The 121,896-nt window shown below is 45.5% G+C and overlaps 1 protein-coding gene across 1 annotated transcript; it reads left to right on the top strand.

Annotated features, from left to right (window-relative positions):
• The first annotated feature begins 604 nt into the window (after nucleotides 1–604).
• LOC122935403 (MFS-type transporter SLC18B1-like) lies at nucleotides 605–97,612 on the top strand. The gene is made up of 15 exons (XM_044291174.1): nucleotides 605–868; nucleotides 2,022–2,109; nucleotides 21,332–21,495; nucleotides 34,839–34,934; nucleotides 36,197–36,270; nucleotides 38,856–39,003; nucleotides 40,530–40,686; nucleotides 55,365–55,501; nucleotides 65,293–65,394; nucleotides 65,473–65,564; nucleotides 70,197–70,292; nucleotides 76,518–76,592; nucleotides 96,841–96,934; nucleotides 97,020–97,072; nucleotides 97,528–97,612. The coding sequence occupies exons 1-15, from the start codon at nucleotides 605–607 to the stop codon at nucleotides 97,610–97,612; spliced, it is 1,725 nt and encodes a 574-aa protein (XP_044147109.1).
• Nucleotides 97,613–121,896: the final 24,284 nt, after the last annotated feature.

The following is a 121,896-nucleotide window of genomic DNA, read 5'->3' as shown; positions in this document are numbered from 1 at the left end:
TCCCAGCAAGGCACAACAAGCAGCGGATCGCCTGAAGGAGTTCGCCCGCCAAGACTCACAACATGGCGCTGCTGCTACCTCCTCTCCTCGTGCACCGCTCACCAGGGGACAAGTCGGACAGGCCTCAGCGACGGAACTGGAGGGAGAGCCTGAACTCACTCTGCAGGTCTCCCACAGCCAGCTTATGGCAGCCATTATAGGGGGCCAGTCGTCACTCACAGGAAAGATTGAGGAGATCAGAGTGGATCTGGGCCTCCTGTGTCATGATGTCCAACAGAGAGGGTCCGACTCACAGAGGAGAGAGTGTCAGAGTTGGAAGACTCGACCAGACCCCTGGCTGCGAGGGTGACTGCTGTGGAGGGTGCGGTTGAACTATGGCGTCAGAAATGTGACGACCTAGAAAACCGCTCGAGGAGGAATAACGTCCGCATACTGGGAATGCCTGAGAGGACCGAGGGATCCGATCCCGCTACATTCCTGGAGGGATGGTTTAAATCTACGTTCCCAGATGCGTCCTTCTCGGCGGCCTTTGTGGTGGAGAGCCCACCGGGTCCCAGCTCAAATGCCCCCACCAGGGGCCCCACCAAGACCACTCCTCGCCCGCATGCTCAACTGGCGGGACCGCGACCTCATCTTATCTAAGGCCAGAATCAAACAGACCATCGCCCTCGGTTCTGCTAACATCTCCCTGTATCCGGACTTTTCGGCAGAACTACAGAAGAAGAGAGCTACGTTTACATCTATAAAGAAACGCCTGAGGGACATGGATTTACAATATTCTATGGCCTATCCAGCCCGTCTGAGAGTTCTGGATGGCGGGAAATCGCACTTCTTCAACAATCCCAGGGAGGCCGAGGACTGGCTCATGGTGAGACCCCGGAATGCGCCCTAAAGAAGAGGGGACAATCCTATGATAGAAATCATACTTGTTCTAACCCTGGGACTGACTCTTATTTTTTCTATTGTCCTTCTACTTTGAGTATACACAATTCTGTTGGACTCCAGGCGGACTTCTCTCCTGATGGCTCACGGGTGTGAGGGGCCCGTGAGTATGTCCGTAATATGTCCCAGATTATGCTTCAGGTTTAATGAGCCGTTAGCCAAGCTTACTCTTGATATTGGGAGCCAGCGCTCTCACCTGCACTTGTTTGCATTATGTCTACACTGTGCAGGTCCTCCGTTAACATGGTCACTAATGTTATGTGCTTCGCATGTGTTTTTCACCCGGTACTGCGGGATTCACTGTTAAGTTATCAGTTTTACTGTTTATATAGCAACTGGTGCATCGTCTACTATTGTGTTCTACATTGCTGCGGAGGTATTAGGGCAGGTGCATATGGGTTTCCTAGACCAACATACTTATTAATGCTAGGCCAAATCCCATGGCATCTATAACGTATATGTCCTGGAACGTGCGTGGTCTAGGTGGTCCCAGGAAACGTATGGCGGTATTTGCACAAATTCGGGTATACAACCCGCACATATTGTGTCTCCAGGAAACCCACATCACAGCAGATACAGAGGGAAGATTGCGTAAACCCTGGGTGCAATGGTTAATGAGCGCATATGGCACGTCACATTCTAGGGGTGTTTCCGTGCTGGTCCATCGCTCAGTACGGTGGGAGGTGCATCAAGAGGTGGCGGACCCTGAGGGCCAGTACATCTTTATCTATGCACATTTAAATGGCGCGCCCTGTGTTATAATTAATGTGTACATACCTCCTCCTGCCAATCTCTCTGTTCTGCAGGCCGCAGCCAGCTTCGCGGCTCAATTCCCATACTCCAGGGTGCTGTGCATGGGTGACCTTAATATGGTGGGGAATGAGGTAATAGATAGATTTCAGGCCAACCCGCGTGCGGACGACACGCAGACGGGTGTCACGCGGCTTGGTCGATTCATCTCGGAACTGGGGTGGCTAGACGTGTGGAGGGAAAGGAATCCATCCAGCAGGGAATTCTCATGTTTTACACCCTCCAAGGGGGCGCTATCCATAATTGACTATCTGTTGTGTGATGCACAGGCCTATCTTGCAATAGCGGACGTGAAGTATATGCCTCAGGGACCGTCTGATCATGCACCTATCGTGGCAACTCTGACCTCTTCTGAGGGCGAGTCACGTGGCAACAATCTTCGCAGTCACCCATTCTGGCTGTCCCTGATGAATATAAACGACCGTATACCTGACCAGCTAAGGGTATTTGTGGACTTAAATGCGGTAGGAGACGGTGACCCTCTTATAATGTGGGATACCCTGAAAGCTTATGTGAGAGGATGTGCCAAGTCATCCATATCATATCTTAAAAAAAACGCGAGGCTCAGGGAGGAGGAGGTATGTGCGTTATGTAAGGCAGCTGAGATTGCGTATGTATCTGACCCCACCGAAGAGAATAGACTAGACTGGATGCAGAAGGGTAGGCAATACATGTTATGCTTACAGGAAAAGAGCGATCGCAAGCTCTTCTTTCTCAAACAACAAGCCTTTGAACAGGGTAGCAAGACAGGGAAGATCCTAGCACAGGTTATCAGACGTAACACTATGGCCCCTCCGATCATCCGCATACAGAATGAGAACGGATCTGTAGTGGAGGACCCTGGAATCTTGAATAGGTTTAGGGAGTTCTACAGTGAACTATACTCTTCAAGAACCCAGTATACCCTGCCTGCACTTCGGGCGTACTTGGGTGAGGTGGATCATCCTCAATTATCTCCCTTGGATAGGGGGATCCTTGATGAAGAGATCACGCTGGAGGAGGTAGTGGCTGCAATAAGGGGTCTAAACTTGGGTAAGTCTCCGGGCCCTGACGGCATCCCCCTGGAGGTTTACTCGAAATATGTGGATATTCTAGGGCCTCATTTACGTGGAATGTATGTTGCCTCCCTGGAGAAAGGATATCTTCCGGACTCCCTGTATGACGCCTCTATTGTGGTTCTCTTAAAGCCAGATAAAAATCCAATGGAGTGTGGTTCTTATCGCCCAATATCACTTTTGAACCTAGATTACAAAATACTAACTAAAGTCCTTGCGAATAGGTTAAATAAAGTGATTACTTCAATAGTCCATGAGGATCAATCTGGCTTTATACCGGGCCGGTCCACCTCCAGCAATATTAGGAGAGCCCAGGTAGTGGCGCAGGTGGGTTGCATGAACGTTAGATAGTGGGCCTTGGCATCCTTAGATACAGCCAAGGCATTCGACTCCATTGAGTGGGAGTTCTTGCTGCATACCCTAGAATGTTTTGGCTTTGGCCCCACTTTCATCAAATGGATTAGGGTGCTTTACCACCGGCCCACTGCTAATATAATGATCAATGGCTCGTCATCCCCTACATTTCCTTTGCACAGAGGTACTCGGCAGGGATGCCCCTTATCCCCATTGCTGTTTGCAGTGGCAATTGAACATCTAGCCATCAGAATATGACAGGATAGCGTTTTTAAGGGGGTGTCAGTAGGAGGTAGAGAAGACAGATTAGGGTTATACGCAGATGACCTTATCCTACTTTTGGACAATGTGGACTCATCCCTACTGAGAGCAATTGACTTGATTGACCAATTTGGTAATTTCTCCGGCCTACGTATCAACTGGTCCAAGTCGGCCCTTATGCCCTTATGGTCGCCGGACTGGCCTACGATTTACCATAACCTTATGGTGGTGATTCATTTTAAGTACCTCGGTATCATAATTACCAAGGAATAGAGTTGAGCGAACACCTGGATGTTCGGGTTCGAGAAGTTCGGCCGAACTTCCCGAAAATGTTCGGGTTCGGGATCCGAACCCGATCCGAACTTCGTCCCGAACCCCATTGAAGTCAATGGGGACCCGAACTTTTCGGCACTAAAACGGCTGTAAAACAGCCCAGGAAAGGGCTAGAGGGCTGCAAAAGGTAGCAACATGTAGGTAAATCCCCTGCAAACAAATGTGGATAGGGAAATGATTTAAAATAAAAATTAAATAAATAAAAATTAACCAAAATCAATTGGAGAGAGGTCCCATAGCAGAGAATCTGGCTTCCCGTCACCCACCACTGGAACAGTCCATTCTCAGATATTTAGGCCCCGGCACCCAGGCAGAGGAGAGAGGTCCCGTAACAGACAATCTGGCTTCATGTCAGCAGAGAATCAGTCTTCATGTCATAGCAGAGAATCAGGCTTCACGTCACCCACCACTGCAACAGTCCATTTTCATAAATTTAGGCCCAGCACCCAGGCAGAGGAGAGAGGTCCCGTAACAAAGGATCTGGCTTCATGTCAGCAGAGAATCAGTCTTCATATCATAGCAGAGAATCAGGCTTCACGTCACCCACCACTGCAACAGTCCATTGTCATAAATTTAGGCCCAGCACCCAGGCAGAGGAGAGAGGTCCCGTAACAGACAATCTGGCTTCATGTCAGCAGAGAATCAGTCTTCATGTTATAGCAGAGAATCAGTCTTTATGTTATAGCAGAGAATCAGTCTTCATGTCATAGCAGAGAATCAGGCTTCACGTCACCCACCACTGTAAGAGTCAATTTTCATAAATTTAGGCCCAGCACCCAGGCAGAGGAGAGAGGTCCCGTAACAGACAATCTGGCTTCATGTCAGCAGAGAATCAGTCTTCATGTCATAGCAGAGAATCAGGCTTCACGTCACCCACCACTGTAAGAGTCCATTTTCATAAATTTAGGCCCAGCACCCAGGCAGAGGAGAGAGGTCCCGTAACAGACAATCTGGCTTCATGTCAGCAGAGAATCAGTCTTCATATCATAGCAGAGAATCAGGCTTCACGTCACCCACCACTGCAACAGTCCATTTTCATAAATTTAGGCCCAGCACCCAGGCAGAGGAGAGAGGTCCCGTAACAGAGGATCTGGCTTCATGTCAGCAGAGAATCAGTCTGTATGTCATAGCAGAGAATCAGGCTTCACGTCAGCCACCACTGCAACAGTCCATTGTCATAAATTTAGGCCCAGCACCCAGGCAGAGGAGAGAGGTCCCGTAACAGACAATCTGGCTTCATGTCAGCAGAGAATCAGTCTTCATGTCATAGCAGAGAATCAGGCTTCACGTCACCCACCACTGTAAGAGTCCATTTTCATAAATTTAGGCCCAGCACCCAGGCAGAGGAGAGAGGTCCTGTAACAGACAATCTGGCTTCATGTCAGCAGAGAATTAGTCTGCATGTCATAGCAGAGAATCAGGCTTCACGTCAGCCACCAATGCAACTGTCCATTGTCAGATATTTAGGCCCAGCACCCAGGCAGAGGAGAGAGGTCCCGTAACAGAGGATCTGGCTTCATGTCAGCAGAGAATTAGTCTGCATGTCATAGCAGAGAATCAGGCTTCACGTCACCCAAAATTGGAACAGTCCATTGGCATATATTTAGGCCCTGGCACCCAGACAGAGGAGAGGTTCATTCAACTTTGGGTAGCCTCGCAATATAATGGTAAAATGAAAATAAAAATAGGATTGAATGAGGAAGTGCCCTGGAGTCCAATAATATATGGTTAAGGGGAGGTAGTTAATGTCTAATCTGGACAAGGGACGGACAGGTCCTGTGGGATCCATGCCTGGTTCATTTTTATGAACGTCAGCTTGTCCACATTGGCTGTAGACAGGCGGCTGCGTTCGTCTGTAATGACGCCCCCTGCCGTGCTGAATACACGTTCAGACAAAACGCTGGCCGCCGGGCAGGCCAGCACCTCCAAGGCATAAAAGGCTAGCTCTGGCCACGTTGACAATTTAGAGACCCAGAAGTTGAATGGGGCCGAACCATCAGTCAGTACGTGGAGGGGTGTGCACATGTACTGTTCCACCATGTAAGTGAAATGTTGCCTCCTGCTAACACGTTGCGTATCAGGTGGTGGTGCAGTTAGCTGTGGCGTGTTGACAAAAGTTTTCCACATCTCTGCCATGCTAACCCTGCTCTCAGAGGAGCTGGCCGTGACACAGCTGCCTTGGCGACCTCTTGCTCCTCCTCTGCCTTGGCCTTGGGCTTCCACTTGTTCCCCTGTGACATTTGGGAATGCTCTCAGTAGCGCGTCTACCAACGTGCGCTTGTACTCGCGCATCTTCCTATCACGCTCCAGTGCAGGAAGTAAGGTGGGCACATTGTCTTTGTAGCGTGGATCCAGCAGGGTGGCAACCCAGTAGTCCGCACAGGTTAAAATGTGGGCAACTCTGCTGTCGTTGCGCAGGCACTGCAGCATGTAGTTGCTCATGTGTGCCAGGCTGCCCAGGGGTAAGGACAAGCTGTCCTCTGTGGGAGGCGTATCGTCATCGTCCTGCCTTTCCCCCCAGCCACGCACCAGTGATGGACCCGAGCTGCGTTGGGTGCCACCCCGCTGTGACCATGCTTCATCCTCATCCTCCTCATCCTCGTCCTCCTCGTCCTCCAGTAGTGGGCCCTGGCTGGCCACATTTGTACCTGGCCTCTGCTGTTGCCAAAAACCTCCCTCTGAGTCACTTCGAAGAGACTGGCCTGAAAGTGCTAAAAATGACCCCTCTTCCTCCTCCTCCTCCTCCTCCTCCTCCTCCTGGGCCACCTCCTCTTCCATCATCGCCCTAAGTGTTTTCTCAAGGAGACATAGAAGTAGTATTGTAACGCTGATAACGGCGTCATCGCCACTGGCCATGTTGGTGGAGTACTCGAAACAGCGCAACAGGGCACACAGGTCTCGCATGGAGGCCCAGTCATTGGTGGTGAAGTGGTGCTGTTCTGTAGTGCGACTGACCCGTGCGTGCTGCAGCTGAAACTCTACTATGGCCTGCTGCTGCTCGCACAGTCTGTCCAGCATGTGCAAGGTGGAGTTCCACCTGGTGGGCACGTCGCATATGAGGCGGTGAGCGGGAAGGCCGAAGTTACGCTGTAGCGCAGACAGGCGAGCAGCAGCAGGATGTGAACGCCGGAAGCGCGAACAGACGGCCCACACTTTATGCAGCAGCTCTGACATGTCGGGGTAGTTGTGAATGAACTTCTGCACCACCAAATTCAGCACATGCGCCAAGCAAGGGATGTGCGTCAAATTGGCTAGTCCCAGAGCTGCAACGAGATTTCGCCCATTATCACACACCACCAGGCCGGGCTTGAGGCTCACCGGCAGCAACCACTCGTCGGTCTGTTGTTCTATACCCTGCCACAACTCCTGTGCGGTGTGGGGCCTGTCCCCCAAACATATGAGTTTCAGAATGGCCTGCTGACGTTTACCCCGGGCTGTGCTGAAGTTGGTGGTGAAGGTGTGTGGCTGACTGGATGAGCAGGTGGAAGAAGAGGAGGAGGAAGCCGAGAAGGAGGAGGTGGCAACAGGAGGCAAAGAATGTTGCCCTGCGATCCTTGGCGGCGGAAGGACGTGCGCCAAACAGCTCTCCGCCTGGGGCCCAGCTGCCACTACATTTACCCAGTGTGCAGTTAGGGAGATATAGCGTCCCTGGCCGTGCTTACTGGTCCACGTATCTGTGGTTAGGTGGACCTTGCTACAGATGGCGTTGCGCAGTGCACACTTGATTTTATCGGATACTTGGTTGTGCAGGGAAGGCACGGCTCTCTTGGAGAAGTAGTGCCGGCTGGGAACAACATACTGTGGGACAGCAAGCGACATGAGCTGTTTGAAGCTGTCTGTGTCCACCAGCCTAAATGACAGCATTTCATAGGCCAGTAGTTTAGAAATGCTGGCATTCAGGGCCAGGGATCGAGGGTGGCTAGGTGGGAATTTACACTTTCTCTCAAATGTTTGTGAGATGGAGAGCTGAACGCTGCCGTGTGTCATGGTTGAGACGCTTGGTGACGGAGGTGGTGGTGGTGGTGTTGGTGGTACATCCCCTGTTTGCTGGGCGGCAGGTGCCAACGTTCCTCCAGAGGCGGAGGAAGAGGCCGAGGCGGCAGCAGCAGAAGAGGCCGAGGCGGCAGCAGCAGAAGAGGTAGCAGGGGGAGCCTGAGTGACTTCCTTGGTTTTAAGGTGTTTACTCCACTGCAGTTCATGCTTTGCATGCAGGTGCCTGGTCATGCAGGTTGTGCTCAGGTTCAGAACGTTAATGCCTCGCTTCAGGCTCTGATGGCACAGCGTGCAAACCACTCGGGTCTTGTCGTCGGCACATTGTTTGAAGAAGTGCCATGCCAGGGAACTCCTTGAAGCTGCCTTTGGGGTGCTCGGTCCCAGATGGCGGCGGGCAGTAGCAGGCGGAGTCTCTTGGCGGCGGGTGTTCTGTTTTTGCCCACTGCTCCCTCTTTTGCTACGCTGTTGGCTCGGTCTCACCACTGCCTCTTCCTCCGAACTGTGAAAGTCAGTGGCACGACCTTCATTCCATGTGGGGTCTAGGACCTCATTGTCCCCTGCATCGTCTTCCACCCAGTCTTGATCCCTGACCTCCTGTTCAGTCTGCACACTGCAGAAAGACGCAGCAGTTGGCACCTGTGTTTCGTCATCATCAGAGACATGCTGAGGTGGTATTCCCATGTCCTCATCATCAGCAAACATAAGTGGTTGTGCGTCAGTGCAGTCTATGTCTTCCACCGCTGGGGAAGGGCTAGGTGGATGCCCTTGGGAAACCCTGCCAGCAGAGTCTTCAAACAGCATAAGAGACTGCTGCATAACTTGAGGCTCAGACAGTTTCCCTGATATGCATGGGGGTGATGTGACAGACTGATGGGGTTGGTTTTCAGGCGCCATCTGTGCGCTTTCTGCAGAAGACTGGGTGGGAGATAATGTGAACGTGCTGGATCCACTGTCGGCCACCCAATTGACTAATGCCTGTACCTGCTCAGGCCTTACCATCCTTAGAACGGCATTGGGCCCCACCATATATCGCTGTAAATTCTGGCGGCTACTGGGACCTGAGGTAGTTGGTACACTAGGACGTGTGGATGTGGCAGAATGGCCACGTCCTCTCCCAGCACCAGAGGGTCCACTAACACCACCACGACCATGTCCACGTCCGCGTCCCTTACTAGATGTTTTCCTCATTGTTATGGTTCACCACAACAACAAAAATATTATTTGGCCCAATGTATTGTATTCAAATTCAGCGGGATATAAATTTGAGGCCTAGTATTTAGGCGCTGGGTGACCGGTATGGATTTAGTGACAGAATTAGACTTGGAAATGCACAGTAGCGTGTGTGTGAAGTTATTCTGAATGACCCTATGTGCACCTTGAATATTATATACCCTTTTAGGGATAGATTTCAAATAGTTCTGATATAGCAGAAACCACTAAATTATGAAATTGCTAAATTGGGAATTGTATTTCAACCCAGAACAAAAAATGTGCTTTGACGGACACTAAATAACTTGCCCATCCACAACAGGACAGCGGTAACGACAGATTTAGCGGGATATAAATTTGAGGCCTAGTATTTAGGCGCTGGGTGACCGGTATGGATTTAGTGACAGAATTAGACTTGGAAATGCACAGTAGCGTGTGTGTAAAGTTATTCTGAATGACCCTATGTGCACCTTGAATATTATATACCCTTTTAGGGATAGATTTCAAATAGCTCTGATATAGCAGAAACCACTAAATTATGAAATTGCTAAATTGGGAATTGTATTTCAACCCTGAACAAAAAATGTGCTTTAACGGACACTAAATAACTTGCCCAGCCACAACAGTACAGCGGTAACGACAGATTTAGCGGGATATAAATTTGAGGCCTAGTATTTAGGCGCTGGGTGACCGGTATGGATTTACTAACAGAATTAGACTTGGAAATGCACAGTAGTGTGTCTGTGAAGTTATTCTGAATGACCCTATGCGCACCTTGAATATTATATACCCTTTTAGGGATAGATTTCAAATTGCTCTGATATAGCAGAAACCACTAAATTATGAAATTGCTAAATTGGGAATTGTATTTCAACCCTGAACAAAAAATGTGCTTTGACGGACACTAAATAACTTGCCCAGCCACAACAGTACAGCGGTAACGACAGATTTAGCGGGATATAAATTTGAGGCCTAGTATTTAGGCGCTGGGTGACCGGTATGGATTTAGTGACAGAATTAGACTGGGATATGGCCAAAAAATAACCACACTATTGTTGGTTAAATGCACTTGGTGTGACAGCTTGACCAACCACACTACTGAGGGTTAAATGCACTTGGTGACGGGCGCAGCTTGCCCCTGATGTAGTATATGGCCAAAAAATGAACAGACTATTGCTGGTTAAATGCACTTGGTGTGACAGCTTCACCCTGATGTAGGCTTTAGCCAAAAAACAACCACACCATTGAGGGTTAAATGCACTTGGTGACAGGCGCAACTTGCCCCTGATGTAGTATATGGCCAAAAAATGAACAGACTATTGCTGGTTAAATGCACTTGGTGTGACAGCTTCACCCTGATGTAGGCTTTAGCCAAAAAACAACCACACCTTTGAGGGTTAAATGCACTTGGTCGCAGCTTGGATGCACTTGGTCGCAGCACCGCACAAGACACAAAATGGCCGCCGATCACCCCAGAAAAAAGTGACTGACAAACGGTCTGGGCAGCCTAAAAACAGTGAGCAATTGAATTTCAGCAGCTCAATGATGCACAGCTGCAGATCGATCGATTAATCAAGTCCTTTGGAGGAGTTAATCTGCCTAATCTCGCCCTACTGACGCAGCCGCAACCTCTCCCTACGCTAATCAGAGCAGAGTGACGGGCGGCGCTATGTGACTCCAGCTTAAATAGAGGCTGGGTCACATGGTGCTCTGGCCAATCACAGCCATGCCAATAGTAGGCATGACTGTGACGGCCTCTTGGGGCAAGTAGTATGACGCTTGTTGATTGGCTGCTTTGCAGCCTTTCAAAAAGCGCCAAGAAAGCGTCACAAAAGCGCCAAGAAAGCGACGAACACCGAACCCGAACCCGGACTTTTACGAAAATGTTCGGGTCCGTGTCACGGACACCCCAAAATTCGGTACGAACCCGAACTATACAGTTCGAGTTCGCTCATCCCTACCAAGGAACCAACGTTGTCACACCAACTCAACATTGTTCCTATTGAATCTTACGCTATAGACAAATTCAAGTCATGGAGCACATTGCCTTTGTCAGTCATGGGCAGATTGAATCTTGTTAAGATGGTTCTCCTACCCAAAGCATTGTACTTATTAGAACACGCGTGCACCTCAGTTCCGAGGAGCTTTTTTGTGCGGCTGCATTCGATTGTGGCAAAATTTGTGTGGGGTAAAGAGAGAAGGAAGTTGGCTCTTGACGTTCTGCAGAGCGGTTGGCAGCAGGGAGGGGCGGCTATGCCTGATTTCTTTCTGTATTTCTTGGCAGGTCAGCTCAGATTTCTGGCTACATGGGTCTCGCAGACTCCCATACCGAATTCTGAATTTTACTTAAAACACCATTTGGGTCTCTCTACCCTGTGGCCGGTTCTAGAAAACTTACAGTCAATAGAGGGTCGATTATTACCCATACACAGGTTAGCTAATCAGGTGTGGAGAGCTGCCAAGCTCCAATAATACTGAGACTTTCCTGATGATATAGTATTATGGGACAATCCTATGTTCCCCCACTTGAGACACTGTGAAGGAAGGGTTATCTGGGAAAACTGCGGCATCCTCACTTTAAGGGACCTGTATGAGAAGGGGGTTCTTCAATCGTTCTCTCAGCTCCAGGAGAAGTTTGGGGTGTTAAGGCCCCAATTTTATAGGTACCTACAGCTACGTCATGCCCTCCAGGCTCAATTTCAGGGGGCAGTGAAGGCTATTTCCAAATACCCATTGATAGGTATTCTCAGGGCACAGGGACCGAGAGGGATGATCTCAAAGTTATACACGCATCTTCTAGATCTTAAACTTAGGCCCAAACCCCTGTTGGTGGAGATGAGGTGGAAAGAGAGGGTGTCACAACTTACTGATGAGGAATGGGCTGAGGCTTTATGCGCACCATCAACTGTATCACCTTCTCTCAGCAATAGGCTTACTCAATTATTCATTCTCCACAGAAGTTATCTAACACCTACCAGGCTACATAAAATGAGAAGGCTTGACCACACGAGATGCCATAGATGCGCTCAAGAAAATGCGGATTTCTGGCATCTTATCTGGGACTGCCGGTACGTGCAACCCTTTTGGAAGAAAGTAGTGGATATTCTATCGACTCTGAATACAGAGGTGACACCCTGTTGTCCTAAGATTTGTCTGCTAGGGATAGTGGATGGGGATACCCGCTCCCTGTATGTATGCACCTTCCTAAGAGAAACCTTATTTCTGGCCAGGAAGGCTATAGCCCTGCGATGGATGGCGGACAGACCGCCGACAATAGGTCAGTGGAAGGCACTGGTGAACCAAATTTTACCTTATGAAAAGGTGATGTACGGTAATAGGAAGTGCCCTCAGAAATTTGATAAAATATGGGGATCTTGGTGTTCATCACCTACCACTGCAATGCCTTCCCACATGCAATCCGTGCAGCCCACGTGATATCACATGTTGTAATATTTCATGGTTTATGATAAGCGGGGGGGGGGTGTGAAACAAAACAAAATGCACTTTACCAGAAGAAGTCACATGCTTTTCTTTTTTCTTCATTGTTCTCTGGATGGAAATATGTCACATTTTTTTTCTGCTCTGTACCATTTCATGGCAATGTATGTATGTCCACATATATGATTCTTGATTTTGTCATATGTATAAATGTACCAATTTTGGTTGCTATTCTCAATAATACGAGTTTAAAAAAAAAAATCTGCAAAAGAAGTGAAATTTTCCCCCCATTTTCCTTAAATTTTCGTGAAACATATAACAGGCTAACAACATTAGTAAAATAATTTTTTTAATAACCTGAACGGGGTAGTTTCTAAAATGGGGCCATTTATGTATTGGTCCTAAAAAAGTGTATTTTGGAAATTTCATAAAAAATTAGAAAATTTGCTTCTAAAAAACTAAGGCTTCTAACATCCTAGATAAAATGACATTCACAAGATGATGCAAACATGGAGTAGACATATGGTGAATGTTAATTAATAACTACTATATGAAGTATCACTATCCATCTTAAAATCATATAAATTCAAATTTCTAAAATAGCAAATTTTTCCAAACTTTCCATAAATTTGGGATTTTTTTTATATTTAAAGGTAAAACATATCGACTCAAATTTATCTTTAACATAAAGTACATTGTGTCACGAGAAAATAATCTCAGAATGGCTTGGAAAAGTAAAAGTGTTCCAAAGTTATTACCACATAAAGTTACACATGTCAGATTTTCAAAAAAGGGTCTGTGTCCTGAAGGGGTTAAAGTGACTGAAGCTGAGCTGTAATAGCAAGCACAGTAAAATGTATGGCGTTGTGTTTGGTGAGCTGAGAAAAGGCTGTGGCGCTACTGTGATCACTGATGCCTTCTGAAACAGCTGATTAGTGGGGGTGAAGAAAATACATACAGGTGAAACTCAAAAAATTTGAATATTGTGCAAAGTTAATTTATTTCAGTAATGCGACTTAAAAGGTGAAACTAACATATGAGATAGACTCATTACATGCAAAGCGAGATATTTCAAGCCTTTATTTGTTATAATTTGGATGAATATGGCTTATAGCTTATGAAGCCCCAAAGTCACAAAACTCCAGTGTGTTTCTTTAGTGCTACGTTTGTGCTGTTTTGTGCCGCAAAAATGAACATTTGTGCTGCTTTTATTTTAAGGATAATAGCAATTGTTTGTTTCAAGATGATGACCTCACCAGCCCCCTTACAACAGCAAAAAGACATGAAACTTGCTGGTTGGTTAGTGCTATGTTTGTTCTGGTTTGTGCCGTTTAAATTTCCATTCTTTCTCCTTCCGTTGTCAAGTTATTAATCATTTATTAAAAGGTCACCCAGCCCCCCACCACAGCCAAAAGACACGAAACCGGGCTGGTTGGTTAGTGCTACATTTGTGCTGGTTTGTGCCATTTAAATCTACATTCTACTTCCTTTCGTTTTCGAGTTATTAACCATTTGTTGAAAGGTCACCCAGCCCCCCACCACAGCCAAAAAACACGAAACCGGGCTGGTTGGATTATTGGCTGCTTGTAGTTCCCAATTACCATTTGTTATGCGTAGGTAGCAAAGGTTTTAGCTTGAGATAATCAACTTTTTTATGCACTTCCCATTGACACGTGCAGTTACTGTTTAATGAAGAGTGTGAAAAAGTCAGAACTTAATATGGATATCTCTATGTTTTGGTTTTTTTGTTCTTAGTTTGTCATTGATTTTCATGAAAACTACGATCTACAGTTTGTAAAATGATTTGTAGAATAAAAATGTTTAAGACACATTTTACTCTTCTACTTCTTGATAGTTAGTATTTATTTTTTTTGGGCTGTAGCTATAATCATTCTTACCTCAAGTGATGTCAGTCCATATTAACTTGTCTTACTACCTGTGTAAAGTGAGTATTCTTCAGCCCTGTTAATGGAGTTCATAAAATTAAGCAGCACAAATGATCATTTTTACAGCACGAATGCAGCACTAACCAACCAGCCTGATTTTGTGTCTTTTGGCTGTTGCAGTGGGGCTGGTGATGTCATCATCTTAAAAAAAAAAAAAAAAAAAAAAAAAAAAAATTGCTATCATCTTACAAATAAAAGCAGCACAAGCGTAGCACTAACTAACCAGCCCGGTTTTGTGTTTTTTGGCTGTGGTAGGGTGCTGGGTGACCTTTGGTGACCTTTCAATAAATGGTTAATAACTTGAAAACGAAAGGAAGTAGAATGTAGATTTAAATGGCACAAACCAGCACAAACATAGCACTAACCAACCAGCAAGTTTAATGTCTTATTGCTGTTGTAAGGGGGCTGGTGAGGTCATCATCTTGAAACAAACAATTACTATTATCTTTTAAATAAAAGCAGCACAAATGTTAATTTTTGCGGCACAAAACAGCACAAACGTAGCATACGGACTTACGGAAATGGAATGCACATGGAGTAACTTCCGTTTTTGCCCAAAAAACAAAAAATGTAACGGACATGAAAAGAAAATACATTTGTGTGCCTGAGCCCTAAGGGCTGCTTCACACGAGCGGATGCCGTGCGTGGCATCCGCTCCGTGAAAGAGTGCCAAGACCCGCTGCAGACTGCAGAGGCACGGAGCAGTAACATGACTGTTAATGCTCCGTGCCTCTCTGTGATCTCTTTACTACGAAATCACAGTTGTCACTGTGATTTCGTAGTAAAGAGATCACAGAGAGGCACGGAGCATTAACAGTCATCTTACCGCTCCGTGCCTCTGCAGTCTGCAGCGGGTCTTGGCACTCTTTCACGGAGCGGATGCCACGCACGGCATCCGCTCGTGTGAAGCGGCCCTAAGGCTGTGATAATATTACAGTGCAAAAAAACACCCCAATAAAAAAATAAAAAATAAAATGTTATACATGATGTGTGCGAAGAATAAACGCGTGATGCACACACACTGGGGGAGATTTATCAAGCTGGTGTAAAGTAGAACTGGCTTAGTTGCCCATAGCAACCAATCAGATTCCACCTTTCATTTTTCACAGATCGTTTGGAAAATGAAAGGTAGAATCTGATTGGTTACTACGGGCAACTAAGCCAGATCTAGTTTACACCAGTTTGATAAATCTCCCCCACTGAATCTTAAATCATTGCAGTTTATTCGAGAAGCAATCAGACAATCACATGTTCAAATTCCCAAGTGGGAATAAGTGTAAAAAAAAAAAAATATGAATAAAATATAAAAAATTTAATCAACCTGTTTTTTCATTGCTTCACCGCCGCAAAAAATCGGATAAATTATATGATTAAATAGTCACCCCAAAATGGCATTAATAAAAACTACAGATCACCCTTCAAGATGAAAATATGCAAAAAAAAGTTATGGCTGACAATATTGCAATGCAAAGAAAAAAGTTTTTATTTTTTAAACTATATAAATTTGGTATCACTGTAATTATACTGACCCAGGCAATGAACGTAAAATGTCAATTTACCGCATAGGGAACGTAATACATATTGGTACCATTAGAATGTACCACTTGTCCCACAAAAAGGTTAGGCTCCAGGAGGGCAGGGAGTAAAAAACTGAATATTGCTGTGTCCTTAAATGGGTATTCTGGTAGGTAAAGTTATTCCCACAGGATAGGGGATAACTATCAGATCAGTAGGGGTCCTACTGTTTGGAACTCCACTGATCACAAGAACAGGTCCCCGTATCAGGTGCAGTCCCCCTGCTGCTCCCCTGAAATGACCGGAGCGGCTGGTCGCTCATGCGCTCGGCCACTCTATTCATTTCTATGGGAGTTCCATAGATAAGAGAGTATGCTACTCACCTATCTCTGGAATTCCCTTAGTAATTAATGGAGCGGCCGTGCGCATGTGCAAACTGGTGCTCCAGTCATTTCAGGGGAGCAGCAGGGGGACTGCATGGGGTATGGGACCCCCTGTTCTCATGATCAGTGGGGGTCCCAGCGGTAGGAGAGGGGATAAACTTTTACCTACTGGAATACCCCTTTAAGTGGTTAAAGTTCTTTTTCTGGAAATACCTGCATGTCACCAGAGTGTGAAGTTATGTTGGCAATAGTGTTTACATGTTCTGCTATATATTGCTGATAATTTAAATAGTGAAAACTTGGTGACAGACTTCCTTTAAAGGGATATTCCAGTCAGATGCATTTATTACATCCACTGAATAGATGGTAAGTGTTAGATTGTTTGGAGACCAAACACTGGGACCTCAACTTATCACCAGAACTGTAAACCCTGGTTCCCCGCTCCTCACACCCATTGTGTTTTTCTATACAGCTGGAAAAAAAAGGTTTTCCAACGTATACTTCTCAGATGGAGACCAAAAGGACGTTCTTTTGGCCTCTGTTGGGTGGCTGGATATGGGCTGAGCTCATGTACAGTATATCAGTAGTGTCCAGCCAGTTGTTTTGGTTGGGACACAACTGATAACTGTGTATCACAAAGCTAGCGACATTGCGCCTTCCCATCAGATTACACCGGACCCTATAATACACAGAGGCTAGCATGTAGTGTATACAGCTCACACTGGAGGTGCTGTGCTCAGGAGCGGCTCAGATTACACGGTCTGTGCGGTGGAGAAAACTACAAGCTGAGCCAAAAACAAGTAAGTGAGGAGGGGGGTATGGAAGTGTCAGTGTGACTCATCATACAAAAAAGTTTGACCCTTGGGTGACTAGGATATGCAATTGCTTTAAACACTAGGTTCCCTTTGAAGGGAAATTTGTATTCAATTTGCCACCCTATTACTAAAACTTAACCTTTATTAACATGACTTTAATAGTTGGGGCATTTATATAAACACTAAACCTGAGAATTATACTGAATTGTAATTGTACTGAAGATTAGACTTCAGAGGGAGGAAGTGTGGAGGTAAGCAGGGTATCCATAGTTGCCCTGTACTTCTGCCTGGACAATCTTTCAAAATATTTTTATTGATTTTTCCGAAGTGACCTGGACAATCTGTGTGGTGCTTGGTATCCTATGATCAGAGGTGTAATTTCTTACCTGTATTATGCTTCCAATAATTCCCCACTGTAGAAGGCTGTGCTGGTTATAAGGTAGTTTGTTTTATGTTCCAATTATTGTTCCAATTATTTAATGTTCCTATTATTCACTGCTTAGAGGGTACACCAGTTATAACTGGAGGAGAAGGTGTGCTTAGTCATAAGATCCAGGCTCCTGATGAAGCCGCGATAGTGATGAAACATGTTGGGGGAGCTTCTAACTTTCTATTTTTAATAAACAACAGACAACACTAAATTGTTACTTGTGATATCCATACTGGTGACCCAATGAACTACATCAATGACCCACAGATAGTGTGAGTAGGGTAGGAGGACTGTGTGTGGGGAAAGTGTGTGTTGGTGAGATAGTTTAGACCTTCGAAGTTGCTGTATTGACAATAATTGTGTCAGAGCTCAATGTGGCTGCGATAACAGATGATGATATGGCCCTTTGAAGTGGATAAAACTAGTTTGATGGTGGTCAGACACTGAATGTATAGAACTGTGACAAAAGAGCTCTATTGCAATCCTTCAAAGTGGTTTCATAGAGCTAGGGGAGTGTGTGCAAACACATATACACTGTATACTGTGACTAATGCATGTGCATTGAATGGATGTTACTACAGAAACTGACCAGTAATGCAGCCCCTTGAAGTGGCTGCCTAGAGTAGTTAACTTACAACTGGTGTACCCGCTGAACAGTGAATAATTGGGACATAGGGAAACAGAAATTATCTAGTAACAAACATAGCCTTCTACAGAGGATAATTGGAAGCTTAAAATACCAGAGAAATTACACTGCTGATCATAGGATACCTCCCACCACACACAGATTAGCCTAGATATAAATACCGATACCCTGCTTACCTCCTTACATCCTACCCCAACCTCCATCCCTCTCATGTCTAATGTACAGTACCATTACCTTAAAGGGGTTGGCCACGTTCTGGCTACTGTTAAACAATATGTTTGTAAGATGATTATACTGTATGACACTTAGGGTACTTTCACACTAGCGTTTTTGTTTTCCGGTATTGATTTCCGCACTAGGGGCTCAATGCCGAGAAAAAACTGATCAGTTTTATCCTAATGCATTCTGAATGGAGAGCATTCCATTCAGTATGCATCAGGATGTATCAGTTCAGTCCCTCTTACGTTTTTTGGCCAGAGAAAATACCGCAGCATGCTGCAGTTTTCTCTCCGGCCAAAAATCCTGAACACTTGCCGTAATGCTGGATCTGGCATTATTTCCATTGAAATGCATTAGTGCCGGATCCGGCCCCAAGTGTTCCGGCAAAACGGATCAGTTCTTTCCGTCCGCGCATGCGCAGACCATTAAATTTGTGAAGAAAATAAATACCGGATCCATTTTTCTGCATGACAACTGGAAAGACAGATACGGTATTGCAATGCATTTGTGAGATGGATCCGCATCCGGATCCGTCTCACAAATGCATCTGTTTGCGTCCAGATTGCCGGAACGGAACTGCCTGCTGGAATCCTCTGCCGCAAGTGTGAAAGTACCCTTATTAATATAGCCTTTGTTGATATCCCCCACCATTTTCTAAATTTCATAAGGTATGCCACCTTGTTTACAATGTCTGTAGTCCTGTCCACATGGAAGTCCTGTCCATAAGATGGCTGCTGAAGGAGGGTCATGTGCCCAGGTAAATCGCATCTATGTGTACTGGTACATCAGCAGCCATCTTTTGGACAGGACCTCTGCGTGGACAGCACAAAAGATTCTGTAAACAAGGGGGGGGGGGGATAAAAATAGAAAATGATGCAGAACTTCAACAAAGGCTATATTAGTAAGTGCCATATAGTCATCTCACAAACACATTGGTCAACAATAACCAAAAAGTGGCCAATCCTTTTAAGTATAATTATCAGATTTAGTGTTGGTGCTGGTGTTTTAATATAAATGCCCCAACTATTAAAGTAATATTAAGAAAGGTTAAGTTTTAATAGTAGGGTGCAAAATTGGATAAAAAAAATAAATTTCAATTTGAAGGAAACCTAGTGTTTGTCAGTGTGGCTGTCTCAGCTTATGACTGGAGAAGCAGCAGAGGGAGGGACTCCTTGGCTCTTCGCTTCAGAACTGGCATGCTCAGCTCCAGGTCCAACTATACACTGCGCCATGGGTCACGACTAGAAAAAAAAGAAGAAATTGCCAGCAAACTCCCCCCCAAAAAAAAAAAAATACTAAGGAAAGTTTTTTTTTTTAATTCACCCAATGGTTGCAATATTTCAGCTCAGCGTTAGGCCATGTTCACATTTCCATTTGACATCCATGAAATATCAGTCAGTGTTTCATCTGTGAAGATGTCCGTGTTTGGTCTGTGTGTCTGTTCCTTGCCGTCCGTGTGTTGACCGTACTCTATTGACAATGCTCAGCTGAATAATAATTTCCAAAGCATCTCCTATCAGAAAATGCGGAAAGCATGTGTCAGTGAATCAGACCTTAGAGCCTTTCTTAAGCCTAAAAGGCTCCAATTTATCATATAACACATTCACTTTAGGTAGTATGTGGGTTGAGCTGTGTTCACATTTGCATTGTAGGCTGTGTTTGTAGACTTGATCGGTGTATTATAGCGCTGCATGCAGTTTTTTAAAAGTTTTTTTTTACTGTTACAGTGATAGTCACTGCTGCAAAATCCATCACACCCCTTTGTAAGTGAATGGGTTCCATCAGTCAGGTATTCTTACTATGTCACAGTTTCCTTTCATAATGGAAGTCACGACTGCTGGGTACAGAGTCTAAGACCAAGTTCACACTTGCATTAGTTCTTTCGTACCAGGTTTCCAGTCTTTGACAGCACAGCTTTAGAACACTGTCCAGTGTGTGACAAAAAACAGATATTAGGCCTCATGCACACAACTGTATGTTTCATCTGTGTGCTAGCCACATTTTTTTTCCATTATGCAAGACTTTGTTTTTCGTTCTGCATAACGGAAACCAGACGGATCCGTTATGCTTGGCCATAGACTACTATTATGACGGATCAAAATAGAATGCCTCTTAAAGGCTTCTGTTTTATATTCCAACATAGAAATCTGTTATATTCTGTTATAACGGAATCCATAATGGGATTACTCCACTGCCCAAATGCCGAACCCAAACCTGTAAAGTTCGGGTTAGCTCATCCCTAAAAAAGACCCAGTCATATCTATGGGGCCATTCACACATCCATAATTTTTGAGAATCCTTCTGGCCTAGTGGCAATTCAACAAATTATACAACACTTCCCATTATTGTCTGTATTGCAAATGAGGATATTCCTTACTATTGATAGGAGTGAGAAGCAGAATGCACACGGATGATAGCCGTATTTAGGATATATGTCCACAATACTTTTTCAGGCCAAGAAATCGGCATGTGGAATTCATGACAGAAATCTGAGGCTGATCTTTGAAATTCCACCGCTCTGCTGCAATGTCATATTTGCCACCCAGTGATGCTGTGTAGCTTTAGAAACATGACACACTATGCTATCTAGTATAAAACAAAACTAAAATCTGATACATTAGAAGTCAATGGCATTCGGAAGGATTTATTTCAAAATAGGTTTCTATCATATTCACCATGGACAAGCCGAGCCTTGCATGGCCAATATTTTAGTTTATTATATGGGACAAAAAATATATCCATGTGGTTGAAAACTATATTTTCTGGGTCATTTATTATTATTTTTTATTAGCATACCCTACAACATTGTCTGCCACTTTGTATACATTTACTTTAATGGGATAAAAAACAGAGCATGCAAGACTACATAAAAGCCTGGATTACACGTGCCTCATATATTCAATGAATATATATCCCCACCATTTCCATATTAGCCCTTAATGCGTTGTGCTTACTTTTTAATGGTTTTTGTGTTATTTTCAGGTAACATCATGTCTGAGACTATGGAGATCATGCTGGAAAATAACACCAACAACCGTGGCAGAAGACTATCCAGGCAGCAAGCCCTAATAATGATTTCGGCTGCCTCTCTGAACTTTTGCTCCATGCTGTGTTACTCCATTTTGGGACCCTTCTTTCCTCAAGAGGTATTCTATAAACATTATCCATGTTTCTACTCTTTTAGTTTGTGGGGTTCCAGGCACACTTTTCTTATGTAGTCTAGAAATTAGAAAACACATTTTCTAGTGGTTAGAGGGGTTGTCCTATTACAACAACTTTATCACCTTTTGAGAGCAGAGGCCTTTGTTCCCTCATTTGAATGGAGCAGTAGACGTGCTCATTAGTGTGCTCAAGTAGAACACCTCATGATGCTTGGGTGCTCTACCTAGCACCCGAGCACAATGGAAATCAATGGGAGAACCCAAGCATTAAACCAGGCACTCCCTGCTCTGAAGAGGGGAAGGTGTCTGGTTCACATGAAAAGGTCTGAAATTGATGGAAACCCCACTGAAATGGTTCGGGAACAGCATGGGGAGGATGTCTGGATGCATCTTGGACTCCCAGGTCGCTGCTGGGAACGATGTTGTCCAAGTTGTGGTCGTGGCAACCAAGTACGTGTCTGTCCTACCTGAGCTACCCTACCCCTAAGCGGTCAGAGTTGTGCCGTGACCGTGTCGTGGAGGGACGCCTGAAAGAGGGCATCCCCTTTTGAGAGTAACAGGAGAAAAGGGTGGGTGGGAGGGAGGACTCTGCACTACGTACGTTTGTGGGAGGGCGCCGGCCGTTGAAGTAGGTGGCCAAGCCCCTCCCACAAATACAGGCCAATGAATCGGCCTTACACTTGTGGTCGTGGCAACCAAGTACGTGTCTGTCCTACCTGAGCTACCCTACCCCTAAGCGGTCAGAGTTGTGCCGTGACCGTGTCGTGGAGGGACGCCTGAAAGAGGGCAAAAGACATATTGGTAGGCAGAAATGTTTTATTGCAAAGACGTTACAAAGCTAAAGTTTGAAAGGCTGCCGACATTTCGGTTTCAGGGTGTGGTATGTAACGGTTGAAACAAGACGAGTGCCAATGCCCCAGTTTCTGAATGACATGCGCAGGCACTCGGTTCTTGGAGGCTGCGGATGCCGCGCCTATGCGGAACGAATGGCCCGAAATGGTGGCAGGGTCGCCGCCCGTGCTGGCCACTAGTGACCTAACGTGGGATATGAACTGCTGGGTGGTGAGCGGCACCACCCCGAAGGGTAACAGAGGACTGTTCGGTCCGGCCCCGGACAAGGCGGACCGTAACCGACGAAGCACCGTGACGGGACACCATTGATGTGCTGTGGGAAAGTAGGATATCTGGACAGGGGGTCCCAACTGGGAGGTCTTAGACGTCTTGAGCAGCAATGTGAACCCGTCGGAGTTCTGGACCAGTTGGCTGACCGTGAGGAAATTGTCGCTGCCTGGTGAACAGGTGAACTCCCCAGGTCTCAGGAAGCCGTAGAAGGCCAAGTAGATGGCGGATTTAAGTACCAGGCTGGCCAAAACCCCGAAAGGATTACCGTCCAAGGCATCAGACAGTTTGCGGAAAAGAGGGTCGGTGACCGGCTGCCTGCGTACTTGGCTTTGAGGCCCGCACTTGCTCAAACCCTTGAGGGCGGCTTTGACAGTGTGTAAGGTGAACACTGATGCTAGCTCGGGGTGGCCAAGAGAGAGAAAGTGTTGCACTCCCGCCAGGTATGACCTCACTGTAGCGTGGGAGAGCTTGCGTACAGAGTGGCAATACCCGATGAACGCCAGGATGTACTCTGGAAAACTGGAGTCCTCCTGAGGACATTCTCCTCGAAACTTGCAGAACGTCTTCCACCCGGTGTTGTACGCCCTGGTCGTGTTAGGCGAGAGGGAATGGCGTATTAGAGCGTGGGCCGTCCCAAGGTGGTCGGCTACACTAGCCTTAAGGACTCGAGAGGAGGGATGGTGGCGCCTGTCGCATCTGCCTCTGGCATTATCTGGAAGAAACGGGAGAAGTTAGCCCTCGACAAGGCGTCAGCAGCCCCGTTCTGCGCACCTGGCACATGCGCACTAAAAATATGAAAGTGGTGTTGCAGGGAGAGCTGCACTAACCGTCTGAGAAAACACATGACTTGGCTAGATTTCGACAGTCCACTATTGAGAATGTCCACTACGGCTGTGTTGTCAGTCACGAACAGAACAGAACAGACTGACGTGCCCAAAACTTGCCCCAAATGTGGGCGGCTACCACAATGGGGTACAGCTCGAACAGCGCCGAGGTCTGGAGGAAGCCTGGGATTTGTCCCACCTCGGCAGGCCATGCGTCTGCCACCCAGTGGGTGCCGAAAATGGCGGCAAACCCTGAGCCCGCAGCTGCATCTGAAAAGACTGTAGGCGACTGACACGACAGCTCGGGTACAAATAAGGAGACCCCGTTCCACTGGCTCAGGAAATGATCCCACATGTGGAGGTCCGCTAGGGCTTGACTGTCCAAGCACACCGGGCTGTCCTGTTCTGGGGCGGAACTCAAGAGCGCGAGTAGGCGGGATATGAAAGCTCTGCCCTGTGGGATGATGCGCATGGCAAAGTTCAACATGCCCAGAAGAGACTGAAGGTCCGCCTTAGTGACCACGGTCGTGACTGCGAACCTGTGAATGACTCCTCTAATCCTTGTTAACTTGTCCGCCGGCAATCTAGCTAGCATGCGCTGGGAATCTAATTCGATGCCAAGAAAGGTGATGACTGTGGCCGGGCCTTCTACTTTCTTGGGGGACACCGGGACATCTAATTGGGAAAAGCACCTGAGTAACTTGCCCAGCCCTAGGGGGAGTGCCCCTGGCCTCTCAATCAGCAGGAAGTCATCCAGGTAGTGGATGACAAATTCACAGAGGACTACGTGTTCCAGGACCCAGTGGAGTGCCTGAGCCAACTGATCGAAGAGCCAGGGGCTACTCTTGGAACCGAAGGTGAGCTTAGTGGAGAAATAGTACAGGCCTTTCCACTTGATGCCGTGCCACTGCCAGAGGGCTGGCATGATGGGAAGCAGCTTGAAGGCATCCGATATGTCGGCTTTGGACAGCCAGGACCCTGGGCCCGTTTTCATGATGATAGCGATAGCCTGGTCTATCGAGGCATATCTCATGCCCACTTCCTCCGAAGGAATGAGGGAGTTGAGGCTGGGGACCTGGGAGCCGTGTGGGGCCGACAAGTCGATGATGAGTCTCTCCTTCCCGCTGAACTTGCCTGTGACTACCCCCACGGGACTGACTCTCCAGCGTTGAAAAGGGGGCACACCAAAGGGACCGATTAAGAACCCCTTGCTCAACTCGGCTTCTATCAGTGCGTCTACCGAGGCGGGATTTCTTTCGGCTGACTGAAGGTTTTTGCACTCGTGTGTGGACTCTGGAGTCGTGATCAGTCCCGTGTGGAAACCCTTGTGAAATCCTGTCACCAGGAACTGAACAAACCCAGGGTTGTGGTGGCCTTGCAAGAATTCTTGTAGACGGCTGATATTGACCACACTCATGTAGCTTTTTACGGATTTTAATGAGCATGCTACTCGGGGGTGGGCCCTGAAACAATTGGTACAGATATGCAACAACCGGCACTGCCCAAAATTACAAGAGGCGTAATTAAAGTTGTTGCATATCTGTGCCCTTCCAAGCTGAATGATGGGCCGCCCCAGCTTGTCTACTGAGCTGGGGGGCCTGAAGACCTCAAGAGGACCAGCTGCCGAGCTGGAGGGGTAGGACGCCGTGCTGACGGCGGACTTGTCGCACCACTCAACCGAGTGGAAGATAGATTGACAGGCGGAACAGGAGGGAGCCTTCAGACCTGCAAAGTGTCTGCAGAAAAGCTCAGTGTCCAGGTTGGACCAGTCAGTGACGTGCTGAAACTGGGAGAGAGCCGCTGCCGCCTTAGCTGCAAATGAGCAGTGGTAGTCGTAGAATGCGGTTCCTCCATACCTATGACCCAACTCTGTGACCCTGAAGAGATAATGGTCTAGTTCCTCCCTCCTGTCCGGCCTGGCAGTGCAAATGACGTCCCTGAAAAGACTAAATCCCTTAACGAATTCCGGGATGGACAATTTGCGGTTGAGCCGGTGGTCGCGGCTCCTTAGTACCACCGACACTTCTCCACAAGCTATAACCCTGTTATCAGAGAGGTCCCTAGATGCTATGAGTAGAGACGCAAGATTGACATCCCTACCCTCCAGGATGTCCTTCCTGATGTTGAGCGGGACATAGTGGGAGGGAGTCACGTTAGGGACGGACTGGGCAGAACGAATGTCTGCTATGGCGGAGGTGGAGGCGACCGGAACCTCGAGGGAGGAAACTGGTGCGACTGTGCTGCGAGCCTCGATGGACTCCAACCTCGCCTGCATGGATGTGACGGCCGACGTCAGACTGTTTAGCATGACGTGTATCTGAGTCAGCGATGTTTGCATCGTGGTTGCAGGGGGATCATTGGCGCTGGGTGCCAGGGAGTCTCTCCACAGCCGATATAGTTCAGCTTTCCTAGCGGTTGCCGGGAAAGGAACGCCCCGCTTTGTCAACTCCGCCATCAGCCTAGGAATTGTCCAAGCACGTAGGGACGGTGTGCTGCCCCTCTCGGATGTCTGTGCTACGACCTCGTCCACCGACGCGTCGACAATGTCCGAAGCACGTGACATAGCGGCTGTGGAAAGAGTAACGCAACATGACCGACTAGCCTGATGGTCGCTGGCACCCGTGCAGCTGTCTAACCACGTACAGAAAAGTGAACAATTGCCGTGAGGTATGCACACTGAACCAGAAGAGCCGTGAAGGAATGGCCAGGAACCGCCACCCGGGAGTCCATGCAAGGAGACCCGACGTACTTACCAACTGAGAATCCCTATGCACTGACTTCACGGAAGTGAAATGAAATGAAAAATGACCTGTGCGTTGACAAAAAAACACATGAGACCCCAGCCTGAGGCCAACCACTTCCCATCCCCCGACGTGTACCTCACTACCTTGGTAGCCAAGGAAAAATCAATTGAGATCCCACCAACTTCTCTCAGACTAACCACTGTACAGAACCTGGAAAACAACAACGGAACAAATGCAAAAGAACCAGTCAATGCGTGAGGCTCAATACCAGGACGTGTACGTGAGGGGAGGTATGGTGACTGGTGGGAGAGGGTGTTTTTTTTTTTTTCTTCTCTGCATTGCGTTGATGATGGAAAAACCCCTACCTATCTAGGCGGCACGGCGGCCCGTGCCAGACTTTAATGTGGGCGGGGAGCGAGCCGTTGCCTGCACCGCCGTGCTCCATGGTAACCGCGTGGGGAACGCGGAGTTCCCTGGTACCAAGAACCACGTGGGGATGGATATTGGCAACGGCTGACAATCCCTGCAAACATGAGACGAGTGCCACGTGGAGAGCTGACGCATGTCCCTGACAGGGTGCTCAGTGCGGGGCCCTCTCTGTCCCTGGGTGGCGCCGTCCGCCGGCTGAGCACTTCTGCCGCGTGGGGAGCAGCGCAGCCCTCAGGCATGGGTCGGCCCAGGGGGGCCCCTGGCGACGAGGGCCCCATCTTGCCGAGGCTAAGCGTGCCGTGTGGGGGGCCTCACCGGTCCCTGATGGGGCGCCCAGTGCGGGGGTGCCCCCCTTACTCCACGGGGGGCCGCCTCCCGCCGGCTGGGCACCTCCACCGCGTGGGGAAACGGAGCTGCCCCCTGGCATAGGGGGGAGGCCTAATCAGACATGCCTACCCCCTTCTGTGTGAGACGTGCCACGTGGGGGGCGCACCACTCCCTGATGGGGTGCCCAGTGCGGGGGTGCCCCCCTACTCCACGAGGGGCCGCCCCCCGCCGGCTGGGCATCTCCACCGCGTGGGGAGAAAAATGCGCCCCCTGACAATTGGGGAAGTGTATGTGTCGCCGATCCACAGCTGTCTGCGCTGCCCACCAGGTGAGGGAGCGAGGCAGCGCAGGCTGTGTACCGGCCGAGAAGAGGGGGGCGGGAGCGGGCGGGGAGTTTGGCCCTCATGTGACCACTGGCTCCGCCCCCCGCCGGAGAGCGGTGCCGAGCACGAGCCTGGGCGGTGGAGGAGGGGGGTGCCGTAAGCGTGGCTCCATCCCCCCCCCCCCCAGAGGCTGACGAGGTGCCGCATGTAGAAACGGGCAGGAGGGGTGAACCAGACGCAGCGTATGGCGGCCCCTACATACCAAAGGGCCGACCACCGCACTCCTGCCTGCACTTACCCGATCCACCAACAGGACTGCCAGGTACGAGCGCACGCTTCCAAGGACTCTGCACTACGTACGTTTGTGGGAGGGCGCCGGCCGTTGAAGTAGGTGGCCAAGCCCCTCCCACAAATACAGGCCAATGAATCGGCCTTACACTAGTACTCCAATTTTACAGACTGACAATAATATGCACAAAACCGAAGATATAATCCATTTTAGAGGAAAAATTGTTAGGAAACATTCTTTCCTATGTATTTACTTGTATATAAAGTGCTGCCAAAAAGGAAGAGGCACTCCGATACAACCTGTATATCACTCATAAAGCCTATGCACTAAGTGAAAGGGCTGCCAAACATTACAAGAAAACAGCACTCCAATACACCCTTTTCTACACACAAAGGAGGGCATCATACACACCCTTGAAAAATTATGATTGATGGCCTGCTGGTGACCCTCAAAAACATAAGAAGCAAAGGCCTGCTGGTGACCCTCTAAAACATTATGGGCAAGGGCCTGCTGCTGATCTGACCATCTAAAACATTAGATGTGAGGGTCTGCTGCTGAGCTGACCATATAAAACATTAGGGGCGAGGGCCTGCTGCTGAGCTGACCGTCTAAAACATTAGGGGCGAGGGCCTGCTGCTGATCTGTCCATTGAGAAAATTATGGGCAAGGGCTTGCTGCTGACTATCTAAAACATTAGGGGTGAGGGCCTGCTGCTGAACTACCATCTAAAACAATTAGGGGTGAGGGTCTGCTGCTGAACAGACTCTCTAAAACGTTAGGGGTGAGTGCCTGCTGCTAAGCTGACCATCGAAACATTTTTGATTGAGGGTCTGCTGGTGAGCCGACTCTCTAAAACATGAGCGGCGAGTGCCTGCTGCTGATCGGACCATGGAAAAAATTATGGGCAAGGGCCTGCTGCTGAGCTGACCATCGAAAAAATTATGATTGAGGGTCTGCTGCTGAGCTGACTCTCTAAAACATTAGGGGCGAGTGCCTGCTGCTGATCTGACCATGGAAAAAATTATGGGCGAGGACCTGCTGCTGAGCTGACCATCGAAAAAATTATGGTTGAGGGCTTGCTGCTGAGCTGACCCTCTAAAACGTTAGGAGCGAGGGCAGCCTAATAAGCATGTGTCACGGTCATATTGGTGTTGACCGTCACGCGGTTGCCGTGCAGACTGGTTGCCAGGGGCAACGTGTAGTTTTCGGATTGCACGTGCACTTCACCTTTAAGGTGTGCCTCCCTGCTGTTTGGTGAGCAAGGAGTTAATAGTGTCACGGTCATATTGGTGTTTGACCGTGACGCGGTTGCCGTGCAGGCTGGTTGCCAGGGGCAACGTGTAGTTTGTGGTTTGCACATGAACTTCCCCTTTAAGGTGTGCCTCCCTGCTGTTTGGTGAGCAAGGGGTTAATCTTCTGGCTAGTGGGGATTAAGGTGTTTCCTGAGTGTGGCCGCAAGCTTGATATAAACCTGTGGCTTGCTGGCTGGGTGCAGTTGCACTACAGCCTTGCTTGGTGTTGGAGCTTTGCTCCTTGCCTGGGTTTTCCAGCCCAGTCCTTGAGGGCCACCTTATGGAACATAAATTGTTCTCCCTTATGTACCCTCCATGTACTTTTACCCTCACTTGTTGTATGTGTTGTGTGTGTTTATGTTCTGGGTGTGTTAAGCGTTTTGTTGGTGTTGGTCCCTTCATGTATGCTATACGTCACCCGGTATGTTGATACCTCCATGAGGGGGCTGGTTTCCTGGAGGGGTTAACCATTACTCTGTATGCAATGCTGTCTAGGGCTGCCGTGCTATACCTGTGTGTGTGTGTTGTCTGTACGGCGTCCTGTTTGTTGTGTGGGCACCTGTACTTATGCTCGGGTTCCAGTCGTGGTGGCAGCGGCAGGTTAGTGAGTTTTCCGGTGTTCTTACCTGCCGAACCAGATGCTGCATATGGTCTTTTCCCTTCCACCTATTACTAGGCAGCTGGAGACTCCGGTTCACCTGAGTCCCTGAGGAACCGGTTGTCTCCTATTCCTAACCCCTATGCCAGGGACCGTCAGGGTCAGCAGGATCCAGGTTCCAGGGCATGAGCCCTCCTACCTTCAGGGTTTGATCATGCGGTCAGGAGATCAGGGTCAGGATTAGGGCGGCTGTAGGTTGTGGCCTGCTCCCTTCATTGTTGTCTGGCCTAGTAACTACGGTGGGGGTTTCCCCCACTCCCCATCATGACAGCATGTTCATATGATGGAGGAGGAAGGAGGATGACGAGAAAAGGAAGATTTAACCATTTACCCTTTTTGTGGTGGAAGGGGTGCATGAACAGCTTGGACACCCAATAATTGTATGGCACAGATGGATTATTGAGGACCCAGACATGGTCTGCTACATACCCCTTCACCATCTCCCAAAATTTTTCCCTCCTTGTGACAGTAGGCCGCTCATCGGGGTGAGGGTGCTGGCGGAGTGTCATGAAACTGTCCCAGGGCTTGGAGAATGTTGCCCTGCCTCTGTTGGAACTGCTATGTGTTCCCCTCATCTCCCCTCCTTGGTTGCCCAAGGTACTATGTACTCTGCTGCCAGCGTTGTCAGCTGGAAATTTTTAGAGCAATTTTTCCACAAGGACCTTCTGGTATTGCACCATTTTGCTAGTCCTCTCCACCACAGGAATGAGAGATGAGAAGTTCTCTTTGTAGTGGGGGTCGAAAAGTGTTGGCCAAAATGCGTACAACACGAGGGTCACGGGAAAGGCAGCATAAGATACAGTCAGCCATGTGTGACAGAGTCCAACAGACAAGACTTCGCTGTCCTCATCAGGAGGATGACTCTCAATCTCCTCATCCTCTTCTTCTGCCCATCCACGCTGAACAGATGGAATAAACCTGCTATGGGTACTACCCTCTGTAGCGGAGGCAACCATCTTCTGATCCTCCTCCTCCTCCTCATCATCCAATTTGCTTTGAGAAGACAAAATGAGGGTGGTCTGGCTATCACCCTGTTTACAGTCGTCCCCCATTTCCACCTCTTCCACATGCAAAGCATCCGCCTTCATTGTGAGCAGCGAGTGTTTCAGTAGACACAGAAGTGGGATGGTTACGCTGATAATAGCGGCATCGCTGCTCACCATCTGTGTTGATTCCTCAAAGTTGCGTAAAACCTCACAGAGCTCAGACATCCATGCCCACTTGTCGTTTGTGAAGAGTGGATGCTGACTGGAAAGGCGACAACCATGTTGCAGTTAGTAGTCCACTACTGCCCTTGCTGCTCACAAAGCCTGGCCAACACGTGGAACGTGGAGTTCCAGCATGTGCTCACGTCGCACAACAGTCGGTGAGATGGTAATGCCTGGTTGTAGGTTGAATGTCGAGAGCCACAGCTCAGTCTAGTCCCTTATACCCTGCCACAGCTCTGCGGCGGTGTGCTGTTTGTCACCTAAGCAAATAAGTTTCAGCATGGCCCGTTGCTGCTTCCCAACTGCAGTGCTACACTGCTCCCAGCTACTGACTGATGGCTGACTGGTACTGCAAGATGAGAATTCAGAGGTGGAAGTGGAGGAGGAGGAGAAGGGGGGGGGGGTTGCAGCCACTAATGTAGGTAGTGACAGAAATCCTGATGGAAGTAGGGCCCGCAATCCTTGGCATCGGTAGCACCTGCTACAACTCGCTCTCGGCCTCCACAAAGGTCACCTTGTGTTCCGTCAGGGAAATGTAGTGTCCTTGGCCAAAAGCACTTGTCCATGTGTTAGTCGTTAAATGGACCTTCCCAATAACAGCGTTGGTCATGGAATGGGTGATGTTACAGGACACATGCTGGTGTAAGGCGGGCACGGCACATCGGGAAAAATAGTGGCGGCTTGGAACTGAGTAACGAGGGACGGCCACCGCCATCAAGCTGCGGGAAAGCCTCTGTGTCCACAAGCCTAAATGGCAACTTTTCCAGGGCAAGCAATTTGGAAAGCAGCGCATTTAGTGCTATGGCGTGTGGCTGGGTATTTGCGCTTTTGTTCCAAGGCCTGAGGTATGGACATGTGTACCCTGCACTGGGACACAGAAGTGGATGTGCTAGCTGATGGTGCTTGCGAAGGTCCAGGTGCAAGGCGGGATGCATCCGGGCCTGCCTCTTGGACAGGGGATTGGCCAGCACGTAACACAGGGGAAGAGGAGGTAGGGGTGTGACCCGCTGACATTGATTGTGGGCATTCGGCCCACCTATTAGAGTGCTTTAATGCCATGTGGCGGATTATGCTGGTGGTGGTGAGGTTGCTAGTGTTCATGCCCCTGCTAATTTTGGTACGGCACAGGTTGCAAATGACAATTCTCTTATCGTCCGCACTTTCCTCAAAAAAGCTATCCCTTGGCAAGGGAGATTGCAGCAAGGGGGTGTTCCACAGAACAGTTGCGGGCCTGTTTGGTGTGGCCCGCCTTCTCCCTTTTGCCGCCCCACTGCATCTTCTAGCCTGTTTTGGTGCTGTGGATCCCTCCCCCTCTGTACTGCTGTCCTTGCTCGGCTTGCCACCTTTTCAGGTTGGGTCAGTGATTTCATCGTCCACCACCTCCTCTTCCACTTCCTCACTCTGTTCGTCCTCCTGACTTGTTGACCCCACTTATTGACAACTGTGTCTAATCCTCAACATGAACCTCTTGAGACACTAATTGCATTGACTTATTGTCAACTGTGTCTCATCATTATCATCCACCTTGTGAAACACTATTTGCCGTTCCCCACCGTCATCTTTTTATGACTGTGGATGCAGTTTGGGAATCAGGGCCCAGGATCTTCTTATGTCCCTCTTCAAGCGGCCTTGGTGAGAGGGCCAAATCAAGGAATGGCACTGAAAAGAGCTCCTCGGAATATCCGAGTGTGGGATCACTTGTTTGCCAAGACTCTCCATGGTGGGAGGAAGGAGGATCAGGGTGAGGATTCTGTTGACCAGACTCTTGGCTACTGAGACTGGACTTCGTGGAAGACAAACCGACTAGAAGCATTATCTGCTGCAATCCAACTGACCACCTGGTCGCACTGGTGTGACTTCGATAGTGGTGTCCTGTGCTGCCCTGCAAACTGGGACATGAAGGTAGGTATCGTGGATGAGTGCGTTTTTCTTGTGCTCTGGCAGCAGGCACAGTTTAACTGCGAACAGGGCCACGGCCTCTGCGTGCACAATCAGCAGCACGGCCACTTACCCGTCCCTTACTGCTCGCCTTGCACATAATAAATGGCATATATGCTTGCAAGTATGTCACACGTACAGTTGCACAGGTGTTGTAAGTGTATGCACAAATAAATTAGACTGAATGTCTCTGATATTTAGGATGGGCAAACGTTATACAGGAGATGAGACACCAAAAAAGCTCTCTAGGACGTAACATTCCTTAGATATTCTCAAAATATGACTTGCATTAGCCAATACAAGCCTGCAAGTCTTTCTCTTCATATCCCGGCTGCCATACACACAGTCACATGTCCCTTATCAGCCAATAGAAGCTCGCAGGCCCCACATACACAAAGTTTTACTCCAAGTTTCCATAACAACCCAGCCATTTTTCTTCACTGCTGTAGGTCAGCTTTAGGCTAGGGCTACAGGACAACAATAAGGGTACTTTCACACTTGCGGCAGAATGATCCGGCGAGCAGTTCTATCGCCTGAATCTGCATGCATGCAAATGGACAGCATTTCTAGACGGATCCGGGTGCGGATCCGTCTCACAAATGCATTGCAAGAAGGCATCCGTGTGTCCATTTGTCATACAAACGGATCCGTTTCTATTTTTTCTCACATTTCTAAAGGTCTACGCATGCGCAGAACGGAAGGATGGATCCGGCATTGCGGTATTTTTAATGCCGGATCCAGCACTAATAGATGCCTGCATTTAGGCAAGTGTTCTGTTTTTTGGGCCGGAAATAGAACTGCAGCATGCTGCGGTATTATCTCCGTCCTGAACGGTCAAAAAGACCGAACTGAAGGCATCCTGATGCATCCTGAACGGATTGCTCTCCATTCAGAATGCATGGGGATAAAACTGATATTTTTTTTTCCGGTATAGAGCCCATAGGATGGAACTCTATGCCGGAAAAGAAAAACGCTAGTGGAGGTCACTGTTAGAGGGGTGGGCACTGTGGAGGTCACTGTTAAAGGGGCAGGCACTGTGAAAGTCACTGTTAAAGGGGCTGTAAAGGTCACTGTTATGGGGGCTACTGTCGATATCTTTTAATAACACACACAAACATTAAATGAAATAGATGAAATATACCCGTGCAAAGCCAGATCCTTCTGCTAGTAGGTTATAAAATGCACCATTATTTGCATTGAATGAAGAATGTCAGTGAATTTAATGAGGATTAAGGAGGAGAATCTGCAAAATGTTCATTAAATTCTGAACATGTGAACTTTAGAGTATGTTCATGATCACCTGTCTGAAGAGCTCCAGTGAGCGTTGTGGTCTTCTCACAGTTAACCAATCTGTACATTGTATGATGGCTGTGCTTGATATTGCAGCTTAGGCCCATTCACTTAAATGGGACTGAGCTGCAACTAGACCATATGACCGATGAACATGACCTCCCCGGCGTGGGAAGAGGCTGCAGTCCTCAGGATACGTCATCAATATATGAATCTCGGAAACCTCCCTTAACATTGGGCAGGCCAGTATGTTTTTTTCTTATTTTTGATTAAGACTTAAGAGTCGTAATAAACACCAATCTTCAATTCCCCCCAAAAGTTCTTAACTTTGACTAGTTGCAAATATACGTCATATAATATAACCTTGAGAGATGCACAATTGTATTTTATATCATCTGCCACTTTATTCAAACTTTAGCTACATGCTATTACAAAAATATTCAGATGGTCTGAAATATGTAGAATGTTTTTTATATTTTTAGACAACACTTTTAAGAAGCAGAGTTTAGCAAAATAAAAGTTTATATTCTCACTACTCCTGATAAAAACAGCTCTACAAAAGGTATGTTTGTACCGCTGTCATCAGCCGCTGCCTAGTGCAGTCAGCAGTTTAGTATAGTCAAAACTGCTGACAGACTCCATTTAATTGAATATGTCGCTTTTAAAGAGTCCTGTTCTTTAAAGGTATGATGAGAGGAATTATTAACACCGTCCTGTCTTCTCAGGGATTACATTTTGACAAGAATAAGCTGAGTAATAATGATATAGTCTTCTAAGTTTTAGTTCTATTGTCCTCCTAAGTAAAACAAGGAAAAAGTGCAGAAATATTAATACATTGGTTCCTTCTGAATTTTTTTTTATTTCTGTGCTTTTTTTTATTATAGGCAGTGAAGAAAGGTGTCAGTGACACAATGATCGGCTTCATATTTGGCAGCTTTGCATTGTGCAATTTTTTAAGCTCACTAATACTAGGAAAATATGTAAGTCTGTTTTCCCATCTTCAACTAATGTCTGTTATTTGTGTGCTTTCTTTTTGTTATACTATATTAGTATTTTACTGCTGTAAAGTTATTTTGTGCTATTCTTTTCTGAAAAACCATAGCTTAAAGGGGTTTTGATAATCAAAGGGGCTATCCAAGATCACCTGATAGCAATGGGATATATAAACTGAAGATAAAATCCTACTCACCTTTCAAATGTTCTGCCGATCTCGTTGTGTAGCTCCAGTTCCCACTTCTCTGATCCCCATTATACTTGCAGTGGTAATGTGCTGTTCATTGTTCATTTGCCCACTGCAAACAGGTGAGTGTGGGTTTGTTCTTTATCTCATACAGCCCACTGCCCTGTGACACTTTTTAAAAACATCTTGGAAAAATCCTTTAAGTGGCTTATAATAAAAATAAAAATGCAATGTATTGATTTGTTTCAGTCAAGATGGTGGCACCAGGTAGGGTTTAGTGGGTGTAGTAGGTGGGTTCTGGACCACCCACTGGTCCCTTGCATGCACATTTGCACATTGTTTTCAAACTAGACTTTCTCAGTGATTGGACTTCTGTCCAGGGACTGAAAAGTTTGTCTGCACAATTGTCCACTACCCGGCACCAGATTCAATTTAATAGGCAGAAAGGAGCTGACAGATTCCTTTTAAATGAACATTATTTCACATAAAGAAATTATTTTTGGCTCTAGTATTGTTGTTCAATGCTGGGAACGTATCCCCATGAAGTCATTCCAACAATTATTCCTAATAGACCAGGTGCTTGCAGGTATATCATTTTCACAGGATCATTTCTAGTTTAACATAGTATAAGATATAAATTATCAAGAGATTACTATTATAATAACAGCATGAAAGACGTGGAACCTAATCACTGGTTTTGGTAATCTATTCCTAGTAGGATCTAATTTCATCCACACTACCCAGGAGTGCCAGAGGTTGCTGATCTCTGTCCTAGTAATATGCTATCAGTTTCTGAGATGAGACAAACCCTTTATTACGGTATATGTAATGTGCATATGAATGTGCACTGTTTGCTACATGCATATGTAAATTTTCTCTTTAGCAGTTGTCTATCCCTCAGATTGTAAAGAGGCACAACCTTACTGTGACTATAGGTAAACATGACCCTGTGCAAGGTACGGCAATTCATAGCAAACCCACCCATATACCTGGACTTCTATTTTGTATTAAACACAATATTTCTGTTGAAAATAAATGTACAAATATATTTTTATATTCCAGCTTGTTCAAATTGGAGCAAAGTTTATGTTTGTAGCTGGTTTAGCCACATCTGGAGTTGCCACAATTCTTTTTGGGTACGTTTCAATTCATCCACTGAAATATGCGTCAACATAAGAGCCAGGTTAAGGATTGCGGGACGACTACACAGCTAGTTTGATGGGGCCCTCCAACAGAGTCAAATAATGCATAGATGACTTTAGAATGTCCTTGTTAGGCCTCATGCACACGACCATTGTGTGCATCCGTGGCGGTTGTGCCGTTTTCCGTTTTTTTTCGCTGACCCATTGACTTTCAATGGGTCCGTGAAAAAATCGAAAAATGCACTGTTTGGCAGCCGCATCCGTGATCCGTGTTTCCAGGCCGTGAAAAAAATATGACCTGTCCTATTTTTTTCACGGACCCATTCAATTCAATAGGTCAGTGAAAAATCACGGATGCACACAAGATTGTCATCCGCATCCGTGATCCGTGTCCATGTCCGTTTTTTCCTATCATTTCAATGGCAAACTTGACTTAGATTTTTATTTATTTTTTCATGTCCATGGATCCTCCAAAAATCAAGGAAGACCCACAGACGAAAAAACGGTCACGGATCACGGACCTACGGACCCCGTTTTTGCGGACCTTAAAAAAAAAACGGTCGTGTGCATGAGGCCTTTATCAAAGATACATTAGTCATTGGTATGTGGCAGCTGTTTATCCCTGCAATGAACCTGCATGACTGACCACTGTATTTCTTTTGAGTAGTAGTTCTAAATGATGGGGCATCAGAACTCCATACAAGGAGAAAGGAGCTTTGGAAAGTTGTAATACACTGTATATTAGTAAAGGATGCAATAATTTCCCCTTCTGAAGGGAATGGTTGGTGAAGGACCCTAGACACTTGTCCCTTTTGTCCTCCCAATAATCTGGCTGGTTGTGCCTTTTATGTTATTGTCCATCACTGTGTTTTGCGTAATTGAACAGCAAAACCTTTGTATCGGGTTAGGTTTTCTATAGTTGATTTACCGGTAATACTAAGATACAGGAATAAGATAGGCTTAACAAAGCTTATGTGAATAAAAAGTTTACTAACCATTGATAAAATACAAGAGATATACTGTGTGTGTGTGTGTGTGTGTATATATATATATATATATATATATATATATATATATACACAGTGGATATAAAAAGTCTACACACCCCTGTTAAAATGTCAGGTTGTGCTGTAAAAGAAATGAGACAAAGATAAATCATTTCAGAACTTTTTCCACCTTTAATGTGACCCATAAACTGTACCACTCAATTGAAAAACAAACTGAAATATTCTAGGTGCAGGGAAGAAAACAAAAACCAGCAAAAATAATGTGGTTGCATAAGTGTGCATAACTGGGGATGTAGCTGTGTTCAGAATTAAGCAATCACATTCAAAATCATGTTAAATAGGAGTCAGCATACACCTGCCATCATTTAAAGTGCCTCTGATTAACCCCAAAAAAGTTCAGCTGCTCTAGTTGGTCTTTCCTGTAATTGTCTTAGTCACATCCCACAGCAAAAGCCATGGTCCACAGAGAGCTTCCAAAGCATCAGAGGGATCTCATTGTTAAAAGGTATCAGTCAGAAGAAGGGGACAAAAGAATTTCCAAGGCATTAGATATACCATGGAACACAGTGAAGACAGTTATGTGACAGTTTATAGGTCACATTAAAAGTGAAAAAAGTTCTGAAATTATTTATCTTTGTCTAATTTTTTTTACAGCACAGAAACCTGACATTTTAACAGGGGTGTGTAGACTTTTTATATCCACTGTATATATAGACATCACATACAGAGTAAAAGTAAGTAAGGTTGTTTTCACGTTGACCTATTGACTAAAATGGGATCCGGCGGTGATTGGACTGCTTTCCCGCATAAAAGCCAGGTTTTGGCTGGATATATTTCATTGCATGCAGCAGTTTATGTTCATCTGGCAGCCTACATTTATGCTGGGTCAGTTTGCCAGATAATCTCTAATGGAGATGTGAATGTAGCCTATCGATCACTTAACCTGCAACAGTGGGGGAGCCCCTGTAGTATAAGACGCCCAATGGTAGTATAAGAGAGAGATAGTCACAAAATATCATATTAGTCAATCACTGCCATTAGTGGAGCTGAAGCCGTTGTTACATGCATAAAATTTTTCTAGCTTCCTGGCCACCCCAAGCTCCTGCTAAAAGTCTCCATTGTGCATTACACATGTATGATGATCTCAGCCCTTAGGTATGTATCTTGAGAACAATAGAGGCGTGTATCTATCTGCTCATTAGCTCTCTACATTAAAAGGTAACAATTAAAATGAAAGAACCAGTAGTGCACTGTTTATTCATCAGTCCCTGTAAGATGAATGGACTTTGATGGGCCATCACTAGCTGATCAGCAGGGGTGTGGCATGCTTCAGTAGAAGTAACGCTGCAGGGAGGAGTGCTGTCCACTACAATGTTGACAGTGCAGTTTAGTTCTGGTGATGGAGCTACACAGACCAGTTAACCAACAGAGGTGTCGGGTGCTAGACCCCCTCCAATCAGCTACTGATGGCCTATCCTGAGAATAGGCCATCACTTTAAAAAGTTGGAGAACCATTTTAATATAAAAATGTATCACAATAGGTTGATTTCTACTTTTTTAAAATAATTTCAGATTGCTCGACAAAGTAACTGACGGAACAATATTCATAGCATTGTGCCTTTTGTTGAGATGCGTGGATGCTGTGGGATTTGGTGCTTCAACAACGGCATCATTTTCTGTTATGGCGAAGACATTCCCTAACAATATGGCCACTGTATTTGTAAGTCAGATGGATTACAACATGATACATGAAGATAACTATCTGTGTGTTTTCTTGTGTGTTTGTTACTTAAAATGTCCATACATTTTAGATAACTTATTCAGCCAACAGCTATTCCTTGCAATTCCTCTTTATATACATCCTTGCTTGGCTAGGCCAAGTGTGCCTTTGTTAAAATCAGGTGAGGGTAGAAAGCCACTGTCAGACTTATCTCCCTTAAGAGCACGTTAATATCAACAGCCCAATCCTTTTCCTCCCCTACGTGTTCGGTTAGGGGGAAGGCGGATAAAGGGACAACCTTATACACATTAAATGGTTGTCTAATCCTGCCAAAATTGTTAGGTTTGATCAACATTAATCCATACTTACCAACTTTTAGCAGTTGGCAAGTGTGAGATGACTGAGCATGCGAAGCATGTGCACCATGGACATTCCCCTTTCCCAAGCCCCAGCCATTTCCCCTGAAGATTATCCCCCTTTTTTTTATTATCCCTGTTTTTATGATGTGACACACCCCTTCAGCCCATGTGCAGCCACCAAGGCTGCATCTACTGATGGAGCATCCTGACACCATATACATACAGTTAGACCTCATGGAGGGCTGTTTTCCAGGAGTCCTCCACAAGCTGTGTGGGAGATTTGCCAGCTCTTTCTGGAGATCTGGAGGTCTCCACTTTTTTGGGGAGCCTCCGGACTTTCTAGATTGGCATGCATGAAATTAATCTAATAAATATATCCAGCTTTGCAACTAAGTGACAACGTTCCCAAAGAAAAGGATTGGGATAATGAGCCCTAGCCATCAATACTCTACATAACTGACTTTAAAGGGTTTCTACCACTTCGTTTGCCCCTATTTAGCTTTCAGACACTAGCGATCCGCTAGTGTCTGCTGTACCAAACAATCCTAATCTAACAGTTTTTTGTCCAGCCGTTTTGCTAAAAAAAGAACTTTTATGGATATGCTAATGAGCCTCTAGGTGGAGATGTCTGAGCAGGCAGCGGTCAGACATTCACTGTGCCTGCGCCGATTACAGACGTGCATGGCGCAGGCGCGAGATTTCGTACGGCTGGAACAGAGGGAGGATCGGATTCCATCAGAGATGGGCGTGCTGGAGGGAAGCGCTGGGCGGCATTATGTGAAGGTAGACGGAGCCTCTAGGTGCTGAAAAGACGCCCGCATAGCACCTAGAGGCTCATTAGCATATCCATTCGTGTCTGAAAGCTAAATAGGGGCAAATGAAGTGGTAGAAACCCTTTAAAATACAGCTTCATTACGGCCATATGAAATAATGCCTTTCTTTGCCCTTTCATTTTTTGTATATTTCATACTTCTGTAAAATTATTTAGTTTCTGAATATAGGTCTAGTAGGTTATATGGCCTTTTGTGTGATGATAGGTGCTTCCAGTAGGGTCACTAATGTAAGTACAGTAGACATGGGGTGCTGCAGTCTAATTTGATGTGTAGTTGCTGAATAGTTTCTGAAAGTTGCTGAATAATGAATGCTTTTCTTCTATCTATTGCACAGGGCTCTCTTGAAATTTTCACTGGGCTGGGTCTTGTTTTGGGTCCTCCAGTCGGTGGAATTCTCTATGAAACATTTGGATACGAAGTTCCATTTATTACAATTGGCTGTCTTATCTTGTTAATGGTCCCACTCAATATCTTTGCCTTGCCAAAATATGGTATGCACAAATATTTTATTATAAGAAATTATTTTTATTTCCTCAAGACCTTAAAGTTGTCATCAGCTGAAAAAATGAAGATGATATTATAGTTAAAGGGAGTCTGTCACCACAATTTGCCCTTATAGACCACTTACATAGCACTATAGCATAACTATAGATCAGTCAAATGGTACCTTTGTCTTTTTGTTTGGATGTTCACCAGGGGCACAAACGGAGTTTTGTTCATATGTAAATGAGGGCTCACAAGTGCCCAGGGGCGGCGTTTGGGCTGTAAGTGCCCAGGCCACTCTTCCTTCTTCTCAAATAACCCCTCCCCAGCCTGTTGCTTTGCCCGCCCTGTAAGCCTCTTACGTCATCCAGCGTACTGCCGATATCCTGCCAGTGCATGCACACTGTGATGACCATTGGGGGCAGCAGCATCATTCCATGCAGTGTGCATGCTCGGACATATCGGCCAGTACACTGGATGATGTAAGAGGCTTACAGGGCGGGCCAAGCAACAGGCTGGGGAGGGGTTATGTGAGAAGAAGGAAGAGCGGACTGGGCACTTACAGCCCAAACGCCGCCCCTGGGCACTTGCGAGCCCTCATTTACATATGACTAATACTCAGTTTTTGCTTCCGGTGAACATCCAAACAAAAAGACAAAGGTACCGTTTGACTAATCTATAGTGATGCTACAGTGCCATGTAAGTGGTCTATAAGGGCAAATTGTGGTGACAGACTCCCTTTAAGTTAGGAGCAGATCTATTGCATTGACAGTGAAGTTCAGGAAAGGACCAGCATGCTGTGAATGGGCTGCATGCCGATATTCTAGGCACATGAGCTGCCAAACTGATAGCATTGAATGAATACCATTGCATTGTAATAACTGGTCTGGGTTGTGATGTTATCTAATACATGCTGGAATAGTTTTCAGGACCTCCTGATTGCTGCATTAGCAGATCATTTGATTACTGTACTGATACATAGCTTTCTCTCCTCGGCTTGACACTGTCAAGCAGGTGAATATATGACAGAATTGCATATACTTTTAAAGAGATACAGTCTGGTAGCCTGGTACACTTTCAGCAAGCCCCTGAGGAGCCAGTGCAGAGGAGGGGAGTGGTAGTGGCTCTGGTGAGGTGTTGTGTCATGGTGTACCGGGCAATGGGCCCCTATCCAGAGGAAGGGGGGAGTATACTTATTTAAAATATAACTTTTAATGTATTCTAGAAGTGACAGATTAAAAAGACTCACTAAACGGTAAAGACATACAGACACAGAAAGGAGCAACTTAATGGTACTCTGCTGGTTTAGATAAAAAATTCTGCTCTGTCAATGAAGACGCGAACAGTCTTACCAGACCCTTGGTAGATGATGGGTGAGGTTCCTTAATGACAGGAGGCAGGAAACACTGGGTGTATGCCAGGCAGGAAAGAGGTGCTTCTGCTGTGTAGTCGGGTAGATCAGACAGTAGGAATGGTCCCATATAACCCTATCAAGGTGAAGATCTACTCAGAGCACTCGCCTTGGAAAAGCCGACCCCGTCCGGTAGCCTGTCCCTATAGTGGACCTGTACCCTAGAGCTACAAAGAATATACCAGTGATAGATGGATGATGATACTTCCAGTGGTCTCCCGACGTGGCACGTTTCTGACCGTGACTTCTTCAGTGGAACGACTGCAGGAGGTAACAGTGTAGCCGCAGGTTTCTGACCTTAGGCTAATTGGACACTGAGGAAAAGGAACAAGCTGTAAAGGCCTGTATTCTGCTTAACCCAGGATGGGATGCAGTGTGGCGCAGGAGGGGTAGTCCTGTGCAAGACGGTCTGGGGGATATAGTAATCCCAAACACAAGGAACCCTTATGGTTGGGGGTAACAGTATAGTAGACCAGCCGCAATTGTGTGCCTCAGTAGTGAGTTTAAATGGACGCGCTCCATCTCCGTCGCCCCTCCCTCCCAGTGACGTCATCGACGCGCGATGCCACCCAGGAGCGCCGCCGTCCGCCCGGTCATGTGACCCAAGCACCAGGAGAACCTGAAGCTAGTCACCGCACACAGGGCAGTGGGCGGACGCAGCCAGTGACGCCATACGCCGGCGACACCACGTGGAAAGGGTGGGATCGCGGCAGGGGGTGGGCAGGACTATGGTGATCACTCAGCCAATGTTTAAGTGGTCTGGTTATCACATGGGGCACAAAGTTTATGCGTCTCCTTGGTAACTTAGAAGATAACAATGAAGCCTAGAAACGGCTAGTGGCATTTGATGCAGAGTTGACTGGTACAGAACGGGATGCAGATAATGCTAGAGATCTTGTTAGCTGGGCCACACGAAGTCAGATATATATGTGGGGGTGCGCTTGTATAGTGAACAGGGATACCAAGTAGGATTAACCAGGGATCTCTGTGAGGATTGAGGATGCACTATATGGCGCAACCCCAGTACAGCATGGTCTGTAGTCAAATTACAACTGCACCAACCCCAGGGGAATTGTGCCTAGAGTGGCACATGTATATATTCAGACTCAGACATATATGCAAATACAGGAGGGGCGAGGGGAAGGTTTTGCACTATGTGCACGTGCACTGTAATGCACACAGGCGATTTGGAAGTCATAGCCATCAGTGCACGTGCAAGTGCAACACACCTCCCCAGGGGACCATCAGGGAAAGCACGATTATAGACCCGGCATTATGATAGATGTAAATGTATTTTTTCTTCCTTTGTTTAGAGGAAGCAGGCAAAGTTTAGCCTTTCGTTCATGCCGCCTGGTGCTGCAGTTTTCAGATAAAAAATCCAGCATGCTTTACGTTGGAGTAGGCTCTCATCCCAGTCCCCCCCTCTTGGTGGGGGTTTCACAAGGTCGATGCCCATGAACTTAAACCGGGCCTTGCCATAATGATTGGTGTGCACATGTTTGGACACAGGGGTGTCCCTCTTATGTGTGACATCTCCCATGTACTCACCAATCCTCCTCCGAAATTCCCTTATGGTTTTTATTCCCTTAGGTCAGCTGCCTGAGCCACAAAATCTTTCTTGTCTGAGCAATTTCTGCGCAGACGAAGAGACTGCCCTCTTGGTATCCCCCTCCTGAGTGGGAGAGGGTGACTGCTCTCCCATCTCAGGAGAGAGTTAGTCGCATTGGATTTCCTGTGAATCGAGGTGTCTAGTTCTCCCCTGGCGTTCTTGGTAATTTTGATATCCAAGAATGGTAGGCTAGTTTTATGTGTCTCGTATGTGAACTTCATGCCTATCTCGTTTTGATTCAATCGGGACACGAACGACTAAAAACGAGAGGGGCTGCCATTCCAGGTGATGAAAATGTCATCAATATAACGCGCCCACAGCCCAATTCTGGATAGATCATCCAGATTCCTTTCCCTGAATACCAGGGTCTCCTCCCACCAGCCCAGGAATAAATTAGCGTACGACGGGGCACATGGGCTCCCCATCGCGGTACCCCTGAGCTGGTGGTAGATTTTGTTATCAAAGGAGAAAAAATTCCTGTTGAGGGTAAATTCCAGGATCCGGATGATGAATTGGCTGTGGGCGCGGTATTGACACCCTCTCGATTTCAGGAAAATCTCAACCACCGCCAATCCTAACTGGTGTGGTATAGAGGAATATAAGGCCTCTACGTCAATGCTTGATAGCAAGCATTCATTCTCAAGGCATAGACCCTCCAATTGTTTGAGGAGGTCCGTAGTATCCCTGAGATGAGAAGGTAACGTAGAGACAAAAGGCGCTAGGACACGGTCGATGTAGATCCCCAGATTTTGATTCAAATTGTCTACCCCTGACACTATTGGCCTCCCTCTTAAAGGGGATGTCCCCTTGTGAACCTTGGGGAGACAGTAGAATGTGGCTCTATGGGGGAATTGAGGTAATAGAAATGCATACTCCTCCACCGAGATGACTCTGGAGCCTTTGGCCTCATCAAGGATGGATTTTAGTTCACGTTTGTATACGTCAGTGGGGTCCCTTTCCAAGATCTCGTAGGTCTCTTTATCGGATAACAGGTTCCTACACATGTCCCTATATTGCCCAGAGTCCATGACCACAATGTTACCCCCTTTGTCAGCCGGTTTGATGACGATTTGGGGGTCATTGGCGAGGGAGGAAATCGCGGTGGTCATGGACTCTGTGCAATTGGAGTGGTGCGAAGAGATCTGAAGATTTTCTAGGTCATTGGTGACCGTATTTAAGAAGACATCTATACAAGAGACTTCATTGGAACTGGGTGGCATCTTGCGGCTTTTACATTTAGGGTCTGTAAAGGGGCCAAGGCCTGAAGCTGAGTTGTCCATCGTGGATAATGAATTCAGTAGTTGGACATCTGCTAACATCTCCACAGGAATACCCAGCTCAAGGCACTGCCGTCTGTCAATATATTTAAAATGCTTGTGCCACCTTAGTTTCCGAATAAATAGATTCAGGTCCTTAATGGCAGTGAACCTATCAAACTTAGGGGTAGTCACAAAGGAAAGTCCCAGTTCAAGGGCTGTAGTCTCGCCTTGGGAAAGGGGACGTGAGGACAGATTTATGACCTCTGGTCCTGTGGTGGATTTGGCGGTAGTGCTGTGCAGCTGCGGAGTGGGTAGTCCAGAGTCTGGTTGAGTTGTCCTAAAAAACGAGTGTCTCGTCCTCTATATGAGCCCTTGGGTCGACCTCTTTTAGAAGTGCCCCTGTTAGGTTGTTTATTTGTTTTGGGGCCTGTCTCTCTCTCTGAGTCTGAGTAATCTGTTTCAGTTGATGATCTTTCAGAGTTACTGGGTCTGTTGTCCCTTTTCACGTTACTCAGGGAGGAGTAAATGCGGTTTTCCTTGAAGTCAGAGAGGTCTCGTATAAACTGGCGGTGCTTTCTTTCTTTGAGGTGGTACTGGTACTTCTCCAGGGTCAGTTGTAGCTGTTTTTCCCTGTTGGAGAATTCTGTCTCCTGTGAGAAGGTCTGCACCACCTCAATTTGTTCAGTCAGCTTCAGGTTAAGAGTAGTCAGTGTATTTCTCTCTTCCTCCACCAGTAGTCTCATCAATCTGAGGGAGCTGCTGGTTGCCTCCTGTTCCCACTTGGTCAAAAACCCCGGGTTACGTGACCGAGCTGATGGAAGAAGAGATATACGAAGACCTCGTGGGACTATACAGTTTTTTATATAATTGTCAAGACTCTGGACTTCCCACCATGACGTGATTTGCTCTGTGTAGACCTGTGTCAGGTCAGTGAAAGCAGTATGAAAAGAGGGAAGGCATTTTTTTGGGTGGAATAATTTCTCAGAAAATATATCCTTGGCTTCGTGTAACCAATGGTCTGCATCAAAACCTGTTGCCAGGAACCCTGCCATGCCACAGTAGAGGAGGATAAGCAAAGATTGATAAGAGCACTGAATCAATGCAGGCTTTAAAAAACACTCAGGCAATGGGCCCCTATCCAGAGGAAGGGGGGAGTATACTTATTTAAAATATAACTTTTAATGTATTCTAGAAGTGACAGATTAAAAAGACTCACTAAACGGTAAAGACATACAGACATGGAAAGGACCAACTTAATGGTACCCTGCTGGTTTAGATAAAAAATTCTGCTCCGTCAATGAAGACGCGAACAGTCTTACCAGACCCTTGGTAGATGATGGGTGAGGTTCTTTGATGACAGGAGGCAGGAAACACTGGGTGTATGCCAGGCCACCCAGTTCCAATGAAGTCTCTTGTATAGATGTCTTCTTAAATACGGTCACCAATTACCTAGAAAATCTTCAGATCTCTTCGCACCACTCCAATTGCACAGAGTCCATGACCACCGCGATTTCCTCCCTCGCCAATGACCCCCAAATCGTCATCAAACCGGCTGACAAAGGGGGTAACATTGTGGTCATGGACTCTGGGCAATATAGGGACATGTGTAGGAACCTGTTATCCGATAAAGAGACCTACGAGATCTTGGAAAGGGACCCCACTGACGTATACAAACGTGAACTAAAATCCATCCTTGATGAGGCCAAAGGCTCCAGAGTCATCTCGGTGGAGGAGTATGCATTTCTATTACCTCAATTCCCCCATAGAGTCACATTCTACTGTCTCCCCAAGGTTCACAAGGGGACATCCCCTTTAAGAGGGAGGCCAATAGTGTCAGGGGTAGACAATTTGAATCAAAATCTGGGGATCTACATCGACTGTGTCCTAGCGCCTTTTGTCTCTACGTTACCTTCTCATCTCAGGGATACTACGGACCTCCTCAAACAATTGGAGGGTCTATGCCTTGAGAATGAATGCTTGCTATCAAGCATTGACGTAGAGGCCTTATATTCCTCTATACCACACCAGTTAGGATTGGCGGCGGTTGAGTTATTCCTGAAATCGAGAGGGTGTCAATACCGCGCACACAGCAAATTCATCATCCGAATCCTGGAATTTACCCTCAACAGGAATTTTTTCTCCTTTGATAACAAAATCTACCACCAGCTCAGGGGTACCGCGATGGGAGCCCATGGGCCCCGTCGTACGCTAATTTATTCCTGGGCTGGTGGGAGGAGACCCTGGTATTCGGGGAAAGGAATCTGGATGATCTATCCAGAATTGGGCTGTGGGCGCGTTATATTGATGACATTTTCATCACCTGGAATGGCAGCCCCTCTCGTTTTTAGTCGTTCGTGTCCCGATTGAATCAAAACGAGATAGGCATGAAGTTCACATACGAGACACATCAAACTAGCCTACCATTCTTGGATATCAAAATTACCAAGAACGCCAGGGGAGAACTAAACACCTCGATTCACAGGAAATCCAATGCGACTAACTCTCTCCTGAGATGGGAGAGCAGTCACCCTCTCCCACTCAGGAGGGGGATACCAAGAGGGCAGTATCTTCGTCTGCGCAGAAATTGCTCAGACAAGAAAGATTTTGTGGCTCAGGCAGCTGACCTAAGGGCTAGATTTTTACAAAGGGGGTATCCTGATTATATCCTAAGATCCGCCTACAAAGCAGCTCTTGCAAGACAAAGACCGACCCTACTAATTCCGAAACAGCCGAACGCATCTACAACCAAACTGTCCCGTGTAATCACCACGTTCGACAGAGGTTCGAGCCAGGTCAGAAAGATCCTACAATGCCACTGGGGGATCCTCAAAATGGACCCTGACCTCCAGGATATACTAGGAGACAGTCCACAAATCACGTACAGACGTGGTACCAACCTGCGTGATAAGCTTGTCCGCAGTCATTTTTCACTTAATACTACAGATTCTACATGGCTACGGTCCACCGTAGTGGGCAGTCACAAATGCGGTAGGTGTGTTGCCTGCAAACATATCTTGACCACTAAAACCTTCACTAGTTCGGTCACGGGCAAGACTTATTCCATTCCACACTTCATTAACTGCAAATCCAGAGGTGTGATATACCGCATCCTATGTGAGTGTGGTTTGGAGTACGTCGGCAAAACCATAGGGGAATTTCGGAGGAGGATTGGTGAGCACATGGGAGATGTCACACATAAGAGGGACACCCCTGTGTCCAAACATATGCACACCAATCACAATGGCAAGGCCCGGTTAAAGTTCATGGGCACCGACCTTGTGAAACCCCCACCAAGAGGGGGGGACTGGGATAAGAAACTACTCCAACGTGGATTTTTTATCTGAAAACTGCAGCACCAGGCGGCATGAACAAAAGGCTAAACTTTTCCTGCTTCCTCTAAACAAAGGAAGAAAAAATACATTTACATCTATCATAATGCCGGGTCTATAATCGTGCTTTCCCTGATGGTCCCCTGGGGAGGTGTGTTGCACTTGCGCGTGCACTGATGGCTATGCCCTCCAAATCGCCTCTGCGCATTACAGTGCACGTGCACATAGTGCAAAACCTTCCCCTCGCCCCTCCTGTATTTGCATATATGTCTGAGTCTGAATATATACATGTGCCACTCTAGGCACAATTCCCCTGGGGTTGGTGCAGTTGTAATTTGACTACAGACCATGCTGTACTGGGGTTGCGCCATATAGTGCATCCTCACAGAGATCCCTGGTTAATCCTACTTGGTATCCCTGTTCACTATACAAGCGCACCCCCACATACATATCTGACTTTGTGTGGCCCAGCTAACAAGATCTCTAGCATTATCTGTATCCCGTTCTGTACCAGTCAACTCTGCATCAAATGCCACTAGCCGTTTCTAGGCTTCATTGCTATCTTCTAAGTTACGAAGGAGACGCATAAAATTTGCGCCCCATGTGATCACCAGACCACTTAAACATTGGCTGAGTGATCACCATCCTCCCGCCCACCCCCTGCCGCGATCCCGCCCTTCCCACGTGGTGTCGCCGGCGTATGGCGTCACTGGCTGCGTCTGCCCTCTGCCCTGTGTGCGGTGACTAGCTTCAGGTTCTCCTGGTGCTTGGGTCACGTGACCGGGCGGACGGCGGCGCCCCTGGGTGGCGTCCCGCGTCGATGACGTCACTGGGAGGGAGGGGCGACGGAGATAGAGCGCGTCCATTTAAACTCACTACTGAGGCACACAATTGCAGCTGGTCTACTATACTGTTACCCCGAACCATAAGGGTTCCATGTATTTGGGATTACTATATCCCCCAGACCGTCTTGCACAGGACTACCCCTCCTGTGCCACACTGCATCCCATCCTGGGTTAAGCAGAATACAGGCCTTTACAGCTTGTTCCTTTTCCCCAGTGTCCAATTAGCCTAAGGTCAGAAAGCTGCGGCGACACTGTTACCTCCTGCAGTCGTTCCCCTGAAGAAGTCACGGTCAGAAACGTGCCACGTCGGGAGACCACTGGAAGTATCATCATCCATCTATCACTGGTATATTCTTTGTAGCTCTAGGGTACAGGTCCACTATAGGGACAGGCTACCGGACAGGGTCGCCTTTTCCAAGGCGAGTGCTCTGAGTAGACAGGTAGTAGCATAATAGCCCCTTCACCTTGATAGGGTTATATGGGACCATTCCTACTGTCTGATCTACCCGACTACACAGCAGAAGCACCTCTTTCCTGCCTGGCATACACCCAGTGTTTCCTGCCTCCTGTCATCAATGAACCTCACCCATCATCTACCAAGGGTCTGGTAAGACTGTTCGCGTCTGTATTGACGGAGCAGAATTTTTTATCTAAACCAGCAGGGTACCATTAAGTTGGTCCTTTCCGTGTCTGTACGTCTTTACCTTCGGAGTGTTTTTCAAAGCCTGCATTGATTCAGTGCTCTGATCAATCTTTGCTTGTCATGGTGTACCCCCTTTAGGCTATTGCTCCCTGGGAATCGGCGCAGTCCTTTTACTATGTGCAAAATAAAAATTGGGGTACATCCAACAGTAGTTAAATCAAAGTGCAGTTCCTAGCATTAATTGAGGAGGTATATTGACAAGTTGGATGGCTATTTATTGGCACATGTGGGTATAGGTGTCCTCTGTAAGATTCTGACTTGATCTTTGGCATAGTGGAGGTATTGGTGATGGGTGTCTTAGCCGTCACCACTCACCTTTCAGCCGTGTCTGTAAAGCTGTATTTCACTGATCACTCTACTGACTTGTTTTCTTAAAGATGTATTTTGCGGGTCTTCCTGAAGTGTTAGTCTCACAGGAGAAGGATATTGGGTTCCAAGGAGTAGGAAGATCTCTCATGTGCTTCATCTCCCTTCTAATACTGCACAGGATCTAGGAAGCCAAGAGGGAAGAAACAGCTTTGTTCATGCCAAGCTATGCCAACCATACCTCTCCTTACTAGTACACAAAAATGAAAATACATAACAATTCAATACAGTACAAATAGAGATGAGCAAGTCGAAGTTGACTAAGTGGAATTCAATCCGAATTTCAGGAAAAATTTGATTTGTCCCGAAGTCGAATTTACTCGCACTTCGTGGTAGCAAAATAAATATTTTCTAAAATGGCTGCTGCACATGCTACAAAGTGAAAGTAAGAAGCCCAGGTACGAGGGAGCACCCACAATGCCATGCAGACAGCCAATCAGCAGATAGCCAGCCCCTGTGATGTCACAGCCCTATAAACAGCCTCATCATGCCCGGTCTCCACCATTTTACAGTGAACTTAGTTCAGGGAGAGACGTTGCTGGACAGTGAAAATACTTTATTTAAAAATTTATATACAGTACAGACCAAAAGTTTGGACACACCTTCTCATTCAAAGAGTTTTCTTTATTTTCATGACTATAAAAATTGTAGATTCACACTGAAGGCATCAAAACTATGAATTAACACATGTGGAATTATATACATAACAAAAACGTGTGACACAACTGAAAATATGTCATATTCTAGGTTCTTCAAAGTAGCCACCTTTTGCTTTGATTACTGCTTTGCACACTCTTGGCATTCTCTTGATGAGCTTCAAGAGGTAGTCACCTGAAATGGTTTTCTCTTCACAGGTGTGCCCTGTCAGGTTTAATAAGTGGGATTTCTTGCCTTATAAATGGGATTGGGACCATCAGTTGCGTTGTGGAGAAGTCAGGTGGATACACAGCTGATAGTCCTACTGAATAGACTGTTAGAATTTGTATTATGGCAAGAAAAAAGCAGCTAAGTAAAGAAAAACGAGTGGCCATCATTACTTTAAGAAATGAAGGTCGAAAAATTGGGAAAACTTTGAAAGTGTCCCCAAGTGCAGTCACAAAAACCATCAAGCGCTACAAAGAAACTGGCTCACATGCCCAGGAAAGGAAGACCAAGAGTCACCTCTGCTGCGGAGGATAAGTTCATCCGAGTCACCAGCCTCAGAAATCGCAGGTTAACAGCAGCTCAGATTAGAGACCAGGTCAATGCCACACAGAGTTCTAGCAGCAGACACATCTCTAGAACAACTGTTAAGAGGAGACTGTGTGAATCAGGAAACCACTGCTAAGGACAGGCAACAAGCAGAAGAGACTTGTTTGGGCTAAAGAACACAAGGAATGGACATTAGACCAGTGAAAATCTGTGCTTTGGTCTGATGAGACCAAATTTGAGATCTTTGGTTCCAACCACCGTGTCTTTGTGCGACGCAGAAAAGGTGAACGGATGGACTCTACATGCCTGATTCCCACCGTGAAGCATGGAGGAGGAGGTGTGTGGTGTGGGGGTGCATTGCTGGTGACACTGTTGGGGATTTATTCAAAATTGAAGGCATACTGAACCAGCATGGCTACCACAGCATCTTGCAGCGGCATGCTATACCATCCGGTTTGCGTTTAGTTGGACCATCATTTATTTTTCAACAGAACAATGACCCCCAAACACACCTCCAGGCTGTGTAAGGGCTATTTGACCATGAAGGAGAGTGATGGGGTACTGCGCCAGATGACCTGGCCTCCACAGTCACCGGACCTGAACCCAATCGAGATGGTTTGGGGTGAGCTGGACCGCAGAGTGAAGGCAAAAGTGCCAACAAGTGCTAAGCATCTCTGGGAACTCCTTCAAGAATGTTGGAAGACCATTTCAGGTGACTACCTCTTGAAGCTCATCAAGAGAATGCCAAGCGTGTGCAAAGCAGTAATCAAAGCAAAAGATGGCTACTTTGAAGAACCTAGAATATGACATATTTTCAGTTGTTTCACACTTTTTTGTTTTGTATATAATTCCACATGTGTTAATTCATAGTTTTGATGCCTTCAGTGTGAATCTACAATTTTTATAGTCATGAAAATAAAGAAAACTCTTTGAATGAGAAGGTGTGTCCAAACTTTTGGTCTGTACTGTATATAATATTGACCTATTTAAGGAAAGATTATTCATAGTGTAGGGAAAGGATACCGAGGCATTATCCACACTGTAGGAAGAGATCAGGGACCAATAGGGGAATGTACAGCTTGAGTAATAGGAGCGATTCTATTACACCTTGCTGCACTAATTGGGGTTACTAAAAGTGCTCTAATACTACAGATTTTAGATTGTTTCAAACAGTAATTGCAGTAATCATAGCATCTGTTATTGGGTTGAAAGTGCGGTCTGAACAATTTAGGGGTGTATTTAGTTGATACAGTGGGATGCGAAAGTTTGGGCAACCTTGTTAATCGTCATGATTTTCCTGTATAAATCGTTGGTTGTTACGATAAAAAATGTCAGTTAAATATGTCATATAGGAGACACACACTGTGATATTTGAGAAGTGAAATGTAGTTTATTTGATTTACAAAAAGTGTGCTATAATTGTTTAAACAAAATTAGGCAGGTGCATAAATTTGGGCACCACAAAATAGAAATGGCTTCCGAACATGGACAGCTCTCTTTAGGTCACACAACAGATTTTCAATTATATTCAGGTCTGGGGACTGAGATGGCCATTCCAGAACGTTGTACTTGTTCCTCTGCATAAATGCCTTAGTGGATTTTGAGCAGAGTTTAGGGTCGTTGTCTTGTTGAAAGATCCAGCCCCGGCGCAGCTTCAGCTTTGTCACTGATTCCTGGACATTGGTCTCCAGAATCTGCTGATACTGAGTGGAATCCATGCGTCCCTTAACTTTGACAAGATTCCCAGTCCCTGCACTGGCCACAAAGCCCCACATCATGATGGAACCACAACCATATTTTACTGTAGGTAGCAGGTGTTTTTCTTGGAATGCTGTGTTCTTTTTCCTCCATGCATAACGCCCCTTGTTATGGCCAAATAATAATAATGTTATGACCAATCATAATAATGTGCTTTAGCCCTCCTCAAGCGGCACTTTTTGTGCTGTGGTAGGAGAAAAGGCTTCCTCTGCATCTCTCTCGCATACAGCATCTCCTTGTGTAAAGTGCGCCAAATGGTTGAACGATACACAGTGACTCCATCTGCAGCTAGATGATGTTGTAGGTCTTTGGTGCTGGTCTGTGGGTTGACTGTTCTCACCATTTGTCGCTTCTGTCTATCCGAGATTTTTCTTGGTCTGCCACTTTGAGCCTTAACTTGAACTGAGCCTGTGGTCTTCCATTTCCTCAATATGTTCCTAACTGTGGAAACAGACAGTTGAAATCTCTGAGACAGCTTTCTGTATCCTTTTCCTAAACCATGATGGTGAACAATCTTTGTCTTCAGGTCATTTGAAAGTTGTTTTGAGACCCCCATGTTGCTACTCTTCAGAGAAAATTAAAAGAGGAGGGAAACCTACAATTGACCCCCTTAAATACTCTTTCTCATAATTGGATTCACCTGTGTATGTAGGTCAGGGGTCACTGAGCTTACCAAGCCAATTTGAGTTCCAATAATTAGTTCTAAAGGTTTTGGAATCAATAAAATGACAACAGTGCCCAAATGTATGCACCTGCCTAATTTTGTTTAAACAATTATAGCACACTTTCTGTAAATCCAATAAACTTCGTTTCACTTCTCAAATATTACTGTGTGTGTCTCCTATATGATATATTTAACTGACATTTGTTATCGTAACAACCAACGATTTATACAGGAAAATCATGATGATTAACAAGGTTGCCCAAACTTTCACATCCCACTGTATATATATATATATGTAGAGAGAGAGAGAGAGAGAGAGAAAATCATACTTCTGATATATATGAGTGCATAATATGTGGGAAACTACTACTGATGTTTTAGCCATAATATATTTACATATATTATGATATATTATATATTCTAAGTATATAATAATATATAATGGCTAAAAATGTGTATATATATATATATATATATATGTTTAAATTAAATTTAGCCTGTATTTCTGAAAAGTTTCTAATGGGATTTGAACTCACAACCTTCTACATTACAGCACAGAATGTTAACCACTACACTATAGAGCTGCAAGTATTCCTATACAGCAGAAGTCTCATATGTATTATTCTTTTTTTTAAGTAACTGGCTATGCAGCTCTAGAGCATAGTGGTTAAGATTCTTGGCTGTCATGCAGAAGCCAGAAACTTTTCAGAAATAGAGGCTAAATTAGATTTAAATACACTGGGTGTCCCCAAGCACTGACTCCATATATGGACATAGCTATAAATGGCGTCAGAGCAGGGACTCCTAAGCCGAACTAGAGTCTCAACACCCTCCCCTCTTCAGAGCAGGGGGTGCCTGGTTTAATGCTCGGGTTCTCCCATTGACTTCCATTGTGCTCTGGTGCTTTCTAGAGCACCTGAGCATCGGAAAGTGTTCTACTCGAGCACCAGAGCACACAAGCACTTTGGTGCTCGACCAACACTACAAAGGAACACTCTTCTGGTGTCTGTCCATGTAGTAGGTGCACACTACTTAATAATTGTGCCATATTTCGTGGCACCCATGCTCCACAACTGAAATCTACTCTAACCAGGAACTGGAGTAAACTTCAGGTGTAATGTGCAGCTGTTTTTTGGAAAACATCTTGTTAAATGCATCAGGCCACAGAAGTCCCACCCTGAAAATGTCCCCACCTGCTCACTTTTTACAAAAGTGTCAGAATGTCAGGGGGAAAACAGTCACATATTTTGGGACTTGCACCAAAATTTCCAACTTTTCTATGTCAGAAAACTAGCATGGAAGCTTTTTAACCCCCCATGTCTTGTACTATTTTATTTACATTTGTTTTCTCCAAAATTACAGAACATTAAATTCACCGCAAAACAATATGTTACAAGATGTGTATAAAACTACTTAAGAATATTTTATGTATATTTAGCTTGAAATAAACACCATATTATGTATGCTTTTATAGCTTTAGAGCACTAATAATACAAAAACAAAAACCCTGCAAAAACAGTTTTTATTTACAGTGTTTCATATTTATTGCAGATGATTTACCCAGGAAAAATTCTTTTTTGGCTTTAGTCAAGCTGCCAAAGCTTATTATACTGTATTTTACTATATACTCATTGGGTGCATCTTTATCATTTTTGGACCCAACCATGTCCCTTTTTCTTATAGAAACAGTAAGTATTTTGCACTTGTTTTCAAAATGTATTCAAATCAATTTTAGTTAACATGCTTGTTTTAAAGAAGGCCTGTTACTGCTCCTGGCTTGTCTGTTTGAGTAATTCCTTGTATTCCCCATGTAATAATAAATTTGGAGCATCTTTTCTTATAACTTTGTTGTTGCTGTAATGCTGTCTGCATTAACGGTCCAACTGGGTGTTACCAATTGGACTTGTTACTATCCAATCAGTGTGATACTTACTATTCAGGGACACTACCCCAAGAGAAAACACCCAGTTGTACCTATATCACAGACTTCTGGCAATTCATTCGTAGATTTCTGGAATGAATAATAGAGGAACATAACAACATAGAGTCATTAGAACAGATACTTTGGAAATGTTATTACATGGGAAATGTAATCTCTAATTTGCCTTCCAGTAATATCTTGGTTCGGAATCATGTCAGATCACATTTAGTATTTACTGGGTGTCATTTCCAATCTGCTCATTTTTTCATATCTTCTATAACATTATGCAGTATAAAGAATATGGAGGACTTTGTGCTGTCCTTGTACTTGCCATACGGTACTTCCTGACTGAGGGTCTTCACATTGATTAGTTGTGTAAATGGTACAGTATGTAACCTTCTGCCATACATGTTATTGTTCCTAAATGCAAGTAAAAAAAAAAAAAAAAAATGCAAATAATCTTTATTAGTGTTGGAACACTTTTTTACTCGAGCATCGCTACGCAGCTAACAAACGTGTGCGGAGGTACTGGCACTCACTGTAATGCTGTAGCCATATTGGCTACTGGCATTAGAGTGATTGGCTGGCCGGAATGCGTAATCGGGTGCTATATAGCACTTGATGACATGTGGTTCAGCTCAGTCTTAGTCAGGGAGAGCTGCAGCAGAAGGGAACGATAGTGTAGGGACAGGAATTGGTTTGTTTGTTGGGCAGGTTTTACTGGTGAAAGGTGTTAGAGATCCAAAAGTCCTTTTAAGGACTATTGTTTTATCTGGCTGCCATATAGATTATTAGCGCAACCTGCTCTAAATTGCGTGCAATTGTTTGGCCGCTGCTGACAGTGACACAACCTCTGCTGCATCTGTTGTGTTACATTTGCGCTGTGAAATTCAGTGGAATTGTTTGGCCGCTGGTGACGGCGACATTACCTGCGCTACATCTCCAGTGTAATGTTAGCACATCCGATATATCAGTGACATTCAGTCTAATCTTTTCGCTGCTGGTGGCAGTGACATTACCTGCTCTACATCTCCTGTATAATGTTTGCGCATCCTAAATATCTGTGACATTCAGTCTAAGCATATATACCATTTTATATGCTGAAGGTGAGCAGTAAGGGATGGGGAAGTGGCCGTGCTGCTGATGGTGTACGCAGAGGCCGTGGCCCTGGGCGCGGAGAAACTGTGCCTGTTGCCAGAGCACAAGAAACACACTCATCCACGCTGCCTAGCTTCATGTCCAAGATTGCAGGGCAGCGCAGGACACCACTCTCAACTTCACACCAGTGCGACCTGGGAAAGTGGCAAGCCAAGCGAGGACAGCAGTACAGAGGGGGAGGGATCCGCAGCACCGCAACAGGCTGGAAGAGTCAGTGGGGTGGCAAAAAGGAGAAGGCGGGCCACACCAAACAGGCCCGCAACTTTTCCCCGGGGCACCCCCTTGGGTCAATCTCCTTGCCAAGGGGTAGGTAGGTCATTTGCAACCTGTGCCGTACCAAAATGAGCAGGGGCTGAACACTAGCAACCTCACCACCACCAGCATGATCCGCCACATGGCATCAAAGGGTTCACAATCTGTGTCTGCGGGTCACACCACTTCCTCCTCTTCCCCTGTGTTACGTGCTGGCCAATCCCCTGCCCAAGACGCAGGCCCGGATGCCTCCCACCCTGCACCTGGACCTTCGCAAGCACATCATCTACCACATCCACTTCTGTGTCCCAGCACAGTGTACAGATATCCATACCCCAGGCCTTTTAACGAAAGCCCAAATACCCAGCCACCAACCCACAGGCCATAGCACTAAATGCACACCTTTCCAAATTGCTGGCCCTGGAAATGTTGCCATTTAGGCTTGTGGACATCAAGGCTTTCCGCAGCCCCCCAGCCGCCACTATTCTTCTCGGTGTTCTATTCCCGCCTTACACCAGCATGTGTCCCGTAACATCACATGTGCCCTGACCAACACAGTTACTGGGAAGGTCCACTTAACGACTGACACATGGACAAGTGCTTGTGGCCAGGGACGCTACATTTCCCTGATGGCACAAAGGGTGAACATTGTGGAGGCTGAGTGAGAGTTGTACCCTGGAATGGCACAGGTGCTACTGATGCTAAGGATTGCGGGCCCTACTTCAATGAGAATTTCCGCCACCACCTACATTAGTGGCTGCAACCCCCCATTCTCTTCCTTCACCTCCTCCTCCACTTCCACCTCTGAATTCTCATCTTGCAGCACCAGTCAGCCATCAGTCAGGCCCTCGCCCCTAATGTTTTAGAGGGTCACCAGCAGGCCCTTGCTCCTAATGTTTTTGAGGGTCACCAGCAGGCCATCAATAATAATATTTCAAGGGTGTGTATGATGCCCTCCTTTATGTATAATAAAGGGTGTATTGGAGTGCTGTTTCCTTGTAATTTTTGGCAGCCCTTTCACTTAGTGCATAGACTTTATGAGTATAGGAGTCCCACTACATGAACAATTGTACCACAATGTGAATGAGGCCCTCCTTTATGTGATATACAGGTTGTATCGAAGTGCCTATTCCTTGAAATTTTTGGCAGCACTTGCACTTTATATACAAGTAAATATACAGGAAAGAAGGTTTCCTAACAATTTTTCCTCTAAAATCGATTTTATCTTCGGTTTGGTGCGTATTATTGTCAGTCTGAAAAAGTGGCGTACTACTCGGACAACATCGTTCCCAGCAGCAAGATGCATCCAGACATCTTCCCCATGCTGCTCCCAAACAATTTCAGTGGTGTTTCCATCATTTTCTGACCTTTTCCTATGAACCAGACACCCTCCCCTCTTCAGAACAGGGGGTGCCTGGTTTAATGCTCAGGTTCTCCCATTGACTTCCATCCCAAAGTGTTCTATCCGAGCACCCGAGCACTTTTGTGCTCGATCAACACTAATCTTTATTAAAATAGTTCATGATGTGTCTCGGGCTCTTGTCTCCTTGGTTACAGACTACAAACAAACCCTGTGTAGTCTGATCCAGCAATCAAATCCCCTTTATCTGTCCCAAACACATTGGCCGAGGTAGTAAACAGTATGAAAGAGAGCGCCTCTACAAGATTAAATTAAACAAGGTTTGTTTGTTGTCTGTTATCAAGAAGACACATTAGTAAGCATAGAAGTTGTAGCCCCAAAAAAGTAGAATATTTTAATTGAAGATTTAGAAAGTTTTCTTTCTTTTTTTATTTTATTTCATTATTTTACATTATTTTAGCTGCATTGGAGCAATAAAATGGCTGTAGTGGTACTACAATTTTTTGTGTGAAAAGGTGCAAAATTTGTGTTTTTTCAATGACTCTTGAGTGTTGAGGGCGTAAGGGCGGGTAGGCAGCCCCTCCACATTTATCATCTTTTACACTAGTTTTCTGGTGGGGAACAAGACTGAAATCTTTGTCAGCAAGGGGCTAGCAAAGACCACCTGGTTATCATAGACTAGTATATGCCAAGCTATGATAAATGTGCCCCACAACCTTTAAAATGTCCTAGTTTCATCAAAACTGATATGGCGAGAGGAACATAACATCAGTAGTACAGACTCAGTATGAAGTATAAAGTCATTCAAAAATTGTGGGCACAGGCTAATAATCTGGTTTTATTGCACAGTGCATTAACCATGGAACATAACATTGCGATGGAGCTCAGGCCTTAGAAGCGCAATTTGGCTAAGGAATGTTATTAGACAATTTATGCAAATGCAGGATTCCAGGGTGAAATAAAGAAGTGAGCCTCCAGTTAAGTATCTCTGTGTCATGAGGGTGTCAAGAGCCACATCTGACTCTGTTATATCCGGGGTCAGGAAGTCGCAGCGGGTGGCTGCGCGCTCTATGTCTAAAGATTGCACTGTTTCTTAATGGTAGCTTTCTGTGTTTGCCTTCCAATCATTTTTGTCTCACTCAGGGATCCGTAGCTTCTTCTCCTCAGCTATTTCTTGTCCGTCACTCCCAACCTCCTTATATTCTCCCTCCCACTTCTCTGGTTGCCAGATATAGAGCTTCCTGTCTGGACTTCTATACTGACCCACTGGAGCTGTGTAGCTGTGATTCCTGGTTGTTGTTCCAGAGAGTTACACTCCGGATCCCTGTTGGGCTTTTGTTGTTCGCTGTTTTTGCCCACCTGGGATTATATGTATTGTCTGTCCTCTCCTTGGTGTTTTCCTTTAGTGTTAGTGGTGCAGACTAGTGTCCCCACCGCCCTATTCACTACTTAGGGCTCATCTTAGGGAAAGCCAGGGTTTAGGCATGTGATCGGCGTACAGGTGGGAAACCCGTCTAGGGACGTCAGGGCAGTCAGGTGCCAGCCTCAAGGTGAGTTAGGGGTCACCACCTTTCCTTCTCCCTTGGACAGGGCCTTCCCTTTTCCCTCCCTTTGCGTCATGTATGTGATCGTCACGCCGATCGTGATACTCTGTTAGGCTAGGGCTCCACAGCATGAAGCAGTCATATGTGATCTCATTAGAGATGAGCAAACCTTTTGAGATCTGGTTTGGTTCATGATTGCCAAATCTTTTTAAAAGTTTGTCTAAAATTTGCTAAAATAGTAAAAACAAAAACAAAACAAATATAACAAAATAAATTAGTTCACCACTACGTTAGTTCACCACTTTGCAGACCTCTGTGTGAAGTGGGCTTGATTCACATCAAACAGTAGTTTACGCAAAAGAGGTGGTCACGCTGCCACGTATAGGCTGTAGCTTCTGAGTTTAGATGAGGACATGACAGTCTCTTCTGGTGAAACCGAACAACCGAGTTCCAACAGAGGATAATCTTTGCCCAAAACGACCCTTCTGTGGATTTTTGAATTTGGAGCACATAGTGAAGGTCCATCAACTTTTCATATATCAAAATATGTTTTATTATACTCAAAAAGGTATAAAATTAACAGACATTGAACAATCGACAAATCGTCTTTTTTCACAAGACTGCCGGACCCAGGTTTTGCCAAAATAGCTTCATCAGGGGCGAATATTACACCCACAATTGGGCGTTCTATTTATATGGCATGGGGATGACCATAAAGACATACCCCTCCCACCCCTCTTTAATATAAAATACCTGTATATTAAAACTTATATAAGATTAAAACAACCACATTTCTGTTAAGTATACTTAAATTAAATCAACAATCAATATCAATAGTCTTTGTCTTACACATGGTAATTTCACGTTGCCTGTGTTACATATATTAAATCTCTGCAGTATAGCAACCCTATTAGCTTAAAACAGACCTTCAAACTATCCATTGTTTTTTGAAAGATGTGACCGGAGTCATTATATCTTCTCTCCGTGGTAAATAATCTATCCTTCATAACTACAACTCATAACCAATAGACCTCTCTCCTTAGCTTTACGCTATTTAACATTACCCACTTGTTATTACTCAGCCAATCACATTGCACTCACATCTACTATCACCATACGTCATTCCCCATTCACAAACCTAACATGTGATTTGTAGCAACCAATAAGACCTCCCATTCTAACTAATCCTCCCCATAGTGTTATACCATAGCTTCACTACAAACTTATAACTATTCAAGCAGACATTGTTTCAGATCAAAGTCTATGTTTAGTTCATCAGGTTGTAAGGAATTCATTCTGTATATCCATTCTACTTCGGTGTGATTGATGTTCGCCACCGGGTCCCCACCCCGCCAGTTCAGTTTAACCTTTTCGATCCCCGCAAACCATAACCCCTTAGGATCTATTTCCACACATTTTTTTTTTAAATACATGGCCACACTATGACTTTCCAAGCCTTTCTTTAGGTTGTTAATATGCTCCTGGATTCTAGTCTTGGGGTCCATTCACATGTCCGTAGTGTATTGCGGATCCGCAAATTGTGGATCCGCAATACACTCGGCCGGCAACCCCCATAGAACTGACTACTTTTGTCCGCAATTGTGGACAAGAATAGAACATGTTCTATTTTTTTGCAGAGCCGTGGCACAGAAGTTCTGGGCCGAAGCCCGGAAGTTTGGGCTGTGCTCCAGAAATGCTTTCCGCATCCATTCCTGCCCTATTCAACTATTCAAGCAGACATTGTTTCAGATCAAACTCAATGTTTAGTTCATCAGGTTGTAAGGAATTAATTCTGTATATCCATTCTACTTCCCGGCGATTGATGTTCACCACCGGATCCCCACCCCGCCAGTTCAGTTTAACCTTTTCGATCCCCGCAAACCATAACCCTTTAGGATCTTTACCATGGATTTTTTTTATTTTTTATGCATGGACACTGGACACGGTATGACTCTCCAAGCCTTTCTTCATGTTGTTAACATGATCCTGGATTCTAGTCTTAAGCTTGCGCATAGTTCTCCAATATAATGCATCCCGCATGGACATTTAAGTAGATAAACAACCCCCATATGTTCACAGGTTATTTCCCCTTTGATATCATAGGTCAGACCACTTTTAGCTGTTATTCTCTGTACCTTTTCCTTATATCTTCCTTGGTGTGATATCTGCACACAATGCAGAAACCGCACCATGTGAATTTTTTTTTTTTTTTTTATCAGCCTTCGTGGTGATATGATTGTGCACCAAAACGTCCGAAAAGTGCCCCTAAATTGGGCGCTTTTCGGTACAGAACCTCTGTTTTTTCTGGGATAACAGCCCCCAAAATGGGGTCATTTCTCAAAACTGACCATTTTTTCCGTAACATATTTTTTATTGGCCCTGTAATGGCACTAAACTGAGTGAAAAAGGTAAATCTAAAGTCCTTTTCTTCTTTATCATTTCTGTTCTTTATTTCTTTACATCTAGTTTCCACAATTTCACAGATCTTTTTCATCATACCCTTTTTCCTCGAAATGTTCTTGTATGATTTTACTTTGATCTCTGTAATGCTCTATATCTGTGCAATTTCTATAGATCCGCATAAGTTGTCCTTTAGGAATGTTTTCTATCCAAGGGCCATGGTGGCAGCTACCGTACTTATGTCAATATAACCCTTGACATCTGTTTGCTTTAGGCTCCATTCACACGTCCGCAAAATGGGTCCGCATCCTTTCCGCAGTTTTGCGGAAAGGGTGCGGACCCATTCATTCTCTATGGGGACAGAATGTGCTGTCCGCATCCACATTTGCGGATCCGCACTTCCGCATCCGTGCTTCCGTTTCCGCAAAAAAAAATAGAACATGTCCTATTCTTGTCCGCAATTGCGGACAAGAACAGGCATATTCTATTATGTTGGCAATGTGCGGTCCGCAAAATGCGGAAAGCACATTGCCGCTTTCCGTGTTTTGCGGATCCGTGTCTCCGTGTATCCGCAAAACACATTGCGGACGTGTGAATACAGCCTAAGGCTACTTTCATACTCGTGTTTGGTGCGGATCTGTCATGGATATGCACAAACGCTTCCCTTCAGATAATACAACCGCATGCATCCGTTCATAATGGATCCGTTTGTATTATCTGTAACATAGCCAAAACGGATCCATCTTGAACACCATCGAAAGTCAATGGGAGACAGATCCGTTTTATATTGTGCCATATTGTGTCAGTGAAAACGGATCTGTCCCCATTGACTTACATTCTGTGTCAGGATGCATCCGTTTGCCCCCGCATCGTCAAGCAGCATTTTGGTGTCCGCCTCCAGAGTGGAATTGTAATGGGGGTGCCGAAGGCGCACTCGGTCTCCCATCAGCCGCAGACCTGCTGCTTAGGTTCGGGAGCGAGGATCTGTGTTTGACCTCGTTCCCAGGACGGCTTTGCTAGCTGGGGGGCTCCCTGCTCCTAGGTCTGCCTTGAGCGCCGAGCTGATCACTCGGTGCTCGACTGGTCTGTCTGTCGGTCATGTGACGCTGGCCACGTCACATGACCCTCACTCCCCACTATAAATACAGGCAGCCTGCTGGCCACAGGTTGCCTGTTAATTCTAGGTTCCTGGCATTATGTTGGACTTCTGAATACTACCTGACCCTGTTCCCTGACGATCCTTTGCCTGCTCCTAAAAAAAAACTGTGTGGTAGAAGCCAATTTTCCTTATTTTAGGAAAAATAACTCCCTGAATCAATGATCCTTCTCTAGAAATCTAATAACTATAACTTGTATTATTATTATTACACTCCATAAATACATCCAGGCTCCTCTTGAACTCTTTTAGTGAGTTCATCATCACCGCCTCCTCAGCTACAGAGTTCCATATTAATACTGCTCTTACAATAAAGAATGCTGTCCCCTCAGTTGCCTTTTTTCTAACCCTAATAACCCTAATTTTGATAATCTTTCTGGGTACTATAGTCCACCCATTGCAGTTATCACTTTAGTTGCCCTCTTCTGAAACCTCTCCAGCTCTGCTATGTCTGTCTTGTTCACATGGGCACAGAACTTGGATTGCTACTGAACTTGGATTGAACTGTGTGGAGATGCCTTGTCACAGATTTTAGCATTTCCATTGTTTTCACTCAGAGATTTAAAATGCTACCCTCTGTATTGTAAAACATGTGTTGTATACTTAAAAGAAAAAAAAAAAAAAGAAAAACTTGAATTGTCTGGAGATGCCCTGTCCCAGATTTTGGACTATTATTTCAGATGTTTTAAAATGCTATCCTCTCTATTGTAAAACACATGTTGTCCAGTCTTTCATCCCCACACCAACACTTCAGAAAAAAATATATATATTTCTGTTCAAATTGGAAAAAAAAAATGTTCTTGCAGCTTTTGAGGTTCTGCAGCAACTGCAGCTGTGTTATAAGGCAGTAACTGCCGCTAGAAGGCACTGTCTAACACACCCAGCCTCATCTCCTCACTTCTCACTCCTCGTCTGTAAGTTTTCCCTGCCATTCCCAATTCTACACAATTCTTCTTCTTTCTAGCATTTCCTTTTACTATCCCTCACAATAGAATAGAAGCTGGATTGTGACTGTACACTGTCTCTAAGATCGTTTTCTGTCCACCCTCATTCACAGCCATGCGCAGAATGATGTTCTGCTCATTTTGCAAGGGTACCTCCCTGCCTGCTACAGCACTGATTGGCTCATCCAGGCCGTCTGTCAGCCTAGGAGCCAATCAGGGCAAGCCTTTCCCCACGCCCGCTTCCTCTCAGGGTCATGTTTGCACTCTTGTACTTCCTCCCTCCCTCATTCTTTTTCCCACAGACTTGTGCAGTGAAATAGCACTGTGTCCCATTTGGTCTAAAGGTAACCTAAATAGCTTTAGGTTTGCCTGGTGGATAGATATTTAAGAAATTCCTAACGAACCTGGTTTGTTACAAACTAATTAACTCATCTTTAAATGTCATGAAATATTTAGTGCTCACATTTGCAGACAAAATCCACCAATGTTGGAATTTGGTAATTATTTCAAATGTTATGCTTTTTTTGTTTCTTTTTTAGTTAATAAACATTTAATGCTATGATGATTTTTTGTGATATCACAATCTGGTTTTAATATTTTACCTCCTCAAAGTCTCCTTTGTATAATTCAATATAATTATTTTCCTATGTGTGTTTCTAATAATGTAAATTTAAATATAGTTAGTTAATAAAACATTCAAGTAATGTTCCAGTAGAGATTGCTGTTCTCTTTTTCTGCTTCCAGTTTAACTTGAACGCCAGTTATGTTGGCTTAGTTTTTCTCGGACTCGCTTTATCGTATTCACTAAGTTCACCACTTCTTGGAGTAGTAACCGACAGATTACCCGTAAGTAATATTTCTTTTGACATTGATCAAGTGACTTTCACTGTAATCATGATTTACCTTTTTATGTTTTTCATACAGGAATGGAGGAAGCGTTTTATCATTTTTGGCAACCTTGGTATTGCATTGTGTTTTTTTATGTTAGGACCTGCACCTATATTCCACATTGAAAGGTGTGTTTAAATCTTAATATGTTAAATATCTTGGGCTCTTCACACTACATTTGAGTTTTTCATCGAAGGGTAACAATTGCCACCAAGGTAGGCAGGTTGTAAAAAGATACTGTAAAAGGATTCTGTTCCCTAACATCCTGACGTGCATATGTACTAGGACTGTGACTGAGACTCAACACGCTGTATACTAATAAAAAATAATAATAATATATATATATATATATATAAAAACAACAACCAAGAAAGTCCCAACAGAATATGTGTGCACAATAGCATCACCAATCAATTATACCTATCACAAAAAGCCTTGGTATAAATACTTAAAATAACTACCTACAAAGCAATACCAGACCGCTTACAAATCAATATAAGGTTCACCGAAACGCGCGTCGGTGGAGACACAGCATGGGTAATTGTTCTTGGTCCTTTGGATGTGTTTGATACAATTTTTGCACTTGCACTTTATTCTATTGTTTCTGTATATAAGTATGTGGTAACTTTTTGAACTTTGTATCCGCTGTGTTTTCCTCTACTTCCCTGCACTAATGTTTTTAATTATGGATTGGAACATGTAATAACATTTATATTGATTTGTAAGCGGTCTGGTATTGCTTTGTAGGTAGTTAATAAAATCTATATTTACTGTAGACTATTGAGTCTTTCACATACACATAATATACAGATGTAGTAGAGTTAACACACATGCTTTATGAGACGTGTTATGTACACTAAATGCATTAAGAAAACACCTGTAATTGCTTTTCAATGGCTTTTGTTTCAAGATAACACGATGAGTTAAGAAATTTGAGTTTGTATGTTAACCCTGTTACATCTGTATAAGGCCTCTTTCGCACAAGGATTTGCTCCGGATGCGTCGCGTGTGCACAGCGGGACACCAGCGCGAGTGCGCACGCAATTTCAGTCATTTTTGACTGCGATTGCGTTGCGTTGTTCAGTTTTTATTGCACGGGTGCGATGCGTTTTGCACACGCGTGATAAAAAAACAGAATGTGGTACTCAGACCCTTCTATCTTCATTCAGCATGACCTGCGCTGACGTCAACGCGCTCACCAGATGGTGAGCACGATTACATCATCAAAGGTCCTTTTGCAGGTCCTAAAAGGTGAAAAAAGAAGACGATGGCGGCTGCCCGAACAAGAGGATGAGGAGAGTTAATTTTATTTATTTTTTTAACCCCCTCAAGCAACATTTTAGTAAGCATTCTGTATTAGAGAATGCTATTATTTTGCTTTATAACCATGTTATAAGGGGAAATAATACAGCAAATTGACTTTTATCAATTTACTAATATCATCTCCTAGCAACCATGCGTGAAAATCGCCATATTTTGCAGATTGCAGACCAATATTGAAGTCAATGAGTCTGCACCGCAATACAGGATTCACGTGGCCGGGGCCTGTGCATTGCTGACCGCTATTTGCGGTCCGCAACATGAGCACGGCAACCATATGGTTGTGTGAATGAGCCCTAAGAAGCAAATACAGTCACGTACAACCTGATTCCTGTACTATTAAAAAAAAAGTCAATCACCTTGGTGAATTCTCATATTTCTAAACTATTTGCACTAGGTCGTGTCTAAAGCACTTGTTACCAAGGTTAGAGTATCCTGAACTTGTGTTTAAACACTGCTATACTGTGTAGAGGATAGCAAACATTTTTCAAAATGTAAAGGCCATGTACACCTTCACAACCAACATTTTTCATATTGTCCCCATGAATTGAAAATTACAAATGTTGCCGCTTTGCCATAGTTTTGTTTCTACGGCTACTATGCAGGCCAAGCGTCTTATTGGTACCAGAGAGCAATCAAATCATGTGTTGCAGTTTCATATTTTCTTCCCTTGTTCCTTACTTTGTGCAAACGTACATTCATTAGGATAGCAAGATGCTGACGGCAGGTAGAAGGGAATATGACTGCAGAATTTGGCAATAAAAAGTTTACTGTTTGATACCATAGAGACATATATGGGGTTAATTATCAAACTGGTGTGAAGTAGAACTGGCTTAGTTGCCCATAGCAACAAATCAGATTCCACCTTTCATTTTTGACAGCTCTTTGGGAAAATGAAAGGTGGAATCTGATTGGTTGCTATGGACAACTAAGCCAGTTCTACTTTACACCAGTTTGATAAATGACCCCAATAGCCCCCAATAGTTTGTAATCGGCATGTGTGCAACGGGCACGGCTCGCAAGAGGGATGTGTGCTTGCAGGATGTGGAGAGAATGAGTCGCTGCGGTAGCCATAAGGAAGGAAGCAGTCCTCATGGTGGCTGATCCCTCTCCTACTATCGCCTAGGGTGCAACTACAGTGGATGGAGGTGCGCACTGTTGTTCTGCTCTGATCACACCCTTAGATCAGATGGTCAGATCCATCTAAAAAGTGTGGTGGGCGCTAGAAGCAATTAACCCTAACCACATGCAGTACAGTCTAAATCCATATGCAATTGTTACCCTTATTGTCTCAGCCCAAAAACAGCCTTCATGGTCCTTAATCTTCTGTATTAATTCAACTCTTCTATCCTCAGCAGAGTTGCTTTTCTGGCAGCTTTTCACTTTCAGGAATGGCGTTTTCCTGGAGAAGTGTTCTCTTTTGGCCTACTTGGCTGCAACACATCCCAAACAGAGCTTCAGTCTAGCTTGACTTTCTAGGAACTCCCTACTCTAGACAGGGAAAAATAACACAAGCTCACCACCCAGCAACTATTAATAAGGCTGCCAATTTAAGAATTTCCTCACATACAGGGAGTGCAGAATTATTAGGCAAGTTGTATTTTTGAGGATTAATTTTATTATTGAACAACAACCATGTTCTCAATGAACCCAAAAAACTCATTAATATCAAAGCTGAATATTTTTGGAAGTAGTTTTTAGTTTGTTTTTAGTTTTAGCTATTTTAGGGGGATATCTGTGTGTGCAGGTGACTATTACTGTACATAATTATTAGGCAACTTAACAAAAAACAAATATATACCCATTTCAATTATTTATTTTTACCAGTGAAACCAATATAACATCTCAACATTCACAAATATACATTTCTGACATTCAAAAACAAGACAAAAACAAATCAGTGACCAATATAGCCACCTTTCTTTGCAAGGACACTCAAAAGCCTGCCATCCATGGATTCTGTCAGTGTTTTGATCTGTTCACCATCAACATTGCGTGCAGCAGCAACCACAGCCTCCCAGACACTGTTCAGAGAGGTGTACTGTTTTCCCTCTTGTAAATCTCACATTTGATGATGGACCACAGGTTCTCAATGGGGTTCAGATCAGGTGAACAAGGAGGCCATGTCATTAGTTTTTCTTCTTGTATACCCTTTCTTGCCAGCCACGCTGTGGAGTACTTGGACGCGTGTGATGGAGCATTGTCCTGCATGAAAATCATGTTTTTCTTGAAGGATGCACACTTCTTCCTGTACCACTGCTTGAAGAAGGTGTCTTCCAGAAACTGGCAGTAGGACTGGGAGTTGAGCTTGACTCCATCCTCAACCCGAAAAGGCCCCACAAGCTCATCTTTGATGATACCAGCCCAAACCAGTACTCCACCTCCACCTTGCTGGCGTCTGAGTCAGACTGGAGCTCTCTGCCTTTTACCAATCCAGCCACGGGCCCATCAAGACTCACTCTCATTTCATCAGTCCATAAAACCTTAGAAAAATCAGTCTTGAGATATTTCTTGGCCCAGTTTTGACGTTTCAGCTTGTGTGTCTTGTTCAGTGGTGGTCGTCTTTCAGCCTTTCTTACCTTGGCCATGTCTCTGAGTATTGCACACCTTGTGCTTTTGGGCACTCCAGTGATGTTGCAGCTCTGAAATATGGCCAAACTGGTGGCAAGTGGCATCTTGGCAGCTGCACGCTTGACTTTTCTCAGTTCATGGGCAGTTATTTTGCGCCTTGGTTTTTCCACACGCTTCTTGCGACCCTGTTGACTATTTTGAATGAAACGCTTGATTGTTCGTTGATCACGCTTCAGAAGCTTTGCAATTTTAAGAGTGCTGCATCCCTCTGCAAGATATCTCACTATTTTTGACTTTTCTGAGCCTGTCAAGTCCTTCTTTTGACCCATTTTGCCAAAGGAAAGGAAGTTGCCTAATAATTATGCACACCTGATATAGGGTGTTGATGTCATTAGACCACACCCCTTCTCACTACAGAGATGCACATCACCTAATATGCTTAATTGGTAGTAGGCTTTCGAGCCTATACAGCTTGGAGTAAGACAACATGCATAAAGAGGATGATGTGGTCAAAATACTCATTTGCCTAATAATTCTGCACGTAGTGTATGTAGCCTTTCTGGATCACAGGGGGCATAAATCACAGTTAGCATAACAGTAAACATTTTAAAGTAGTAACCTGAGTATTTATCCTTTAGCAGTGATTCAGTGGGTCACTTCATAAGGAAGCAAAATGTTAGGAAATCTTTAATTAGGATCTATTGCAAAATAACTTTATCTTATGATTTTAGGCATTTAGAGAATAAAAAAATGTGTGAATGTGGGAATGATGTTTAGGATTATGGGCAGTGTGAAATATACAGTAGGATATCAGCACTTTACAAAAATAATATTTCTCAACTATTTTCTATATTTTCTCTGTTTTGTAGTAAATTGTGGCTGTTTATCGTTGTATTAGTGTTGGATGGATTCTGTATTGGTCTTTCTGGTTTGCCAATCTATCCAGAAATGCTCAGTGCAGCATAGTAAGTATGCCATATCATTTTATAACTTCTTACTGCTTCTCTTCATACACAACAGAGCGATCTAATAAATAGTGACTGTTCAGAGCGATGTCAACACGTGACAAAGAAAGAGACTATAATTAAAAAGGTCTTCTGGATCTTCTCAGGATAGGCCACTTTATAGGCCCTTGGGCCAAGAGCTGCAGCCTCTTCCTCAGCCTGTGAAGTCACATCCATCAATTACATAGCCTTTCAAGTGAAAGAAATTATGCTAAATACAAAGCTCAACTGCTATACAATGGATGGCGCTGTGCTTGGTGTACAATGAATAGGCCATAGCTTCCACCATGGCCCCAACAAATAGGTTATAGGTGGGGTTCTAGGCAGTTGGATCCCTGTCAGTCAGATATCGCTGACCCATATAGATACATCATCAGTATTAGGCCTCATGCACACAACCGTATTTTTGGCTCAGCCATTTTTACAGTATTTTTGGTCTGCATCCGATCTGCATTTTTTGCATATAGGATGTGGACCCATTCATTTCCATGGGGCTGCAAATAATGCAGACAGCACACCATGTACTGTCTGCATTCGTATGTCCGTTCCGCACTGCCGCAAAAAACATACGTGTCCTATTCTTGTCCATTTTGCAGAGATGAATATGCATTTTTAATATAGGGTGGGACAGGCGGAATGGGAAAATGAAGGACGCACATAGCCGGTATCTGTGGCTTGGGAAACCGAGATTTTTGAACCGGAAAATGAAATTCAGTCGTGTGCATGGGGACTATGTTGTTGAAAACCCTTTAAACAGTTGAGATTAACTCGGCAATGCAGTTTACTCTACCGCAGGGGTGGGGAACCTCTGTCTCTGGGACCATTTTATGTAGCCCCCGGCCCCCTGCCTGAAAATGCTAATGACCGCTTCCATTATGGAAGCAGTCATTACACTATGGTAGGCACAGGAAGGTGAGAACAGCGCATTGCTAGCTGTACTCAACTTCTCTGGTCTTCTTCCGACCCCATGCTTTGTCATGACACATACAGTGTCAGGACGTAGTGCACGTAGATGCGCACTATGACCTGATGCTGTGCTCTGTCAGGTCACAGTACAGTGTGGCAAAAAGAAGCCTAGGGAGGGTACGTGAATCTGCCAAGTGGCAGCGCCATCTGGAGCTGGAGAGGTAAGTTTATATATTATTATTTTTTTAAATGTCTGATCTGAGGTCTGATTGGGGCTGATCTGCGTGTGGGTAGGGTCTGATGAGGTCTTATCTGAGGCTGGGGGGGTCTGATCTGAGGCTGCGGGGGTCTGATCTGAGGCTGGGGGTCTTATCCAAAGCTGGAGGGTCTGATGAGGGTCTGATCTGAGGCTGCTAATCCCTCTCTGGACCCCACTGGGATGATCTTGGCTGCTATTAATGCCAAATAAATATATATCATTCTCCACTTAAATATTAGACTGCTATATGTGGTCAAAATGGCGCCTGTACTATTTGTAATATATAGTGCAGGCGCCATTTTGTGCTGAAAAAATACATTTCTCTAGATTTTTTTATTTGAAGCACAATTTCTGTAACTGACCCCTAAGTCACTTATATGTTTGACTAAATATAACCGTCAAATTTTAAGTAGAGAATTTTGTATGGCCCCTGAACGATGTTGCAAATATCCAAATGGCCCTCGGCAGCAAAAAGATTCCCCACCCCTGCTATAGCGTAATAAGGCTACTTTCTGGCTTTCCGTTTCTGACATCCGTCATGGGCTCTCAGAAACGGATCAGTTTTGCCCTAATGCATTCTGAATGGAAAGGGATCCACTCAGAATGCATCAGTTTGCCTCCGTTCAGTCACCATTCCGCTCTGGAGGTGCACACCAAAACGCTGCCTGCAGCTTTTTGCTGTCCGCCTGACGAAGCGGAACCAAACGGATCCATCCTGACACACAGTGTAAGTGAATGAGGATGCATCCGTTTTCTCTGACACAATAGAAAACGGATCCGTCCCCTATTGACTTTTAATGGTGTTCCTGACTAATCCGTCATGGCTATAGAAGACATAATACAACCGGATCCGTTCATGAGGGATGCATGCGGTTGTATTATTTTAACGGAAGCGTTTTTGCAGATCCATGATGGACCCACAAAAAATGATAATGTGAAAGTAGCCTAAGCTTTTACCGTCAAAGGACTGGTGCCTTGGAATACATGTTGTTATATGCAATTAGTTTACTTTCATTGGATGTCATTTTTTCAAATTAGCTATTTTTCATGTATTATTTTTTTCCATTTTTTCAGTTAAAGTGCTTTCCTGAGGATTTTGATACTGATGACCTATCCCCAGGATAGGTCATCAGTATCTGATTGGTGGGGGTCCGACACCCGATACCCCTGCCGAACAGCTGTTTGAGAAGGCATTGGCGCTCCTATGAGCGCTGCAGTCTTCTCACAACTTTTCCTAGGCCAGTGATGACACATTCATTGTTCACGTGGCCTATGCACGGCCCTACTGAAGTGAATGGGGCTGAGTGCGATACCAACACAGCCACTATACAATATATGGTGCTGTGCTTGGTAAGCTGCGAGAAGGCTCTGCGCGGTACCCACTGATCAGATACTGATAACCCATCCTGAGGATAGGTCATCAGTTGGGATGAGCAGACCCGTGGATGCTTGGGTTCGCCCGAACTTCGGGTCAAAGTTTGGGTTCGGGACCTGAACTTGACCTGAACTTGAACCCGAACCCCATTGAAGTCAATAAGAACCTGAACTTTGGTGCACTAAAATGGCTGTAAAATAGTCGTAGTAAGGGCTAGAGGGCTGCAAAAGGAAGCAAAATGGGGGTCAGAGCAGGACAGTTGTCCTGCAAACAAATTATAGTCTTGAACTAGGAGGCGGAGGTCAAAGTGGAGTAGGAGGTTGAGGAGGCGGTGGACGTGGCGGTATAGGTGGAAGTGGTGGTGGAGGAGGTAGCCAACACTGTTTTTGTTGTTTTTTTTCTTTTTATTTATTTTTCTTTCTTTCTTTCTTTTTATAAATTTGGGAAGACCCCAAAACATTGGAAAATAGAAAAGAGAATGTAAAGAAAAAGTGCGCTGGAGTATAGCAATGGCTGGGTGCGGCCGGTATACTTGTATACTCAGCACAAGGTACGGACAAGTCCTGTGGGATCCATGCCTGGTATATTTTAATTAATGTGAGCTTGTCCATGTTGGCTGTGGACAGGCGGCTGTGCTTATCTGTAATTATCCCCCCCTACCGTGCTAAACACACGTTCGAACAATACACTTGCGGAAGGGCAGGCCAGCACCTCCAAGGCGTAAAGGGCAAGCTCAGGCCATGTGCCCAATTTGGAGACCCAGAAGTTCAATGGGGCAGACCCATCAGTCAGTATGTGTAGGCATGTGCACACGTACTGTTCCGCCATGTTACTGAAATGCTGCTTTCTTGCCACAGATGGCATTGCACAGTTCGCACCTGATTTTGTCTGCAACTTGGTTGTGTAGGGCAGGAATGGCTCGCCTGGAAGAATAGTGGCAGCTGGTAACCTCATACTGTGGGACAGCCACCATCATAAGCTTTTTAAAAGTCTCTATCTCCACCAGAAGGAATTACAGCAATTCAAATGCCAGGAATTTTGAAATGCTGGCATCCAGGGCCAGGGATCGTGGGGTGGGTAGGGGGGCACTTCCTCTTTCTCTCCAGTGTTTGGGGGATGGACAGCTGAACGCTTCCATGGGACAGTGTGGACATGCTAGGTGACGGTGGTGGAGGTGTTGCTGCCACATCCTTTGTTTTGGGTGGCAGGTGCCACTGTCACTCCAGTGGGGGAGGAAGAGTCAGAGATCGCAGCAGAAGAGGCAGCAAGAGGAGCCTGAGATCTTTTGTGGATTTTCAGGTTCAACTACTCACAGCTCCACTGCAGCTCGTGCTTTGCATTTAGCTGCCTGGTCATGCAGGTGGTGCTCAGGTTTAGAACATGTATGCCTCGCTTCAGGCTCTGATTGCACAGTGTGCAAACTACTCACATCTTGTCGTCAGCACATTACTGCCACACCAGGGAACTCCTTGGAGCTGGCTTTGGTGTGCTCAGTTCCAGGGTGTGGTAGGCAGTAGCAGGCATCCTGGCTAGGGGACAGCCACTCTGCTTTTGCACCCTGCTCCCTCTTTTGCTGTGCGGCTGGCGCTGTGTGACCACCACCTCTTCTTCCGAACTGCACACGTCACTCGCATGACCTTGATTCCATGTGGGGTCTAGGACCTCATCATCCTCCACATCATCTTCCACCCACTCTTCACCCCTGCCCTCCTTGCTGGTCTGCACAAGGCAGAAAGCCGCAGCAGTTGGCACCTGTGTTTCATCATAATCATCATCAGAGACGTGCTGTGGTGGTCCTCCCATGTCCATATTCTTAAACATAAGTGGTTTCTCATTAGTGCACTCAATCTCTTCCACTTCCACGGAAACTCCGCCAGCAGAGTCATCAAAAAGCATAAGAGACTGCTGTATGACTTGAGGCTCAGACTGCTTGGCTGATTTGCAAGGGGGTGAGGTGAAAGACAGATGCTCATGGGCTGCAGGTGCCAACTCTGTGGTTTCAGCAGGGGACCGGGTGGGAGACAATGTAAAGGAACTGGAGACACTGTCAGCCATCCAATCTACTACCGCCTCTACTTGTTCTGTCCTCACCATTCGTACACCGGTATTCGGGCCTACAAAATGACGCTGAATGTCCTGTCGCCTACGTGCACCTGAGGAAGGTGTTTTATTTGGGCGTGTAGCTGGCACAGATCGACCATGTCCTCTTCCTGCAACAGCATCTCCACCAGCACCAACAGCACCACAACCAGGGCCACGTCCCTTATTTGATGCTCTCCTCATTCTTTGAGGTCACCCACCGAACTCACAGACAGATTAGCTATATTCATTTCCCTGTCATGTAAACAGTGCAGGTGTACCTCACACCAAAAATAGGAATATGTCACCCACCGAACTACAAATGGTAACTATATTAATTTCCCTGTCACATATGCAGTGCAGGTGTACCTCACACCAAAAATGGGAATATGTCACCAGCCGAACTAACAGTCAGATTAACTATGATAATTTCCCTGTCATGTATAAAGTGCACGTGTATCTCACACCAAAAATAGGTATATGCCACCAGAACTAACAGACAGGGGTAGAAAAATGGTGCATTGCACCCACACAAAATCACTATAGGTCACCCACAGAATTAACAGCCAGATTAATTATTATATTTCTGTGTCAGGGGTACAAAGATGGTGCATTGCATCCACCCCAAAAATCGCTATAGGTCACCCACAGAATTAACCCTTTCGCTATCAGCGCTGTACATACATGGCGCTGGAGCGATTTGCGAACATGGCACCCGCTCGCACGTGCAGTGGGCGTCATGGCCGGAAGAGCTCTGCTGCTATTTACCATGACCGGCAATAATGCCGATCGTGGTAATTAAATGCTTTAGATGCCGTGACAAAGTGAGGTCCCGGCATCTAAATGCACAAAAACCTTTGCCCGGTGTGGCCAAATGGGGCATCGGTACTTGCGATGAACACCTTCAGTCTTGCAATTCAGGCTGCAATTCTTATTTTAACTACAAAATGGCAGGCCAGGATAAGAAATGAGTAAAATTGATTTTCAATGGCAAAAATAAAATGATATTACCTGAATTTACAAGAATCTATTACATCCTCCATCCATAGAAAAGTTTTTTTTCTTCTGCATTTGTTACATCATAAAACACAGGCACAAATTTTTGGCCCAGGGCCTTGGGTCTGCAGGGCACAATATGGTTATTATGAGGCCTCGACTGTCGATAAATCTGCCATATCAACATCAGACTGAACATCACATTATTTTCTAAAACTTCTTCGAATGATTGAAAATAGTGGTGGATTCTAGGATTACCGTAGATGACTTCTGTCCAATTATCTGTAGATAATAAAAGACCTTTATGGATTGATGTAAACTTCCCTATACATATTAAAGTGGTAAAATGTACTTAGGAACCAGTAACCTCCGCTCTCGGGCCCTGGATGTATAAATACTAGTTTTTTTAACCCTTTTACTTATTCTCTTATGCCTCGACAGCTCTTAGTATTCTCCTTATTTTAGCTGGATTGTTCAGTGAGTTATAAATGCTCAGGCAGCTACGGTAGTTGTGTCATTTGCGGTTTTATAGTACCATAAGTTGTAATAATCATATCTCATTTGCTTCCAGTGAGAATGGCTTTGAAGAAGGCCTTAGCACCTTGGGCTTGGTATCTGGACTGTTCACTGCAGTGTGGTCAATAGGGTATGTACATCTCTATCCGCAGTATCTGCATGGATGCTTCCAACTTTTATTAATCTCTATAATGTGATTGTATATCCATCTAAAGCAGAGGTGCACAGTCTTTTATCTGGTCTGACGGCCACATTGATAGGCCGCAAATAAAACAAAGAGGCACTCTTATTTGAGACATGGCATTTCAACAGTATTTGCTGTACATTGCTCACAAATGGGAGTCCCAGATATGGAAACTAAACTTATTGGGACATTGGGCTGATTCCATGTTTGGCATTCAAGAGAAAAAGAGACAAGGTGACCATACTTATTCATGTCTTTTGTAGTGTATGGGAGTTAGTAAATCAGCTGTGTGTTTCCCAACTCCTATAAACTCCAATGTTGAGAGCCACCTAGTAGAGTTGAGCGAACACCTGGATGTTCGGGTTCGAGAAGTTCGGCCGAACATCCCGGAAATGTTCGGGTTCGGGATCCGAACCCGATCCGAACTTCGTCCCGAACCCGAACCCCATTGAAGTCAATGGGGACCCGAACTTTTCGGCACTAAAAAGGCTGTAAAACAGCCCAGGAAAGAGCTAGAGGGCTGCAAAAGGCAGCAACATGTAGGTAAATCCCCTGCAAACAAATGTGGATAGGGAAATGAATTAAAATAAAAATTAAATAAATAAAAATTAACCAAAATCAATTGGAGAGAGGTTCCATAGCAGAGAATCTGGCTTCCCGTCACCCACCACTGGAACAGTCCATTCTCAGATATTTAGGCCCCGGCAGCCAGGCAGAGGAGAGAGGTCCCGTAACAGAGAATCTGTCTTCATGTCAGCAGAGAATTAGTCTGCATGTCATAGCAGAGAATGAGGCTTCACGTCAGCCACCACTGCAACAGTCCATTGGCATATATTTAGGCCCAGCACCCAGGCAGAGGAGGGAGGTCCCGTAACAGAGAATCTGTCTTCATGTCAGCAGAGAATTAGTCTGCATGTCATAGCAGAGAATGAGGCTTCACGTCAGCCACCACTGCAACAGTCCATTGGCATATATTTAGGCCCAGCACACACACAGGCAGAGGAGAGAGGTCCCGTAACAGAGAATCTGGCTTCATGTCAGCAGAGAATCAGTCTGCATGTCATAGCAGAGAATGAGGCTTCACGTCAGCCACCACTGCAACAGTCCATTGGCATATATTTAGGCCCAGCACACACACAGGCAGAGGAGAGAGGTCCCGTAACAGAGAATCTGGCTTCATGTCAGCAGAGAATCAGTCTGCATGTCATAGCAGAGAATGAGGCTTCACGTCAGCCACCACTGCAACAGTCCATTGGCATATATTTAGGCCCAGCACCCAGGCAGAGGAGGGAGGTCCCGTAACAGAGAATCTGTCTTCATGTCAGCAGAGAATTAGTCTGCATGTCATAGCAGAGAATGAGGCTTCACGTCAGCCACCACTGCAACAGTCCATTGGCATATATTTAGGCCCAGCACACACACAGGCAGAGGAGAGAGGTCCCGTAACAGAGAATCTGGCTTCATGTCAGCAGAGAATCAGTCTGCATGTCATAGCAGAGAATGAGGCTTCACGTCAGCCACCACTGCAACAGTCCATTGGCATATATTTAGGCCCAGCACACACACAGGCAGAGGAGAGAGGTCCCGTAACAGAGAATCTGGCTTCATGTCAGCAGAGAATCAGTCTGCATGTCATAGCAGAGAATGAGGCTTCACGTCAGCCACCACTGCAACAGTCCATTGGCATATATTTAGGCCCAGCACCCAGGCAGAGGAGGGAGGTCCCGTAACAGAGAATCTGTCTTCATGTCAGCAGAGAATTAGTCTGCATGTCATAGCAGAGAATGAGGCTTCACGTCAGCCACCACTGCAACAGTCCATTGGCATATATTTAGGCCCAGCACCCAGGCAGAGGAGGGAGGTCCCGTAACAGAGAATCTGTCTTCATGTCAGCAGAGAATTAGTCTGCATGTCATAGCAGAGAATGAGGCTTCACGTCAGCCACCACTGGAACAGTCCATTCTCAGATATTTAGGCCCCGGCACCCAGGCAGAGGAGAGAGGTCCCGTAACAGAGAATCTGTCTTCATGTCAGCAGAGAATTAGTCTGCATGTCATAGCAGAGAATGAGGCTTCACGTCAGCCACCACTGCAACAGTCCATTGGCATATATTTAGGCCCAGCACCCAGGCAGAGGAGAGAGGTCCCGTAACAGACAATCTGGCTTCATGTCAGCAGAGAATCAGTCTTCATATCATAGCAGAGAATCAGGCTTCACGTCACCCACCACTGTAAGAGTCAATTTTCATAAATTTAGGCCCAGAACCCAGGCAGAGGAGAAAGGTCCCGTAACAGACAATCTGGCTTCATGTCAGCAGAGAATCAGTCTTCATATCATAGCAGAGAATCAGGCTTCACGTCACCCACCACTGTAAGAGTCAATTTTCATAAATTTAGGCCCAGAACCCAGGCAGAGGAGAAAGGTCCCGTAACAGACAATCTGGCTTCATGTCAGCAGAGAATCAGTCTTCATATCATAGCAGAGAATCAGGCTTCACGTCACCCACCACTGTAAGAGTCAATTTTCATAAATTTAGGCCCAGAACCCAGGCAGAGGAGAAAGGTCCCGTAACAGACAATCTGGCTTCATGTCAGCAGAGAATCAGTCTTCATATCATAGCAGAGAATCAGGCTTCACGTCACCCACCACTGTAAGAGTCAATTTTCATAAATTTAGGCCCAGAACCCAGGCAGAGGAGAAAGGTCCCGTAACAGACAATCTGGCTTCATGTCAGCAGAGAATCAGTCTTCATATCATAGCAGAGAATCAGGCTTCACGTCACCCACCACTGTAAGAGTCAATTTTCATAAATTTAGGCCCAGAACCCAGGCAGAGGAGAAAGGTCCCGTAACAGACAATCTGGCTTCATGTCAGCAGAGAATCAGTCTTCATATCATAGCAGAGAATCAGGCTTCACGTCACCCACCACTGTAAGAGTCAATTTTCATAAATTTAGGCCCAGAACCCAGGTAGAGGAGAAAGGTCCCGTAACAGACAATCTGGCTTCATGACAGCAGAGAATCAGTCTGCATGTCATAGCAGAGAATCAGGCTTCACGTCAGCCACCACTGCAACAGTCCATTGTCATAAATTTAGGCCCAGCACCCAGGCAGAGGAGAGAGGTCCCGTAACAGACAATCTGGCTTCATGTCAGCAGAGAATTAGTCTGCATGTCATAGCAGAGAATCAGGCTTCATGTCAGCCACCACTGCAACAGTCCATTGGCATATATTTAGGCCTAGCACACAGGCAGAGGAGAGGTTCATTCAACTTTGGGTAGCATCGCAATATAATGGTAAAATGAAAATAAAAATAGGATTGAATGAGGAAGTGCCCTGGAGTCCAATAATATATGGTTATGGGGAGGTAGTTAATGTCTAATCTGGACAAGGGACGGACAGGTCCTGTGGGATCCATGCCTGGTTCATTTTTATGAACGTCAGCTTGTCCACATTGGCTGTAGACAGGCGGCTGCGTTTGTCTGTAATGACGCCCCCTGCCGTGCTGAATACACGTTCAGACAAAACGCTGGCTGCCGGGCAGGCCAGCACCTCCAAGGCATAAAAGGCTAGCTCTGGCCACGTGGACAATTTAGAGACCCAGAAGTTGAATGGGGCCGAACCATCAGTCAGTACGTGGAGGGGTGTGCACACGTACTGTTCCACCATGTTAGTAAAATGTTGCCTCCTGCTAACACGTTGCGTATCAGGTGGTGGTGCAGTTAGCTGTGGCGTGTTGACAAAAGTTTTCCACATCTCTGCCATGCTAACCCTGCCCTCAGAGGAGCTGGCCGTGACACAGCTGCCTTGGCGACCTCTTGCTCCTCCTCTGCCTTGGCCTTGGGCTTCCACTTGTTCCCCTGTGACATTTGGGAATGCTCTCAGTAGCGCGTCTACCAACGTGCGCTTGTACTCGCGCATCTTCCTATCACGCTCCAGTGCAGGAAGTAAGGTGGGCACATTGTCTTTGTAGCGTGGATCCAGCAGGGTGGCAACCCAGTAGTCCGCACAGGTTAAAATGTGGGCAACTCTGCTGTCGTTGCGCAGGCACTGCAGCATGTAGTCGCTCATGTGTGCCAGGCTGCCCAGGGGTAAGGACAAGCTGTCCTCTGTGGGAGGCGTATCGTCATCGTCCTGCCTTTCCCCCCAGCCACGCACCAGTGATGGACCCGAGCTGCGTTGGGTGCCACCCCGCTGTGACCATGCTTCATCCTCATCCTCCTCCACCTCCTCCTCATCCTCGTCCTCCTCGTCCTCCAGTAGTGGGCCCTGGCTGGCCACATTTGTACCTGGCCTCTGCTGTTGCAAAAAACCTCCCTCTGAGTCACTTCGAAGAGACTGGCCTGAAAGTGCTAAAAATGACCCCTCTTCCTCATCCTCCTCCTCCTCCTCCTGGGCCACCTCCTGTTCCATCATCGCCCTAAGTGTTTTCTCAAGGAGACATAGAAGTGGTATTGTAACGCTGATAACGGTGTCATCGCCACTGGCCATGTTGGTGGAGTACTCGAAACAGCGCAACAGGGCACACAGGTCTCGCATGGAGGCCCAGTCATTGGTGGTGAAGTGGTGCTGTTCTGTAGTGCGACTGACCCGTGCGTGCTGCAGCTGAAACTCCACTATGGCCTGCTGCTGCTCGCACAGTCTGTCCAGCATGTGCAAGGTGGAGTTCCACCTGGTGGGCACGTCGCATATGAGGCGGTGAGCGGGAAGGCCGAAGTTACGCTGTAGCGCAGACAGGCGAGCAGCAGCAGGATGTGAACGCCGGAAGCGCGAACAGACGGCCCGCACTTTATGCAGCAGCTCTGACATGTCGGGGTAGTTGTGAATGAACTTCTGCACCACCAAATTCAGCACATGCGCCAAGCAAGGGATGTGCGTCAAATTGGCTAGTCCCAGAGCTGCAACGAGATTTCGCCCATTATCACACACCACCAGGCCGGGCTTGAGGCTCACCGGCAGCAACCACTCGTCGGTCTGTTGTTCTATACCCCGCCACAACTCCTGTGCGGTGTGGGGCCTGTCCCCCAAACATATGAGTTTCAGAATGGCCTGCTGACGTTTACCCCGGGCTGTGCTGAAGTTGGTGGTGAAGGTGTGTGGCTGACTGGATGAGCAGGTGGAAGAAGAGGAGGAGGAAGCCGAGAAGGAGGAGGTGGCAACAGGAGGCAAAGAATGTTGCCCTGCGATCCTTGGCGGCGGAAGGACGTGCGCCAAACAGCTCTCCGCCTGGGGCCCAGCTGCCACTACATTTACCCAGTGTGCAGTTAGGGAGATATAGCGTCCCTGGCCGTGCTTACTGGTCCACGTATCTGTGGTTAGGTGGACCTTGCCACAGATGGCGTTGCGCAGTGCACACTTGATTTTATCGGATACTTGGTTGTGCAGGGAAGGCACGGCTCTCTTGGAGAAGTAGTGCCGGCTGGGAACAACATACTGTGGGACAGCAAGCGACATGAGCTGTTTGAAGCTGTCTGTGTCCACCAGCCTAAATGACAGCATTTCATAGGCCAGTAGTTTAGAAATGCTGGCATTCAGGGCCAGGGATCGAGGGTGGCTAGGTGGGAATTTACGCTTTCTATCAAATGTTTGTGAGATGGAGAGCTGAACGCTGGCGTGTGACATGGTTGAGACGCTTGGTGACGGAGGTGGTGGTGGTGGTGTTGGTGGTACATCCCCTGTTTGCTGGGCGGCAGGTGCCAACGTTCCTCCAGAGGCGGAGGAAGAGGCCGAGGCGGCAGCAGCAGAATAGGCCGAGGCGGCAGCAGCAGAAGAGGTAGCAGGGGGAGCCTGAGTGACTTCCTTGGTTTTAAGGTGTTTACTCCACTGCAGTTCATGCTTTGCATGCAGGTGCCTGGTCATGCAGGTTGTGCTCAGGTTCAGAACGTTAATGCCTCGCTTCAGGCTCTGATGGCACAGCGTGCAAACCACTCGGGTCTTGTCGTCAGCACATTGTTTGAAGAAGTGCCATGCCAGGGAACTCCTTGAAGCTGCCTTTGGGGTGCTCGGTCCCAGATGGCGGCGGTCAGTAGCAGGCGGAGTCTCTTGGCGGCGGGTGTTCTGCTTTTGCCCACTGCTCCCTCTTTTGCTACGCTGTTGGCTCGGTCTCACCACTGCCTCTTCCTCCGAACTGTGAAAGTCAGTGGCACGACCTTCATTCCATGTGGGGTCTAGGACCTCATCGTCCCCTGCATCGTCTTCCACCCAGTCTTGATCCCTGACCTCCTGTTCAGTCTGCACACTGCAGAAAGACGCAGCAGTTGGCACCTGTGTTTCGTCATCATCAGAGACATGCTGAGGTGGTATTCCCATGTCCTCATCATCAGGAAACATAAGTGGTTGTGCGTCAGTGCATTCTATGTCTTTCACCGCTGGGGAAGGGCTAGGTGGATGCCCTTGGGAAACCCTGCCAGCGGAGTCTTCAAACAGCATAAGAGACTGCTGCATAACTTGAGGCTGAGACAGTTTCCCTGGTATGCATGGGGGTGATGTGACAGACTGATGGGGTTGGTTTTCAGGCGCCATCTGTGCGCTTTCTGCAGAAGACTGGGTGGGAGATAATGTGAACGTGCTGGATCCACTGTCGGCCACCCAATTGACTAATGCCTGTACCTGCTCAGGCCTTACCATCCTTAGAACGGCATTGGGCCCCACCATATATCGCTGTAAATTCTGGCGGCTACTGGGACCTGAAGTAGTTGGTACACTAGGACGTGTGGATGTGGCAGAACGGCCACGTCCTCTCCCAGCACCAGAGGGTCCACTAACACCACCACGACCATGTCCACGTCCGCGTCCCTTACTAGATGTTTTTCTCATTGTTATGGTTCACCACAACAACAAATATATTATTTGGCCCAATGTATTGTATTCAAATTCAGCGGGATATAAATTTGAGGCCTAGTATTTAGGCGCTGGGTGACCGGTATGGATTTAGTGACAGAATTAGACTTGGAAATGCACAGAAGCGTGTGTGTGTGAAGTTATTCTGAATGACCCAATGTGCACCTTGAATATTATATACCCTTTTAGGGATAGATTTCAAATAGCTCTGATATAGCAGAAACCACTAAATTATGAAATTGCTAAATTGGGAATTGTACTTCAACCCAGAACAAAAAATGTGCTTTGACGGACACTAAATATCTTGCCCAGCAACAACAGTACAACGGTGGGTAACGAGAGATTTAGAGGGAATTAAATTTGAGGCCTAGTATTTAGGCGCTGGGTCACCGGTATGGATTTAGTGACAGAATTAGACTTGGAAATGCACAGAAGCGTGTGTGTGAAGTTATTCTGAATGACCCAATGTGCACCTTCAATATTATATACCCTTTTTGGGATAGATTTCAAATAGCTCTGATATAGCAGGAACCACTAAATTATGAAATTGCTAAATTGGGAATTGTACTTCAACCCAGAACAAAAAATGTGCTTTGACGGGCACTAAATAACTTTCCCAGCTACAACAGGACAACGGTAACGAGAGATTTAGAGGGATTTAAATTTGAGGCCTAGTATTTAGGCGCTGGGTGACAGGTATGGGTTTAGTGACAGAATTAGACTTGGAAATACACAGTAGCGGGTGTGTGTGAAGTTATTCTGAATGACCCTATGTGCACCTTCAATATTATATACCCTTTTAGGGATAGATTTCAAATAGCTCTGATATAGCAGAAACCACTAAATTATGAAATTGCTAAATTGGGAATTGTACTTCAACCCAGAACAAAAAATGTGCTTTGACGGACACTAAATATCTTGCCCAGCAACAACAGTACAGCGGTGGGTAACGAGAGATTTAGAGGGAATTAAATTTGAGGCCTAGTATTTAGGCGCTGGGTCACCGGTATGGATTTAGTGACAGAATTAGACTTGGAAATACACAGTAGCGGGTGTGTGTGAAGTTATTCTGAATGACCCTATGTGCACCTTCAATATTATATACCCTTTTTGGGATAGATTTCAAATAGCTCTGATATAGCAGGAACCACTAAATTATGAAATTGCTAAATTGGGAATTGTACTTCAACCCAGAACAAAAAATGTGCTTTGACGGGCACTAAATAACTTTCCCAGCTACAACAGGACAACGGTAACGAGAGATTTAGAGGGATTTAAATTTGAGGCCTAGTATTTAGGCGCTGGGTGACAGGTATGGGTTTAGTGACAGAATTAGACTTGGAAATACACAGTAGCGGGTGTGTGTGAAGTTATTCTGAATGACCCTATGTGCACCTTCAATATTATATACCCTTTTTGGGATAGATTTCAAATAGCTCTGATATAGCAGAAACCACTAAATTATGAAATTGCTAAATTGGGAATTGTACTTCAACCCAGAACAAAAAATGTGCTTTGACGGACACTAAATATCTTGCCCAGCAACAACAGTACACCGGTGGGTAACGAGAGATTTAGAGGGAATTAAATTTGAGGCCTAGTATTTAGGCGCTGGGTCACCGGTATGGATTTAGTGACAGAATTAGACTTGGAAATACACAGTAGCGGGTGTGTGTGAAGTTATTCTGAATGACCCTATGTGCACCTTCAATATTATATACCCTTTTTGGGATAGATTTCAAATAGCTCTGATATAGCAGGAACCACTAAATTATGAAGTTGCTAAATTGGGAATTGTACTTCAACCCAGAACAAAAAATGTGCTTTGACGGGCACTAAATAACTTTCCCAGCTACAACAGGACAACGGTAACGAGAGATTTAGAGGGATTTAAATTTGAGGCCTAGTATTTAGGCGCTGGGTGACAGGTATGGGTTTAGTGACAGAATTAGACTTGGAAATACACAGTAGCGGGTGTGTGTGAAGTTATTCTGAATGACCCTATGTGCACCTTCAATATTATATACCCTTTTTGGGATAGATTTCAAATAGCTCTGATATAGCAGAAACCACTAAATTATGAAATTGCTAAATTGGGAATTGTACTTCAACCCAGAACAAAAAATGTGCTTTGACGGACACTAAATATCTTGCCCAGCAACAACAGTACAGCGGTGGGTAACGAGAGATTTAGAGGGATTTAAATTTGAGGCCTAGTATTTAGGCGCTGGGTCACCGGTATGGATTTAGTGACAGAATTAGACTTGGAAATACACAGTAGCGGGTGTGTGTGAAGTTACTCTGAATGACCCTATGTGCACCTTCAATATTATATACCCTTTTTGGGATAGATTTCAAATAGCTCTGATATAGCAGGAACCACTAAATTATGAAATTGCTAAATTGGGAATTGTATTTCAACCCAGAACAAGAAATGTGCTTGAACGGACACTAAATAACTCGCCCAGCTACAGCACTAGGGACAGATTTAGCTGGATATAAATTTGAGGCCTAGTATTTAGGCGCTGGGTGACCGGTATGGATTTAGTGACAGAATTAGACTGGGATATGGCCAAAAAATGAACAGACTATTGCTGGTTAAATGCACTTGGTGTGACAGCTTCACCCTGATGTAGGCTTTAGCCAAAAAACAACCACACCATTGAGGGTTAAATGCACTTGGTGACAGGCGCAGCTTGCCCCTGATTTTGTATATGGCCAAAAAATGAACAGACTATTGCTGGTTAAATGCACTTGGTGTGACAGCTTCACCCTGATGTAGGCTTTAGCCAAAAAACAACCACACCATTGAGGGTTAAATGCACTTGGTGACAGGCGCAGCTTGCCCCTGATTTTGTATATGGCCAAAAAATGAACAGACTATTGCTGGTTAAATGCACTTGGTGTGACAGCTTCACCCTGATGTAGGCTTTAGCCAAAAAACAACCACACCATTGAGGGTTAAATGCACTTGGTGACAGGCGCAGCTTGCCCCTGATTTTGTATATGGCCAAAAAATGAACAGACTATTGCTGGTTAAATGCACTTGGTGTGACAGCTTCACCCTGATGTAGGCTTTAGCCAAAAAACAACCACACCATTGAGGGTTAAATGCACTTGGTCGCAGCTTGTGCTGGCGCACCACAAGACACAAAATGGCCGCCGATCACCCCAGAAAAATGAGACTGACAAACGGTCTGTGCAGCCTAAAAACAGTGAGCAATTGAGGATCAGCAGCTCAATGATCCACAGCTGCAGATCGATCAGTTAATCAAGTCCTTTGGAGGAGTTAATCTGCCTAATCTCGCCCTACTGTCGCAGCCGCAACCTCTCCCTACGCTAATCAGAGCAGAGTGACGGGCGGCGCTATGTGACTCCAGCTTAAATAGAGGCTGGGTCACATGGTGCTCTGGCCAATCACAGCCATGCCAATAGTAGGCATGGCTGTGATGGCCTCTTGGGGCAAGTAGTATGACGCTTGTTGATTGGCTGCTTTGCAGCCTTTCAAAAAGCGCCAAGAAAGCGTCACAAAAGCGCGAAGAAAGCGACGAACACCGAACCCGAACCCGGACTTTTACGAAAATGTCCGGGTTCGGGTCCGTGTCACGGACACCCCAAAATTCGGTACGAACCCGAACTATACAGTTCGAGTTCGCTCATCCCTACCACCTAGTCATCTCCTCTCTTGATTGCTAAACATATCAGACATGTATTGTATATCCTGTGGATATGCCATAAATGTCTCATATGGGATTACCCTTAAAGGAGCATTTGGGTAAAACGGTATCAATGTCTTCTTACACAGCCCAATAATGATCTGCAATATTTAAGTTGATTGGCTCTCATTTAAAATACCTTTCACACAGAGAGATGCCAAGTGAAAGCGTAACAAACGACCTTACGAAACTTGGTCCCCCATTAACTTTGCTTATTGCCCTGAGATGTGGTGCTGATAGGTGTCAGTTTGTTTGTTTTGCTCACTTGTCAGGGGATCGGTAGCACAAAGATTTATAAGAACATCCATTACAGATAATTGTTCCGATCCTCTGCCGGTGTAAAAGGACTATTATACCTAGTGCTGGGCCTGAGGAAGAAATGCAAAGGGACTGTATTGCCTGGATTAAACCATTGAGGCTACGTGCACACAACAGTGAAAAAAAAAAGTCCATTAAAAATGAATAAACAATCCATTTTTAACTGACTTTTTTTTCCGCTGATGCCTTTTTGAGAAACGGACTTTAAAAATGGACCCATTCAATTTATAGGGGCAGTCAGTTAGTGAAAATTGGACTAGATAGAACATGTATTATTTTTTATTCACCGGCCATCAAAAAACTGCCATGTGAATAACGCCATAGACTGCCTTTGGTCTTAAAACGGACGTGTGATGGCAGTAAAAAAACATCCTGTGCATGTAGCCTAAGGCAGTTAAAATATAACTTATACAGACCCGCAGTGCTTGCCAGGGGCGGATTGGCCATTGACCCTACAGGGAAATTTTAACCCGTCTGAAACGTGGGGCCACTTTTACCTTTTTTTCCAGGGCCACTTTTAGTTCCCAGTCCGCCCCTGGTGCCTGCTATAGCAATGGCAAATGCAATACCCTGCACAGCAGTGCCAACATGATATTGGGGAGGGGGGCGCAGACATAAAAGCATTACAGGTCTTAAGAGGCCCATGGTTTGCACACAGTTCTAAAACAACAATGCTAAAAATGTGTATACTGTATGAACGGAAAATTTGTATACGGTAACGTTTGAATGATCAACAAACTACTAGCACTGCAGTCATTATAGGGAACCTGACACCACTGAATTCAGCGTTCCGTTAGATATATGAGCCTAGTTTGAAATGTTTTGTTGCAGTGCCCACATTGTGCTGTGAGCCAGCAGTTCTCTGTATTCATGAGCAGTGATGGCCAGTTAGCAGTGTTCGCCAGCGATCACATGCGATCTGCCATCTTAACTGACAAGTCCGGCGCGGCACAGGTAAGTCCTTACCTGTGCCTGTGTGCAAGCCGGTCTGAAATGAAATGCGGTCCCTGGGAGCAGGCTGTTCCGAGAACAGAGTCCCCCGGAGTCTGTTCGCAGAACTGCCTGCTTCCGGAGACCGCATTTCATTTCAGACCGGCTCGCGCACAGGCACAGGTAAGGACTTACCTGTGCCGCGCCAGACTTGTCAGTTAAGATGGCAGATCGCATGTGATCACTGGTGAACACTGCGAACTGGGCATATCTATTCATGAGCTGCCGACTTCTCCTGCCGCTGGTTGACAGCTTTTCTTCTGTTAATTAGAGATGGGAGGGCATTGGTTCTCTCGCTGTATGATTACTATAGATTTCAGAATCACAGTGTGATATGAGCGCTGCAACTAAAAACTATAAATTTCACAAAAAGTACACCACAGGCACATATAACCAGCACAACACTGAAATTGGCACAAAATCGGTCACTGCTTTATGCTGCTCTCAGAAATAGCAGAATAAACATGGTGACTGATTCCCTTTCAAAGAAAACCTTACTTTTAAAGGTGATATTCCTTTTGTCCTTGTGTTGAAGATTACTTTGATATGGTGAAACTGCTTTGACATTGCTCATAGATTTCTGTTATTGGAAATAATATTACAGGGTAGAGATTGGCCACTCACACTAAATAGCTGTCAGAGGAACGTTCTTTAATTCAATAGCTATCTCTCCTGCCTGTATTGCAGCTTGCAAACAGCGAGTCCTCAATAACTGCCCTGGCTGTTTGTGCACCGCATCACGGATGCGGACCCATTCACTTGAATCTGGAAGGTCCCGTGCGGAACAGCGGCACGGAACCCCACGGAAGCATTACCGAGTGCTTCCGTGGGGTTTCACTCCGTTCCTCCGCACCGGAAAAAAATTGAACATGCGGACGGATCATGGACCCATTTATGTTGAAATCTGTCTGCATCAGCCACACCTAAGTGTTCTGATATTAGACACCTTATACAGAATTTGAAACCTATAAATGATTTTTCATCCTACCTACGGTAGTAACCGTAACACTTTCATTAGGGCTACAACGCATGTGCTAGATTAGCTCCTTTGAGCCAGAGCGCATGCGCCACCGCTACCAATGCAATTAGTTGAGCCAAGCACATAACATCAGTGCACAACTATATATCTGTGAATGCGCAGATTGGAGAGGTAAACGCTGTACACACCACCTTATGAATATGAAATAGTATGAGGACCGTTCCCGGTTTCCGGCTCCATTTTTATGTATCTGTATTACATGCAACTAATATTACACTTTCTAGCAGAGGATCATGATAATGATTTCCTTTTTTTTTAACATATTTAATTGGTCAGCAGTTCACTTACTTGTTGGTAATCACTATGATTTCACATGTCATCACTACGAAGTTTCGTCAATAAATAGACCTTGAGATAATAGACAGACCTTGATGCAAGACGTGTGCTGCAGTTCTTCTATAAGCTATATATGATCTGACACCATAATGTGTTTATTACCCTTCATAAATTGTAGATCAATACATGAACTTTTAACACTAAGATACTGCATAGCCTTTTAAGAAGAATAAGCAGCTACTTAAAGGGAACCTTGGTTGAACATGGTGTTTGAGCTGCAGGCAGCATGTTATAGAGCAGGAGGAGCTGAGCAGATTGATATGTAGCAGGAAAGAAATCAGTAAAACTTGTAATTTATTCATTTAGATTACTGCTCATTCTTGGCATTGAAGCCAAGCAGATGGACCTTTCAGTGATTGATCGCTAGCAGTGTATGGACTGTCATAGAGGGAAGGCTGTCAATCAACAATAGGACCACCTTCTTGACTTTAAGGAGCAAGGAGACACCACCGGACCCCATTGATTATAATTGGACCCGGCAGAGATCCAGCCTGTTTCCAGCATTAGTGTCGGAATTCAGCCTGACAAAAACTGGTGCTTGCAATGTAACGTATTTGCTGCAACCAAACAAAATGGCCGCTAGTAGAATGAGACTAAGGGAGTCTTGTGCATTCCCCATTACTGTAAGTAACGGTGCATACCGAACTGTATTAAAGAACAAATCTGAACCCGAATCTGTTGATTGTGGCTCAATCCATAACAGCTGCTACAGTAGCAGCAGCCATCGCTCGTCCTCATACTGTGGAGGTGATCACTGCATGTAAAAGCAGTGCTTCATCTCCATTTAATGAGCCACCAATAGTCAGGAAGAAACGCTTTCTTCCCAACAGTTGGCTGCTCGTTGGAGCATCTAAATGCACCTTAAGACTTTTATAATCAGGGGCTGATAACTGAAGTTGGGTGCAGCTCTGCATTGTCCTCAATATCCTAATTTATCCTCCTAATATCAATCACATGGCTTTCCTGGGGACAGTGGCAGAGAAGTATAAGATTACTTCCAAGACATCATATCCAGGAAGCACTTCTATGTTATAGAAAGCTTTTGTGGGGATTCGCTCTGGTAGACAGGACAAGCGGACGCAGTATAGAGGCAAAGAACAGTTTGTAACAAAACAGTACGACAGTCTATTTGCAGTTTTGGTGTTCGTTCACACCTAGATAGTTCATACAGCAAAACAGTCACATGTTATCCTAGGTGTTAGTTGATCGGCATTGCTCAGGACAGAGCAGACTTCCCAAACTCAGGCCTCCAGCCTAGCACACGGCTCAGATCCCTATCCAGCAATTGCCAGAGCTGCTCTGTCAGAGAGAGAGGTAATTGCCACCAGCTGACACTGCTGGCTGGGTTTTTTATATAGGCCAGTCAAGACCCGGCCTGGAATGTGGGGAGTACTCACCCACCCAGCACTTTGACTACTCCCAATAAGAGCCGTCACGGATCAGCTAGTACAGCTATACTAAATAGCAAGGTGTCAAATAGAAACTGCTGCTGACACATGAAACTGGCTCTTACTCCACCGAGGCCAGGAAGCTTGGTGACACATATCTTCCATCAATGATGGTCCCTTGCACCTTCTTACGTTCCTCACCCCTTTGTTCAACAGGGGGTGAACACTTGCCAGACAGTGTACCTGGGACAGGGCATCCGTGTTTCCCTGCAAGCGGCCTGTCCTGTGTTCCACTGAAAACTTTAAGTTCTGTAATGACAAGAACCATCTGGTGACCCGAGCATTCCTTTGGCCTGGCTCATCCACTTGAGAGGGGAGTGGTCGGTCACCAGACGGGACTTTCTCTCCAACAGATAATAGCGGAGAGACTCGAGTGCCCACTTGATGGCCAGCCACTCTCTCTCCACTATACTGTACCTGGTCTCGACTGGGGTGAGTTTGCAGCTCACAAAAACAACAGGATGTTCCTCCCCATTGATTTCCTGAGAGAGTACAGCTCCGAGGCCTACTTCAGAGGCATTGGTCCTTACCACAAACTCCTTCTTGAAGTCGGGCGTCACCAAAACCGGTGACCCGCACAGGACCGACTTCACTGCGGAAAAAGCCTCTTCCGCCTGGTCATTCCAGCGGACCATCACGGACTTCCGTCCCTTTAAGAGCCCTGTCAACCGAGCCGCTAAAGTGGGAAAATGGGGAAAGAACCTCATATAATAGCCCACCATTCCCAGGAACGACTTTACTTGCCTTGTGGTGACAGGTCAGGGCCAATGCCGAATCGCCTCTATTTTATTCACTAGGGATTTGATAACTCCATGTCCAATGACGTATCCCAGGTACTTAGTCTCCTCTAACCCTATTGTGCATTTCTTTGGGTTAGTCCACTACAGCCTGCACTTTGGGTAGATAACTTTACCAGTCGGTACTGTGGATGACAAATTTGTCCAGATAAGCCGAAGTGTACCGACGATGTGGACGCAGCACAATGTCCATGAGCCGTTGAAAAGTGGCAGGGGCGCCATGCAGACCAAAGGGTAACACCTTATATTGGTACAGCCCCTCTGGTGTAATGAAGGCAGTTTTCTCTTTGGCAGCCTCCGTCAAGGGTACCTGCTAGTACCCTTTGGTGAGGTCCAAAACAGAAAAATGCCGGGCTTGGCCTAACCTCTAAATAAGCTCATCCACCCGAGGCATGGGATATGCATCAAACTTAGAGATCTTGTTTAGTTTTCGAAAATCTAATGTTCTGTCTGGCTTGGGTATTATCACTATAGGACTAGCCCACTCACTGTTAGACTCATCAATGACGTCTAGCCTTAGCATCATCTGCACTTCATCTGAGATGGCTTGTCGCCGAGCCTCAGGTACCTGGTATGGTTTTAGCTGGACTTTTACCTGAGGCTCAGTGACAATGTCATGCCGAGTTGTTGAAGTGCATCCAGGGAGATCCAAAAACACATCCATGTTCCGGCTAATAAACTCCCTGGCCTCCTGAGCCTACTTAGAGGAGAGGCTGTCATAAATTCTTACTGTGGAAGCCACTTCCCTTGCTTCAGACAGAGGGGCCAAAACCGCTTCCCCTAGAAAACCTGGCCGCTGGCTGTATTTAGGATAAGTTTCCCTATCTTTCCACGGTTTGAGTAGATTCACATGGTACACCTGCTCCGGCTTTCACCTCCATGTCTGGTGTACTTTGTAATTTACCTCTCCAATTTTTTCAAGTACCTCGTAGGGCCCTCTGCCATGGTCGGCACCAGAACCAAAACCTGATCACCTGGGTTAAAGATCCAGACCCGAGCCTGCAGAATATAGATATGACTCTGGGCTCGCTGAACTTCCTCCATATGCTCCCTGACAAGAGGCAAAGTGGTCTCTATCCGCTGCTGCATCTTGGTAACATACTCAAGGACACTTTTATGCAGAGTGGGTTGCTGCTCCTACTCCTCTTTGGCTACGTCTAACATACCGCAAGGATGTCTGCTATATCGCAATTCGAAGGGCGAAACCAAGTAGAGGCCAGGGGTACCTCTCGCACAGAGAACATGAGATAGGGCAGAAAAAGGTCCCAGTCCTTCCCATCTTTAGACTCCACCCTTTTTAACATGGTTTTTAGTGTTTTGTTAAACCTTTCAACCAGACTGTCCTTTTGCGGATGGTACACGGATGTCCATAAATGTTTAATATGCAGCAACTCACAGAGTTCTCTCATGACCTTGGACATAAAAGGGGTCCCTTGGTCAGTCAGAACCTTTTTAGGTAGCTCCAGTAGGGAGAACATCTCCATTAGCTCCTTAACTATATGTTCAGCCGATGTATGTCACAGTGTCACCGCCTCCGGGTACTGAGTGGTGTAGTCTACGATGACCAAGATGTGTTGGTGTCTTCTAGCGGACTTCGGTACTGAGCCTACGAGGTCCATAGCAATTTACTCAAACGGTATCTCTATGATCGGGAGAGGTACCAAGGAACTGCGGAAAAGGTGCTGGGGGCTAGTTGCCTGGCAGGTCAGGTAAGACTTGCAGAATTCGTCCACCTTCAGCTGGTTTACCCAATACAACATATCCTTATGAACCACAAAATGGGGGAACACCGACTCTGCCACAGCTTGTTGTGGTTCACCATCTACTATTAATACATTTTCCCAGGCTCGGGATAGGGTTGGGTCTCGGTGTTGTGCAGTACCAAAATTATCCCCGGAGACATTGAGGATTGCCAGCTCAAGCTACGGCGGCAAGTCCTCCACGTCTCCCGCCATTAAAGTCAGTGGGGTTGTCTCCCCCTTTTCCACTGAAGTGGCGGTCACCCCTATCGCTGGCCCTTTGGCCTTGGGTTCCCAGGTTCTGGCCTCCCCCCGGAGCAAGGCCACTCTGCTAGGGTTACCCCTGTCTCATGGGTATCAGTCACTTTCATAGCAGGCCACAGTGCCGGGAAACCTGGGAAGTCTCTCCCGATTATAAGTTTGAGGTCTAAGTTTGTGGCAACTGCCACTTTGTGAGTCCACCTGCCGACCCCCGTGGTTAGAGACACCAGGGCGGTGGGATAGTCTTTTAAGTCCCCATGAATGCACATGACCCCAACTTTCCGGCCAGTATACTCAGCGGACCGTCTTAGGGGAGCCCTTACTAGGGACACCAGACTCCCTGAGTCCAGCAGGGCCTCTACTGAAGTGTCTTCCACTTCCACCTGGCACAAGTGATTTTGAGTTTCTGGGGTACCCACTGCACACAGCTTCCTAGCGAGCCATAGTTTGTGTCCTTGGGTTTCACCTTATGTGGACAGTCAGCTTGTACATGGCCAGGCTCCCAACACTGCTAGCAGACTATCGGAGCTGGGTGTACATCCCGGGCGGGTTTGGTTGGCACAAGTGTCCGGATCTGGGGTGGAGATTTACAGGATTTGACTGCCCCCTCCCAAATTAACCGGGTAGCCTCATAGCGTTCCACTAGGTCGACCATCTCAAGGGCATTACCTGGAGAGACCTGGCCGATCCATTGCTAGAGAGGGGGTAGTAAAGCCCTCCAGAACATATCAGCCAATATTCTGTCCAGCATAGTCACTTTTGCAAAAGGTGGAGTAAGTCATAATACGGGGGTCTCATGGGCTCACAAGCTTAAACCCCCCACCGATGTACCTGCTGGGCCCGGGCCAACACATTCACCCCCAGTCTTGCCAAACTCTCACCCTTTACTGTGTGGTAGTCAGCTCCTTGATCGTCCGGCAAGTCGAAATACACCCGCTGGGAATCGGATGCCAGAAACGGAGTGACGACCACAGCCCACTGGTCTCGCCAGCTTCTCCCTTGTGGCCACTTTCTCATAAATTGCCAGGTAGGTTTCGATGTTGTCTGTGAATGTCATCTTAGGATTCACCGCTCGGACTGCCTTCCGGACATCGTGGACGCCCGGGGTTGCTCCTGCTGTCTGCAAAGCCATCACATGTTGTAGCAGCAACTGGTTGGTCTCTTGCTCCTGCTTGTTAGCCTCCCATTGTTGCAGGGTTGTCTCTCGCTGCTGCAAATTAGCCTCCATGAGGTCCTTCACAACCGCCTCCATTTTGTTGTGGGGCATGGGTTGTAATACCGCTGGTTTGATGTATGACATACAACCATGTTCAAAAATGCAAACCAACAAATATTTTGGCATTTACGTCGGTCTCACTGCTCTTGCCGCATCCTCCACCAATTGTGGGGATTCGCTCTGGTAGACAGGACAAGCTGGTGCAGTATAGAGGCAAAGACCAGTTTGTAACTCAAAAACGTCAGTGTTTTATTCACACTTGTGGCAACAAAATAGTACGACAGTCCATTTGCAGTTTTGGTGTTCGTTCACACCTAGACAGTTCATACAGCAAAACAGTCACCTGTAATCAGGCCTCCAGCCTAGCACACGGCTCAGATCCCAATCCAGTGATTGTCAGAGCTCCTCTGTCAGAGAGAGAGGAAATTACCACCATCTGACACTGCTGGCTGGGTTTTTTATATAGGCCAGTCAAGACCCGGCCTGGAATGTGGGGAGTACTCACCCACCCAGCACTTTGACTACTCCCAATAAGAGCCGTCACGGATCAGCTATTACAGCTATACTAAATAGCAAGGTGTCAAATAGAAACTGCTGCTGACACATGAAACTGGCTCTTACTCCACCGAGGCCAGGAAGCTTGGTGACACATATCTTCCATCAATGATGGTCCCTTGCGCCTTCCTACACTTTGCAGATCAGGATAAGGGGAAGTGCTAGTGTAAACCTTCCTGACATCCATGTTGCTTTGCTGTTTGACCAACCACACTTCCATTTTCACTGCATATATGAGATGTACATGATCTTGTTAGAACTTTGGAGGCATGAAATTCACCTTCAGCCTTCAAAAGATGCAAAGAGTCACAAATTTTAAAGTATTAACTAACATGTCCTAATAGGTTAAAAGATGGGCAAATGTCTCACAGCTCAATGCTGTTATGTAGCATCTGACCATTTGTGACCACCCATGGAGGCAATGTACAATATATGCTAAATATATATACTTAAAAGGGTTGTAAAGTCTTTAGCAAGTGATGGCCTGTCTTCAGAATAGGCCATCACTAGCTGATTGGTAGGTGTCTGACACCCGCACTCCTGCCAATCAGCTATTCCTTGTAGCACCATCACCTGAACTCGGCGCCGGAGATACACAGTACCATTAACCTTATAGTGGAGGGAGCATTGCTGTAGTAAAAAAATCTCTCCTCTACAGTGTTGACGGTCCTGTGTTGTTCTGGAGCCGACTTCTGGCAATGTAGGTACACCAAACAGCTGATCAGCGAGAGTGCGGGTTGTGGGACCTCCACTGATCAGCTAGTGATGGCCTATTCTGAGGAAAGGTCATCACTTACTAAAGTCTGTACTCCTTAAGCATTTATGCCGTATATGCTAGATAGGTTTCATCTTTACCATGAAACATTGATACCACTAAGAACATGTTTCTGCTGCAGTTAATTAAATTTATTTATTTTTCCTTTTTTCTTTTCCTACAAAGAACATTTGTAGGCCCAACACTTGGCGGATTTCTGAATGAAAAGTTAAATTTTCAGTGGGCGGCTGCCTTTCAAGGCATTGTGCCTCTAGTGTCTGTAAGTTACACAGAATCTTGTATCATTATATGATAGAAATGTTGCTGGTTTTAAAATTAATAATTTTTACGTTGTGATTTTGCAGTTTGTGCTGAGTTTAACATTTTACTCCTGGGAGGCAAAGATAAAGAAAAAAAGGTGAGTCTTTCACAGCATGAATGAATCTTCTATACTTGGAGCTCGCGTTTATCGCTTCAACATAATGTATATTCATTACTGTATGTCAACAGAAAGTGTGTTAGATACTGAACAGATTACAAGCACTGAAGACATTATAGACACCATGGCATTTTTTATGTCCTCCTGATGCTGACACTGATTTTCTGTCTAAGGACCCATTTGCACTGCCAGATCATCAGTCTGCAAGCGAGCACTGATCATCAGTGTCTGAGCTTGTTTCGTACATTTAAATAGAGCTATCATCGTACTAGACGGGAATGAAAGATCACATTAAAGATCATTCATCTGCATTCAGTTTGCATATTGTCAGAGGCACATCTTTGTTTACACAGGGAGATGTTCTGCTGACAAACAATCATTTTTATGCCATCAACAACGTCTTTAGTTGCTGATCTTTGGCAATGTTTATACAGGGCAATGATTGGAAACAAATGTTCATTGGCCATTTTGAAGGTCTTTAAAGAGTGCAGCAAACCGGACCGCAGGGGAAACATGTGAGGCTACTGTGGGCTGATGGGGGTAGTAGTAGTTTTTACTCATGGTTAGCAGAGCCTCCCTGGGACGGCGTTCAGTGATGGGGAAGACAGCACTAAATCCTCCTGGTCACTCTCTAGTGCAGGGATCACTAGCCATATGGTAGTTGAGGTGCCCTTGATGGTATAGGTGTTTATATGGTGCTTTTGAGGCTCGGACCCCTGTTATTTGTGATGCCAGCACCGTTAGGTGCAAAGGTTGGTGGTGGAAAAGATGAGGAGTCGGTTGTTATGAACAACAGAACTTTTACTTAAACTCACTTGTCTTCAGGTAGTTAGTACAGTTCATATATATGGCAAAACAATAAATCCAAATATTGGTTCAGCTGTATTCCTTGAAATAGGCTTGGCAATTGTAACTTGAGGAGTTTTCCTTTTCTCTATATCTTTCTATACTTGGTCCACACTGTAGCACTCAGGTAGGTACTGAGTATAATAAACTTCTTACTGGTCAGTAGTAATCCACAGGGCAGCTCCCTAACGGCAGGCATCAGTCTTCTGCTCCATTCTTTGGAATGTATGCTCAATGAAGAATTACGGTCCACTATGTCCATAGAGGCATGTGGTAAAGGATAATTTTGCACATCATCAGGCTGGTACTTTTAGGTTCCTCCCTGGTCACTGTTGCGCGTGAAGTCCTTTGGCTAGTTTAGCTCTAACCTCCACTAGACTTTCTCTATATCCAGACACAGACTCCCTGGTCTGTGCTGTGCTGCTGTAATACTGTTCTATATATTCCCTTAATTTGATCAGGGCCAAGGGGTCAAAATGGCAGCTACATTGTGGACTAGGCCTGTTCTGCTCCTCCATCAAATTCCTCTCTGTTCTCAACACTGGATTAACTTAAATTTCCACTAACTTTATTAGCAAATCCCAGAGATATACATATATATATATATATATATATATATATATATATATATATCATTGATGCCAGCACCACCTAGGGGCAAATAGATGTAATGACTTCTAACAGCCTGGTAATAGGAATTACAGCTTGATACCACAATACATTAAATACACACATCAAAAGTTTAAAGTGCCCACATATAACACATAATGGGACACTGCAAGAGGACCTGTCATTTCCTCTGACGTCTATTTTTGTAAACATTTGTATTCCCCATAATTTGCTATATTTTGTTACTGGTGGCGCAAAATTGGGCGTTTGGGATAGCAAATTGGCCAAATTAGCTCACCCTGGGCCGGGGGCTGGCGACCCAAATGCCCCAATTATAATCTGACACTGATATAGATAGAGCAAAATGCAAATGAAAGTGAAAGGAGCCACAGGTTCGCCACCCCTCTTATAAATGTTGAGATGGGACAACCCATTTAAAGAGGGCCTTTCATCTGTTTAGCCCTAGTCTAATTAGGGTCTTACCTGATAGGGCGGCCCCCACTGATGTCATCGCACTTTTTTTTTTTTCAAAGTTCGTCCGCTGTTGTCCCCAGTTGATTTCAGCGCCTTATAGTCTAATTGGTCGACTTGGTTATACAAGGCGGAGATGGAGCGGTTCTCTTCTCCCTGGCTGTGAGCGCATCCAATCAGAGCGCACCGCTAATAGCCAGGGAGAATGAGGAAAAAAAAAAAAAAAGTGTGATGACTTCAGTGGGGGCCACCCTATAAGGTAAGGGCTCTTTCACACTTGCGTTCTTGTCTTCCGGCATAGAGTTCCGTCGTCGGGGCTCTATGCCGGAAGAATCCTGATCAGGATTATCCTAATGCATTCTGAATGGAGTGAAATCCGTTCAGGATGCATCAGGATGTCTTCAGTTCCGGAACGGAACGTTTTTGGGCCGGAGAAAATACCGCAGCATGCTGCGCTTTTTGCTCCGGCCAAAAATCCTGAACACTTGCCGCAAGGCCGGATCCGGAATTAATGCCCATTGAAAGGCATTGATCCGGATCCGGCCTTAAGCTAAACGTCGTTTCGGCGCATTGCCGGATACGACGTTTAGCTTTTTCTGAATGGTTACCATGGCTGCCGGGACGCTAAAGTCCCGGCAGCCATGGTAAAGTGTAGTGGGGAGCAGCATACTTACCGTCCGTGCGGCTCCCGGGGCGCTCCAGAGTGACGTCAGGGCGCTCCAAGCGCATGGATCACGTGATCGCATGGCACGTCATCCATGCGTATGGGGCGCTCTGACGTCATTCTGGAGCGCCCCGGGAGCCGCGCGGACTGTAAGTATGCCGCTCCCCCGCTCCCCGCTCCTACTATGGCAACCAGGACTTTAATAGCGTCCTGGCTGCCATAGTAACACTGAAAGCATTTTGAAGACGGATCCATCTTCAAATGCTTTCAGTACACTTGCGTTTTTCCGGATCCGGCGTGTACCTCCGGCAAGTGGAGTACACACCGGATCCGGACAACGCAAGTGTGAAAGAGGCCTTAGACCCTAATTAGACTAGGGTTAAAAAGGGTTTAAGTAGTGCTGATAAATGTAAACAACATTTCTTCCTCTTTACAGGTCTGGTTTATCAGAAACTAACAGCACACTTCAAGAAACGGAACCTTTGCTTCCAAGAGAATAATAACGCCAAGTGAAAGCTTTTTATTTTATTTTATTTTTACAGTTTACAGCAGTGTCCTAATGACTTTTGTACTTAGGCTACTTTCACACTAGTGTTTTTGCTGGATCCGGCATCCATTATGAACGGATCTGGTTGTATTATCTTTAACATTGCCAAGATCCGTTTTCTATTGTGGAAGATTGTGTCAGAGAAAACTGATCCGTCCCAATTGATTTGCAATGGGGTAATGCCGGATCCATCTTGCTCCGCATCCCAGGAGGGAAAGCAAAATACAACATGTTGCGGTTTGCTCTCCGGTCTGGGAATGTTACGCAACTAAACGGAACTGAATGCATTTTAGAGCAGTCAGTTCTGTTCAGTTTTGTTTCCATTGACAATGAATGGAGACAAAACTGAAGTGTTTTTTTCCAGTATTGAGCCCCTATGACGGAACTCAATACCGGCAGGGGCGTACCTAGAGCATTTGGCACCCGGGGCGAACCCTTTGTTTGGCACCCCCCCCCCCCCCCCCCCCCCAAGAAAGTTAAGAAAACATGCACAAACTTTTTTCAATGTTTTCAATAATATTTATTACAAAACATTCAGACATCCGCATGTGTTTTGCGGATCCGATCCATGTATCAGTGGATCCGTAAAAATCATACGGACGTCTGAATGGAGCCTTACAGGGGGGTGATCAATGACGGAGGTGATCAGGGAGTCTATATGGGTGATCACCCCCCTGTAAGGCTCCATTCAGACATCCGCATGTGTTTTGCGGATCCGATCCATGTATCAGTGGATCCGTAAAAATCATACGGACCTCTGAATGGAGCCTTACAGGGGGGTGATCAATGACAGGGGGGTGATCAGGGAGTCTATATGGGGTGATCAGTGGTTCATAAAGGGCATCTCCTCTCCTACATAGCGCCACATACCTCTTACATCCAGTGATGTCACCTTTGATGTAGACGTTCTCTTTCCTCATCTTCTCCATTCAGACCAGACCGCCATGATGATTTTTCTGCCATCTCCCGTCTCTGCAGAGATTGAGAAACAGACATTAGTTTCCTGCCACCCCCAATACTATACTGCAGAAACAGTCCCCCTGTGAATACTACTATAGTGCCCTAGTAATCATGTTCCTCATCGTAGTAGTAAAGCTCCCCATAATACCCCCTAGTGGTACTAATTTTCCCTATAATATGACAGTTCATGAAATACCCCCACTTAGTGCCCGCAGTTGAGCTAATGTCCCCATAATGTATGCCAGCATAAAATACCCCTATATAGTGCCCCAGTAAATGCCCTCATACTGCTCCTCTCCCCCTTCCCCATAGTGTCCCCCATAATATGCCAGTAAAAAAATGCCCCTTAGTGCCCCCAGCAGATGCCCCTATAGTGCTCCTCCCACACAATGTGCCAGTAAAAAAATGCCCCTTCTTAGTGCCACCATATGCCTCAATAGTGCTCCACTCCCCCATAGTGCCGCTCTCCCCTATAGTGCCTCCCATAATGTGCCAGTAAAAAATGCCCCCTTAGTGCCACCAAATGCCAGTGCCCCCCATAATGTTCCAATACAAAAGACCACTTTAGAGCCCCCACTTCCCCATAGTGCCCCCAAATAATGCCCCTATAGTAACACCAGATGCCCCATAGTGCTGCTCTCCCCTATAGTGCCCCCCAGAATGTGCCAATAATAAAAAAAAGCCCACAGATACCCCCATAGTGCTCCTCTCCCCCATGGTGCCCCCCCATAATGTGCCAGTAAGAAATGCCCCCATAGTGCCAGCTCCCCCCCCATAGTGCCAGCTCCCCCCCCCATAGTGCCAGCTCCCACCCATAGTGCCAGCCCCCCCTATAGTGCCAGCTCCCCCTATAGTGCCAGCCCCCCCATAGTGCCAGCTGTCCCTATAGTGCCAGCTGTCCCTATAGTGCCCCCCCATAGTGCTAGTTCCCCCCATAGTGCCAGCTCCCCCCCATAGTGCCAGCTCCCCCTATAGTGCCAGCTGCCCCATAGTGCCAGATCTCCCCCCATAGTGCCAGATCTCCCCCCATAGTGCCAGATCTCCCCCCATAGTGCCAGCCCCCCTATAGTGCCAGCTCCCCCTATAGTGCCCCCCTAAAGTGCTAGTTCCCCCATAGTGCCAGCCCCCCCCCCCCCCCCCCCCGCAAAGAGGAAAAAAAACCTAAAAAACGAATACTTACCTCCATCAGCTCAGCAGCGATGCAAGCCTTTTCCGGCCTGTGTCCCTGCTGTGTGCTGCCGGAGTCAGGCGTCGCGATGATAATGACATCATCGCGCTGCCTGAGCCGGCCTCTGATAGGCTGCAGGCATTAGTGCCTGCGGCCTATCAGAAGAACAGGGGAGGGACACGCCTCTCCCTCCCCTGCCCCACAGCACGGCCGCAATTACATCCAGGGCCGCGCCGCCTGTGGCGATCGGCGGTGCGGCCCTGAAGAATAAAAAATATAATTTTTTTTTTTTTTAAGACAGGCGGCCTGGCACCCCCCTTGTGAGTGGCACCCGGGGCGGCCCGCCCCCCCCGCCCCCCCTTTGGTACGCCACTGAATACCGGAAAACTTAAATGCTAGTGTGAAAGTAGCCTTATATAGGTCTGTAGAATTTCTATTCTAGTGATTGAATTGTCAGTTACGGGAGGTCTCAGGTCATATCTTACTGTTCAGCATAAGGGCCAGTTCACACAGACGTTTTTAGCACAGTTTTTTTTAGCATTTCTACCTCAAAATCAGCTTCAAATCAACTCCAAAAACGCCTCAAAACAGCCTTGCATTCATTTCAAAGGGAAGCAGCACTTGCTTGTAAAAGAGTAGCAGCATGTCCTATCTTGGGGCAGAATCAGCACTGCTCCATTGATATCCATGCGTTTTTTGTGCGTTTTTTTTGTGCAGATCTGTTTCAAATATGCTTCAAAAACCTCAAGATGAAAATTCAGCTTTGTATTGCACTTTTTTTTGCGCTGAAAAAAGACACATGTATTCCACGCTGATTTTTTAAGCGTGTATTTTAATCAGTCGTGTGAACTGGCCCTAACAATAATAGTACATTTCCAAGTAGACAGTTCACCATCGCGTGGATGGGAGCTGATCACTTCACCCATATTAACTCATCTTTTACCAGGTGCTTCCTTCTAATGCTAGCTACCCAAACCTACCACAGCCTGACATTTTATAATGCTGATAACCTTCATTTGAGGTTTTCTTAAATGTATTTTAACGTGTAATTTAATTTAACATTTAAATTACCAATATTTTTTTTACATCTTATTAATTTAAAGAGGTTGACCAGGACTTTGGATAGCTCATCAATATCAGGTTGGTGGAGGTCTGACTCCAGGCACCCCTGCCAATCAGCTGTATGAAGGGGTCGCAGTAACCTCGAGCAAGTGCTGCAGTCTCTTCATAGTATATCAAGCACATCAATGTACATTGTATATCTGTTGTGTTATAGGGATTGAGATCTGGGAAGGGATTGAGATCTGAGAAGTTTACTGGCCATGGACCCAAAATGTCAATGAATTTATATGTAGGCTGCCAGGTGTCTCTTTCTCCCAAATGTCTTTTTCAACTAGATTTCAGGAACAGTGTGGAGCTTCCCGAACTTTGGTTGTCAAACCGGTATAATGTAAACTACCACAACCAATTATTTGGCCTTCATCTAATTGATGGCCCTGTGCAAAGTGCCTATGTTTCATGAAAAAAGTGTTTGAGAGGTTGATGTCACAATCCTGCTGTTTCTTTTAAGTTTTGTCTATAAATATTTAATCTTCTCCACTTGACTCCTGAAGTAAGAATGTCTTTACGTAGTTCTATCATAAGCCAACACTGGCACTGGACATAGCTATTCACTTAGTAGCTGTATGCTGAGCACTTCTTCACATTCTGGTGGTCATCTCCAGTTAAGACCACAAAGAAATGGGCAGCCACATCTTATTCTCAGAATATATTTGTAGTTTGCAAAATAAATAATGGAGGGAATACTATTTTACAGTTCCTATAGGCAATTGTAGTAATGTTTAGCTAAAGCTAAGCTGAATCACTGGTGATCTATGCAATAAGATGATGTCACCAAAATAAAATATTGCATTTTTCGTAATTTTTTTGTACCCCTTTAAAAGTAATGATCTTTATTTTACCCCCACCTTAGTTTCTTTACCTATAGTTTGCTATTCTCATGTTTGCTTCACTAGGCTACCAAATCTCACGGTACAAGTCGAGAAACAGTTGCATAATATTTTTACATTAAGTTGACTGTCTCAAGATGCACAGACAATCAACCAGTTCCTCCATTATGTATCATTACCCTGCATGATAACTACACACTATGGCCCTGATTTATCATAGCCCCGCAGCGTATGCCATGCTATGATAACAGGCTTGCTGTCGGATGCCTTGTCATAAATTAGGAACAGCATCCAGCAGTCATTGTGCCTGAACTGAAATCTCCGACAGCCACTGGCAAGTGTACATTTCAATCTTCTTCTATGCCAGAAAACTGGTGTAGGAGATGATAAATGTGGCAGGGCTGCCAGCCCTCCCTCCTCCGCACCCTCTCCACACACCCTTATCTGGAAAGGCCAGTGGAGTAATGTCACGTGTGCAAAACTATTTGTGCGAGTGCCATTGAAAAAGTTGCAGATGTGCAGTTTGCACCTTTTTCACGCCACAAAAGTGGCGAATCTTATCGATAAGGCTACTTTCACACTAGCGTTCGATCGGATCCGTTCTGAACGGATCCGATCATATTAATGCAGACGGAGGCTCCGTTCAGAACGGATCCGTCTGCATTATATTGGCATATAAAAGCTAAGTGTGAAAATAGCCTCAGACGGATCCGTCCAGACTTTCAATGTAAAGTCAATGGGGGACGGATCCGCTTGAAGATTGAGCCATATTGTGGCATCTTCAAACGGATCCGTCCCCATTGACTTACATTGTAAGTCTGGACGGATCCGCACGCCTCCGCACGGCCAGGCGGACACCCGAACGCTGCAAGCAGCGTTCAGCTGTCCGCCTGGCCGTGCGGAGGCGAGCAGAGCGGAGGCTGAATGCCGCCAGACTGATGCAGTCTGAGCGGATCCGCATCCATTCAGACTGCATCAGGGCTGGACGGAAGCGTTCTGCTCCGCTCGTGAGCTCCTTCAAACGGAGCTCACGAGCGGACAGCAGAACGCTAGTGTGAAAGTAGCCTTAGATTACAACTAAATTATATTTACTGTGTTTATTACTAAAAACATTTTAGACTGCCATCTAAGTTTTGCCTTTACAATAATTTATTTTTTATTATACCTTCTCTGACCAAACAGTACTGATTACTCCAAAGTCATAAAACTTTGTTTGAATACTGTACAGAGCAAGTGTAACTGTCATTTCAGTTTATTATTTTTTATCATTTAGACAGTGGTGTTAAACAGTTTTTTGTAAAATACTTCCCGACTGCCGCTATACGTATACAGCCAAAGCCAGGACTGAGTGGACACCATAGCAGCCCAGAGGCAAAGTCTGTGATTGGCATTAAATGCCAATCACAAACGCTTAAATTGTCATAATAAATTGCGACCACAGAATCTGAGAGGGGCCAAAATGGGACTCAAAAGGCTTTCCAGCGCCGAGATAGAGGAAGCCATTCCATTACTGTGAAATAATCTGAGGCCTGCCACAGCAATATTCCTATGAAGCCCTGCCTGAGACGAGACTACATAGAACATAGATTGCAGTGGTAATTCCAATAGGGGTACAAAAAAGTAAAAAAAAAAAAGTTTTTAAATATGAAAATTCAAATCACCTCCCTTTCCAGATATTAAAATTAAATATAAGCAATAAAAAATAAAGATCATAGGCATCGCTGTGTCTCAAAATGGCCAAAATATAGATGTATTTATATATGGCTTATTCACATTTTCTTTTCTTCACCTCCCTCAAAAAATGTTATCAAAAAGTCATACACATCCCAAGATGGTATCAATAAAAACTACGTACAGATCATGCTGCAAAAAATGAGCCCCAAACAAGTGCATAGACATAAATAGGTAAAAGTTATGGGTTCAGAATATAATGATGCAAATAAAAATAAAACATTTCCTAAAGTTTTTATTTTTTAAGTATTAAAGGGAACCTCTTGTCACCTGGATTTTGGGTATAGAGCTGAGGACATGGGCTGCTAGATCGCCGCCAATTATTTTTACACAATAAAAGCAGACAGAGCTATGGGGAGTGGATATTGCGGATGTGCTAGCGGCGATCTAGCAACCCATGTCCTCAGCTCTATACACAAAATCCCGGTGACAGGTTCCCTTTAAAACACAAGAAAAATGAAAAAATTGGTATTGCTGTAATTATATTGACCTCAACAATGTTGTTAACGTGTCAGTTTTACCACATAGAGAACACTGTAAAATAAAACATATAAAACTGTGGCAGAATTGTGTATTTTCCTAATTCCACCCCATTTGTAATTTTTTTCCAGCTTCCCACTACATTGTATGCAATATAAAATTGTGCCATTATAAAGTTGAAAAAAGCAAAAAAGCTCTCAATACATCAATGTGAAGGGAAAGTTATGGCTAAAGGAAGGCAGGGAGTAAAAAACACAAATGAAAAAAATAAAACTGAAAACTGCTTGGGCAGGGAAAGGTTAAAAGGGTGGTGCCAAGTCTTTGAGTTATTCACTGTCAGCAGAAGAGGGGATAACTAGCTAATTGGTGGGGATCCAACTTCTGGGACCTTTACTGATCACGAGAACAGGGCTACCTTTCCTCCATTCTGATAGAGGGGTTGGTGTCCCCCTGAGCCCTTGGTCTGTATAGGTCTCTTTTATTGTGCTACTTGTTAAAACTGGTTTCTGCCCTTGCCTTTGTGTCTTTTTTTGCTTGTAGTGTGTATTTCACCTATTTAGGTATCACTGGGTTGGGATCATTTGCAAATGAGTATTGGCACTGTGTTTATGGGCTTGTGCAAGTATGTTTGTAGCAGAATGGAGAACTAGGTGTAGTTGAACCAGTACTTGACCTCTTTTGTGTGTTGTGTTGCATACATAGATTGCACACTCCTTTGAGACTTAAAGGTGGTGACCCACTGTGGCTGGGGGGAACCGTTTTGTGTCATGGCACTGTCCTGTATTGCTGCTTGTATATGTATTATGTCAGATATTGTGTGTTGTATGACATTTTACAAATAAAGGAAGAAGTTATATTATATGTGTGTTCTCATTTTTTTTTGTGAGCTATTCTATATGTACACACATATTCAACTATTTGTGTTTTGGTAACATTGGATGTTCCATCCTGATGCCTCATTCACACATCAGTGTTCGGTCAGTGATTTCCATCAGTGATTCGTGAGCCAAAACCAGGTCCGGCTCTAAACACAGAACAGGCAGAACAGGAGCAGATCTTTCCCTTATACGTTATGTCTGTGGAGGATTCTCTTCTGGTTTTGGCTCACAAATCACTGATGGAAATCACTGACCAAACACTGAAGTGTGAACGAGGCCTGAGAGTTGCAGGTACCCCCACTGGTATGCATTGTAAATGTAAAAGTATAAAAGTATTTATAAATCATAATAATGAGATGTATACAGAGGTACGACACAACTGTTGCACAATAAAATATGGGTGCCACGAGCTAAGCCTTGAAGTTGACATGAAGTTTAGTCCTGATTTATCAAACTGATTCATTCTTATTTAGGAGTAAATTGTAATTTTTCTGTCATTTTATATGGAAGACTCATTTATCAATAGTCTGCATCAGACCAATGTTATTTTTTGCACGTGCTAAATACATTTTAGAAATCCAATTGTTTTGTGGGTGTTCCTATGAAGCACATTAGTTTTTGACCATTTTTATCATTGGGACATTTGGAAAGGTCCAAAAAATTGTCTCAACTGCACTCCACTCCAGACCTTCCCTAGCTGTGGCAGGTAAAAATACAGTAAGTAGGGACGTGATAGTTGATATGTCTGTGCTAAATTTAATAAGTTCTGTGCATAACTTTCATAAATTTGCCACACAGATCGTTACTTTTACACACACAGACAAATGTGAAGACAACCCAATTTTTCCTTTGTCAATAAATTTGGGCTTTTGTTTATTTTTTTTATGTGCACCAGTTACCCATGATTAATACATCTTTTCACATATAAAATGGTCTGAGAGGCCTCTTTCACACTAATCTGTGCGCTCCATGGCTGTATTGTGGACCGCATTTGCGGATCCACAATACACGGGCGTCGTTCCGTGGGCATTCTGCTTCACAGATGCGGACCCATTCACTTAAATGGGTCCGCTAATCCAGAGATGTGGAATGGAACCCTATGGAAGCACTATGGAGTGCTTCCGTGGAGTTTCGTCCCATACTTCCGTTCCGCAAAAAGATATGTCCTATCTTTTTGCGGAACGGGCGGATCGCGGACCTATTCAAGTGAATGGGTCCGCGATCCGCTGCCCCACGGTTGGTGTTCGTGCATTGCGGCCTAAGAGGCCTTAGGGTACTTTCACACTTGCGGCAGAGGATTCCGGCAGGCAGTTCCGTCTCCGCAATAATCCATCTAGAAGAGATCAGGTCTGGGAATACACATCATATAATGGTTCTTCTGATATCCATTTACAGTATAACAAAGGTGTGGATTCAACAACCAAATACGTGACTTAGGCTGGTTTCACACCAGTTATTTCCATCAGTTATTGTAAGGTATAACCAGTAGTGAAGAAGACTCACGATCACTTGTGGAAATAACTGAATTGTAAACTGAATTCCAAATAGGGTGGATTTAAAAAAAATAAATGCAATTCTTCCACAGTTTTATGTGTTTTGTCCCTATGGCGTTCCTTTTGCAGCAGAACTGACCTGTGCCTTTCATTCTCTGGGTCACTACGATTACAACGATACCACATAGGTTTTATATATATATTGTAAAAATAAATGAAAATAAAATATATATATTTTTTTTTTACATCACCATATTCTGCCCCCCATATTTTTTTTTTATAGTTATGTCTACTGAGCTGTGTGGGGGCTCATTTTTTGCAGGACAATCTATAGGTTTTACTGATACCATTTTGGAGTATGCTTGACTTTTTTTTATCATATTTTATTCAATTTTTTGTGGTAAGAAATTCCTATAATGAATAATCTGCTATTTTGACCCTTTTTTCCATTACGCCATTCACTGTATTAGAAATATTTTTTATATTTAAAAAAAATGTTAATATATTTTTTTACTTTATTTTATTGTTTTACTTTTTTTTGTGTTTTTGTAGCCAGTCTAGCAGGCTACCATTTTCACAACTTTTTTTTATTTTAAATTCAATATTGCCATGCTGCAGATAGCAGCATATTAATATGTGAAGTGCTGATTTCTTATGTTGGCCAAAATAGAAAATGCAGCTGTAATACCCTGGGCGCTGGGCCTCTTCAGACAGACCCAACCTATTAGAATTCATTAGCAGCATCCCGAATTACTGCACGGGATGCTGGTATAAACCTGGAAGCACCTGGAAGAGATCCTCCGGCCATGTCGCCCGTTGCAGGCATGAGCGGGACCATGTTAAAATCGGTACCGTATGCCAGGAAACAAAAGAATACTGTAGCACTAAGAATGAGCAAAATAATTCTTAACTAATCGGATTCATTAAAGATTTTACAAACATTTGTCAAAACTAAGGCTACTTTCACACTTGCGTTCAGAGCGGATCCGTCTGGTGTCTGCACAGACGGATCCGCTCCTATAATGCAGACGATGGGATCCGTTCAGAACGGATCCGTCTGCATTATAGTTTAGAAAAAATTCTAAGTGTGAAAATTGATCAGACGGATCCGTCCAGACTTTACATTGAAAGTCAATGGGGGACGGATCCGTTTGAAAATTGATCCATATTGTGTCAACTTCAAACGGATCCGTCCCCATTGACTTACATTGTAAGTCTGGACGGATCCGTTTGCCTCCCCACGGCCAGGCGGACACCCGAAGGCGTTCAAGTGTCCGCCTGCTGAGCGGAGCGGAGGACAAGCAGTGCCAGACTGAGGCATTCTGAGCGGATCCGCATCAACTCAGAATGCATTAGGGCTGGACGGATGCGTTCGGGGCCGCTTGTGAGAGCCTTCAAACGGAACTCACAAGCGGAGCCCTGAACGCTAGTGTGAAAGTAGCCTTATCTGAATATTTTTGATTTGTTGCTGAGGAATTATGTGAAAACAGTTCCCAGTGCCATTTTACTCTTACTTTTGGCAGGGAAAAGCCATAAGCAGGTGTGAGTGTGTGGGGGGGCTTGCCCTGATTGGCCAGGGACTGAAAGACAGACTCATAAGCCAATCAGGGGGAAGACTTATTTAATATTTCTGTGTAGGTTAACATGTAGCTGTGTAGTGTAGTGGTTAACATCCTTGCATCTAATGTACAAGCTTGGGAGTTCCAATTCCGGCAGAAACATTTCAGAATTTTTTATATATTTTTTAGCCATAATATATTTACATATATTATATATTTAGAATATATAATATATTATAATATATGTAAATATATTATGGCTAAAAACATCAGTAGTAGTTTCCCACATATTATGCATTCATATATATATCTAAATATATATATATTTACAGTACAGACCAAAAGTTTGGACACAGTTTCTCATTCAAAGAGTTTTCTTTATTTTCATGACTATGAAAATTGTAGATTCACACTGAAGGCATCAAAACTATGAATTAACACATGTGGAATTATATACATAACAGTATAGTGAAACAACTGAAAATATGTCATATTCTAGGTTCTTGAAGTACTTGGGTTGGACGGCACTCCTCTAGAGTCCTTTTTTGTACGGTGCTCAGTGGTAATTTGAAACAATATATAGTAAAAGAGACCACGGCACTCGTTTTTCGTATATATGAAAAAATATTTTTATATTTTCATTATTTTCATTCCATGATATTTATATCTTATTTCATCATTTAATTATTCATAATTCATAATTTCATTGTTTGTAAGCATCCAGGAATGCATAGACTTGGCCAACGTTTAACGTTTCGGTCCTTGTATGGGACCTTGATCACGGCCTTTGTCCGGGCTGCATGTTGCCTGCGTTGGGATGCGCTCGCTACACTACAGGCACATTTAATGGCAGTGGGAGGCACCCAAATGTCATATTAGACCATTTGAAACTGTTTACATTAGCGTGGTCTGCATGCTAGACAACCTGCAAGGGTACCTAACCATAGGCATGATCGCCTTGCACGTTCCAGGGAGTATCTATGCTGGACGAGGGACCAGTAGGCCTCAGTGCTGTTCACTCATGAAAGTTGATTCACGCTGAGCAGAAATGATGACTGCCAATGATGTTGGAGCCACCTAGGAGAGTTCTATGCATCAGCCACTGTTGTCAACAACGAGCCTTTGGTGGTGGTGGTGTACAGTGTGGGCAGGTCAGTCTAGTCAATACAGAACTGCCCTACACTTTGTGAATGGTACTGTGACAAGCCCATACTACTTGAATAACATCATTAATACAGTCATTGTGCCTCTGCATGAACAACACAGGCCTAATTTCATCTTCATGGATGACAATGTGCCAGCTCATCAAGGTCATATCATTAGGGAATGGCTGCTGGAGACTGTGGTATCTTGAATAGAATAGCCTGCACTTTCTCCAGACCTGAATCCCATTGAAAACCTGAGAGATCAACTGAGTCATTGTGTAGAGGCTTGTAATTGGCCTTCAGCACCAGAAAGTGTTTGTCTGGTCTGTATATTATTTATTTGATGCAGTTGGGATTTTAGAAATTTCTACATTCAGATTATTTTTGTGCTATTTCGTAAGAGAAAACTATTGAAGTCACACAATGAACCATAAGTGTCCCTTTTTGACCGTCTAAAAAGTTGGGAGGTATGAATTAACTTATTTGTAAAGAATTTTTGGTGATGTTTAGGGATGAGCGAACCCGGACTGTATAGTTCGGGTTCGTACCGAATTTTGGGGTGTCCGTGACACGGACCCGAACCCGGACATTTTTGTAAAAGTCTGGGTTCGGGTTCGGGTTCGGTGTTCGTCACTTTCTTGGCGCTTTTGTGATGCTTTCTTGGCGCTTTTTGAAAGGCTGCAAAGCAGCCAATCAACAAGCGTCATACTACTTGCCCCAAGAGGCCATCACAGCCATGCCTACTATTGGCATGGCTGTGATTGGCCAGAGCACCATGTGACCCAGCCTCTATTTAAGCTGGAGTCACATAGCGCCGCCCGTCACTCTGCTCTGATTAGCATAGGGAGAGGTTGCGGCTGCGACAGTAGGGCGAGATTAGGCAGATTAACTCCTCCAAAGGACTTGATTAATCGATCGATCTGCAGCTGTGCATCATTGAGCTGCTGAAATTCAATTGCTCACTGTTTTTAGGTTGCCCAGACCGTTTGTCAGTCACTTTTTACTGGGGTGATCGGCGGCCATTTTGTGTCTTGTGGTGTGCTACCACAAGCTGCGACCAAGTGCATTTAACCCTCAATGGTGTGGTTGTTTTTTGGCTAATTCCTACATCAGGGTGAAGCTGTCACACCAAGTGCATTTAACCAGCAATAGTCTGGTTATTTTTTGGCCATATACTACATCAGGGGCAAGCTGCGCCTGTCACCAAGTGCATTTAACCCTCAATGGTGTGGTTGTTTTTTGGCTAAATCCTACATCAGGGTGAAGCTGTCACACCAAGTGCATTTAACCAGCAATAGTCTGTTTATTTTTTGGCCATATACTACATCAGGGGCAAGCTGCGCCTGTCACCAAGTGCATTTAACCCTCAATGGTGTGGTTGTTTTTTGGCTAAATCCTACATCAGGGTGAAGCTGTCACACCAAGTGCATTTAACCAGCAATAGTCTGTTTATTTTTTGGCCATATACTACATCAGGGGCAAGCTGCGCCTGTCACCAAGTGCATTTAACCCTCAGTAGTGTGGTTTGTCAAGCTGTCACACCAAGTGAATTTAACCATCAATAGTGTGGTTATTATTTGGCCATACCCCAGTCTAATTCTGTCAGTAAACCTATACCTGTCACCCAGCGCCTAAATACTAGGCCTCAAATTTATATCCAGCTAAATCTGTCGTCAGTGCTGTAGCTGGGCGAGTTATTTAGTGTCCGTTCAAGCACATTTCTTGTTCTGGGTTGAAATACAATTCCCAATTTAGCAATTTAAAAATTTAGTGGTTTCTGCTGTATCAGAGCTATTTGAAATCTATCCCTAAAAGGGTAGATCATATTGAAGGTATACATAGGGACATTCAGAATAACTTCACACACCCGCTACTGTGCATTTCCAAGTCTAATTCTGTCAGTAAACCCATACCTGTCACCCAGCGCCTAAATACTAGGCCTCAAATTTATATCCAGCTAAATCTGTTGTTACTGCTGTAGCTGGGCGAGTTATTTAGTGTCAGTTCAAGCACATTTCTTGTTCTGGGTTGAAATACAATTCCCAATTTAGCAATTTAAAAATTTAGTGGTTTCTGCTGTATCAGAGCTATTTGAAATCTATCCCTAAAAGGGTAGATCATATTGAAGGTGTACATAGGGACATTCAGAATAACTTCACACACCCGCTACAGTGCATTTCCAAGTCTAATTCTGTCAGTAAACCCATACCTGTCACCCAGCGCCTAAATACTAGGCCTCAAATTTATATCCAGCTAAATCTGTTGTTACTGCTGTAGCTGGGCGAGTTATTTAGTGTCCGTTCAAGCACATTTCTTGTTCTGGGTTGAAATACAATTCCCAATTTAGCAATTTAAAAATTTAGTGGTTTCTGCTGTATCACAGCTATTTAAAATCTATCCCCAAAAGGGTAGATCATATTGAAGGTGCACATAGGGACATTCAGAATAACTTCACACACCCGCTACTGTGCATTTCCAAGTCTAATTCTGTCAGTAAACCCATACCTGTCACCCAGCGCCTAAATACTAGGCCTCAAATTTATATCCAGCTAAATCTGTTGTTACTGCTGTAGCTGGGCGAGTTATTTAGTGTCCGTTCAAGCACATTTCTTGTTCTGGGTTGAAATACAATTCCCAATTTAGCAATTTAAAAATTTAGTGGTTTCTGCTGTATCAGAGCTATTTAAAATCTATCCCTAAAAGGGTAGATCATATTGAAGGTGCACATAGGGACATTCAGAATAACTTCACACACCCGCTACTGTGCATTTCCAAGTCTAATTCTGTCAGTAAACCCATACCTGTCACCCAGCGCCTAAATACTAGGCCTCAAATTTATATCCAGCTAAATCTGTCGTCAGTGCTGTAGCTGGGCGAGTTATTTAGTGTCCGTTCAAGCACATTTCTTGTTCTGGGTTGAAATACAATTCCCAATTTAGCAATTTAAAAATTTAGTGGTTTCTGCTGTATCAGAGCTATTTGAAATCTATCCCTAAAAGGGTAGATCATATTGAAGGTGCACATAGGGACATTCAGAATAACTTCACACACCCGCTACTGTGCATTTCCAAGTCTAATTCTGTCAGTAAACCCATACCTGTCACCCAGCGCCTAAATACTAGGCCTCAAATTTATATCCAGCTAAATCTGTTGTTACTGCTGTAGCTGGGCGAGTTATTTAGTGTCAGTTCAAGCACATTTCTTGTTCTGGGTTGAAATACAATTCCCAATTTAGCAATTTAAAAATTTAGTGGTTTCTGCTGTATCAGAGCTATTTGAAATCTATCCCTAAAAGGGTAGATCATATTGAAGGTGTACATAGGGACATTCAGAATAACTTCACACACCCGCTACAGTGCATTTCCAAGTCTAATTCTGTCAGTAAACCCATACCTGTCACCCAGCGCCTAAATACTAGGCCTCAAATTTATATCCAGCTAAATCTGTTGTTACTGCTGTAGCTGGGCGAGTTATTTAGTGTCCGTTCAAGCACATTTCTTGTTCTGGGTTGAAATACAATTCCCAATTTAGCAATTTAAAAATGTAGTGGTTTCTGCTGTATCAGAGCTATTTAAAATCTATCCCTAAAAGGGTAGATCATATTGAAGGTGCACATAGGGACATTCAGAATAACTTCACACACCCGCTACTGTGCATTTCCAAGTCTAATTCTGTCAGTAAACCCATACCTGTCACCCAGCGCCTAAATACTAGGCCTCAAATTTATATCCAGCTAAATCTGTTGTTACTGCTGTAGCTGGGCGAGTTATTTAGTGTCCGTTCAAGCACATTTCATGTTCTGGGTTGAAATACAATTCCCAATTTAGCTATTTCAAAATTTAGTGGTTTCTGCTGTATCAGAGCTATTTGAAATCTATCCCTAAAAGGGTAGATCATATTGAAGGTGCACATAGGGTCATTCAGAATAACTTCACACACCCGCTACTGTGCATTTCCAAGTCTAATTCTGTCAGTAAACCCATACCTGTCACCCAGCGCCTAAATACTAGGCCTCAAATTTATATCCAGCTGAATTTGAATACAATACATTGGGCCAAATAATATTTTTGTTGTTGTGGTGAACGATAACAATGAGGAAAACATCTAGTAAGGGACGCGGACGTGGACATGGTCGTGGTGGTGTTAGTGGACCCTCTGGTGCTGGGAGAGGACGTGGCCGTTCTGCCACATCCACACGTCCTAGTGTACCAACTACCTCAGGTCCCAGTAGCCGCCAGAATTTACAGCGATATATGGTGGGGCCCAATGCCGTTCTAAGGATGGTAAGGCCTGAGCAGGTACAGGCATTAGTCAATTGGGTGGCCGACAGTGGATCCAGCACGTTCACATTATCTCCCACCCAGTCTTCTGCAGAAAGCGCACAGATGGCGCCTGAAAATCAACCCCATCAGTCTGTCACATCACCCCCATGCATATCAGGGAAACTGTCTGAGCCTCAAGTTATGCAGCAGTCTCTTATGCTGTTTGAAGACTCTGCTGGCAGGGTTTCCCAAGGGCATCCACCTAGCCCTTCCCCAGCGGTGGAAGACATAGACTGCACTGACGCACAACCACTTATGTTTCCTGATGATGAGGACATGGGAATACCACCTCAGCATGTCTCTGATGATGACGAAACACAGGTGCCAACTGCTGCGTCTTTCTGCAGTGTGCAGACTGAACAGGAGGTCAGGGATCAAGACTGGGTGGAAGACGATGCAGGGGACGATGAGGTCCTAGACCCCACATGGAATGAAGGTCGTGCCACTGACTTTCACAGTTCGGAGGAAGAGGCAGTGGTGAGACCGAGCCAACAGCGTAGCAAAAGAGGGAGCAGTGGGCAAAAGCAGAACACCCGCCGCCAAGAGACTCCGCCTGCTACTGACCGCCGCCATCTGGGACCGAGCACCCCAAAGGCAGCTTCAAGGAGTTCCCTGGCATGGCACTTCTTCAAACAATGTGCTGACGACAAGACCCGAGTGGTTTGCACGCTGTGCCATCAGAGCCTGAAGCGAGGCATTAACGTTCTGAACCTTAGCACAACCTGCATGACCAGGCACCTGCATGCAAAGCATGAACTGCAGTGGAGTAAACACCTTAAAAACAAGGAAGTCACTCAGGCTCCCCCTGCTACCTCTTCTGCTGCTGCCGCCTCGGCCTCTTCTGCTGCTGCCGCCTCGGCCTCTTCCTCCGCCTCTGGAGGAACGTTGGCACCTGCCGCCCAGCAAACAGGGGATGTACCACCAACACCACCACCACCTCCGTCACCAAGCGTCTCAACCATGTCACACGGCAGCGTTCAGCTCTCCATCTCACAAACATTTGAGAGAAAGCGTAAATTCCCACCTAGCCACCCTCGATCCCTGGCCCTGAATGCCAGCATTTCTAAACTACTGGCCTATGAAATGCTGTCATTTAGGCTGGTGGACACAGACAGCTTCAAACAGCTCATGTCGCTTGCTGTCCCACAGTATGTTGTTCCCAGCCGCCACTACTTCTCCAAGAGAGCCGTGCCTTCCCTGCACAACCAAGTATCCGATAAAATCAAGTGTGCACTGCGCAACGCCATCTGTAGCAAGGTCCACCTAAACACAGATACGTGGACCAGTAAGCACGGCCAGGGACGCTATATCTCCCTAACTGCACACTGGGTAAATGTAGTGGCAGCTGGGCCCCAGGCGGAGAGCTGTTTGGCGCACGTCCTTCCGCCGCCAAGGATCGCAGGGCAACATTCTTTGCCTCCTGTTGCCACCTCCTCCTTCTCGGCTTCCTCCTCCTCTTCTTCCACCTGCTCATCCAGTCAGCCACACACCTTCACCACCAACTTCAGCACAGCCCGGGGTAAACGTCAGCAGGCCATTCTGAAACTCATATGTTTGGGGGACAGGCCCCACACCGCACAGGAGTTGTGGCGGGGTATAGAACAACAGACCGACGAGTGGTTGCTGCCGGTGAGCCTCAAGCCCGGCCTGGTGGTGTGCGATAATGGGCGAAATCTCGTTGCAGCTCTGGGACTAGCCGGTTTGACGCACATCCCTTGCCTGGCGCATGTGCTGAATTTGGTGGTGCAGAAGTTCATTCACAACTACCCCGACATGTCAGAGCTGCTGCATAAAGTGCGGGCCGTCTGTTCGCGCTTCCGGCGTTCACATCCTGCCGCTGCTCGCCTGTCTGCGCTACAGCGTAACTTCGGCCTTCCCGCTCACCGCCTCATATGCGACGTGCCCACCAGGTGGAACTCCACCTTGCACATGCTGGACAGACTGTGCGAGCAGCAGCAGGCCATAGTGGAGTTTCAGCTGCAGCACGCACGGGTCAGTCGCACTGCGGAACAGCACCACTTCACCACCAATGACTGGGCCTCCATGCGAGACCTGTGTGCCCTGTTGCGCTGTTTCGAGTACTCCACCAACATGGCCAGTGGCGATGACGCCGTTATCAGCGTTACAATACCACTTCTATGTCTCCTTGAGAAAACACTTAGGGCGATGATGGAAGAGGAGGTGGCCCAGGAGGAGGAGGAGGAGGAGGAAGAGGGGTCATTTTTAGCACTTTCAGGCCAGTCTCTTCGAAGTGACTCAGAGGGAGGTTTTTTGCAACAGCAGAGGCCAGGTACAAATGTGGCCAGCCAGGGCCCACTACTGGAGGACGAGGAGGACGAGGATGAGGAGGAGGTGGAGGAGGATGAGGATGAAGCATGGTCACAGCGGGGTGGCACCCAACGCAGCTCGGGCCCATCACTGGTGCGTGGCTGGGGGGAAAGGCAGGACGATGACGATACGCCTCCCACAGAGGACAGCTTGTCCTTACCCCTGGGCAGCCTGGCACACATGAGCGACTACATGCTGCAGTGCCTGCGCAACGACAGCAGAGTTGCCCACATTTTAACGTGTGCGGACTACTGGGTTGCCACCCTGCTGGATCCACGCTACAAAGACAATGTGCCCACCTTACTTCCTGCACTGGAGCGTGATAGGAAGATGCGCGAGTACAAGCGCACGTTGGTAGACGCGCTACTTAGAGCATTCCCAAATGTCACAGGGGAACAAGTGGAAGCCCAAGGCCAAGGCAGAGGAGGAGCAAGAGGTCGCCAAGGCAGCTGTGTCACGGCCAGCTCCTCTGAGGGCAGGGTTAGCATGGCAGAGATGTGGAAAAGTTTTGTCAACACGCCACAGCTAACTGCACCACCACCTGATACGCAACGTGTTAGCAGGAGGCAACATTTCACTAACATGGTGGAACAGTACGTGTGCACACCCCTCCACGTACTGACTGATGGTTCGGCCCCATTCAACTTCTGGGTCTCTAAATTGTCCACGTGGCCAGAGCTAGCCTTTTATGCCTTGGAGGTGCTGGCCTGCCCGGCGGCCAGCGTTTTGTCTGAACGTGTATTCAGCACGGCAGGGGGCGTCATTACAGACAAACGCAGCCGCCTGTCTACAGCCAATGTGGACAAGCTGACGTTCATAAAAATGAACCAGGCATGGATCCCACAGGACCTGTCCGTCCCTTGTCCAGATTAGACATTAACTACCTCCCCTTAACCATATATTATTGTACTCCAGGGCACTTCCTCATTCAATCCTATTTTTATTTTCATTTTACCATTATATTGCGAGGCTACCCAAAGTTGAATGAACCTCTCCTCTGTCTGGGTGCCGGGGCCTAAATATATGCCAATGGACTGTTCCAATGTTGGGTGACGTGAAGCCTGATTCTCTGCTATGACATGCAGACTAATTCTCTGCTGACATGAAGCCAGATTCTCTGTTACGGGACCTCTCTCCTCTGCCTGGGTGCTGGGCCTAAATATCTGACAATGGACTGTTGCAGTGGTGGCTGACGTGAAGCCTGATTTTCTGCTATGACATGCAGACTAATTCTCTGCTGACATGAAGCCAGATCCTCAGTTACGGGACCTCTCTCCTCTGCCTGGGTGCTTGGCCTAAATATATGCCAATGGACTGTTGCACTGGTAGCTGACGTGAAGCCTGATTCTCTGCTATGACATGCAGACTAATTCTCTGCTGACATGAAGCCAGATCCTCTGTTACGGGACCTCTCTCCTCTGCCTGGGTGCTGGGCCTAAATATCTGACAATGGACTGTTGCAGTGGTGGCTGCCGTGAAGCCTGATTTTCTGCTATGACATGCAGACTAATTCTCTGCTGACATGAAGCCAGATTCCTCTGTTACGGGACCTCTCTCCTCTGCCTGGGTGCTGGGCCTAAATATATGCCAATGGACTGTTGCAGTGGTGGCTGACGTGAAGCCTGATTCTCTGCTATGACATGCAGACTAATTCTCTGCTGACATGAAGCCAGATTCTCTGTTACGGGACCTCTCTCCTCTGCCTGGGTGCTGGGCCTAAATATATGACAATGGACTGTTGCAGTGGTGGCTGACGTGAAGCCTGATTCTCTGCTATGACATGCAGACTAATTCTCTGCTGACATGAAGCCAGATTCTCTGTTACGGGACCTCTCTCCTCTGCCTGGGTGCTGGGCCTAAATATATGACAATGGACTGTTGCAGTGGTGGGTGACGTGAAGCCTGATTCTCTGCTATGATATGCAGACTGATTCTCTGCTGACATGAAGCCAGATTGTCTGTTACGGGACCTCTCTCCTCTGCCTGGGTGCTGGGCCTAAATATATGACAATGGACTGTTGCATTGGTGGCTGACGTGAAGCCTGATTCTCTGCTATGATATGAAGACTGATTCTCTGCTGACATGAAGCCAGATTGTCTGTTACGGGACCTCTCTCCTCTGCCTGGGTGCTGGGCCTAAATTTATGACAATGGACTGTTACAGTGGTGGGTGACGTGAAGCCTGATTCTCTGCTATGACATGCAGACTGATTCTCTGCTGACATGAAGCCAGATTCTCTGTTAAGGGACCTCTCTCCTCTGCCTGGGTGCTGGGCCTAAATATATGACAATGGACTGTTGCAGTGGTGGGTGACGTGAAGCCTGATTCTCTGCTATGATATGAAGACTGATTCTCTGCTGACATGAAGCCAGATTGTCTGTTACGGGACCTCTCTCCTCTGCCTGGGTGCTGGGCCTAAATTTATGAAAATGGACTGTTACAGTGGTGGGTGACGTGAAGCCTGATTCTCTGCTATGACATGAAGACTGATTCTCTGGTGACATGAAGCCAGATTCTGTGTTACGGAACCTCTCTCCTCTGCCTGTGTGCTGGGCCTAAATTTATGAAAATGGACTGTTCCAGTGGTGGGTGACGTGAAGCCTGATTCTCTGCTATGGGACCTCTCTCCAATTGATTTTGGTTAATTTTTATTTATTTAATTTTTATTTTAATTCATTTCCCTATCCACATTTGTTTGCAGGGGATTTAGCCCTCTAGCCCTTTCCTGGGCTGTTTTACAGCCTTTTTAGTGCCGAAAAGTTTGGGTCCCCATTGATTTCAATGGGGTTCGGGACGAAGTTCGGATCGGGTTTGGATCCCGAACCCGAACATTTTCGGGAAGTTCGGCCGAACTTCTCGAACCCGAACATCCAGGTGTCCGCTCAACTCTAGTGATGTTATTTTTAATTTTTCATGTAACTATATGAAAATTTAAAATCCTCGTTTGTACAGATCACTTTTCATCATCACCTCGGGATACACCATTTACAATAGGTGATTGTCAAGGCTTATCTACTACTTGCTTGTAAAGTGATCTCTACACAGGTCACAGAGTATGTCTAAAAAACGCTCCCATAGAAGTCAATGAGTCATCTCCAGTCTATTGTATCTATGGCCTTGGTGCTAAATCATATCTCTAAATGCTGATAACAAGTATGGATTTAATTCCATTGATAAAAAGAAGTAGCAATTTGACAATTGCATAATGTTAGGCCGTTGGGGACCTAAAAAAGTAGAAAAAAGTAAAAAAAAAAAATCTTAAAGATGTACACACTACTACTCACAAAAAATTAGCCCTCACTCAGCTCCATAGACATTATTAAAAAATGGTTCAGAATTCAGCAGTGGAAAGAAAAAAATGTTTTCCAAAATCTTTATTTTTTCAGAATTAAAACACAATAAAAATTATGTAAATGTGGTATCATTCTAATTATACTGTTTTAGAGGTAACACTGAAAAAATAAAATAAAAAATGTGGCACAATTGCGATTTTGTTTTCCAGTTCCACTCCATTTATAATTTTCTTCCAGCTTCCTATTACATTGTATGTAACAGTAAGGCCCTTTTCACACAAGCAAGTATTCTGTGCGGGTGCAATGTGTTATGCAAATGCATTGTGCCCGCACGGAACACGGACCTGTTCATTTCAATG

This window comes from Bufo gargarizans, chromosome 4 (assembly GCF_014858855.1).
Source record: "Bufo gargarizans isolate SCDJY-AF-19 chromosome 4, ASM1485885v1, whole genome shotgun sequence".
NCBI classification, from domain to species: Eukaryota; Metazoa; Chordata; class Amphibia; order Anura; family Bufonidae; genus Bufo; species Bufo gargarizans.
The sequence above is the reverse complement of the archived record's forward strand: the minus strand, read 5'-3'. Positions and strand labels throughout refer to the sequence as shown.

What these genes read in the sequence shown, in the direction of transcription:
- LOC122935403 (XM_044291174.1), top strand. Translation starts at nt 605, where the DNA reads ATGCTCAACTGGCGGGACCGCGACCTCATCTTATCTAAGGCCAGAATC. An exon ending in GAAATGCTCAGTGCAGCATA is followed by an intron (nt 70,293 to 76,517) that starts GTAAGTATGCCA and finishes ATTTGCTTCCAG; the next exon opens with TGAGAATGGCTTTGAAGAAG. An exon ending in GCATTGTGCCTCTAGTGTCT is followed by an intron (nt 96,935 to 97,019) that starts GTAAGTTACACA and finishes GTGATTTTGCAG; the next exon opens with TTTGTGCTGAGTTTAACATT.